Source organism: Hemitrygon akajei, chromosome 15 (assembly GCF_048418815.1).
Source record: "Hemitrygon akajei chromosome 15, sHemAka1.3, whole genome shotgun sequence".
Classification (NCBI taxonomy): domain Eukaryota; kingdom Metazoa; phylum Chordata; class Chondrichthyes; order Myliobatiformes; family Dasyatidae; genus Hemitrygon; species Hemitrygon akajei.
Window position 1 is genome coordinate 40,938,016 of NC_133138.1, and position 144,179 is coordinate 41,082,194.

General features: G+C 44.6%; 1 protein-coding gene across 1 annotated transcript; it reads right to left on the bottom strand.

Annotated features, from left to right (window-relative positions):
- Window positions 1-39,909: 39,909 nt before the first annotated feature.
- Window positions 39,910-115,211, bottom strand: LOC140739273 (UDP-glucose 6-dehydrogenase-like). The gene is made up of 12 exons (XM_073067422.1): window positions 115,046-115,211; window positions 94,070-94,240; window positions 77,077-77,178; window positions 68,412-68,612; window positions 67,589-67,786; window positions 61,879-62,026; window positions 57,850-57,944; window positions 51,840-51,970; window positions 49,979-50,118; window positions 46,386-46,477; window positions 44,368-44,478; window positions 39,910-41,371 (listed from the first exon to the last, which is right to left on the bottom strand). Exons 2-12 carry the CDS (start codon window positions 94,229-94,231, stop codon window positions 41,264-41,266), a joined length of 1,488 nt encoding a protein of 495 aa, XP_072923523.1. The 5' UTR covers window positions 94,232-94,240; window positions 115,046-115,211; the 3' UTR covers window positions 39,910-41,263.
- Between the last annotated feature and the right edge of the window lie 28,968 nt (window positions 115,212-144,179).

The window sequence follows — 144,179 nt, forward strand, 5'->3', positions numbered from 1 at the left end:
CATCACGTGGGATCGTATACCCCTTGCACCACCTCAGGCAGAATTTTTCGCTACTTCATTTATTCAAATTGACGTCCATCACCAGAGCCGTACTCCTATTGGTGCCAGCTCCACCTTCCATACGTCACGGCATAATCCACGTCTATCACCGAGCCCTTCTGTTCTCATTGGTTGAAGGGCACCTTGCTCCCACCCAGGATGGTCCCTGCCCCGGGCCTCTCGCTGATGTTAGTTTAGCCACTCTTGCATCAGCATGTAATTTCTGTCAATCACAGTGACCTGCCCATCGGTGCGGTAAACCCACCCGTGCGGACGAAAACGCTGCAGAATTTCTAAGAGGCGACACAGTTGAAAACCACATTTACTCTATTTTGAAATGTTGCTCCTCTTTTAAGGAATAAAATTTTATTTTGCACGTGTGCCTAAAACAGCAATAAAACCGTTAAGTACAATTTAGAATAAATAAAATAATTATTCTTCCCCCTTCCTTCCCGATTCTGATGAAGGGTGTCGGCTCGAAATGTCGACTGTTCATTCATTTCCGTAAATGCTACCTGACCTGCTGACTTCCTCCAGCATTTTGTGTGTGTTGCTCTGGATTTCCAGCATCTGCAGAATCTCTTGTGTTAATAAAACAGAGTGTATAGGGTGTGTGGGGGGGTTCCAGGGAGGGCTGGTAGCATTTGGATGAAGGGGATTGTGTGCCCATTCTGGGGCAGCTCGCTCACCTTTGGTCACTCAGCTCTCACCTGTGGCTCCGAGTAGCTGTTTGCGTGTGACAGCAGGCACACTGGACAGGTGGAGGCTAGCCAGCTGCCTCATTGAAATAGGGACGAGCATGCAAAATCTGCTCCAGCAGACTGAGTGGATAGTCAATTCAAGTCAAGACAAGTATATGTCATTTAATTATATACATGTTTACCAGGGTGTATTTCAACTTTGCTCTGGCAACTCCAGCGACGTCACTGGTGGCAAGCTATATCAGCCCTTGCCCTTCCCTTGGACGACATCGGTAGCGTGGAGAGGGAAGACTTGCTGCTTGGGCAACTGCCGGTCTTCCACACAACCTTGCCCAGGCCTGTGCCCTGGAGAGGACATTCCAGCATCGCCTCTGTAGCAAGACTTTCCAGGTGCAGATCCATGCTCTCGCGAGACTAATGGATGCCATCCATACCAGGGTGTAAAGCACAGTAGTACACCTATAACACACTATGTTGTGAAATGTGTGTTTTTTTCAACAGCAGTACAATTCAATACATAGAAACTATAAATTACAAAAAGAAATATACATGCGTGAGTGTGAAAAATTAAATAAGTAGTGCAAAAATGAACAAAAAAGAAAAAGTACTGAGGTGGTGTCTTGAGTTCAATTTCCATTCAGAAATATAATGGCTGAGGGGAAGAAACTACTCCTCAAATGTTAAGTGTGTGGCTTCAGGCTCCTGTACACCCTCCTTGAAAAGAGGACTTGTTGTGGGTGATGGGGGTCCTTAATGATGGCTGCTGCCATTTTGAGATATCACCTTTTGAAAGTGTCCTCATTGCAGGAGAGGCTATGGGTCCATGATAGAGCTGGCTGAGTTTGAAACTTTCTGCAGCTTTTTCTGACCCTGTGTAACGGCCCCACCATACCAGATGGTGACGCAACCAGTTAGAATGCTCTCCACGGTACATCTGTAGAAATTTGCGAGTGACTTTGGTGATTTACCAAGTTTCCTCAAACTCCTAATGAAATATGACCACTGTCATGCCTTCTTTCTAATTACATCAATATACTGGGCCCAGGATAGATCTTCAGAGATGTTCAGGAACTTGAAGCTGCTCTTCCTTTCCACTTCTGACCCTCGATGAGGACTGGAGTGTGTCCCCTCGACTTCCCCTTCCTGAAGTTCACTATCAATTCCTTGGTCTTCCGGACATTGAGTGCAAGGATGTTGTTGTGACATTACTCAACCAGCTGAAAGATCTCACACTTAAAGATCTCACACTTAAACGCCTCCTCATCACCATCTGAAATTCTGTTAACAATAGTTGTGTCATCAGCAAAGTTATAAAAGATGTTTGAGCTGTGCCGAGCTACACAGTTATGGGTGCAGAGAGAGTCGAGCGGTGGGCTAAGTGCATTTGTGTTGATTGGCAGTGACAAGGTGTTGTTTCTGATCCACACTGTCTGTGGTCTCCTGACAAGGAGGTTAGGGATCCAGTTGCAGAGGGAAGTACAGAGGCCCAGTTTTTAGAGCTTGTTGATTAAAACTGGTGTGATTTTGTAGAACGCTGTGCTGTAATCAATAAACAGCAGCCTGATGTAGGGATTGCTATTGTCCAGGTGATCCAGGGCCAAGTGGAGAGCCAGTGAGACTGCATCCACTGTAGACCAATGAAGGAAATAAGCAACTTGCAGTGGGTCCAGGTCCTTGTTTAGGCTGGAGACGAGTCTTCATGATCAACCACACAAAGCACTTCATCACAGTAGATATAAGTACAACCAGGTGATAGGTGCTGAGACAGCTCACTATCTATCTATATGCTACTAAAACTCTCATGCTCTGTTTGTCTGTTTGTGACCTCCAATTAGCCCAAACGGTGCATTACAGCGGCACTTTTTTTGACTAACTTGACTTAAAGTGTGCTAGCTTACAGAATGCATGCAAAATTCAGGGTTATATATTTGTCTAAAATTGCTCACTCGTCAATCAACAGGCCCCGCTTTCCACAACCTGAGCCAATTCCAGCTTTAATGGAAACTGCGACGCGATACCACGACGCATGTGCACGGCCAGCCTCAGCAGCGCCTCACGATGCTCACAGCAGCAACACCAACCACAGCAAAAGGGCAAGGCTATCATGTCCATTTAGGAGAGTGCCAAACACATCATCAAGAAAAATTAGCATCCTGGAGGCTTTGATGCTACTGCTTCACATCTTCCATTCAGCATTAGGGTAAAGAGATATGGACAGCCTAATTATGCTGAGTGGAAAGAGAAGGGAGACATTATGGTCAAGAGATGACACCAAATGTCGTCAGGAAGCGGCAAGGGGAGGGAGAGAACAAGAATCGGATGAGGCCAGGGTCGCACGACCCCTGGATCAAAGAGTCCGGGCAAAAATGATGAGAGAAGAGACAGAGGAGGAGAGGCATGCACGTCTCCAGGATGATAACAGGCACAGAAGGAGGAGAGAACAAGAATCGGATGAGGCCGGACCAGACGACTCCAGGATCAGAGAGAAAGAACAAATGGTAGAAGAGATGAAGAGACGGGGATGAAAGGGCTGCACGTCTCCAGAATGACAAAAACAGGCAGAGAAGGAGGAGAGAGGAAGAGACGGAGAGAAAAGGAAAGATCAACTCGAGAATATGCGGCAAAGAGTAATTATTGCGAGAGTTGCTGAAGACGAGAATGGTCGCTTTCGATGACAATACCTCGACAGCGAAAGACCAAGGCAAAATGTACGACTCGCAAGACATAACATTTCTGCTGATGTTGGAACGATGACCAGAGTATGCCCTCACTGTCGTGCCTTCCTATTCACTGGAGAAACTGCAAATTTCTGCTGTATGAAGGGAAAGGTCAGGATAGGCAACTGGCAGCCTCTATCTCGAGTGACTTCAACCACGTTACCATGGCTAGAACACTGCCCAACTTCACGCAGTATGTGAGCTGTACAACCAGAGGGGAGACTTGATGTATGCTAATGTTAAGGATGCATACAGCTCCCCTACCCTCCCCCTACTGGGAAGGCCAGATCACAACCTGGTGTATCTCAAACCCTTCTACGTGCCTCTGGTGAAGAGTAAGCCTGCAACCTCGAGGTCACTGAGGAAATGGTCGGGGGAGGCGTATGAGGCACTCCAGGGTTGTTTTGAGGTGACAGACTGGCAGGCCCTCTGTGAGACACATGGAGAGGACATTGATGGGCTCACAGAGTGCATCACTGGTTACATCAACTTCTGTGTGGACTGCAGTGTTCCAGCAAGAACTGTCCTTTGTTATTCAAATAACAAGCCATGGGTAACAAAGGACATTAAGGACATCCTGAATGCTAAAAAGAGGGCGTTTAGAGATGGAAATAGGGAGGAGCTGAGGACAATACAGAGGGACCTGAAAGCCAAGATCAGGGAGGCTAAAGACAGGTATAGGAGGAAGCTTGAGTGGAAACTCCAGCAGAACAACATGAGAGAGGTCTGGAGTGGGATGAGGACCATCACTGGGTTCCAGGAAACTAGCAACAGAGGAGCTGAAGGCAGTGTGGACAGGGCCAACGAACTTAACCTGTTCTTCAACAGATTTGACGCTGTGGCCCCTGCCCATCCACTGCATGATTCATCTGTTGTCGGCCCCCAACCAACACATACTCCACTCTCCCCTCCTACCCCTCCTCACAGCCCTCCACCCTGCTCTCATGACTACACCCCTCCCCCACCTGAAACCACCACGGTGGGCTTCACAGCTGAACAGGTGAGAAGACAGCTGAAACATCTCCACCCAAACAAGGCTGCAGGCCCGGATGGTGTCAGCCCCGGGGTGATCAAAGCCTGCGCCCCCCAGTTATGTGGAGTACTTCACCATGTCTTCAACCTGAGCCTGAGTGTCCAGAGGGTTCCTGTGCTGTGGAAGACGTCCTGCCTCGTTCCTGAACCGAAGACGCCGCGCCCCAGTGGCTCCAATGACTACAGACCGGTGGCATTGACCTCCCACATCATGAAGACCCTGGAGAGACTTGTTCTAGAGCAGCTCTGGCCTATGGTTAGACCACACTTAGACCCCCTCCAGTTCGCCTACCAGCCCCAACTAGGAGTTGAGGATGCCATCGTCTACCTGCTGAACTGTGTCTACGTCCACCTGGACAAGCCGGCGAGCACTGTGAGGGTCATGTTTTTTGACTTCTCCAGTGCGTTCAACACCATCCGCCCAGCTCTGCTGGGTGAGAAGCTGACAGTGATGCAGGTGGATGCTTCCCTGGTGTCATGGATTATTGATTACCTGACTGGCAGACCACAGTACGTGCGCCTGCAACACTGTGTGTCAGACAGAGTGGTCAGCTGCACTGGGGGTCCACAGGGGACTGTCCTGTTTCTCTTTCTCTTTACCATCTACACCTCGGACTTCATCTACTGCACGGAGTCTTGCCATCTTCAGAAGCTTTCTGATGACTCTGCCATAGTTGGATTCATCAGCAAGGGAGATGAGGCCGAGTACAGGGCTACAGTGGGAAACTTTGTCACATGATGCGAGCAGAATCATCTGCAGCTTAATGTGAAAAAGACTAAGGAGCTGGTGGTGGACCTGAGGAGGGCTAAGGCACCGGTGACCCCTGTTTCCTTCCAAGGGGTCAGTGTGGACATGGTGGAGGATTACAAATACCTGGGGATATGAATGGACAATAAACTGGACTGGTCAAAGAACACTGAGGCTGTCTATAAGAAGGGTCAGAGCCGTCTCTATTTCCTGAGGAGGCTGAGGTCCTTTAACATCTGCCAGACGATGCTGAGGATGTTCTACAAGTCTGTGGTGGCCAGTGCTATCATGCTTGCTGTTGTGTGCTGGGACAGCAGGCTGAGGGTAACAGACACCAACAGAATCAACAAACTCATTCATAAGGCCAGTGATGTTGTGGGGGGTGGAACTGGACTCTCTGACGGGGGGTGGTGTCTGAAAAGAGGATGCTGTCCAAGTTGCATGCCATCTTGGACAATGTCTCCCATCCACTTCATAATGTACTGGTTAGGCACAGGAGTACATTCAGCCAGAGACTCATTCCACCGAGATGCAACACTGAGCGTCATAGGAAATCATTCCTGCCTGTGGTCATCAAACTTTACAACTCCCCCCTCGAGTGTCAGACACCCTGAGCCAATAGGCTGGTCCTGGACTAATTTCCGCTTGGCATTATTTACTTATTATTATTTAATTATTTATGGTTTTATATTGCTATATTTCTTCACTATTCTTGGTTGGTTTCAACTGTAATGAAACCCACTTTCCCTCGGGATCAATAAAGTATGTCTGTCTGTCTGTCTGTCTGTCTCTTCCAAGTGACATCCTTTGGTGCCAAAGAAGGTCTTCCAACTACTTCACATGCATTAGACGCTTCCCTGGAATCATGAAAGAATATTGTTCCTTCAATGCCGTAAGTAAAGGAGCTAACGCCACTCATTTTCCAACAGAATTCCTTGATTTGGTTGAACTCTCTGGATTGCCGCCGCACAAACTGGAATTGAAGAGGGGATCTCCCATCAATTCAATGAGGAACTTGGATTCACCAAGGCTTTGCAATGGAACGCGAATGATGGTGGAAGAACTGCATGACAATTTCATTGTAGCAAAGATAAACATTGGTGCGTTCAATAATGACATTGTCATGATCCCAAGAATTACTCTCAATTTATCAGAAGGGGAAGATATCCCTCTTCAGTGGAGCCTGTTCCCGATACAGTCATGCTTTGCTATGACTATACATAAGGCGCAAGGCCAAACCATGGCGAATGTGTTGATTTATTTGGAGAAACCGGTATTCCAGCATGGTCAGCTGTATGTGGCTTTAAGTCAGGGAAAAAGAAATGAAAACATTAGAGTATTCTTGAAGGGTGGTAGATCAACCAGAAATGTTGTCATCAAAAGTGTCCTTCATTAAACGAGGACGAGCTATATTTGTCTGGCTGCACGTCTTTCTTCTTTAATAAACTGAGTTTTTCTTCTTTAATTTCCAAAGCACATCACATCAGACTGCACTATCTTTCTCTCAAAGGGTGCCTCAACAGGTCACCTGGTTGTTATTGGAGTATAAAAGTTGCATTGTTTGCTGTGTAACCAAAACTATGTAGTCAGCTTTGAACTTGCTATTTGCTATGCATGTATCCAATTTAGTAGGAGAATGAAATCTTAAGAATGTAGAAGACAATGGTGTGTTAATGAGAGGTAGCTAAGAGATATAGATTAGAACAAGATTAAGTCAATGGGTAGAAACAATAGTGGCGGATGTACTTGTGATACGCAACTGTAGACCGATTGGATATGCTAATACAACTAAACCAGGAGATTGCTATAAAAAATGCTATGTACAAGAATTGGCGGGCAATCAGCGACTAGCTCAATGACTGTCTCAGCTTTGATTTGCAAATTAAAGTTTAATACTTCTCGAAGAATCTTCTGCGTCTCCTGGTCGTTTGTGGGGCACAAGAAACCACGACATTGTCTAGTATTATTTAACTATAGTATAGTATTATACAGAACACTCCAGCTAGTACCCAGAAGGGGATGCCACTGACTTTTGCCCAGGTCAGAAATGGTTAATGCAAGAGCTCAAAATTTTAAAGTGAAGGAAGTATGGGGGGGTGGGGGGGATGTCAGTGGTAAGTTTTTTACACAGAGAGTGGTGGGTGCTACCAGGGGTGGTGGTGGAGGCAGATACATTGGGGACATTTAAGAGCCTCTTAAATAGGCACATGGATGATAGAAAAATGGAGGACTGCCTGATCAGTAAGGTCAAAGGTCATAGGGAGAAGGCAGGGGAATGGGTTTGAGAGGGAAAGTAAATGGGCCAAATGGTCTAAATATGGTCTTAGAGTAGATTAAAAGGTCAATATAGCATCAGCTGAAGGGCCTGTACGGTGCTGTACTGTTCTATGTTTCTAATATATTCCTGTAAACACACAAATAGAAATGGAAGAACTGCAAATGCTGGAAATCTCAAAGTTCAGTGTAAATTTATTATTAATGTACATATATGTCACCATATACGACCCTGACTTTCATTGTCTTGCAGCATAATCAGTGAATCCATAATAGGATAATAACATAATGGAATAAATGAAAGACCACACCAACTTGTGCAAAAGACAACAAACTGTGTAAATACAGGAAAGTATAGGGGGATCATCAGAGGTAATTATTTTTCACACAGAGAGTTTTGGGTGCATGGAACATGCTCTTGGGGTGATGAATAAGGCTGATACATTCAGAAAGAAGGGAAAATCTGCAGATACCATACTTCAAAGCAACCCACTCAAAACTTTGGTTGAGGCAAAATTTTGTGCTTAAAGTTCTGCTTTTGGATTGTGGCTTTTATAATTTGAAACAGATGTTCAATATAGATTCCGACTGCCTACCTTGTCTGCCTTTCATAATTTTATAAACCATTATCAGTTCTCCACAAGCCTCTACCGTTCCAGAGTGAACAGCCCAAGTTAGTCCAATTCTTGTTGTAGCCCATGCTCTCTAATCCAGGCAGCATCCTAATAAACCTCTTCTACAGCCTCTCCAGAACCTCATCAGCCGCCAGAAATGAACACGATACTCCAGATGCAGCCTAACTGAACTTTTATAAAGCTCCTGCCACAGGAAGTGGAATAATATTCCCCAGTGAAATTTGAATTCTGGATGGAATTAATCAGGCAGTTAATCTGATCAACCATTCCAATTAGCTCCTCCACCCACTTTATGACTGTCACTGCACGTCACCGCAAACATTTTAAATCACTTTTAATGGTATTTACATTGTACATACATGCTGGTATATCATGAATTTATACATATTTTATTTCTAATCTGTACTTTAACCTCCAACTTTATTTTTTATATACTCCTTTATTCTTTACAGTTGTTAAATGTTTTTGTTTCATGTCACGCACTGGCCAACACACCACAGCATATTCCTAATACATGTAAGTGTACATTCAGTGGCTACTTTATTAGATACAGAAGGAATTATGGGTGAGGCCTTCTGCTGCTGTAGCTCATCCACTTCAAGGTTCGATGTGTTGTGCATTCAGAGATGCTCTTCAGCACATCATCTTTATAAGGCATGGTTATTTGAGTTACTGTTGCCTTCCTGTCAGCTTGAATCAGTCTGACCTCTCTCTTTCACATGGCATTTTCGCCCAGAGAACTGCCACACACCGGACATTTTCATTTGTTTCTCGTACCATTCTCTGTAAACTCTAAGAGTGTTGTGCATTTTTTGATTTTTTGAATATGATGTTATCTACTTTTCCGATTTCATATCCAACCGATATCACGGAAATTTTTTTAGGCTTAAACCCTTATCAAAAGGGTTTAAGATAGATAGATACTTTATTCATCCCCATGGGGAAATTCAACTTTTTTTTTCCAATGTCCCATACACTTGTTGTAGCAAAACTAATTACATACAATACTTAACTCAGTAAAAAAATATGATATGCATCTAAATCACTATCTCAAAAAGCATTAATAATAGCTTTTAAAAAGTTCTTAGGTCCTGGCGGTAGAATTGTAAAGCCTAATGGCACTGGGGAGTATTGACCTCTTCATCCTGTCTGAGGAGCATTGCATCGATAGTAACCTGTCGCTGAAACTGCTTCTCTGTCTCTGGATGGTGCTATGTAGAGGATGTTCAGAGTTATCCATAATTGACCGTAGCCTACTCAGCGCCCTTCGCTCAGCTACCGATGTTAAACCCTCCAGTACTTTGCCCACGACAGAGCCCGCTTTCCTTACCAGCTTATTAAGACGTGAGGCGTCCCTCTTCTTAATGCTTCCTCCCCAACACGCCACCACAAAGAAGAGGGCGCTCTCCACAACTGACCTATAGAACATCTTCAGCATCTCACTACAGACATTGAATGACGCCAACCTTCTTAGGAAGTACAGTCGACTCTGTGCCTTCCTGCACAAGGCATCTGTGTTGGCAGTCCAGTCTAGCTTCTCGTCTAACTGTACTCCCAGATACTTGTAGGTCTTAACCTGCTCCACACATTCTCCATTAATGATCACTGGCTCCATATGAGGCCTAGATCTCCTAAAGCAATCATTTATGATATGATTATGAAAATAAAGTCAGATATATCCGATAAAATTAAAAATGAATGGGAGAAGGAACTTCAACTTTCTTTACCTATAGAGAAATGGGAGAAAATTTTTCAATTAGTTAACTTTTCTTCTAGTTGTGCTAAACATACGTCGATTCAATTTAAAGTGGTGCATAGGGCTCATATGTCTAAAGATAAATTAGCTCGTTTTTACTCTCATATAAATCCGATCTGTGATAGGTATCATTCTGAGGTAGCCTATTTGACTCATATGTTTTGGTCTTGCCTTCTGTTGGAAAAATATTGGAAAGGTTTTTTGATACAATCTCTACAGTTTTGCACAGGAATACGGAACTTGTTACCAACCCATCCCATGCATGTGACTAGTTACATAATAAACGCAGAATACAAAGCAGATAGAGAACAGGTACATTGCTCCTGCACCATCTATCACCTGTAAGCTTTCTACTGCTCCCAAACCTTTTCCCCCACTCCCCCCTTCCTTTCCAGTCCTTGGTCCAAAGCATTAGCAGTTTATTCCTCTCCATAGATGCTGCCTGACGTGCTGAGTTCCTCCAGCATTGTGTGTGTGCTGCTCAATCTGCACAATCTCTTGAGTTTATGGTTCTGCACCCATGCAGCAGCTGCATGTGCCCTTCCTGGTGGCTGCAGGGTTGCGAGGGAGCACCGGTGGCTGTGGTGCACGGTGTGCACTGATTCACTGTGAGGGAAATAACTAACTGAGCCACTTGTGAAGCTAAAGCAACACACACAAAATCCTGGAGGAACTCAGCAAGTCAGGCAGCATCTCTGGAATAAATAGCCAATGTTGAGGCCCTTCTTCAGAACCCACTTACAATACTCATGGCTTCCACAACTTCTCACCACTTACACTCTGGTGGCGCTGGGGATAGGAATTGAGCAATTTAATTTCCCCAGCTGAGGGAGAAGAGAGAGAGAAGGCAGAGAGAAGGGGAGTAGAGAGGGGGGAAGTGAGGGGAAAGGGGGCAGAGAGGAAGGAAGGGGAAGAAAGGGGAGAGGGGGATGGGAAAAGGGTGGAGAGGGGGTAGTTGGGGGCAGTGAGAGGGGGAGGGTAGAGGGGGAGTGAGGGGAGGGGGAAGAGCAAGTGAGGGAGGGAGTGAGGAGGACAGAGACAGAGAGAAAATATCCCCATTGACTGCTCTAGGTTATTCTTTGTGTCAGTTGAATAAATTAAGTGCATTACTGAAATGTGAATGTGGAAATTAACTAGATCTTTGTGCAGAGAGGATTTTTGAAAAGAAAGATGTCGGACAGCTGATTCGGTCATTTAATAAAACGCACATTTAATTAACGTCAAACTTAATCCAATCTGTATCTGTGGCAGAGGGGAAGAAGTTGTTGCTGAATTGTTTAGCGTGGGTCTTTAGATCTCCTGAAAGGCCCACGAACATTATCTCGCTATTCCTCTGTAACACTATCTATTTACTTATCACCTGCCCATACACCTCCTCCCGCACCTCCATTCAGGGCCTCAAACAGTTCTTCCAGGTGAGGCAACACTTCACCTCTGAATCTGCTGGGGTCATCTATTGTCTTCTGTGCTCCTGATACTGCCTCTCTGCTTTGGTGAGCCCATTGAAAATTGCCTCCCCCTTCCGCTCCATTTGCCACAAACGGACATTCTGATGACTGAACTTTTTAATCCCGATTCCCATTCCCATTCTGATGTGTGGGTCCATGGCCCCCTCTTGTGCCAATATGGAGGAAAAACACATTACCGGTATATTCCATTTGGGTAGTCTCCAACCTGATGGCCTCGTATTCACTGGCTTTCTGGATGATACCTCTTCCCATCCTGTTGCTTGTAAAAACGCCATCCCCTTCTCTCAATTCCTCCATCTCTGCCGCACCCACTCAGGATGAATGAGACTTTTTAATTCCAGAACTAAGGAGATGGCTTCCCTTTCTCCACATCAATGCTGCCCCCAACCATATCTCTTTCATTTCTGCATGTCTGCCCTCACCCCATCCTCCCATCACCCAACCTATCTAAGAGGGATAGGGTTCCTCTTGTCCTCACCTACCACCCCTCCGTTCTCTGCGTCCAGTACATAATTCTCGGTAACTTCTGCCATCTCCAATGGATTCCATCACCAAGCACATCTCCCCCCCCCCCCCCCCCCCAATTTCCACAAGGAATGCTCCCTATGCAACTCCCTTGTCCATTCATACCTCCCCACTGATCTCCCTCCGGGCACTTATCTTTGCAAGCAAAACAAGTGCTACACCTGCCCCTGCACCTTCTCCCTCAACACCATTCAGGGCCCTAAACAATCCCTTCTGGTGAGACGACTCTTCAACCGTGAGTCTGTTATACTGTATTTGGTGCTTCCAGTGAGGCCTCCCGTATATCGGTGTGACCCAACGTAGATTGGGAGATCGCTTCACCGAGCAGCTAGGCTCCGTCTGCAAGAAAAAGCGGGATCTCCCAGTGACCACCCATTTTAATTCCACTTCCCATTCCCAATCTGACATGTCAGTCCATGACCTCCTCTACTGTCGCGATAAGGCCACACTCAGGTTGGAGGAGCAACACCTTATATTCCATCTGGATAGCCTCCAACCTGATGGTATGAACATCGATTTCTTGAAATTCTAGCAATGCCCCCATCCCTCTCCTTCACCATTCCCCATCCCCATTTCCCTCTCTCACCTCATCGCCTTATCTGCCCATCATCTCCCTCTGGTGCTCCTCCCCCTTTTCTTTCTTACGTGGTCTTCTGTCCTCTCCTATTTGAATCTCTTTCACCGATCAACTTCCCAGAGCTTTACTTCACCCTTCCCCCTCCCAGTTTTACCCATCATCTTGTGTTTCTTCCTCGTCTCTCCCCACCTTCTTACTCTGACCCCTCATTTTTTCTCCCCTCCAGTCCCCGTGAATGGTCTTGGCTGAAAACGTCAACTGCACTCTTTTTCATAGTTGCTGCCTGGCCTGCTAAGTTCCTCCAGCATTTTGTGTGTGTTGCTTGGATTTCCAGCACCTGCAGATCTTCTCTTGTTTGTGAGGGCAGGAATATCAATTTCTCCTTCCAGTAAACAAATTCCTCCCCCCCCCATCTATTCTCCACTCTGACCTTTTACTTCTTCTCACCTGCTTTTTACTTCCCCCTGGTTCCCCTCCTCCTTCCCTTTCTCCTATGGTCCACCCTCCTCTCCTATCAGATTCCTTCTACACCTACCCTTGACCATTCCCACCCACCTGGCTTCATCCATCACCTTCCAGGTAGCCTCTATCCTTCCCTCCACCTTTTTATTCTGGCATCTCCCCTCTTCTTTTTCAGTCCTGATGAGGGGTTTTTGGCCCGAAACATTGAGTGTTTATTCATTTCTATAGATGCTGCCTGACCTGCTGAAATCCTCCAGCATTTTGTGTGTGTAACTTTGGATTTCCAGCATCTTCCAGGATTGCTTGTGTTTAGCTTTCTCTATCAACATTATTTATCTCTATCTATCTCTAGTTATCTATCTCTAACGATACCTATCTTCCTATCCATTTATTTTTTTAAACCTGTAGTAATTTTTGTGTCATGCACTGTACTGCTGCCACAAAATAACAAATTACATGACATAAGCAGAATGTTAGCATAGTGGTTAGCACAATCAGCTTCCAGTGTCAGCGATTGTGGTTCGATTCCCACCACTGTCTGTAAGGAGTTTGTACATTCCCTCTGTGACTGCTTGTGTTACATTTTGTAGGTCTAAAACATAAATCTAATTGCAAGTAAAAGCTGTCAATGACAATGAATTCCACAGATTCACCACCCTCTGGCTAAAATCATCCCTCCTCATCTCTGTTCTAAATGGACATCTCTCTATTCTGAGGCTGTGCCCTCTGGACCCAGACTCCCCCACTGTAGGAAACATCCTCTCCACATCCACCCCATTGAGACCTTCCAATATTCGGTAGGTTTCATTGGGATCCCCCCTCATTCTTCTGAACTCCAGTGAGTGCAGGCCCACAGTCATCAAATGCTCCTCATACGTTAACCCACACACGAAAAGGTCCTGACGAAGGGTCTCGGCCCGAAACGTCGACAGTGCTTCTCCTTATAGATGCTGCCTGGCCTGCTGTGTTCCACCAGCATTTTGTGTGTGTTGCTTGAATTTCCAGCGTCTGCAGATTTCCTCGTGTTTGCTCATACGTTAACCCTTTCATTTCCGGGATAATTCTCCAATGCCAGCACATTTTTTAGATAAGGGGCCCAAAACAGCTCACGAACTCCCAAGTGTGATCTGACCAACGCTTTGTTGCCATGTTCTTTCATCCATGTGCTTATCAAAGAGCTTCTTAAATGTCCCTAATTTATCAACATTCAGTTGAAAGTATCAAAGTAAATCTGGATAATGAGGTCTTAAAAGAGTGCAGTGGAGAAAGAGAGAAAGTAATTTAAATCAGCTGAAATGTAGAACAGCGAGAGATTATTTATACTCTATTGGGAATTCTATGAAAGGGCAGACTACATTAAGTCGAACATCAAAGTCAAAGTCAAAGTAAATTTATTATCAAAGTATGGACATTCCAGATTGTTTAATGTCATCTCCAGTACACAAGTGTAAAGGAGAAGAAAATAATTGTTATTTCGTATCCAATACAGCAAAAAAAAACAGTAAGATAAAGGACACAATAATAAAAAAACACAATAAATATAGATATATTAGATAGATTATATACGCAGATTGATTGTATGTCCATAAAGTGACGCTAGGCACAGGAGTGTCTATACATAAGGTGACTGACAGGAAATGATAAAGTAGTGGGTGTGGAGGGTTGGGTTAGTGGGTGAAGGTGTTGATCAGCCTTACTACTTAGGGAGTAGGACTAAGAAAGGTCGTAGAGTTCTGATTTCAATCTTTCAGGCCCATCTTACTGGTAATGGCCAAACTGCACCTGTCGATGGATTGCAATCGCCAAGATTTCATGAAATTCATCGTCTACCTTCTGGTGGGTTTGATGGGGAATTCAGAGGTGCTGACAGCTGGGTAAGTGAGTGATGGCTGGGAGAAAGCAATAAATTTCATGGCATAACCATATAACCAGATAACAATTACAGCACGGAAACCAGCCATCACGGCCCTTCTAGTCCGTGCCGAACACTTACTCTCACCTAGTCCCACCGACCTGCACTTAGCCCATAATCCTCCATTCCTTTCCTTTCCAAATACCTATCCAATTTTTTTTTAAATGACAATATTGAACCTGCCTCTACCACTTCTACTGGAAGCTCATTCCACACAGCTACCACTCTCTGAGAAAAGAAGCTCCCCATCGTGTTACCCCTCAACTTTTGCCCCCAACTCTCAACTCATGTCCTCTTGTTTGAATCTCCCCTCTTCTCAATGGAAAAAGTCTATCCACGTCAACTCTATCTATCCCCCTCATAATTTTAAATACCTCTATCAAGTCCCCCCTCAACCTTCTACGCTCCAAAGAATAAAGACCTAACTTGTTCAACCTTTCTCTGTAACTTAGGTGCTGAAACCCAGGTAACATTCTAGTAAATCTCCTCTGTACTCTCTATTTTGTTGACATCTTTCCTATAATTCAGTGACCAAAACTGTACACAATACTCCAAATTTGGCCTCACCAATGCCTTGTACAATTTTAACATTACATCCCAACTCCTATACTCAATGCTCTGATTTATAAAGGCCAGCATACCAAAAGCTTTCTTCACCACCCTATCCACATGAGATTCCACCTTCAGGGAACTATGCACCATTATTCCTAGATCACTCTGTTCTACTGCGTTCCTCAATGCCCTACCATTTACCATGTATGTCCTATTTTGACTAGACCTACCAAAATGTAGCACCTCACACTTATCAGCATTAAACTCCATCTTCCATTGTTCAACCCACTCTTCTAACTGGCCTAAATCTCTCTGCAAGCTTTGAAAACCTACTTCATTATCCACAATGCGACCTTAGTATCATCTGTATGCTTACTAATCCAGTTTACCACCCCATCATCCAGATCATTAATGTATATGACAAACAACATTGGACCCAGTACAGATCCCTGAGGCACACCACTAGTCACCGGCCTCCAAACTGACAAACAGTTATCCACCACTACTCTCTGGCATCTCCCATCCAGCCACTGTTGAATCCATTTTACTACTTCAATATTAATACCTAACAATTGAACCTTTCTAACTAACCTTCCGTGTGGAACCTTGTCAAAGGCCTTACTGAAGTCCATATAGACAACATCCACTACTTTACCCTCATCAACTTTCCTAATAACCTCTTCAAAAAATTCCATAAGATTTGTCAAACATGACCTTTCACGTACAAATCCATGTTGACTGTTCCTAATCAGACCCTGTCTATCCAGATAATTATATATACCATCTCTAAGAATATCTCCCATTAACTTACCCACCACTGACATCAAACTTACAGGCCGATAATTGCTAGGTTTATTCTTAGAACCCTTTTTAAATAATGGAACGATTGTTTAAATATGTGGCACGGTAGCAGAGTGGTTGTTGCAATCAGTTTACTTTATTACTTTATTGTCACCAAACAATTGATACTAGTACGTACAATCATCACAGTGATATTTGATTCTGCACTTCGTGCTCCCTGGAGTACAAATCGATAATAAATATAATAATTATAAATCATAAATTAAAAATAGAAAAGGGTAAGGTCAAGTGTAAAGTGCAAAAAAACCGAGAGACAGGTCCAGATATTTGGAAGGTACGGCCCATATCCAGGTCAGGATCCGTTCAGCAGTCTTATCACAGTTGGAAAGAAGCTGTTCCCAACTCTGGCCGTACGAGTTTTCAGGCTCCTGAACCTTCTCCCGGAGGGAAGAGGGACAAAAAGCTGGGTGGGTCATGTCCTTGATTATCCTGGCAGCACTGCTCCGACAGCGTGCAGTGTAAAGTGAGTCCAAGGATGGAAGATTGGTTTGTGTGATGTGCTACGCTGTGTTCACGATCTTCTGCAGCTTCTTCCGGTCTTGGACAGGACAACTTCCAAACCAGGTTGTGATGCACCCTAGAAGAATGCTTTCTACGGTGCACCTATAAAAATTAGTGAGGGTTTTAGGGGACAGGCCAAATTTCTTCAGCTTTCTCAGGAAGTAAAGGCGCTGGTGGGCCTTCTTGGCAGTGGACTCTGCTTGGTTAGACCAAGTCAGGTCATTTGTGATATTGACCCTGAGGAACTTAAAGCTTTTGACCTGTTCCACCTGCGCACCACCGATGTAGATGGGGGTCATGTGGTCCACTACTCCTTCTGAAGTCAACAATGTCTGTTGACATTGAGGGATAGGTTATTGTCTTCACACCATGCCGCCAGGTTCTTAATTTCCTCTCTGTACTCAAACTCATAATTACCCGAGATGTGGCCTACAATTGTGGTGTCATCAGCAAACTTATATATTGAGTTCAATGGAAACTTGGCTACACAATTATGGGTGTACAGTGAGTACAGCAGGGGGCTGCGTACACAGCCTTGTGGGGCACTGGTGCTCAGAGTGATTGTAGAGGAGAGCTTGTCCCCTATTTTTACAGCCTGGGTCCTGTCTGTGAGAAGCACCAGAGATAAGGGTTTGATTCCCTCTACAGTATGTAAAGAGTTTGTATGTTCTCCCTGTGGTCACATGGATTTCCTCTGGGAGTTACATTCCCTCCCACATTCCAAAGATGTACAGGTTAGGTTTAGTAACTGTTGTTGCCATGGACACATGGTGACACTTGCGGGCTCCCCCAGCACATCCTTGGACCCTGTTGGTCATTGATGCAAACAACGCATTTCACCGTATGTTTCAATGTTTCTACGGACATGCAACCAAATGAAAATAATCAAATCCTAATCCTAACCCAATCTCCTTCAAAAGATAATTGACAGGTCTGCGTTTTCAATTACGTTCCTAAACTGCAGAACTCAACGCCTCAAACTCAGGTGACATATAAATGCCAGCTCAAAACTTATTAATTTAAACTTGCTTTAACTATTTTGTCTTTTTAATTCATGTTTGCACTTTACCCATTGTAAAGCACTTCTAACTACAACGTCTATATGAAAAGTGAACTATAAATAAGTTATTATTATTGAAGATCATTGTCTTTAATCTCTGATGTTCACTCATTCAGTTTCTCCAAGAGTTTATACATTTTCCCTGTGGGTTTCCTCCAGATGCTCCAGTTTCCTCCCACATTCCAAAGATGTATGGGTAAAGTTTGGTAAGTTGTGGGCATGCTCTGTTGGTGCCAGAAGCATGGGGACACTTCTGCCATAGAAACTAGGAGTGACAGTCAGGCAGCATGATGATTAGATTGCTAGGGTGCAGAAAAGATCTACCAGGATGTTGCTTGATATTGGGGGCCCGAGTTACAAGGAGAGATTGTGTAGACTGGAACTTTATTTTCTAGAACATAGAATCAGAATCAGAAACAGAAATAGAACATAGAACATAGAAATCTACAGCACATTACAGGCCCTTTGGCCCAAAATGTAACCTACTCTAGAAACTGCCTTCTCATGGCCCCTTCTAGCTTTCTTAATTTAATTCTTGAGCTCCTTTCTGGCACCCTTGTAATTTTCTAGGGCTCTAACAGTACCTAGTTTCTTGAACCTTTTGTACACTTTTCTTCTTAACTAGATGTTCTACATCTTCTACATCACTGACATATGTCGTGAAATTTGTTGTTCTGCTGCAGTAGTACAGATCAATACATTAAAAATTACAATAATTACCACCCAGAACATATCCTCTTCTCATTATTACCATCAGGAAGGAAATACGGGAGTCTGAAGGCAGGAGCAGCTTCTTTCCCACTGCCATCTGATTTCTGACTGGACATTGAACCCATGAACACTACTCACTACTTATTTTTATTTCTGTTTTTGCACGTCTTATTTCTTATAACTATTTAACATACATATGTGTGTAACCCTCAGGTTTGGCCAGGACGTGTTCATCGAGGGGAAAACAACTCCTGGCCCTGCCAAACTGAGAAACCTCATTTGTGTGGATGCTGCGTGACGTGTTGCCCAGTTACAAATCCACACCGCAGAATATCAGACAGTACACCATATGTAATTAAATGATTGAACTTTACAAATCTTAATCTGAATAAAGGGTCAGTAAAGAAAATAAAATGAAAAAGGGCCCATTATAAGGAAAAAAGTCTACTGCACATCGTTGGAGCTCACTGATGCAGCTATTCATCAACCATCGACCTCCTCCAAGCGTAGCCGGTCCTCGGACCCTCACTCCTCAGTCCACTCCGTCCGGTGGTCTTCCGACTTCCTCCATTCGTGTTCTCTCTCTCCATTGCTCCCCAACGAAAGACGCAAAAAACCCGGCTTCCAGACACACAAGAAAGAACAACATTTCCTCATTGGCTAACCCCCGCATTCCAAAGCCCCATTATCTCTAGCCATAACCCAAACATTGCTGCTCCAAAGAAGCCATTTCCTTAGCAGTGGAACATTATAGAGAAGCCATTACACTAGCCTTAATAGTGAAACCTTACGGTGTGTTACATATGTATTCACTGTAATTAAGTTTTTCTTTCATTATTGATCATATATTGCATTGTACTGCTACCGCAAGTAAACAAATTTCACAACACATGCCAATGATATTAAACCTGATTCTGATTGCTAAAGAAACATTGGTGGCCACTTTATTAGGTATACCTGTGCACTTAATCGTTAATGTAAATATCTAATCAGGCAATCATGTGGCAGAAATTCAATGCATAAGAGCATTCAGACATGGTCAAGAGGTTCAGTTATTGTACAGACCAAACAAAAGAATAGGGAATAAACGTGGTCAATAGTTCAATAGTTCCATTTAATACCAGATAATGTATACAATATACAACATGAAATTCTTGTTCTTTACAAACATCCACGAAAACAAGAGTGGCTCAAAGAATGAGAGACAGTAAAAACATTAGAACCCAAAAGACCCCCTACTTGCCCCCCATGCACAAGCAGCAGTCCGCCCACTTCAGCAAAAAAAACATCAGCACCCTCCACCCACCAAGCAAGCAACAGCAAAGCCCCCAAGAAAGACCATGATCTGCAGTACAACAAAAACTAATCGTTCACTTGACAATTGTGGGGTGTGTCAGGAATGGACAGGAGGAGGAGTATAGGAAACTGATACAGGACTTTGTGATATGGTGCAACTCAAACTACCTGCGTCTCAATATCACCAAGACCAAGGAGATGGTGGTGGACTTTAGGAGATCTAGGCCTCATATGGAGCCAGTGATCATTAATGGAGAATGTGTGGAGCAGGTTAAGACCTACAAGTATCTGGGAGTACAGTTAGACGAGAAGCTAGACTGGACTGCCAACACAGATGCCTTGTGCAGGAAGGCACAGAGTCGACTGTACTTCCTTAGAAGGTTGGCGTCATTCAATGTCTGTAGTGAGATGCTGAAGATGTTCTATAGGTCAGTTGTGGAGAGCGCCCTCTTCTTTGTGGTGGCGTGTTGGGGAGGAAGCATTAAGAAGAGGGATGCCTCACGTCTTAATAAGCTGGTAAGGAAGGCGGGCTCTGTCGTGGGCAAAGTACTGGAGAGTTTAACATCGGTAGCTGAGCGAAGGGCGCTGAGTAGGCTACGGTCAGTTATGGAAAACTCTGAACATCCTCTACATAGCACCATCCAGAGACAGAGAAGCAGTTTCAGCGACAGGTTACTATCGATGCAATGCTCCTCAGACAGGATGAAGAGGTCAATACTCCCCAATGCCATTAGGCTTTACAATTCTACCGCCAGGACTTAAGAACTTTTTAAAAGCTATTATTAATGCTTTTTGAGATAGTGATTTAGATGCATATCATATTTTCTTACTGAGTTAAGTATTGTATGTAATTAGTTTTGCTACAACAAGTGTATGGGACATTGGAAAAAAGTTGAATTTCCCCATGGGGATGAATAAAGTATCTATCTATCTGTCTATCTATCTATCTATCTATCTATCTATCAATTTGACATACCTGTCTCTCTCTCTCTCTCTCTCTCTCTCTCTAATTAAAGGACAGAGAGGTGTCACCCTTTCACAGTGAGTGGAAAGACATAAACAAATAACTTGCTGATTTAAGGAGGGAGGGAGGGGGGAGGAGAGAGAGAGAGAGAGAGAGAGAGAGAGAGAGAGAGAGAGAGAGAGAGAGAGAGAGAGGAACTTGAAGTGGATGGGCTAGAGCAGTACAAGACCGTGGACATACACTCAGTGGCTGCTTCACTATGTAAAGAAGGTACCAAATAAAGTGGCCACTTTATTAAAAGTTTCCTCTCATCTTCCACTTAACTATTTCACCTTACACCTTACCAGGACCTGTAGTTGTTGCACAAAATCTGCAGATGCTGGAAATCCAAGCAGCACGCACCAGCAGTTTGAGAAATCGATGCTCATGCCATCAGGTTGGATGAATCCACCAATCCCATTCCCGTTTCCTTCTCCCGCCTCATCTCCTTAACTGCCCATCACCTCCCTCTGGTTCTCCTCCCCCTTCCCTTTCTTCCACGTCTTCTACCTTCTTCTATCAGATTCCCCCTTCTCCAGCCCTTTATCTCTTTCACTTATCAGCTTCCCAGCTCTTTACTTCAGCCTCCTCCTCTCACCTACCACCTTGTACTTCTTCCTCCCCTCCCCCACCTTCTTGTTCAAACTTCTCATCTTTTTTTCCAGTCCTGAAAAAGGGTCTTTGTTTCCATACATGCTGCTGGCTTGCTGAGTTCCTCCAGGATTTTGTGCATGTTAGCTCTAGTTGTAGTCTCACCCAAAATTAATGGAAAAAGCCTGTTTGCGTTTACCCTATCTATATCCATCGTAATAAAAATAACATTAGAAATAGGAACAGGAGTAGGCTATCCGGCCCATCGAGCCTGCCCCGCCATTCAATAAGATCATGGCTCATCTGTCCATAAACTCAGCTCCATCTACCTGTCTTTTCCCCATAACCCTTAATTCCCCTACTATGTAAAAACCTATCTAACTGTTTCTTAAGTATATTTAGTGAGGAAGCCTCAGCTGCTTTGTAACTCTATACCTCTATCAAGTCTCCCTCAATCTTCTATGTTGTAGGATATACCACCTTATACCACCTGGAGATTCAATTTCTTTCAGACATTCACAGTAGAATAAGACATAGAAACATAGAAAACCTACAGCACAATACAGGCCCTTTGGCCCACAATGCTGTGCCGAACATGTACTTACTTAGAAATTACCCAGGGTTACCCATAGCCCTCTATTTTTGTCAGCTCCACGTACCTATCCAGGAGTCTCTTAAAAGACCCTATTGTTATCGCCTCCACCACCATCGCCGGCAGCCCATTCCACGCACTCACCACTCTCTGCGTAAAAAACTTACCCCTGACATCTCCTCTGTACCTACTTCCAAGCACCTTAAAACTGTGTTAGCAATTTCAGCCCTGGAAAAAAGCCTCTGACTATCCACACGATCAATGCCTCTCATCTTTTATACACCTCTATCAGGTCACCTCTCATCCTCTGTCGCTCCAAAGAGAAAAGGCCAAGTTCACTCAGCCTATTCTCATAAGGCATGCTCCCCAATCCAGGCAACATCTTTGTAAATCTTCTCTTCACCCTTTCTATAATTTCCAAATCCTTCCTGTAGTGAGGCAACTAGAACTGAGCACAGTACTCTTAAGTGGGGCCTGACCAGGGTCCTATATAGCTGTAACATTACCTCTCAGCTTGTAAACTCAGTCCCATGGTTGATGAAGGCCAATGCACCATATGCCTTCTTAACCACAGAGCCAACCTGCGCAGCAGTTTTGAGTGTCCTATGGACTTGGACCCCTCTGATCCTCTGCACTGTCAAGAGTCTCACCAGTAATACTATATTCTGCCATCATATTTGACCTACCAAAATGAACCACCTGACACTTATCTGGGTTAAACTCCATCTGCCACTTCTCAGCCCAGTTTTGCATCCTATCGATGTCCAGCTGTAACCTCTGACAGCCCTCCATACTATCCACAACATGCCTAACCTCCGTGTCATCAGCAAATTTACTAACCCATCCCTCCACTTCCTCATCCAGGTCATTTATAAAAATCACGAAGAGCAGGGTCCCAGAACAGATCTCTGAGGCACACCATTAGTCACCAACCTCCATGCAGAACATGATCCGTCTACAGCCACTCTTTGCCTTCTGTGGGCAAGCCAGTTCTGGATCCACAAAGCAAAGTCCCCTTGGATCCCATGCCTCATTACTTTCTCAATAAACCTTGCATGGGAACCTTGTCAAATGCCTTGCTGAAATTCATATACCCCACATCTATTGCTCTACCTTCATCAATGTGTTTAGTCACATCCTCAAAAAATTCAATCAGACTTGTAAGGCATGACTTACCTTTGACAAAGTCATGCTGACTACTTCTAATCATATTATGCCTCTCCACATCCTGCTTCTCAGGATGTTCTCCATCAACTTACGAACCACTGAAGTGAGACTCACTGGTCTATAATTTCCTGGGCTATCTCTACTCCCTTTCTTGAATCAGGGAACAACATCTTCAACCCTCCAATCCTTCGGAACCTCTCCTGTCCCCGTTGATGATGCAAAGATCATTGCCAGAGGCTCAGCAACCTCCTCCCTCACCTCTCACAGTAGCCTGGGGTACATCTCATCCGGTCTCAGAGACTTATCCAACTTGATGCTTTCCAAAAGCGCCAGCACACCCTCTTTATTAGAATCAATTAGGAATCAATGAAGAGGCAAGAGATTTAAAGCATCAGGGGCAGCCTCACCACACAAAGGCTGATTTGGAATGAGCTGCCAGAGACAGTTGTTGAGGGAGGTATATTAGGAGCATTTAAAAGCCACCTAAATAAGTAGATGGATAGGAGGAGTTTAGAGAGTGATGGGACTAGCTTGCTGGACAATGCAGTCAGTATGGACAAGATGGGCAGAAGGACCTGTTTCCATGCTGAATGACTCTCTGATTACAACTAAAGTTCAATGTTCAACGTAAATTTCAGTATCAAAGTACATATTTGTAACCATATACAACACTGAGATTCATTTTCCTGTAGGTATACTCAGCAAATCGATAGAATAGTAACTATAACAGGATCAATGAAAGATCAACCAGAGTGCAGAAGACAACAATCTGTGCAAATGCAAATATGAATAAATAGCAATAAATAACAAGAACATGACATAATGAGACAAAGAGCCCTTAAAGTGAGATCATTGGTTGTGGGAAGATTTCAATCATGGGGCAAGTGAGTGTAGCTCTCCCCTTTAATTCAAGAGCCTGATGGTTGTGGGGTAATAATTGTTCTTGAACCTGGTGGATGAGTCCTGAGGCTTCTGTACCTTCTGCCTGATGGCAGCAGAGAGAAGAGAGTCTGTCCTGGGCGGTGAGGATCTCTGATGATAGGTGGGGATCTCTGGTGATGGAGGCTGCTTTCCTACGACAGTGTCTGTTTCTGAGATTATAATTCAGAGGGTTACAGTCAAATTCCATTTAAATCTGGTTAAGTAAATACATTCTTAAAGTAAGAACTATTTGGCCTTTTAATTTTTCTGTGTTTTATGGGATGCTGCCTGGATTTGAGAGCATGCCTTATGAGATTAGGTTGAGTGGGTTACGGCTTTATTCTTTGGAGAAAATGACTTTTTAGAGGTGTACAAGATGATAAATAGAGTGGACAGCTAGAGACGCTTCCTCAGGGTAGAAATTGCTAATACCTGGGGGCACAATTTTAAAGTGATTGGAGGAAAGTATAAGAGGGTGTTAGAGGTAGTTTTTTTACACAGAGTGGTGGGTGTGTGGAATGCCCTGCCTGGGGTTGTGGTAGGGGCTGATACATTGGGGGTATTTAAGAAGCTCTCAGATTGACACATGGATGAGAGAAAAATGGAGAGTCATGTAGGAGGGAACATTTAGATTGATCTTGGAGAAGGATAAAATGTCGGCACAAAATTGTGGCCCCCGAGGCGTTTACTGTGCTATAGTACAGGCCTAAATAAATGAATGTCAGTAATCATGACTCTACAGATGCCAGATTAATTATAAACGTATGAAGTTTACTAATCAAATACTGAAAGCCCTCTATAGAGTGGATGTGGAGAGGATGTTTCATATAGTGAGGGAGTCTAGGACCAAGGGTGCAGCCTCAGAAGAGAGAGGCAGCTATTTAGAACAGACGAGGAGAAATTTATTTAGCGAGAAGGTGATGAATCTGTGGAATTCATTGCCATGATCAGCTGTGGAGGCCAAGTCATTGGGTATATTTAAAATGAAGGTTGATAGATTATTGATTAGTAAGTGTTACAAAGAGAGGCTGGAGAATGGGATTAAGAGGAATAAAAAAAATCAGCCATGACAGAATGGTGGAGCAGACTCAGTGGGCTGAATGGCCTATTTCTGCTCCCACGTCTTATGGTATCTGCCAGTCTGGCCTTGTGTACACATGACTCTGGACCGAAATCCTGGAAATCCCTCACTGTCAATGCTGTGGGATAGCCACACTGTGAGGACTGTAGATACAATGAAATGTGCTGTTTACATTAACAACCAACACAACCTAAGGATGCACAGAGGTGTGAGCTGTTACACTTGGGGAAGATTTCCGCTAAGATGGCGGTGTACAGAGACACAGCAGCTTCTGCAGGGCCAACCAAAGGTGTTACTGCCTTTTTCAAATATACTGTATTTTTTACAATCGCAAGACCCTGGTGGACATTAAGAACTTCAGATCTACCCCATTAGCAAGTTATTATTGGCAGAGAAACTGAAGGAGCTGGTACTGGTATAGATTGTACTCCTGTCTGCATTAGAGTGGCATAGGATGGGTCGAGGCACAATGGCGGGTGATCATCTTGGTCGCTTTTCTTTCTCTCTTTTTTATTAATTTTTTATGCATTTCTACAAAACAACTACAAACAAAAAACCCAACAGCAAAATAAAGATTAATACAGTGCAAAATAAACATATCAAATATATAATTCATAACAATAAGGAAACAGCACCCAAAATAAAATCATATAAAGTTAGTATCATCCCAACCATCCCACTACAAAACTCCAGGCCACTTAACCATATAACCATATAACAATTACAGCACGGAAACCAGCCATCTCGGCCCTTCTAGTCCGTGCCCAACGCTTACTCTCACCTAGTCCCACCGACCTGCACTCAGCCCATAACCCTCCATTTCTTTCTTGTCCATATACCTATCCAATTTTTTTTTAATGACAATATTGAACCTGCCTCTACCACTTCTACTGGAAGCTTGTTCCACACAGCTACCACTCTCTGAGTACAGAAGTTCCCTCTTGTGTTACCCCTAAACTTTTGCCTCCTAACTCTCAACTCATGTCCTCTTGTTTGAATCTCCCCTACTCTCAATGGAAAAGGCCTATCCACGTCAACTCTATCTATCCCCTTCATAATTTTAAATACCTCTATCAAGTCCCCCCTCAACCTTCTACGCTCCAAAAAATAAAGACCTAACTTGTTCAACCTTTCTCTGTAACTTAGGTGCTGAAACCCAGGTAACATTCTAGTAAATCTCCTCTGTACTCTCTCTATTTTGTTGACATCTTTCCTATAATTCAATGACCAGAACTGTACACAATACGCCAAATTTGGCCTCACCAATGCCTTATACAATTTTAACATTACATCCCAACTCCTATACTCAATGCTCTGATTTATAAAGGCCAGCATACCAAAAGCTTTCTTCACCACCCTATCCACATGAGATTCCACCTTCAGGGAACTATGCACCATTATTCCTAGATCACTCTGTTCTACTGCATTCCTCAGGGCCCTACCATTTACCATGTATGTCCTATTTTGATTATTCCTACAAAAATGTAGCACCTCACACTTATCAGCATTAAACTCCATCTGCCATCTTTCAGCCCGCTCTTCTAACTGGCCTAAATCTCTCTGCAAGCTTTGAAAACCTACTTCATTATCCACAATGCCACCTATCTTAGTATCATCTGCATACTTACTAATCCAGTTTACCACCCCATCATCCAAATCATTAATGTATATGACAAACAACATTGGACCCAATACAGATCCCTGAGGCACACCACTAGTCACCGGCCTCCAACCTGACAAACAGTTATCCACCACTACTCTCTGGCATCTCTCATCCAGCCACTGTTGAATCCATTTTACTACTTCAATATTAATACCTAACGATTGAACCTTCCTAACTAACCTTCCGTGCGGAACCTTGTCAAAGGCCTTACTGAAGTCCATATAGACACTGCTTTACCCTCGTCAACTTTCCTCATAATCTCTTCAAAAAATTTGAGAAGGTTTGTCAAACATGACCTTCCACGCACAAATCCATGTTGACTGTTCCTAATCAGACCCTGTCTATTCAGATAATTATATATACCATCTCTAAGAATACTTTCCATTAATTTACCCACCACTGATTTCAAACTTACAGGCCGATAATTGCTAGGTTTACTCTTAGAACCCTTTTTAAACAATGGAACCACATGAGCAATACGCCAATCCTTTGGCACCATCCCCGTTTCTAATGACATTTGAAATATTTCTGTCAGAGCCCCTGCTATTTCTATACTAACTTCCCTCAAGGTCCTAGGGAATATCCTGTCAGGACCTGGAGACTTATCCACTTTCATATTCTTTAGAAGCACCAGGACTTCCTCTTCTTTAATCATCATAGTTTCCATAACTACCCTACTTGTTTCCCTTACCTCACACAATTCAATATCCTTCTCCTTAGTGAATACCAAAGACAAGAAATTGTTCAAAATCTCCCCCATCTCCCCATATCTTTTGGCTCCACACATAGCACTCTGATTCTCTAAGGGACCAATTTTGTCCCTCACTATCCTTTTGCTGTTAATATAACTGTAGAAACGCTTTGGATTTATTTTCACTTTACTTGTCAAAGCAACCTCGTATCTACTTTTAGCTTTTCTAATTTATTTCTTAAGATTCTTTTTACATTCTTTATATTCCTCGAGCACCTCATTTACTCCATGCTGTCTATGATATCTCTCTTTTTCTGAACCAAGTTTCCAATATCCCATGAAAACCATGGCGCTCTCAAACTTTTAACCTTTCCTTTCAACCTAACAGGAACATAAAGATTCTGTACCCTCAAAATTTCACCTTTAAATGGCCTCCATTTCTCTATTACATCCTTCCCATAAAACAAATTGCCCCAATCCACTCCTTCTAAATCCTTTCACATCTTCTCAAAGTTAGCCTTTTTCCAATCAAAAATCTCAACACTGGGTCCAGTCCTATCCTTCTCCATAATTATATTGAAACTAAGGGCATTGTGATCACTGGACCCGAAGTGCTCCCCAACACATACCTCCATCACCTGACCTATCTCATTCCCTAACAGAAGATCCAACACTGCCCCTTCTCTAGTGGGTACCTCTATGTATTGCTGCAAAAAACTATCCTGCACATATTTTACAAACTTCAAACCATCCAGCCCTTTTACAGAATGGGCTTCCCATTGTATGTGTGGAAAATTAAAATCTCCCACAATCACAACCTTGTGCTTACTACAAATATCTGCTATCTCCTTACCAATTTGCTCCTCCAATTCTCACTCCCCATTAGGTGGTCTATAATACACCCTCTATAAGTGTTACTACACCTTTCCCCTTCCTCAATTCCACCCAAGTAGCCTCCCTAGACAAGCCCTCTAATCTATCCTGCCAAAGCATCGCTGTAATATTTTCTCTGACAAGCAATGCAACACCTCCCCCTCTTGCCCCTCCAATTCTATCACACCTGAAGCAACGAAATCCAGGAATATTTAGTTGCCAATTACACCCCTCCTGCAACCATGTTTCACTGATAGCTACATTACAACCATTACAATATGTAAAAAAAAAAATCAACCCTACAGAGCTGTAAATATAAATATAAAAAAGTATAATGCCTACTACCAAAGCTATAGTGTAATTCCCAACAAAAAGAAACCATAAAACTTACAGACAAATAAGCTGAAAGTAAGGGATTATGGTATAGAAAAAAAGAATAAACTTAATCTAAAGAGGAATTATGAAAGTATTCGAGAAAAGGTCCCCACACCTTATGAAACTTTATGTCCAAATTGAGAAGAGAATAATGAATTTTTTCAAGGTCTAAACAGGGCATAGTATCATTAAGGCATTGAGCATGAGTGGGTGGGGCAACATCTCTCCATCTAAGGAGAATTAAACATCTAGCCAAAAGAGAGGCAAAAGATAGAGTCCGAAGTTTAGTCGGACTCAAATCCATGTCTGCCTCACCCAAGGTACCAAAAAGAGCATTTAGAGGGTTAGGTTCTAAGTGGCAATTAAGAATATGGGATAAACATAAAAAGACCTTTCCAGAATTTCTCTAGACTAGAACAAGCTCAGTACATATGAATAAGATAAGCCTTGCCCCCTTTACACTTGTCACAAACAGGACTAATGTTTGGTTGCTTTTCTTGTGATTGCAGTACTCTGCTGGACATGGTAAATGTGGAATCTGCAAGCCTGATTCACTGATTTATTGGCGGACAGTGGGGGAACTGTGTGGCCTCCGTCGTAGCGAGGACTGGGCCTCCAGCCACAGCCACCCAGGAGAGAGGCGTAAGAGTTGGTGCACAGAGGAGATGTGGCACAGCATCCGAGCTGGAGTCGGTGCTGCTCTCCAGTGTTCGCTCCGCCGAAGGCAAGCTGTATTGTGTTCAATTGCAGACTGCTGTAACATTCATGTACTTAGGGACATGGATTATATTTTTTTGTTTGATTGTATCTTATTGATGAGGTATATGAGCCTAGCGCTGTGTATGACAGTTGGTGCTATGCTTTGCACCTTGGCCCTGGAGTAACATTGTTTTGTTTGGATGCATTCGTGGGTACGGTTGAATGACAATTGAACTTGAACTTGGAGAAACGAGGGTCAGACTTACACGCTGAATATTAGGACACTGAGAAGTGCGGTAGAACAGAGGGATGTGGGAATACAGATCCATAATTCCTTGAAGGTGGCATCACGGGTTGAAAGGGTCATAAAGAAAGCTTTTGGTACATTGGCCCTCATAAATGAATGTATTAAATACTGAAGTTGGGATGTTATGTTGAAGTTGTATAAGATATCGGTGAGGCTTACTCTGGAGCAGGGGTTCCCAACCTGGGGTGCTTGCACCCCCAGGGGGTGCGAGATGGAATTTCAGGGGGTGCGACAAAGAGTGGCTTGTGTGCTTGAGTGACAAGTTACGAGTCATCACTCAGCCAGCTGCCAGTGTGCCTTGAGAAGTGGTAGTAACGTTTGTCCCAAGCACACTCCAGTCTCCCGCTGCCCAAGTCGAGTGAGACATAAACTCACTCCAGTCTCCGCTGCCCGAGTCAGTGTTGAGGATTCTCATCAGTGTTACCTGGGAAGTTACACCTCAGAGTTGAGGAGTCTCATCAATTTACTGTTTACAATTTTTTCTGAATAAATTAGAATCTAATTGCTCAATTTATATTTGCATTTTATGCACTGAGTTAAAAGCATATTTTTTTAAGTTTAATTTGTTCACCCGCAGTATTATATGTGGTTCAATTTGTGGTTCAAAAATGAGAAATTAGACTTCTTCATCTTCAAATGTGATATTACTTTTGCAGGGGGTGCGAACATTAATCAAACATTTCCTAGGGGTGTGGGGCATAGAAAAGGTTGGGAACCATTGCTCTGGAGTATTGTGTGCAGTTTTTGGGATAGTGGTCACATTGGACAACAAAGATTTTTCTCCCTGAATACTTTTGGGTGTGCCTCATGGATTTTAGGCTGCTGATCATGAACATTACCATTACATTTCCCTATCACACATTATTGTTTTTAAAATTGCCTATAATTACTATTTCAATTCATATTTCAAGTCAGAATAACTGATGCCAAGATTAAGGAAGGAATTTTTGTTGTTCCACAAGTCAAACAGGTCATCAATGCCAGGCAGTTTGAAGAACTTCTAGAGGGAACGGAGAAAATCACATGGAAGACATTCAGGGATGTTGTTGAAAATTCTTTTAGCAACTACAGAGCACTAAGCTACGTGCAGCTGGTTGACAACATGCTTCAAGCATACAAAAATATGAAGTGCAACATGTCACTAAAGATTCATTTTCTGCATTCCCATTTAGACTTCTTCCCTGCAAATCTTGTCACTGTCAGTGATGAGCACAGTGAAAGGTTTCACCAGGACATTGCGGTCATGGAGAAACAGTATCAGGGCAACTGGAATCCATCAATACTGGCTGATTATTGTTGAACACTTATGCGAAGAGCCTCAGACACTGAGCACAAATGAAGATCATCAACACAACATTTTTAGCTTATTGCAAAACATCAGCATCTTTATGCAATTAAACGCATTATATATCCAATAAAAGTTAATTTCTTGTTTCTCCAAACTCCTACATGATACAAGTAGTCTGAAATTATATTTTGAGGAAGCAACACTTTAGAAAAAAAAAATTGTCTACTGTAATTAGCCAGGGTTTTTATCCCTGATATTATCCAGCAATCCCTGTACACTTATAATAATATTATTTTCTGTCCTCCAGAGGTGGAAAAACCAGCAAATACCAATTCTCAATTGCCATTGAACTGAGGAACACAATAAACCACTAGAGGGCGGAAATGGGTCAATTATCTTGGGTCTAAATATAAGATTTTGCAGATGCTTGAAATCCAGAGTAACACACACAAAATACTGGAGGAACTCAGCAGGTCAGGCAGCATCTATGCAAATTAATACCAAGACCCTTCCTCAGGACTGGAAAGGAAGGGGGAAGACATCAGAACAAGAAAGTGGAGGGGGGTTGCGGAGGGAAGAAGGACTAGCTAGGAGGTGATAGGTGAAGCCAGATGGGTGGGAAGGGTAAAGGGCTGGAGAAGAAAGAATCTGATATGACAGGAGAGTGGACCCTGGGACAAAGGGATGAAGGAGGGGCACCAGGGCGAGGTGATAGGCAGATGAGGAGAAGAAGTAAGAGGACAGGGTGAGGAATAGAAGAAAAGGGAAGGAAAATGGGAAAATTACCAAAAGGAGACATCGATGTTAATTACTATCCCCATTGCCCTTCGTAAATTGGAGAATTTATGAAGAGGAATTTACACTTTGTCGAGCATCTCCACTTCATCCACCAAAGCAAAACTTCCTGGTGGCCAGCTTTTTTAATTCCTATCCTCATTCCTGCTCTGACAGGTCAGTCCTTGGCCCTCTCTTTTGCCACAATGTGGCCATGCTCAGGTTGGAGGAGCAACATCGCATATTCCGTATTGGCAGCCTCCAACCTGATAGCATGAACACTTATTTCTCATTCTGGTAATTTGTTTTTTCCTCCCTCTTCCAGCTTCTATTCCCCTCTCTAACCTCTTACTCTTCTCCTCACCTGCCTATCACCTCTCCCTGGTGCCCCTGTCCTCCCCTTTCTCCCATGGTCCACTTGCCTCTTCTATCAGATTCCTTTCTCTCAAGCCCTTTACCTTCCCTATCACCTATCTACCTTCACCCATCACCTGCCAGCTTATACTCTTCCCTTCCCCCCACCTCCTTACTCTGGCATCTTGCATCTTCCTTCTCAGTCCTGAAGAAGGGTCTCAGCCTGGAATGTTGCATTTCTCTTCATTTTCCATGGATGCAGTCTGTCCTGCTGAGCTCTTCCAGCATTTTGTGTGTGGGTGGAGAGTCAAAAGTCAGAATTTGAATCAGGTTTGATATCACTGACATATCTCATATCTCACTGACATATCTTGGTTGTTTTGCTGCAGCAGTACAGACAGCAAAAATATTTAGGTAGCGTACGTGGTTTCACTGTCCATTCAGAGGTCTGATGATGGAGGGGAAGAAGCTGTTCCTGAAACGTTGAGTGTGTGTCTTCAGGCTCCTCCCCGATTGTAGCAACGAGAAGAGGGCATGTCCTGGGTGATGGGGGTTCCTAACGATGGCTTTTGAAGATGTCCTTGGTTCTGGGGAGATGACTGTCCATGATGGAGCTGGCTGAGTTTACAATCTTCTGCAGCTTTTCCCAGATCTGTGCAGTGGCCCCTGCAAACCAGACAATGATGCAACCAGTTAGAACGCTCTCCACAGAACACCTGTAGAAATTTGTAAGAATCTTTGATGAAATACAAACTTTCCTCAAACTTCTAATGAAATATAGCAGCTGCCATGCCTTCTTTGTAAATGCATCAATATGCTGGGCCCAGGATAGACCTTCAGAGATGTTGTCATCTGGAACTGAAACTGCCCTTTTCACTTCAGGCCCCTCAATGAGGACTGGTGTGAGTTCCCTCAACTACCCCTTCCTTAAGTTCACCATCAATTCCTTGGTCTTACTGACGTTGAGTGCAAGATTGTTGTGGCAACCCACCTCAACCAGCTGATATATCTTACTCCTGTACTCCAAGTAAAATTTATTGCCGAAGTATGTATGTATCTGTAACAACCTTTTCCCCAGAGCAGGGGAGCCCAAACATAGGTTCAGGGTGAGAGGGACACAAGGGAAAAATTGTTCATGCAGAGGGTGGTGAGTCTATGGAACGAGTTGCCAGAGGAAGTGGTTGAGGCAGGTGCAATAATATCATTTAAGAAACACTTGGACACAAACATGGGGTTTGAAGGGACCTGGTCCAAACTGGCTCAATTTGGACTAATTGGGACTAACTAAGCGGGCACCATGGTTGGCATGGACTTGTTGGGCTGAATGGCTTGTATCTGTGTGGTATTGCTGTTTAATTCTTACTGTAAGAGAATTGTACAGGTACACAGATTGGAAAGGGGCCAAAGGCAGGAAACTGGGTCCAGCTGCTGGGCGCTGGAGCAGGGAAACAGGTTCACAAATTCTCTAAGTGGAACGGAAGATACCCACTATGGGTAAGTTTTTAACTATTTATTAACAAAATGTAGACAAGCACTGAGACAGTCAAGTTACACAGAAACTTATGTAAGTGTGCACAGTTTCAAACTTTCTGTAGCCCTCTTGTGCAATACCTAGTTTGCGGTGAGCCCAGAGAGTGAGAACTCCACATACACACTATGTTTAAATGCTAGCAGTACTTTGATGCCAGATGCCGGTACCATGGCACCAAAAGCAGCTGATGGAAGGCCTGCAATGTCCTTCAGCACAGTGGCAGAATGGACTAGTTGGGCCGAAGGGCCTGTATGTCTGCTGTATTGCTCTATGCTAAATATTTCTAGCATTCTTTCCTTATTCCCTTTCATCTGTTCTGTACTCTGCAGAATCAGAGGGCCACCTGTGTGGCTATTTCTGCATTATATTCAACATGAAATATTTCTCAATGATTAACATGGATTATCAGTTTGTTAAGAAAGTCTAGCTGCTGTCGAAATGGTATCCTTTGGCTCATCATTAACCCTCCTATGTTCTTTTGTGGATGCTGGGTCATAATTCGTGGCTCGGATGTCTGCTTTTCCCTAAACCAAGCCAGCAATTCAGGGGTTGGGCTTTGGAGGGGAGGAAGGTGGTGGGTGGAAATGGAATTCTAATACAGCAGTACACAACCTACACAAGCAGAAATGGTTTCCTGTTGTTGTTTGTCTGTCATTTCCAACGAAGGCAGGACACCATTGTGGGAGAGTTTCTAAAGTGGAAAGGCTGCTGTATTGTGTGATGTACACTGTCTGGTCCAGGTGACTTATTTACCAAACCTTTCAGTTTCCCAAGAACCTTCTCGCTAGTAATGGTAACTTCACACGTCATAACCCCTGACACCTGGAACTTCCACCATACTGCTTGTGTCTTTCACAGTGAAGACTGGTGCAAAATCTAATTCACCATTTCTTTGTCCCCCCCTTTACTAACTTTATAGCATTGTTTTCCAATGGTGTGATATCTATTCTCACATCTCTTTTACACTTGATGTAGCTGAAGAAACTTTTGGGATCCTATTTAATATTATTGGATAGCTTACGTTTGTGTTCCATCTTTACCTTCTTAATGGCATTTTAGTTGCCTTCTGTTGATTTTTAAAAGCTTCCAAACCTCCAACTTCTGATTATTTTTTACTCTATTGCATGCCCTCTTTTTGGCTTTGACTTCTCATTAGCCACAGTTGTGTCATTTTTCCTTTAGGATACTTCTTTCTCTTTGGGATGTATATATCCTGTGCCTTCTGAATTCTCCCAGAAATTCCAGCCATTGCTGCTCGGCCGTCATCCCTGCCAGTGTTCTTTTCCAATCAGCTCTAGACAACTCCTCTCTCATGCCTCTGTAATTCCCTTTACTCCACTATAATACTGATACATCTGACTTTAGCTTCTCCCTCTCAAATTTCAGGGTGAATTTGATCATATTGTGATCATTTCCCCTAAGGGTTCTTTTACCTTAAGCTCTCTAATCAATTCTGTTTCACTGCACAACACCCAATCCAGAATAGCTGATCCTTTGGTGGGCTCAACCAGGAGCTGCTTGGGAAAAAAAAACATCTCGCAGGCATTCTAGAAACTCCCCCTTTTGGGATCCAGGACCAACCTGATTTTCCCAATCTGCTTGCATATTGAAATCCCCCATGACTATTGTAACATTGCCCTTTTGCACGCATTTTCTATCGCACACCCTTACCACTGTTTGAGAATTTGTATACAACTCCCATCAGGGTCTTTTTACCCTTGCAGTTCCTTAGCTATATCAACCAATGATTCAACACCTTCTAACCCTATGCCACCTCTTTCTAATGATTTTGATTTGTTTTTTTAACCAACAGAGCAATGCAACCCCCTCTGCCTTCCTGCCTGTCCTTTCGATACAATATGTATCCGTGGACGTTAAGCTCCCAGCTATAATCTTCTTTCAGCCATGATTCAGTGATGCCTTCAACGACGTACATGCCAATCTGTAACTGTGCTGCAAGTTCATCTGCCTTATTCCATATACTGTGTGATTTCAAGTACTGTACAACATCTTCAGTCCTGCATTCACCTTTTACATTGTAACTCATCCTGTTGACAGTAATTTTGTCCCATCATCAGCATATCCTTGCCAGAAATCTCACTACATATTGCCTTTGTTCGTGAACTACCTACCTCATCTTCAGTGCTATCACTCCAGTTCCCATCCCCCTGCCAAATGAGTTTAAACCTTCTCCAACAGCTCTAGCAAACCTGCCTGCAAGGATATTGGGGCACCTCGGGTTCAGGTGAAACCCATCCGTTTTGTACAGGTTGCACCTGTTGTGACTGTGAACGAAGTCACTGGGAGACACTGAAGCTAGTGATTTAGAACTCTTTATTCAGCAAAACAAGCAGGCATCATTCTGGAGACACTGTTAAAAGAGGCTCCCTGATCCAACATTACATGACATTTTCATATGCTAAAGATCAAAGGTAATGACAGGACAATTCTATAGTTACAATGTATCCACAATGCTTCCTTTTAATTACATATTATTTTCAAACACCTAGACCTTCACACCAATGTTCCAGACACGCAGAACGAACGTTAATCACCTGTTTCTGAGCTGCGTTCATGTATATGCAGACATCTCAGGTCACAAAGTGTTTCTTGGTTTGCAATCGACTGCAGTATGGAACTCCAAGAGACCGTTGTTCTGTACTGCATTTTAAACTCAATTTACAGTCCACATTCAGATCCGAAGATGGGTTGCTGTTGAAATTAATATTTGCTATATTCCTTAACCCCAGAATACGCCCTAATCGTACCTTCCCCAGAAGAGATCGCAATGTCCCATAAATCTAAACCACTGCCCCCCTGCACCAGTTCCACAGACACACATTTGCCTGTCAAATCATCCTATTCTTACCCTCACTGGTATGTGGCACAGGCAGCAATCCAGAGATTACTATCCTGCCAGTCCTGTTTTTCAGGAGCTCCTCGCCTTTCCTACCTCTGTCATTGGTACCAAGACATCATGCTCCCCCTCCCTCTTTAGAACGCCGTAGACTCGGTCCAAGACGTCCCTGACCCTGGCTATCATTCAGGTGTCTTATCACATCCACAGAATCTTGTCTCTGTTCTTCTAACTATGGAATCTCCTATCACCACTGCAGTCCTCTTCACCTTCGAGCCACAGCACCAGAGACCCCTTCACTGTGACTCTGCCTCGCTCGGTCATCTCCCTCAACAGTATCCAAAATGCTTTACTTATTATTGAGAACAGCCACAGGGGTACTCTGCACTGCCTGCCCATTTCCCTCCGCTCTTCTGACAGTTACCTGCAACCTAGGTGTGACTTTCTCCCTGTAGCTCCTATCTATCACTTCCTTAGTCTCCCGTGTGAGCCGAAGATTATTGAGCTGCAGCTCCAGTTCCTTAACATATTATCAGAGAAACAGCAGATTTGTGCACCTGGGGCAGATGTGGTTATCTGGGAGGCTGTAGGTCTCCCTGAATTCTCACATCTTACACAAAGAACATAATCTCTGGAGTATTCTCACTGCTCTAACTATGCCTTAACAGATGAGGAACAAAGAAGAAACTTACCAGATGCTTACCTCACCTAAGCCTGACCTTGCATAAGCCCGATGAGCCAAAGTCAAAACTTCCCAACTCTACCACTGGCCCACTCCAACAATGGCCACTTCACTTGCCCCTACCTTATTTTTATTCACCCTTGCTAATAAATCCCGTTCACTGATTGGCCGTTGTTCAAACTCCAAAAACTGCTGCTTTTTTAAAATCATCAATCGCGGACCTATGTGAAGTCACCTCTTCTCCTCACCCTCCCATTCTCTGATTGGTCACTGTTCGAATTCCCTTCCTAATGAAGGGCTTTGGCCTGAAATGTTAACTCTTTATTCATTTCCATAGACACTCCCTGACCTGCTGCATTCTTCCAGCATCGAGCTGTTTACAATTTACCCGTGCTGGGCACCACATTCTGAATGTTAGGTGTTGTGGGTGATACACGTTTCGTGGCTACACCGTGGTCCAATGGAATATGGCTTCATTTGGTTGGCTATATGTACAGTCAGATGATAATAAACTTGAACTTGAATTTAATCTCTTCAAGAGTTTTTAAAAGCATTTTACAGATTTATCACATAGGTTAGATACTTGGTGACTCAGTTCTCTATCCTCAGTATAAAGTTGTGGAGGCCAGTCTCAAACACAAGAGATTCTGTAGATGCTGAAGGAACAATAGGCTGCATTGATGGAAAGGAATACAGTCGACGCTTCAAGCTGAACCCTTTCGTCAGGACTGGACGGGAAGGGGGAAGAAGCCAGAGAAAGTTAGGGGGAGGGGAGAAATATAAACTGGCAGGTGATAGGTGAGGGGAGAAGGTGGGTTGGGGGGAGAGGGGATGATGTAAAAACCTGAGAAGGGATAAGTGGAGGAGGTAAAGGGCTGAAGAAGAAGGAATCTGATAGGAGAGGACAGTGGACCAAGGGAGAAAGGGAAGGAGGAGGTTGCAAGTTGCAGCAGGAAATATTTAAAAATACTTAAAACAAAACATAAAATATAGACAGGTTACTTCTTATGAGAACACAGCTCAGTTGGTCCAAAATATCAAATCTGTAAATGCTGACCCTCATTATAGGAAAGACGTGGAAGCTTTAGAGAGTGTGCAGAAGAGATTTACCAGGATGCTGCCTGGATTAGAGAGTGTGTCTTACAAGGATAGGTTGAGTAAGCTAGGACTTTTCTATTTGGAGTGAAGGAGGATAAGAGGTGACTTGACAGAGGTGTACAAGATCATAAAAAGCACAGATTGAGTGGACAGTCAGACTTTTTACCAGGATGGAAATGGCCAATACAAGGGGGCATAATTTTGATTAGAGGAAAATATGGGGGGGGGGGGGGGGAATGGTGGTAGAGGCCGAACATTTAAGAGACTCCAGCGAAGGTGAGGCTGACTCAAGGGTCGAGGCGTGGGGGTGTGATGCAAAGACGGAGCAAGATCAAGTGGAAGTTTTGGAGCCCATCCACTTAAACTGAGAATGAGGTAGGATTGATCCAAGCACCAGGCCATTTTGGAGAGGACCAGTACAGGCCGGAATGTGGTGGCTGGGTCCTAAGCATATTGATGCAGTGGGGCCCAGGTCCTAGTGCAGGAAATGAAGCAGTGTTTGGACAATGTACACTCCGGGTCAAATGGACTGAAAAGACAGAGCGAGGGGGACCAGAGGCGAAGGTCGAAGTGGTTATGTTTGCTACTCCACGGCATTTACTCCACTCTCCTCTGTGCTGAGGCCGAGGCTGTGGGCCTTCTCCGGCAGCTCCAGGCTTCACGTCTGTGAGCTCTGCGACAATGTGCCCCACTGTGTGATGAGCTGAGGCCGAGGCTGTGGGCCTACTCTGGCAGCTCCGGGCTTCACGTCTGTGAGCTCTGCGATGATGTGCCCCACTGTGTGATGAGCTGAGGCCGAGGCTGTGGGCCTACTCTGGCAGCTCCGGGCTTCACGTCTGTGAGCTCTGCGACAATGTGCCCCACTGTGTGATGAGCTGAGGCCGAGGCTGTGGGCCTTCTCCGGCAGCTCCAGGCTTCACGTCTGTGAGCTCTGCGATGATGTGCCCCACTGTGTGATGAGCTGAGGCCGAGGCTGTGGGCCTACTCTGGCAGCTCCGGGCTTCACGTCTATGAGCTCTGCGACAATGTGCCCCACTGTGTGATGAGCTGAGGCCGAGGCTGTGGGCCTTCTCCGGCAGCTCCGGGCTTCGGGGTAATGAACTCAATTTAATTTTGAAAGCTGTTGCTTGCTTTTACTATTTGCATGATTTGTGTTTCTCTCTCTTGCTGTCTCTCCACATTGAGCGTTAGTCTTTTATAAATTTGATTATTTCGGGTTTCTTGTTTTGTGGCTGTCTATAAGCAGACGAATTTCAAGATTGTATAATTTATACACACTTTGATAATAAATGTACTTTAAATAATAGAAAAATGGAGTGCTATGTGTGAGGGAAGGGTTAGATTGATCTTAGAGAAGGTAAAATGTTGGCTCAACATCATGGGCTGAAGGGCCTGTACTGTGCTGTAACTCTCTATGTTCGGTCCAGGAACATACCAACAAACCCAGGATAGAAATCATATGCAAATTTTAAAAAGTATTGCTATTTATTAAAAATAAACTTAAATTAAACCACTCAGTCTTAGGAAGGCAATGTTGCATCAAACCGGTCACTTTTATTTGACATTCAACTAGTCTTAGTTGGAACTGTGCAGACATGGGAGTGACCAATAGTAGGAGTTAGGGGGCAGTACAAAGAGATGGTTGGATGAGAGGCCATTTGATCACAATTCCACAATCAGAGCTGAGCATAATTGTTTGACTAAAGGGACAGACCATAAGGCACAAGCCATTGAGTCTGCTCTGCCATTCCATCATGGCTGATCCATTTCACTCTCAAACCATTCTCCTTCCTTCTCCCCATAACCTTTGATGCCCTGACTAATCAAGAACTTATCAAACATTCGCTTTAAATATACCCAGTGACCCAGCCTCCACAGCTGCCCGAGGCAAAGAATTCCACATACTCACCACTCTCTGGCTAAAGAAATTCCTCCTCATCTCTGTTCTAAATGATGTCCCTCTATTGAAGCTGTGCCTTCTGGTCCTAGATTCTCTACTATAGGAAACATCTTCTCCATGTCCACTCTATCCAAGCTTCTCAGCTGCATCATGATCTCTCTTCTAAACTCCAGTGAGTACAGGCCCAGAGCCATCAGATGCTCTTCATGCATTAACCCTTTTACTCGTGAACCTCCAATGCCAGCACACAGCCAGCTAACAGATAGCTGGTAAGACATGTCACAAGAGGCACAAAAGCCTGCAGATGCTGGAATCTGGAGCTAAAAACGAGCCACTGGAGGAACTCGGGTCAGGCAGCATCCGTGAATGGAAAGGGACGATCTGACCGTTCAGGTCAAGACCCTGCCAAGGAGTTGCTCTCTACACTTTATTTATTTAGATATCCATCTATTTAGAAATACAACATGGAACACACCCTTCTGGCCCAACGAACCGCACCACCCAGCAACCCATCTTCTTAATCCTAGCTGAATCACAGGATAACTTGCAATGGTGAATTAACCCGCTAACCCATACATCTTTGGACTGTGGGAGGAAACCGGAACACCAGAGGAAATGCACACGTTCACGGGGAGGAACGTATACCTCCTCACAGAGGCGGGGAACCCTCTCTTGTTCATTGTGTTCTGATTAAAAATTCACAAGTTTCTGTAATGATGATAATGGTCTCACGGTTTAGACCAGGTGTATTTAACCAGTGCATATTCCAAAATTTCAGATACCTTGAAAATAAATAAGCCCTTTCTGAATGAAGTGGGTAACAATTCCAATTGGCAAAATCTTTAATTAATTCTTTAAAAAGAACTATCTAGAAACTGTAATGAATTTTGTTACATGTAGTGTTTTGAGTACAATGGATATAAATTTAAAATATATAAAAAAAGGACATATTGAGCGTATAAAATGCTCGTGAATGTCACAGGATACATTAAATCTTTAGCTTCTTAGCAGCAGGAGCCTGCAAATCAATCCTCGAGATGTCTTTGTTTGCAGTGAAGGGTATCCTCTCAGTCACCTTCTTTCCGATGGTTTCAACCTGTCAACAGAAATCCAGTTCAAAGTTCAATGTAAATCTGTTATCAAAGTATCAGAATCCAGTTTATCACTGGCATATGTTGTGAAATGTGTGGTTTTGCAGTAGCAGTACAGTGCAATACCTAGTGATAAAAATACTATAAATTACAATGAGGCCCTCTGTTGGTCAGGATCAGCCATGGATTTTGCATCGTAGCTGTTTACGGGATACACAAGCCAGGGCAGTACGATATGGGGAGCAAGCCGTTGCCCACACAGCAGGCTCCCCCTCTCCATGCAGTTGATGAATCCAAAAGGACGGCAGAGACCTGTAGCATTGCAGGAGTTGCCAGTCAGCATTGAACTCAACATAGAACTGCCATAGGGGCTCCAGTTCTGGATTTTTCCCTTGGGGTTTACTCCTGAAGCCTTCCCCGTGAGTGGGTATAGCCGCAAAGCAGTGGAGGTTTGAGATCAGAGCTTTCCTGCTTCCTGCACTAGCTGCCAACCATGACTGATCAGCCCATTCTGCCCGAAGCAACTACTTTTAAGGCACCAAGAACCTGCCTTTGCCCTTTCTCCTTTCAGTAGAAACCATTCTGCCAGGTTTAGCATAGACATACATACAGTGCCTATAAAAAGTATTCAACCCCCTTGCAAGTTTCCATGGTTCACTGAATCGCAGTGGATTTAAATTGGCTTTTTTAACACTGATCAACAGTAAAAGACTCTTTCGTGTCAAAGTGAAAACAGATCTCTACAAAGTAATCTAATTTAATTACAAATATAAAGCACTTAACAATGAATTGGATAAATATTCACCCTCTTTAATATGACACACCATGTCATCACTGGTGCAGCGAACTGGTTTTAGAAGTCACATGATTAGTTAAATGGAGATCATCTGTGTGCATTCAAGGTGGTTCAATTGACTGTAGTAAAAATACACCTGTATCTGGAAGGTCCAGCTGCTGGTGAGTCAGTGTCCTGGCAAAAACTACACCATGAAGACAAAAGAACACTCCAAGCAACTCCGTGAAAAAGTTATTGAAAAGGACAAGCCAGGAGATGGATACAAGAACATTTCCAAGCCACTGAATATCCCTCGGAGTACAGTGATTTCAACCATCAAGAAATGGAAAGAATATGGCACAGCTATAAATCTGCCTAAAGCAGGCCATCCTCAAAACCTGAGTGACTGTGCAAGGGAACTAGTGAAGGAGGCCGCCAAGAGACCCATGACAACTCTGGAGGAGTTACAAGCTTCAGTGGCTGAGATGGGAGAGACTGTGTGTACAACAACTGTTGCCCGGGTGCTTCACCAGTCACAGCTTTATGGAAGAGTGGCAAAGAGAAAGCCACTGTTGAAAAAACTCACATGAAATCTCAGCTAGAGTTTGTCAGAAGGCGTGTGAGAGGCTCTGAAGTCAGCTGGAAGAAGGTTCTATGGTCTGATGAAAACAAAATTGAGCTTTTTGGCCACACTTCAAAAACACACCATCCCTACCGTGAAGCACGGTGGTGGCTGCATCATGCTGTGGGGATGCTTCACTGCAGCAGGCTCTGGAAGGCTGGTAAAGGCAGAGGGTAAAATGAATGCAGCAAAATACAGGGAAATCCTGGAGGAAAACCTGATGCAGTCTGTAAGAAAACTATGACTTGGGAAAAGAATTGTTTTCCAGCAAGACAATGACTCCAATCAATAAAGCCAAGCTAAACAGGAATGGCTTAAAAACAAAGTTAATGTCGTGGAGTGGCCAAGTCAGAGTCCAGACTTCAATCCAATTGAGAATTTATGGCTGGACTTAAAGAGCTGTTCACTCACGATCCCCATGCAGTCTGTCAGAGCTTGAACAGTTTTGTAAAGAAGAATGGGGAAAAATTGCAGTGTCCAGATGTGCAAAGCTGCTAGAGACCTATCCACACAGACTCAAGGCTGTAATCGCTGCCAAAGGTACATCTACTAAATATTGACTTAAAGGGGGTGAATAATTATGCAATCAATTTTTGTGTTTTATATTTGTAATTAATTTAGATCACTTTGTAGAATCTGTTTTAACTTTGATGCAAAAGTGTCTTTTTCTGATCAGTGTCAAAAAAGCCAAATTAAATCCATTGTGATTCAATGTTGTAAAACAATAAAACACAAAAACTTCCGGGGGGGGGGGGGGAATACTGTTTATACACACTGTGTGTTTGTATGTATGTCTGTGTATGTACGTATGTATATACACACGTACACACAATACAAAGAAAATGGGAAAAAAGAAAAGCAAAATAATAATAATAAATAAGTATACAATAAACATTGAGAAAATAGGGTAAAGAGTTTTTGAAAGTGAGTCCATAGGTTGTGGGAATAGCTCAATGTTGGGACAAGTGAAGTTATCCACTCTAGTGCAAGAGTCTGATGACTGAGGGGTAATAACTGGTCCTGAACTTGGTGGTGTGGGTCCTGAAGTTCCTGTACCACCTTCCTGATGGCAGCAGCAAGAAGAGAGCGTGGCCACAATGGTGGGGGTCTCTGATGATGGATGTTGCTTTCCTGTGTCAGCGCTCTGTGTAGATGTGCTCAGTGGTGGGGACGGCTTTAACTGCGATGGACTGGCCTGAGTTTGTGGGAAAGATCCCATCACCTGATGGTGCATTTGTGGGATATGGCAGTTACTGGCAAACCCAGCATTTTCATGCTGTTAACAGCATTTGGAACCTTTCATTAGTTAAATATATTCCACCTCAAAGTACTACAGCACAAAAAGAGGCCCTTCAACACATCTAACCACAAGACCAGAATACACAGGAGCAGAATTAGACCATTCAGCCCATCGAATCTGCTCTGACAGTCCATCATAAAGGTTCAATATTAAACCTGATTCAGATGCACTGGGAACCTATACTGCATCCCTGTCCACTCCCTCCACCTTTCTCTCTCTCTCTCCTCCCCGCCCCCCACATTGCAGATGAAATTGAAGCCACTAATCCTTGTGTTGAGACCCACAGCCCCACCATTTCCCTTACCTGGAAACCAATATGCTGGAGCTTCTCATGAAGACTGTCCAATATACGCCTACCGTCAAAGATAAATGCCGGCTTAAGCATTGCTTTGTAGATCCTCTCATAGTCCAGCTCCTGAAAAGACATCAAACCCAGTCTGAAATGGCACACTCTTCTCAAGTACCACAAATCGTTCCCTTCTGGGAAGTTCTATAGGGTATTAAAACAAAAACATTCACACAATCTTAAATCACACACACAAAGCCCTGGGGGGAACAGCAGGTCAGGCAGCACCTGTGGAAAGGAATAAACAGTCGATATTTTGGGCTGAAACCCTTCATCAGTCCTGACCTGCTGAGTTCCTCCAGCATTTTGTGTGCGACTCTGGATTTCCAGCATCTGCAGAGTCTCTTGTGGATACGCCACCTTTTCTTACCCCAGTCAATTATTCTAATCAACCACTCTAGATAGCCACCCCTCCCACCCCCTCACTACGCTGTTTACAATGTTGATTACATTGTACTGGTAATTGTGTATTTATGCACATTCTATTCCATATCCATCCTTTAACCTCTAACTTTGAGGTTTTAAAAAAAATTACACTGTATATAATTACTCATAATTAAAGAGGCATCACAGTAGTGTAGCGGTTAGTGTGATGTTATTACAGCTTGGGGCATTCCAGAGTTTGGAGTTCAATTCCGGTGCCTCTCTGTAAGGAACACTAAACTGTTCCCACACCTACGCACTCACCTTCGAGGACTCTTCATCTCATGTTCTTGATATTTATTGCTTATTTATTTATTATTATCTGGGTTCAGTTTGTTTCTCTTTGTACCTGGATTCAGTTTTTTGCTTTTGCACACTGGTGTGTGACTTGTCTGCGTTGTTTCATTGGTTCTATTGTGTTTCTTTGTATTTACTGTGAACGCCCACAAAAGAATGAATCTCATGTACTTTGATAATAAATTTACTTTGAACTTTGATGTAATCTTTGTCTTCTAACAAGAGGCTGGACAGGTTGGTGGGACTGGCTTTTCTGGATTGGTGCTGACCAAGAAGTGACATTATACAGGACTGTTAAATTATCAGGGGCACAGATAGGGAAGGTTGTCACAGTATTTTCCATCAGTGTCACAGAAACTAAAGCTAGAGGGCACAGGTGAGTGGTGAAAGAGTTAAAGATCTGAGAAGAAAGATTTAAAGGGGTCCTGAATAGCAACTTTTTCCACACAGAGGGTGGTGGGGATGTGGAACAAGAGGAAGTATTTGAAGTGGACACAATTACAGACGTTTGGACAGGTTTGTGGATAGGGCAAATTTAGAGAAATATGGGCAAATGGGATTAGCATAGACAGGCATCTTGTTCGGCATTCACAAGCCTGGCCCAAAGGACTGTAATCTAATTATACATTCATTTCAAGATACAGTGATGAGTAGGTCCTTTTCTCCTTCACGCTGTGCTGCTCTGAAACCCACCTATTTTAGCCCAAGTCTAATCACGGGACAATTTGCAATGATACTGGGGTGGCTTGGTAGCGTAGTGGTTAGAACAACGCTTTACAGTAGCAGAGATCCAGAGTCAATTCCCACCGCTGCCTGTAAAGAGATGGTACATTCTCCCCGTGACCACATGGGTTTAGTCTGGGTGCTCTGGTTTCCTCCCACGGTATAAAGGCGTACAGGTGAATAGGTTAATTGGTCAGTGAAAATTGTCCTGGGGTTAAATCAACGTTGCTAGGTGGCATGGCTCAAAAGGCCAGAAGGGCCTGTTCCACACTGTATCTAAATACAAATAAATAAAATTAGCCTATTAACTAGTATGTCTTTGGACCGTGGGAGGAAACTGAAGCATTTCACAGAAAGGATGTGCAAACTCCTTACAAACGGTGCTGGGATTAAACTCCAAGCCCTGACACCCCAAGCTGTAACAGCGTCACGCTAACTGTTACGGTGCCGTGACGCACAAGGTACGTCTCAGATCAAAAACTTCTCATCTGAGTGCTACCTGGAGTGATCAATATTTCAACTGCTTTCAATACCTTGAACATGTCCCACTCTGTACAGATGACAATCGCGTGGGCATTCTTACACGCCTCATATGGATCCAACGAGACAGTGACCAACCGAGACACTACGAGAGAAGAGAGCTTGCAGTCACAATGATCATTCTGTGCTATCATGGCATTACATTTCAGCACGCGTGTTGGCAACGTTAATGGCATAACAGCCATAAAAAGCATAGCAAGATCCCAGAAACAGCTGCAGGATAAAAGGCTGGGAGAAAGATCAGCCAGAATATTGAACAAAGACCCTCCCAAGTGCTGTAAGACTACAAGACCATAAAACACAGAAGCACAATTAGGCCATTCCCTCAAAAGTTAAGCAGTAATGTTGAATTAGACTGCTTAATCATTATTTTTGGTGCAGCTTAATGATTAATTATCTGCTGGAGTTTTATACAACTACTTCTAAACATGTAACTGTTTATCATGCTTCCTAGTGGCCTCAGTATGTATATGTAAATGTCCCTTGGTGGCTACATTTGTATCATTCTGGAAAGCTCTGGAAGCTTCTCAGGTTTTACATTTTCTATGCCATCTCCCTGTTCTTTTTGTCATGTTTGTGTTACAGAAGCTGTTAGAGCCTGTGACGTACATTTTCAATCTCAATCAAAGTCAAGTCAAGTCAAGTCACTTTTATTGTCATTTCGACCATAACTGCTGGTACAGTGCATAGTAAAAATGAGACAACGTTTTTCAGGACCATGGTGTTACATGACACAGTACAAAAACTAGACTGAACTATGTAAAAAAAAACAACACAGAAAGAAAAACTACACTAGACTACAGACCTACACAGGACTGCATAAAGTGCACAAAAACAGTGCAGGCATTACAATAAATAATAAACAGGACAAACACGAGGAAATCTGCAGATGTTGGAAATTCAAACAACACACACAAAATGCTGGTGGAACACAGCAGGCCAGGCAGCATCTATAAGAAGCACTGTCGACGTTTCGGGCCGAGACCCTTCATCAGGACTGTAGGGCAAGGTGTCAGTCCAGGCTTCGGGTATTGAGGAGTCTGATAGCTTGTGGGAAGAAACTGTTACATAGTCTGGCCGTGAGAGCCCGAATGCTTCGGAGCCTTTTCCCAGACGGCAGGAGGGAGAAGAGATTGTATGAGGGGTGCATAATGCTGTTTCCTTTGCTGATCCAGCGCTGAGCTGCCTCGTGTAGATTAACAGATGGGGGGGTGGGTGCTGAAAAGGTCTGGGAACAAAAAGTGACTCATGGAAAAGACCGGGGATGAGGCACGGAGTCATGAACGACTCCACCTCGCAGCGGCGAGGAAGATTGAAGCACCGAGGTGAATGTGGAGAGGGTCAGTGATGGCTCAGCGCGAAATGGTTGGAAGCCGGGCATTTGGCCCTGGGTGAGCAGTGTTCAGCCCCGGGTCAGCAGTCACTCTTCACAGAAGAACTCAGTTCGTGCAGCTTCTCTCCTCGTATACAACTATTAGACGCTTCCCATATTCTGAGATTTAGGTGATTATTGGACTGCACTTTATGAGGGGTGATTGATATGTTCGTGGCCTAAGGTAGAAGGAGTCAATTTTAGAAAACCTGGCACATTTATTTTTCAACATAGTCCCCTCCTACATTTACACACTTAGCCCAGCGGTCGTGGAGCATACAGATCTTGGACATCCAGAAAGTGTCCACACCAGGGGTGATTGATAAGTTTGTGGCCCAAGGTAGAAGGAGATGAGTTATACAGCTCTCGTTACATGCACATGCAGTTCAGCTCTTTGAGTGATTATGCAGAAAGTTTGAAGTTAATGTGTCCTTCTACCTTAGCCCATAAACTTATCAATTAAGTTTTATCAACTTATCAATTACAAGGGGAGTGAGGGGGTCAGTGATTGTTTTGTGTAGAGGATTGTTGATTGTTTTTGTGGCTGCTCTTTTCCGGGCCAGTTGGTGGGGGGTGGGAGGGGGGTAGGGTTGGTGTCTTCTCTTTCATCAACACACCCATTGTCTTTCTGTACTTAATGGCTATCTGGAGTATACATATATCAGAGTTGTATTGTATATGCATACTTTGACAATAAAATTAACTTTTGAACCTTTGTGGTGGTGTTGCGTTATTTGAATACAGACTATCTGATTGGCTTGCTCTTATCTGCAAATTTGAACGGGACTTTTCTCACCTATGGAGTATAAACAGAGATAACCACACGGTGGCGCCATCTTTCACTTTGCCTTCCCGTACTAGATCTCTATTATTGTCCGTTTTTCAATTTTTTTTATTCAACTAACATTAAATAAAACAATTGTGAAGGAACAAGGTCTGTCTCTTTCCTGATTTCTGAAAGAACCTTGGATTGAACACATCAGAATGCAGCAGTGGGAAGATTAATTTAACCAAAAAACACAGACTTTTATACACTATTAATCCTTGATAACCAGCTACTTTGGCAATAATCCCTGTTCCTGATCAAAAGAACACCATGGACTACCTCTGTGGTTTAATTTTTGCACTAACATCGGTCATTCTTTCTCTCTTTGTTGACTTCTGCACTTACACTCGGTGGCCACTTTATTAGGTACACCTGCTCGATTATGCAGATACCTAATCAGCCAATCATTTGGCAGCAACACAATGCGTAAAAGCATTCAGACATGGTCAGAAGGTTCAGTTGTTGTTCACATCAAACACCAGAATGGGGAAGGAATGTGATCTAAGTGACCTTGACTGTGGAATGATTGTTGGTGCCAGACAGGGTGGTTTGAGTATCTCAGAAACTGCTGATCTCCCGGGATTTTCATTCACAACAGTCTCTAGAGTTTACGGAGAATGGTGCGAGAAACAAAAAACATCTAGTGAGCGGCAGGTCTGTGGGTGAAAGCAGCTTGTTAATGAGAGAGGTCGGAGGAGAATGGCCAGATTGGTTCAAGCCATCAGGAGGGCGACAATAGCTCAAGTAAGAGTGTTGCAACTGTGGTGTGCAGAAGCAGCTATGGAAGTAGAAAAAGCTAAAGTTATAAACTTGGCCAGCTCCATCATGAGTACTGGCCTCCCCAACATCGAGGACATCTTCAAAAGGTGATGCCTCAAAAAGGCAGCATCAATTATTAAGAACCCCCATCACCCATGACATGTCCCCTTCTCATCAGAGAGGAGGGACAGGAACCTGAATACACACACTCAATATCTTAGGAACAGCTTCTTCCTCTCTGCCATCAGACTTCTGAATGGACAGTGAACCCATCAACACTTGCTTCTTTTAAAAAAAATATATATCTCATTGTAATTGATAATTTTGTTCTGTATTGCATTGTACTGCTGCCACAAAACAAATATTTCACAACAACTCGTATGCCAGTGATATTAAACCTGTTTCTGAGCATCTCTGAATGCACAACACGTCAAACCTTGAAGTGGATGGGCTACAGCAGCAGAAGTTCAGACTCCTGTATCTAAGAAAGTGGGCACTGAGTGTAAATCCATGTGTTGACCGTACCCATGTGCCTGTGATGTTGCTGAACATTTTACTCTGTACCTGTACCTCTCTGTGCATGTGTACTTTACAACAAACTCCACTTCCCTGTTGCCAGGACTACATACCCCGGTCAGGATCATCGTCACAAACGCTGGGGTGACTCAGGTCTTGAACAATTTGTTCCTTCTTCACCTTCGGATCAAAGATGTGTAGCCTGGCTCCTTCATCCAGGAGGTACTTGGATATGTAGATACTGGAAGATTCCCTAAAAGACGCGAAGCAAACAGAAGGTTAGATGGTTTAGAATTCTGGATCTGTAGGAACACAACAGCCTGTAGTGGTAGCTTTTAAAACCTGGAGAAAGTTATAAACTCAGCCAGCTCCATAATGGCCACTAGATTCACCAGCATCCAGGACACCTTCTAAAGCCAATGTCTTAAAAAGGCAGCATCCATTACTAGGGACCCCCATCAGTCAGGATGCCCTCTTCTCATTGCTACCAACAAGGTGGTGGTATGGGAGCCTGAAGACACACACTTCAGGAACAGCTTCTTCCCCTCTGCCATCAGATTCCTGAATGAACAATGAACCCATGAACACTACTTTGCTCTCATTTTTGTACTACTCCTTTAATTTTTAAAAAAATATATACTCTTGTTGTTATTTGGAGGAACTCTACAGGCCAGGCAGCATCTATTGAAAAAAGTGTAGTCAATGTCTTAGGGCAAGACCCTTCGGCAGGACAGGCCCGAAACGGAAACTGTACTTTCTTCCCCATAGACGCTGCCCGACCTGCTGAATTCTTCCAGCATCTGCAGATTTTCTCTTGTTTGTTCTTGATGTAATTTAGTTTTTTTATTATTATGTACTGCAGTGTATTGCTGTCACATAATAAAGAATTTCACCATATTTTCCAGTGATATTAAACCAGATTCTGATTCTTTATTCTGCATTGTCCCTGCTCTGCCTCAGTGCCCCGTGGAATCATCTGATCTGTGAGAACGGGATGCGAGACCTATTCTCACTGTATCTCGGTCACGTGACATTAATAAACCAATTCCAATAACAACTTTGTTTTGATTTCCATGCATCACAACAGTGCATTGAGGTAGTCGAAGAGGAAAAACAGTAACAGAAGGCGCAATAAGGTGTTACAGTTTCAGAGAGAGTGCAGTGCAGGTAGACAATAGCAATAACAAAACACAAGACATTCTGCAGATGCTGGATATCCAGAGCATCACACACAAAATGCTGGAAGAATCCAGCAGATCAGGCAACATCTATGGAGATAAGTAGACAGTTGACATTTTGGGCCAAGACCCTTTTTCAGGACCAAGGAAAGGGAAAACATCAGATAAAGAGATGGGGGAAGGGGAAGGAGACTACCTAGAAAGTGATAGGTGAAGCCAGGGTGTGGGAAGGATCAAGGGAGGAATCTGATAGGAGAGGAGAGTGGAGAATAGGAGAAAGGGAAGGAGGAGGGGACACAGGGGGGAAGAAATAGGCAGGTGAGAATAAGCAAAAGGTCAGGGTGGGGATAGAGGAAAGTAGGGGGGGGGGGGTTAAATATGTTTACCAGAAAGAAAAATTGATATTCATCGGGTTTGAGGCTACCCAGACGGAAGACAAGGTGTTGCTCCTCCAACCTGAGGGTCACCTCATCGTGGCACAGGTCACAATGGGAATGGGATTTAAAATGTTTAGCCATCGGGATGGAGTGGAGATGCTCAACAAAGCTTAGAAGAGGTCTCACCATTGCAGAAGAGGCCACATTGGAAACAATGGACACGATAGACGACCACAGCAGATACATATATGTTGAAGACTTTTCTGCAGTGCTACGTTACTATAAAAATATGTAAAAGATATAAACTGCTGAAAAAGAGAGCATAAAGTGAGGGAGTGTTCATGGTCCATTCAGAAATCTGATGGCAGAGGGGAAGAAGCAGTGAGCTAGGAGCACTGCAGTGTATGATGAAGCCCTACCTTGTGTCTCCGGTGTCTTTCTTGAAGGCAAAACCCAACAACGCGATCTTCTTGTCGGTAACCGTGTTGAAGAGGCAGCCAATTACCCGAGCAGCAAACCTCCTCCGCTGATAATCATTTATCTCGATTACCTGGGAGCAGAAACAGCACAAAATCAAACAGATGCTAAGGGTTTATAAGGCATTGGTGAGACCGCACATGGACTATTGAGAGCAGTTTTGGGCCCCTTCCCCAGAAAGAAAGTACTGGCAATTGAAAGGGTTCAAAGGAGGTTCACAAGAATAAACCAGGGGATGAAAGGGTTAACATACAAGTAGCGTTTGATGGCTCTGGGCCTGTACTCAATTGGGGTGGGGGAGATCTCATTGAAACCTATCGAATATCGAAAGGCCTAGATGGAGTGGACGTGGAGAGGATGTTTCCTGTTGCAGGCGAGTCCAGGACCAGAGGGCACAAACTCAGAATGGAGGGATGTCCATTTAGAACAGCTGTGGAGGCCAGCTCATTGGGTAATCTTGAAGCGGAGGTTGGAAGGTTCCTGGAGAATGTGGTTGAGAAGGATAATAATTCAGCCATGATGGAATGGCTGAGAAGACTCAACAGGCTGGATGACCTAATGCTGTTCCTATGGCCTATGACCCCACGACAAGACCAGAGGACTCATCCTGCCTGCCTGTGTTCCACCCTGGTCTCCATCCAGATCTACTCTCAAAGCCAAAAGTCAAACTAGATCTATTATCAAAGTACATATATGTTACCATATATTGCATACAAATTAATGTTCTTGCAGACGTTCACAGTAAAAGAAATATGATAGAACTTATCAAACATTATACATAAACCAACAATGGCAACCTCTGTGCAAAAGAGCAAAATTTCTTTTACCAATATAAACTTTATTCAAGTATAAACCTTGCATTGTGCCTTTTCATTCTTTACATAAATTATCCAAGTTTTCTGTACTGGTTCATCGCATTCATAGACACCAATACCACAACTGCTACTCATGTGGTCCCCCTGGGCTGGTATATCGTCATCATCAAATGTCTGTTGCGTTTAGGGCAGCAATGAAATTCCTCTATCTTTGTCTGTCCTCTCTATTGTGCCCCAGGTGTGGTTGAAGTTAAAGTCTGTCCCGAGCCTTATATGCTCATCAGGCTGGTGCTTATGCCGGTTTCCGTGGTGTGAAGCGACTGAGAGTACGAGACTCCGCCCCCCGGGATAGGACGCCAGTCTATCGCGAGGTTAACAGCTGGGTGGACTAGAGCCATGTGTGGTTAAGTGCCTTGCTCAAGGACGCAACACACTGCCTCAGCTGGGGCTCGAACTCATGACCTTCAGATCGCGAGTCCAACGCCTTAACCACTTGGTCACATGCCATGACACCAGGTGTGGTTCAGGGGCCTAATTTCTGCCGCTGTGGTACAGTCGCAAATTGTCTTAGGTCTTCCACGTTTCCTCCACCCTTCAGGGGTACAATGAAGCACTGTCTCGATGATGGAGTTGGCCTCTCTTCTCATCACGCGCTCAATCCATCTCCAACATTTCACATGCACCACAATAATTGAGGGCCTTCCTCCCCCAACCCGCACCCTCCCTCTCCAATAGAAGAGCCCAACACCATGGTCCTTTCCCAGCAAGCCCCTGCAGTGTCTGCACCAAGCTTCAGGACATCCCTCAGCACGTACTCCTGCAGCCTGGAATGTGACAGTCGGCAGCATTCCTCTACAGGCATCTCAATGTGTTAGCAGACTGGCAACTTTTGGGCAGACCACAGGGCAACTTTTACTGAGTTAATGATCTGCCAGCATCACAAATTGGGCAAATAAAAATAAATAATTCAGAGAATCTGAGTTGTAGAGCCTTTCAAAATGAGTTCATAGGTTGTGGAAAAGGTCCAGAGCTGAGGTGAGTGGTTATCCATGCTGGTTTAGGAGCCTAACAGGAGAAAATCTGCAGATGCAGGAAATCCACGCCATTCACACAGAATGCTGGAGAAACTCAGCAGACCAGGCAGCATCTGTGGAAAAAGAATACAGTCTATGTTTCGGGCTGAGACGCTTCAGCAGAACCAGAGAAAAAATGATGAGGAGCAGATTTGAAAGGTGGGGGGAGGGGAGAGAGAAAAACAAGGTGATAGGTGAAAATGGGAGGGGAGGGATAAAGTAAAATGCTGGGAAGTTGATTGGCAAGAGAAATACAGGGACAGAGAAGGGGGAATCTGACAGGGGACAGAAGGCCAAGGCCTTCTCCACTGCTGCGATGAGGCCACACTCAGGATGGAGGAACTACACCGTATATTCCATCTGCAAAGCCTCCAACCTGTTGGCATGAAGATCGATTTCTCTAACTTCTGGTACTGGCACCCCACCATTCGCCACCCTCTTTTCCCTCTCTCACGTTACCTCCTTGCCTGCCCATCGCCTCTGCCTGCTGCTCCTTCCCCTTTTTTTTTCTTCCATGGCCTCTGTCCTCTCCCATCAGATTCCCCCTTCTCCAGCCCTGTATCTCTTTCACCAGTTAACTTCCCAGCTCTTTACTTCATCTCTCCCCCTCCCAGTTTCACCTATCACCTTGTGTTTCTCTGTTCCCCCACCAAACCTTTTAAATCTACTCATCTTTTTGTCTCTAGTCCCACTGAAGGGTTTTGGTCCAAAACGTCGACTGTACTTTTTTTCCATAGAAGCTGCCTGGCCTGCTGCGTTCTGTCAGCACTTTGTGTGCTGTTTGGTTCGGGAGCATGATGGTTGAGGGGTAATAACTGTTCCTGAACCTGATGGTGTGGGACACAAGGGTCCTGTACCTTCTTCCCAATGGTGGTGGTAAGAAGAAAGTCACAAAGAAGAACAGCAGTAAAACGGGCCCTTCGATCTATCACATCAATACTGACCTTTTTGCCCCATTAGAGCTGTATTCTTGTCTAAATGCCTCTTTAACATGGTAATTATATCAGTAGATAAAAGAAACACAATAAAATCAAAGAAAATCTGCACCCAAAGATGGGCATTTGACAAAAAAATATACAGAGGACAAACTGTGCAAATACAAAAATTAATGATAATAATAAATAAAAAATAAGCACTATTGAGAAAATGAGATGGAGGGTCCTTGGAAGTGAGTCCATTGGTTGTGGGAACATTTCAGTGATGGGGTGAGTGAAGTTATCCCTCCTGGTTCAAGAGCCTGATCGCTGAGGGGTAATAACTGTTTCTGAACCTGGTGGTGTGGGTTCTAAGGTGCCTAACTGATGGTACTAGCAATCTGCCTGGACAGAACCCAAATTTCACTTGCCCCATCACTGGAACGTGCCCACAACCAATGGACTCACTTCCAAGAACTCATCATCTCATGTTATTGATATGTATTGCTTATTTATTATTATTATTATTATTATTTTTGTACCTGCAGTTTGTTGCCTCATACACACTGGTTGAACGCCCCAGTTGGTGCAGCCTTTCATTGATTCTGTTATGATTATTATCCTATGGATTTATTGATTATGTCCACAAGAAAATTAAACTCGGGGTTGTATATGGAGGCGTAACGTTTATGTACTTTGTACTTTGAACGAAAGCTTTTCACTGACAAAAATAATAAACCAGACTGGGAGAAGAGGTGGAGAGGGAACCTGGGTGTGTAGTGAGCAGATGGAACCAGGAAGTGAGGGTGAGGGGTGAAGCTGAAGGAAAGTGACAAAAGCAGGAGGACCAGAGGAGCACTGGGGAAGTGAGACAACCCATTGAAGAGGAGGGTTATTGAAATAAAGGGGCTTGTGCCCACGAAAAAGCTGCTGAATCTACAACCGTCTGTAGCCTCATTCTATCCTGCACACTGGAGCCTCTGTACAAGGCTGTGATGCAACCAGCCATGGCTCCACTGTACAAATTGGCTAGAGTACGTGGTGATATACCAAATGTCCTAAAACTCCTAACGAATTACACCTACTGCCGTGCCTTCTTTGTAACCACATTCATGTGTTGGCTCAGGATAGATCTTCCAGATATTGACATCCACAAACTTAAAGATGCTCAACCTTTCTGCTGCTGGTCCCTCGAAGAGGACTGGTGTATTTCCACAATCAGTTCCCTGAGCTTGCTGACATTGAGCGCAAGGCCGTTGCTGTTTTTATTTTGTATTTAGAGAAACTGCTCAGAATAGGCCCTGCTGGCCCAGCAACCCACCAGTTTGACCCTAGCCTGATCATGGGACAATTTACACCTTTGGACTGTGGTAGGAGATGGGAGCAACCTCAGGAAACACATGGTGTCATGGGGAGAATGTACAAACTCATCACAAATGATGCCGGAAATGAACCCCGAATTCTGAAGCTCTGAGCTGTAATAGTGTTGCTCTAACTGCTATGCTACTGTGGGCTCCCCCTCAAACTGTTAACACTTTCCCTGGGCAGGGTTCACATCCCCTGCATGGCCAACCCAAAACCTGCCCATCATCCTACACCCTTCGACAGTGTACCAGTCACCTTGGGCTCTTGTCTCAACACACCGCTTCCCCTTCTCTGATTGGGCTATAGAACATAGAACAGTACAGCACACTGCAGGCCCTTGGGCCCACAATATTGTGCTGATCATTTAACTTACTCTAAGATCGCTCTAATCTTTTTCTCCTACATAACCCTCCATTTTTCTATCATCCGTGTGCCTCTGAGTGAAGAACTTGACCCTCATGTTCCTCTTTCATTTTACCTTTCACCCTTAACCCATGACCTCTAGTTGTAACCCCACCCACAGTGGAAGAAGCCTGCTTGCATTTACCCTCTCTATACATCTCCTAGTTTTCAATATCAAATCTCCCCTCAATGCTCTATGTTCTAGGGAATAGAGTCCTCACCAATTCAACCATTCCCAAAACGTAGGTCCTCAAGCCCTGGCAACATCACTGTAAAATTTTCTCTGCACTCTTTCAATCTTACATCTTTTCTGAAGGTAGGTGATCAAAATTACACATAATATTCCAAATTAGGCCTCAACATCTTATATAATTTCTTCATAACATCCCAATCCTGAGTTCAGTACCTTGATTTATGAAGGCCAAAGTGCCAAAAGCTTTCTTTATCAACCTGTGATGTCACCTTCAAGAATTATGGATCGGTATTCCCAGATCCCTCTGTTCACCAGCACTCCGCAGTGCCTTTCCGTTCAATGAGAAGACCCGGATGGTCCTACCAAAGTGCAACACCTCACACTTCTCCGCATTAAATTCCACCTGCCATTTGTTCAGCTGGTCTAGATCCCACTGTAAGCTTTGATAGTTTTCCTCGCAGTCCACTGCACCCTGCAATCTTGGTGTCATCCCCTTTTCCCCACCTGATGATCACCCAGTTACTTGTGTCCTGTACCTTGGGTGTAACTACCTCCCTGTTTGTCCTGTCCATCAAACCCTCAGCCTCCTGAATGATCAGGCAATCACCCAGTTCCAGCTCCAGCTCCTTGACACGATCTGCTAGAAGCTGCACATCGACGCACTTCTTTCAGGTATTGTCCTCAGAGATACTGGAGGCCTCTTTGCCTTCCCACGTTCCACTATCCTGCCTGGCATCCCCACTGCTCTAAATGTGCAGTAAGTAATAAAGAAAGAATAAATCTAACAAAGTAATCTACCCATGGCCTTTGCCTTGCTTTGGCAAACCCTTGATGAGCCAAAGCACAACGCCACTCTAACACTGGCCCACTCTGACAATGGCCACTCCATATAAACCCAACTTCTTGTTATTGCTCTATGCCAAGTTTCTAATATGCTCAATTAAATGTTTCCTCAGGAACTGTGGTGCACAAAACATTCCAATGGCCCTCACTCATTTATTTTAAACTCTCTCTCCCTCTACGCAATCCAATGTCTCCTAGAGACTGTGGCACATAAGATGTCAAAATGTTCTTATGGATTTTCATTGATTTTTAATATATCTGCTCTACTGTAAATGCTTGGAAGAAAATTCATCTCTGGCTCATATATGGTGACGTATATGTACTTTGAACTCTGAGTACCCGCTCACCTGTTGCCAGTATCTGCCCACTTCTGGCAGATTGAGCGCCTCGCAGAGGTAAACCAGGTTCAAGACATCTTTCTGAAAGCAACTGCCCCCAAAACCTGCAATCAAGAGACACAAGCGTGAGACAAGAGTGACAAAGCTCCACAAAGTACTCGTGAGAGTTCGCATCTCGCACCACCGCTCCTGATCCCAGACACATTCTACACAATCAGGAAAGTTCACCAATACCTCTACTTTGTGAGGAGGCTGAAGAAGAGATGGGCTTTGCACATCTGTGCTCACGTCAATCTACAATGTACAGTAGAGAGCATCCCAACAAGCTGCATCACTGCGTGGAACGGAAACCGCACTGCGGCGGACAGTAAGGCTCTACAATGGGTTGGCAAAACTACCCAACGCATCACCAGCACCAGCCGACCCACCATCAAGGACATGTATACAGAAAGGTATCAGGAAAGAGCCAGTAACATCATGAAGGACCTCCACACCCCCTAATCACTACTACTTTTATCATTTCTTGTCAGTCACTTTCTGTACACCTGTGCCTAGCGTCACTTTCTGGATGTACAATCAATGTATATGAGCTATCTGATGTACAGTGGTGCTAGAAAGTTTGTGAATCCTGTAGAATTTTCTCTATTTCTGTATAAATGACCTAAAATGTGATCAGATCTTCATGCAAGTTCTAAAACTAGATAACGAGAACTCAATTAAATAAATTGTACTTGTTCATTTATTTACTTATTGAGAAAAATGATCCAATATTTAATGCATTTGTTGGAAAAAGTATGCGAACCTCTGGGGCAATGCCTTCTACAAAAGCTATTTGGAGTCAGGTGTTCCAATCGATGAGATTGGAGGTGTTGGTTGTAGAGGTGCCCTGCCCTATAAAAAGACACAGAAAATAGGGTTACTGACAGAGCCTGCTCGTCTCAAGAAAGCTCTATTTATGTTACCATGCCTCAATCAAAACAACTTTCAGAGGACTTGTAGAGAATTGTAGAAGATTTGTAGAGATGCATGAAACTGGAAAAGGTTGCAAAAGCATCTCTGGGGACCTGAGTGTTTATCAGTCCACAGTAGGAGAAATTTTCTACAAATGGAAGAAACTCAGTACTGTTGATACTCTCCCTAGGAGTGGGCATCCTGCAAAGATCACACCAAGAGCACAACTTGCAATGCTGAAGGAGGTGAAAAAGAACCTAAGGGTAACAGCAAAAGACCTGCAGAAATCTCTAGAACTTGCTGAAGTCTTTGTTTGTTCATGGAAGGACACCACAGAGAAAACCACTGCTCTGCAAACAAAAACATTGCTGCATGCCTCAAGTTTTCAGAAAAAAAGCCCTGGATGTTCTACAACACTTCTGGGACAATGTTCTGTGGACAGATGAGGCAAAAGTTGAACTTTTTAGCAGAAATGCACATTGCTATATTTGGAGGAAAAAGTGCTCTGCACATCAACACCAAAACCTCATTCCAACTGTGAAGCATGGTGGAAGGAGCATCATGGTTTGGGGTTTGCAATTACTGAGGGAACATTGAATTCAAAATTGTATCAAAACATTTTAGAGAATGTTAGGGTAGCAGTCCATCAACTGAAGTGTAATAGAAGTTGGATGATGCAACAACAATAATACAAAAGACAAAAGTAAATCAACAACAGAATGGTTTGAAAAGAAGAAAATTTGTGTCTTGGAATGGCCAAGTCATCGTCCTGACCTTAATCCTATAGAAATGTTGTGGAAGGGCCTGAAGCAAGCAGTTCATGCAAGGAAGCCCACCAACATCCCAGAGTTGAAACAGTTTTGTAAGGAGGAATGGCCTAAAATTCCTCCAAGCCGATGTGCAGGACTGATCAACAGTTACTAGAAACTTTTGGTTGAAGTTATTGCTGTACAAGGGGGTCACACCAGTTACTGAAAGTAAAGGTTCACATACCTTTTCCAACAAATAAATGTGATATTGGATCATTTTTCTCAATAATTAAATGAACAAGCAGAATGTTTTTGTATTATTTATTTAATTCTGTTCTCTTTATCTAGTTTTAGGACTTGCGTGAAGATCTGATCACTTTTTAGGTCATATTTATGCATAGATAGAGAAAATTTACAGGTTCACAAACTTTCTAGCATTACTGCATTTACAGTGTATTTGTGTTTTTATCTTATTGAATTTTTTTGTGCCGCATCAGAACCGGAGTAACAATTATTTCATTCTCCTTTACACATGCATAATGGAGATTACATTTAACAATCTTGAATCTTGAACCTAAATAAACAGAATTTTTAAAAAGTTATTCAATGAGCTGCATCTCCAAACAAGTAACAAAATGGGAACACTTGATGGAGCAAATTTCTCCAACTGGAGTGTTGGGCAACATTCCCTCTCATTTTTATTACAGATATGTGGACCAACCATTGCTCTGAGAAGGAAATTTGTTTGTAATTTCATTTTTATTATTTATTTTTTCATTTATCTATTTATTTATTTTTTTCAACATGGCCTGAAAACTGCCCTGCACCTTAAATTTTTTTGGGTAATACAAATACTAAGAACGAAAATTTAAAAATCACATACTTTTGATTTTATTTATTAATTGAAAAGTATAATGAAATACAGTACAACAAAGAAAATCTTTCATGTTTCGTAAAACCTCCGGAAAGGTCAGTGGAACTTTAGCACAGTGGTTAGTGCAATCACTTTACAGTGCCTGTGATCACTGACTGGGGTTTGATTCCTGCCACGATCTGTAAGGGGTTTGTACGTTCTCCCCGGAAACCATGTGGGTTTCCTCCGGGTGCTCTGGTTCTCTCCTACATTCCAAAGACGTACATACCGATTGCAGGCATACTATCTTGGCACCAGAAGCTTGGCGGGTTCCTTCCAGCACATCAGACTGAGTGGTCATTGATGCAAACAAAGCATTTCAATGCAAGTTTCAAAGTACATGTGAAAAGTAAAGCTAATCTTCAATAGTTAATCTTTAAACAAAGGGGATCAGAGAAGATAGCATTAAAAAATTCAAGACTATCTAATGTCATTTCCAGTACACAAGTATAAAGCAGAATAAAATAATTGTTACTCCGGATTTGATGCAATGCAAAAAAAACACTATAAGATAAAAAATGTAATAATAATCATAACAAAAATATAAATACACAAAATAGCTAATACAATAGCCAGTACATGGACTGGCTGTATGTCCATAAGGTGATGCTAGGCACAGGACTATGGAGAGGAATAAGACCATAAGATATAGGAGCAGAATTTGGCCATTTGGCCCATCGAGTCTGCTCTGCTATTTCATCATGGCTGATCCAAATTTTCCTCTCAGCTCCAATCTCCTGCCTTCTCCCCATATTCCTTCATGTCCTGACCAATCAGGAATCTAAATAAGTAAAGCAACAGTCTTGACCTAAAAGGTCAATTGCTTGTTTCCCTCTATAGATGCTGCCTGACCTGCTGAATTCCTCCAGCTTTTTGTGTGTGTTGCTCTGGATTTTTGGCATTTGCAGAATCGCTTCTGCACAAGACACAAAAGCCTGAAAGCATGTACCACTAGCCTCAAGGACAGCTTTTACACCATTTGTTATAAAATTATTAAATGGTTCCCTAGTACAAAAAGATGGACCCTTGTCCTCACAAGCTACCTTGTTATAATTTTGCTCATTATTATTTAACTGCACTGCACTTTCTCTGTAGCTGTTACACTTTATTCTGCACTGGTATTTTGTGACCTTATTCCACCTCAATGCACTGTGTAAGGATCTGATCTGTATGAACAGTGTGCAAGACAAGTTTTCCACTGCATCCCGGTACAGGTGACAATAATAAACCAATTCCAAATTAACATTAACATTAGGCATCACAGTGCAAGACAGTTCCAGCGATACTACACCAGATTCTGATTTCCAGCATCTGCAGAACCTTTTATGTTTACACCGAGTTGAACCAAATTAAAAAGGAAAATTGAAATCTTCAGGATATTCAGCAGAGTAGACGGATAACTCAGCCACTGTATCAGTTTCTTACCGACGCTGGCTTTTAAGAACTTGCTTCCAATCCTTTGGTCTGTGCCGATGGCATGAGCCACTTCTTCCACATCAGCCCCCGTCGCCTCACACAAGGCACTGATGGAATTAATACTGCTGATTCGCTGGGCAAGGAAGGCATTGGCAGCCTAGGGGAAAGCAGAGCACACACACACACACACATAAACACGTGTTAGATATTTTATATAGCAATTATGTCTCACTGAATACACACAGAATCTAGTTAGTGGATGGTGCAGGCACCAAAATAAAGATAAGGATTAGCTTTATTTGTCATGGGTACATTTGAAGCATCAGATTTCTAACCATGAACATTCCTTTCAGAATCAAATTTAATATCACTGGCATAAGTTGTGAAATTTGTTTATTTGCAGCAGCAGTACATTGGCAATATATAACAATAAAATATACAAGTTACAATTACATCTATAAATTAAATTCAGTAATAAATAGTGCAAAAAGAGCAAAAAAAAAAGGGGAAACCTTTGAAGTAGTGTTCATTGTCCATTCAGAAATCTGGTGGTAGAGGGGAAGAAGCTGTTCCCGAATCACTGAGTGTGTGTCTTCAGGCTCCTGTACCTCCTTCCCTGACGGTACCAATGGGAAGGGGCATGCCCTGGGTGATCGGGGTTCTCAACAATGAATGCCACCTTTTTGAGGCACCGCTTTTGAAGATGTCCTTGATGCTGGGAGGGCTAGTGCCCGTGATGGAGCTGGCTGAGTTTTCAACTTTCTGTAGTTTCTTTTGCACTATGTATTTTTTGTAACTGCACTGCTACCACAAAACAAATTTCATGACATCTGTCAGTGATTATAAACCAGACCCTGATTCTCAGGGCATGGCCTGTGGCCTTCTGTTCCTGAGGAACTGAAATCCTGTCAATAACTCTGCTTCCATCACTCTCCCTGGCATTGCATTCTGGGTACTCATCACTCTCTGGGTGAGAAGGGCCCCCTTCAGACACCCCCTCCCCCCGAAATAACTCTTATCCCCAAGCCTAAATCTGTTTCCTCTATTTTATTCACTTCTGATGATGGGAGAATGTTTCCTACAGTCTACCCCCCATCTATATCCCTGCATCATTTTATTTTCTTCAATTATGTCCCCTATTAGCCTCCCTTGCTCCAGGGAAAACATACGTTATCTCTCCAGTCTCTCCTTGCAACTGAAAGGCTCTATCCTGTAGTCGTAGAACATGACAGCACAGAATCAGGCCCTTTGGCCCATCTGGTCCATGCCAACCTAGTTCCATCTACTGGCACCCAGGCCACAGGTTCCCAACTTGCGAAGGGTTTATGGACCCCAGGTTGGGAAGGCCTGACTGGACAACAGCCCTCCACACTTCTCTCACCCATGCACCTATCCAAACCTCTCAAACGATACACACATCACAGGAACAAGCCTCCTCATTGAGGACATCCTTAAATTGTGATGCCTCACGAAGTCGGCAACCATCATTAGGGACCCTGATCATCCAGGACATGCCCTCTTCTCTTTCCTACAATCAGGGAGGAGGTACAGGAGTTTGAAGACACACATCCAATGTTTTAGGAACAGCTTCTTCCCCTCTGGTAATGAATACATGAATACTACCTCACTATACCTCTTTTGCATAAATTATTTATTTTATTTTTTATTGTAACATTGGGTGGCGGGGTGGAGATTCATCTCTACCAAAGGAGGTGTAAGGTGCTCCTTCCCTCCGCTAGCCTGCAGGTCACCCTTGGGCAAGGTTTAGCACCCGATCAGGGTCTCGCGAAGCCATGGGAGCAGGAGGTGGATGGTCGTATGAGCAACTGGTGCACATCACAAGTCCTGGTTATGCGACCACTGATGCCAGGCAGACAATCTCTGAAGAGTGTTGATAATGGCTGGGGTCACCTATCTTGTAAAAACAATGTCTGGAAGGCAATGGAAAACTACTTCTGTAGAAAAACTTCCCAAGAACAATTTTGGTCATTGAAAAGAACACAGTCGGTCTCAAGATGGCACTTATGGAGTGAGACTGTTTTAGGCTTTGCTCCAATTTTTTTACTTTTTTCTACCTACAATCACCCCCTAATTGACCTGTTTATACCTATTCTAAAGGGATTGATATTTATGAACTTTTTTTTCAACGGTTTGAATTATTTTTCAACTCGTTACAATGTCTAAACCACGAAAACCAAAAGAATCGAAACTGGCGAAAGAACCGTTAACTTTGGAAGCAATTGCGAAACTTATGGATGAGAGACTTGAGAATAAACTAACCCCAAAGCTTTCTATGTCGATGAAACTTTAAAAACAGTCAACACAAAACTTCAATCACTCACACTGGATTCTCAACAACAAGAAGCAAGAATTTTAGCTCTCGAAGATGCCGCTCGCCAGAGAGATCGCAAAATTGAAATTCTGGAACAACAGCAATCTTCGACTTCTCAACTGCTGGATCATTATAAATCTAAACTTACTGATCTTGAAAGCCGGTCTCGAAGACAAAATCTCCGGATAATTGGGCTTCTGGAAAATTTTGAGAACTGTATTTTTGAGAACAAAATTTTGAGAATTGAAAATCTGACTGTATCTTTCTCTAAATTTTTAATGGACGTCTTTGGCTCAGGAGTTCTGGATACCCCTCCAATAATCGACCGTGCACATCACATTTCTTGTTTTCAACCAGGTACGAAACCACGGCCAGTGATTCTCCGGATTCATTATCCTCATACTAAAGAACGTTAGTTAGTATGCAAGTTAGAAATTTCTTGAATAATATGTTACAGTCTTTTCTGAAATTATGTCCAATGGACATTACAGAATTTTTTTTAGCTCCGAATCCTTGCCAGAAGGGTTTAGTAGCCATCATTTATAACATGATCATGAAAATACAGCCAGGAGTATCAGAAAAAATTAAGAAGGAATGGGAAAAAGAACTTCACTGTCTTACACCCACTGAGCAGTGGGATAAAATTTTACAATTAGTCAATTCTTCTTCTATTTGTGCTAAACATGCCCTAATACAATTTAAGGTTGTACATAGGGTTCACATGCCCAAGGATAAACTTGCTCGATTTTATTCTTCTGTTAATCCAACCTGTGACAGATGTCATTCTGAAGTTGCTTCATTGACCCACATGTTTTGGTCTTGCCCTTGTTTACAAAATTATTGGAAAGATATTTTCAGTATTATTTCAACGGTTCTGAATATCAAATTGCAACCGCATCCTATTACTGCAATTTTTGGTTTACCAATGGTGGATAATAGTTGTTTATCCCCCTCAGCCCGGCGGATGATTGCATTTGTTACATTATTGGCTAGAAGATCTATCCTATTGAACTGGAAAGAAGTTAATCCTCCAACTATAATTCAGTGGTTTTCTCAAACTATTTCTTGTTTGAGTTTATAAAAAATTAGAAGTGTTGTCTTAGACCCTTCAGTTAAATTTGAAGAAACTTGGAGACCATTTATTCAACATTTTTATATGAGCTAAACTGACTTTTCCTAAACCTTACTTTTATTATCCTTAATTATTTGGATGGAGGTGCGGAGTTATTGACGCTACTCTGTATATTCGATATAATGCAATGGCCCATGTTGGTTAGGTTTTTTTTCCTTTTTTTTGGGAGGTTTTCTTATTTACTCCATTTTTCATAATTACCTTGAGTTTGGGAGGTTATTATATATGGATTATCATCTATTTGTATTTATATCTTAACCTATTAATTATGTACTCTCAAGCTCTCTGTATTCATGTTTCATTTATGTTTGTTTAAAATTAATAAAAAGATTTAAAAAGAAAGGACACGATCGCCTACATCATATGACTCAGCACATAATGATGATGATAATAACTGTAACTTATGGTAATTTTATACGTCTTGCACTGTACTGCTGCCGCAAAACTACAAATGTCAATCCACGTCAGTGACAATCAACCCGACTGTGATTCAGACTATCGACAGTTTACGCACTCTCACCACAGAGTGAAGATCCCCCTCAGATATTGTAGCTTTCACCCTACATCTATGATCTATTGATCCAGTCTCACCCAACCGCAGTGGAAAAAGTTTGCACACATTTGACCTCTCGATACAATTGACAATTTCGTATACCACTTTTGTACGACACACCACTGATTACAGGCCTCCAGTCAGAGAGGCAACCATCTATTACCACTCTCTGGCTTCCCCCACGAGGCCACAGTGAAATCCAAGTGACTACTTCAAACTGAGTACCAAGTGGACAGCCTCGATGTGGGACTTTGTCAAAGATCCTACTAAAGTCTATATAGATAATGTCCACCAGCTCCCTCTGGTTCTGTTGTGGATTGACAGTAATCACTCTGGACCCAAGTCTAAAATCCTGGGGTTAAAATTCACCTTTTATATACAGAATTGTGCAGAAGTATTGGTCAGACATAGATATATATAACGATAAACCTGATTCTGTTATGGATCTCTATAGTGGACTGAGAGTGGGAAGGGGTGTAAGGAAATGGGAATCTTGGTTCGGAAAAGGGGAAGGAGTGGGAAGCAGAGAGACATTCTGTAATGATCAGTACACTAATTGTTTGGAATGAAATGACCTTGTCTGGTGTCTCAGGGCTGGCTATGTCAGCACACGTGCCAGCACCCCCCACTACCGTCCCTGGCACTCTACCACCAGTCCCACACCCCTCCTGCAGAGCTCTAGCTTCGCCATTCCCAGCATTCTTTACTGCTGTCAGACTTACAAACTCGCTCTGCGCTCCACATTAACAAATACAGTACTGTGCAAACATCTTAGGCACCATAGCTACAGTATATGTGTCTAAAACTTTTGCACAGTACTGTATATACAATGGATTCCAGTTAATTAGGCCATTAGTTAATCAGGGCAGCCACTTATTTGGGACAACGCTTAGAGAACGAAAACTAACTGAGAAACTATTCGGGATTCCCTTCGTCTATTTAGGGCACTATGTCCCTTAATGGGGCAGGAGACCATTGCCAAACAGTTACTAACTAGTGTCAGTCACGTGCACTTGTGTGAACATTAGACACTACATTATGCTTACAGCAGTTTTAAACAGAGTCAGCTGTGTGTGTTTGTGTTCAAAAAGCAGTGACTTTTGTCACAAATAGTTGGTGAGAAATTAATAGAGAGGTAGTTCAGAACTGTTTTGTTCTCTGTGTTTTTAAGCATTCAAGCCTGGAGATGTGAGAAACAGCCGGGAGTGAAGATTATTTCACTACTACAAGAGGTTAGAAACTACAAAGAGTTGAATGTTACAATGAAAATGAAGATTTGGAGGATGCATTCTATGAAGGGTGTCCATTAACTGCATTAGGTATCTGCACTGATTTTGTTCATTTACAATCTAAAGTACATGGAGCGTACATTGTATGAATTCCTCTGTAGATAACTATTAGGAACCAACATGCAATTATAGTACTCTAGTAGTACTGGTATTGTTCTCATTTGATATGTACTTCTGTATTTAAATATACAACTTGTTACTCAGTTAAACAGTAGTTTTTCTTTTATACCTTTTTAATTTTTCCATGAAACCAGCTAATTGGGGCAGCTGCATAATTGGGCATAATGTATGGGCCCCGATTTGTCCCAAATTACCAGAATCCACTGTATTTATTGAAATGACTCTGGAATGAAGCACAACGTCCATGGATTTTTTTACGACCAATCCCATCATGCTTTAGTCAAAGACTATACCAGCTTTGAGAGTTCCGACGACCAGGTGTTGGTTGTGATAATCTTGTTCTCCGGCACCCAGTGTTCATAGATGCTCTTGAGGGCCAGAATGGCCTTTTGCCCTTCTGGTGTCTCGTCTCCGCCAATCAGGACTCTGTCAGGATTCTTGAGGTCAGTGATTGCTGTGCCTTCAGCCAGAAATTCGGGGTTGGAGAGCACCTAGAGGACGAAATGTTCACTCATCAGTAACGTTTAACACACTCCTACAAGAAATTTGGCTAGCTGTCTAACTAGACCACAAGCCAATGGCAATCTTGAATGTAGCAGGATACAAGCTATGTTACAAGTCCCTAGTAAGAACACACTTTGATTGCATATTAAGCAGATATTAGACCATAGATGATAAAATACAAGAGCGGAATTAGGCCATTTGGCCCATTGAGTCTGCTCCACCATTCCAGCATGGCTGATTTTTTACCTCTCTCAACTCCATTCTCCTGTCTTCTCCCTGTAATCTTTAACCCCCTTACTAACCAAGAACCTATCAACCTCTGCTTTAAATATACCCAGTGACTTGGCCTCCACAGCCATCTGTGGCAATGAATTCCACAGATTCACCACTCTCTGGCTGAAGAAATTTCTCCTAATCTCTGTTGTAAAGGGATGTCCTTGTATTCTGAGGATGTGCCCTCTGGGCCTAGACTCCCCCACAATGGGAAACATCTTCTGCATGTCCACTCTATCTGGACTTGCAATATTCAATTATTCCGAACTCCAGCAAGTACAGGTTGAGAACGCATTATATGTTAACCCTTTCATTCCCAGGATAATTCTTGTCACTTACTTGGAGGTTTAAGCTGGATTTGGTGTTGGCGTTGAATATCCTGCGAATGCTCTCAGCCGCCCTCACCGGCACCGTGCTCTTCTCCACCACGATCTTGCTGCCGTTGCCCACCTCTGCTATCCTCCGGGCACAGGCCTCGATGTACTTCAGGTCCGCGGCCCGGCCCTTCCCAATTCCAAAGGTCTTTGTTGGGGTGTTTACCTGTTGGACGAGGAGAAGGGGCGAGGTGATCAGACAAGTGACAGGCCCCAGCAGACCCGATTAAAACATGTTTACTTCATGATTAACCATAGGGAACTGCAGAGTTGTGAACACAGCTCAGCACACCACGGAAAGCAGCCTCCCCTCCACGGACTCTGCCTGCACTACTCGGTGCCTCAGTAAAGCAGCCAGCATCAAAGACCACTCCACCATGGACGACCCCAGGCCCAGCTGCAGTAGGAGGAGGGTTAGACATGGGGCTAGAACCCTATTCCGTTAAAACCCAGTGCTATAGAAACACCAGCAAAAGCTCCAGAGACCTCATCTCTGGGAAAGGAAGGATCTTTGAAGATGGACTACAACTGGGGACAAGTTGACAGACAGGCCCAGGGGAGAAGACACTGGTGAGATGCTAACCAGTAGGAGTGATGGGCTTGAGAGGAAGATGTTCAAAGACCCAACCCACTCCTTGCTGATTTGATTTGACAAAACAACATATTTCACTGTATGTTTCAATGTACATGTGACAAATAAAGCTAATCTTTATTCTTTTTAACTTCACTCACCCATCACTAAACAGATCCCACAACCTACAGCCTCACTTCCAAGGACTCTTCATCTCATGTTAGTTGAGTTAAAGTCTGCCCCGAGCCTTATAGGCTCATCAGGCCAGTGCTTATGCCAGTTTCTGTGGCATGAAGCAACTCAGAGTACAAGACTACAACTCCCCCCCCCCCCCCACCCCTGATAGGATGCCAGTCCATCGCAAGGTTAACCCCCAGCATTTTGCCGGTACCCATTTTCAGCTGGGTGGACTGGAGCAATGTGTGGTTATGTACCTCGCTCAAGGATACAACACACTGCCTCTGCTGGGGCTTGAACTCACAACCTTCAGATCGCTAGTCCAACACCTTAACCACCTGGCCACGTACCATACTTCGCCTCATGTGCTCAGTATTTATTATTTATTTATTATTTCTTTTTCCCCTCTTTCTCTTTATTTTGCACATAGGTTGTTTGACACTCCTGTTGGGTGCAGCTTTTCAGTGACTCCACTGCATTTCTTTGTACTTAGTGTGTACATGGCAATCAGGAGGAGGCCACGTAGCATCCACACCAGGACTACCAGGCTCAGAAACAGTTTCTTTCCCCAAGCAGTGAGGCTGATCAACACCCCCACCCACTAACCCAACCACCACTACTTTATCATTTCCTGTCAGAGTCACCTTATGTACAGACACTCCTGTGCCTAGTGTCACTTATGGATGTACAATCAATCTGTGTATACAAGGTATCTCATGTACCACAGTATATACTGCATGTCATGGGTTTCTTTCATTATTGTGCTCTTTATCTTATTATGCTTTTTTTGTGCTACATCGGAACTAGAGGAACAACTACTTTGGTCTGTGTTACACTGTGTACCGGAAATGACATTACATGATCTTGAATTGCTTTGCTGTTGCTGTAGTGCTGCTGCAAAACAACAAATTTCATGAAGTATGATAATAAAGCTGATTCTGGCTCTTCGTTCCTCAGTAAAGCACCCAGCATTATTGACGACCCCACCCACCCCGGGCATAAATTCTTCTCCCCTCTCCCATCAGGCAGAAGACACAAAAGCCTGAAAGCACGTCCCTCCAGGCTTAAGGACAGCTTCCACTTTGATGTTATAAGACTATTTATATATATAAAAGGATACAAAATTGACTCTTGACCTCACAATCTAGACTTTATGGCCTTGCACCCTATTATCTGCCTGCACTGCACTTTCTCTGTAACTGTGACACTTTATTTTTCATTCTGTTATTGTTTTACCTTGTTCTACCTCCATTTATCCTCAATCCCATTTCCATGCCTTCTCCCCGTGACCTTCAACACTGATTAATCAAGAACCTATCACCCTCCATCCTACATACAGTTACATGTATCAATAATAAACCAATTCCAATTCCAGTATGGCCAAATCCCGTTAGAGCCCTGTCTCCCACAAGAAATATCAAGGAATAATTTCAGACATGCCTAGACGGATGAGGTACTGTTCCTTAAGCTGTTGTCAGTCCTCACTGTCACTGTGCAGAAGGCCATACACTGACAGGCCCAAGTGAGGGCAGATTGAATTGTCTGGAGGCCCTGAAGACAGCGGCCACTAGAATCTGGGGCAACAGACAACTTGCTGGAGGAGCTCAGTGGGTCGGACAGGGGCTGTGCTGAACACTGCACTGTCAAGTCTTTTAATCGAATGGCGGCTTTGGAAGTTTCCTGCTCTCTCCGGTGGAAGTTCTGCGAGACCCCCCCTCACTGCTTCCCCTCTATCAACCCACTGACATGGTTGCTTCAGTTACAGGCACCATGAGGGCTCGTGACTCTCCCACGAGCTGAATGCAGGTGCTCACTCAAACTGTAGAGGAGACCGTGGCAGTAGATTTGGGGGGGGGGAGGAAGTGCGGGTGAATCACACCTTCACCTGGAAGGACCCGGGTGGTGGGACGGGAAGTGGTGAGAGAACATGTAGGGGGTAGTGCTGTAAGAATGAGGGTAGTGGGTGAGAGCGGACCAGGGAGTCACTAAGTGAACAGTTCCCGCAAAACCTCGCCATGTCGTAATGCAGGACCGAGGGCAGAGTTTTCCAAGAACGTTGCTGCAATTCGAGGGACGAGTTATGGAGGGAGGTTGAGCAGGTTGGGTCTTTCTTTCATGGAGTGCAGGGGAAGATGGGGTGATCTTGTAGAGGTGTACAACACACTGGTACGTTGGCTTATTACTGTCACGTGCAGTGAGCCACAGTGAAAAGCTCGTCTTGTACTCCTCCCACCTTCTTACTCTGACTTCTCTTTCTTTCCAGTCCTGACGAAGGGTCTCGGCCTGAAACATCAACTGTTTACTCTTTTCCAGAGATGCTGCCTGGCCTGTTGAGTTGCTCCAGTATTGTGTGTGTGTGTTGCTTTGTCTTGCATGCTGCTCATACCAATCCAACTGCAAGACAAGCTTTTTAATCAGAGTCCTGCTCCTCCCTTTTCCTTCCTATGACATTGGTACCAAAATGTACCACGACTTCTGTCTGTTCACCCTCCCCCTTTAGAATGCCCTGGAGCTGATCCAAAACATCCCTGACCCTGGCACACGAGAGAGCAGGCTTGGACAAGCTCAGGCAGAGGTTCTAAGTAAGCAACTTTCTGCTAAGTTCCCTTTTCCTGTTAGTACGTAGCTGGTGTGCTGAGAATGGGTCCTAGTTTTGCCATATGTTCCATGTGGGAGATTTGGGAACTTTGGGAGACCTCCATTCTCCCTGATAACAACATCTGCATGAAGTTCACTGAGCTGCAGCCGCTTCGAGACGGAGATGCAGCTCGATGACCTTTGGCTCATACGGGAAACTAAAGAGATGATAGACAGGAGCTACAGGGAGGTAGTCACCCTGAAGTTGCAGGAGGCAGGTACCTGGGTGACTGTCAGGAGAGAGAAATGGAATAGGCATCCATTGCAGAGTACCCCTGTAGCCATTCACATCAATAATAAATATACCGGTTTGGATGCTGTTGCAGGGATGGTCTTCCAGGGAAAAGCAGCAGCGACCACGTCTCAGCACCAAGTCCAGCTCTCTGGCTCAGAAGGGTGCAGTGCAGTAGTGAAGAGGAGCAGACAGCAGACTCTGTGAAGGAGGCACCTGGATGGTATGTTGCAACCCAGGTGCCAGGGTCAGGGACGTCTCAGACTAGGTCCACAACATTCTAAAGGGGGAAGGTGAGCAGCCAAAAGTCGTGGTACATATCGGTACCGATGACATAGGTAGGAAAAGAGATGAGGTCCTAATGAGAGAATGTAGGGAGTCAAGTAGAAAGCCGAAAAGCTTTATTCATGGCTGAATGAGAACTAAACTTCAATTTTAACTTAAAAGCATCCTATCTGAATACACCACAGCTTGGTATGGCAACTGCTCTGCACCAGACCCCAAGGCACTACAGAGAGTCATGAAAACGACACAGTCCTTCACACAAACCAGCCTGGCTTTCACTGTCCCTTTCTACATTTCTCAAAGAAACCAGCCATCTTCATCAAGGGCCCCTCCCAGCACAATCATTCTCTCTTCTCCCCTTTCCCATCTGGGAGAAGTTTATAAAAGTTTAAGATGACATCTCACCAAACTCAAGGATTGCGTCTATTCACTGTTATCAGACTGCTGAACAGACCTCGCATAGGCTAAAAGATGAATTTTGATCTCCCAGTCTACCGTGCCATGGCCCTTGAAGTTTGTTTGACAACCTGTAGTCACTCCACTTTGAGACCATGGGTGTCACAACCACGGATTCAGCAGCGCAGTGGATTTGACAATTGCGCTCACAGATATGCACGTGTCAGTTAATTATTATTTCATTGTGATAGTATTTAACTCCATTCATTCCATCGTAGTATTTGTCGAGACCGGCATAGCTACACTTTGCTGCCTGCATTCTGCCTTGCCCGAGAAATTGGACTGTCAACTGACTCTGAAGATTAGCGGTGTTCGTTTGATTCTTAGTTGTTCTTTTCAGCCGCAGTGTAGGCTTTGTTTTCTATTTGAGGGTTTTAGTTAACGCCCCTGTTTGGCCTAGCATTTATTGTTTTCTTTTCCCTTTAACATTGTTCACAATAAAGTCTGTGAGCTATCAACCTGCTCAAGTGCCTCTCACTCCACACTTGGGCCATATCTGAACCATGGTGACAGTAAGTCTTGACCACACAAAGGAGGACCCAACAGAGATAGGACAGCTGACCTTGGCCATGAAATTCATTGGTCGGAGTGATTCATCAAGGCAACAATGTTTCATTGGAATTCCTATGTATAATCTCTTGTATCTATCTCCAGCATGACAGCAGGATCTTGCCAAGTAATGGACCCACCAAAGTTTGAACAGTGACGTTTTGACATTGCTGGGTTGAGGAGAGCTTGCCTTTATTCTTAGTGCAATTCCTGACTCTACATCCCGAGAGCCCGAGCTTGTCTAGTCTACATTGAGTTTCTCCGGTATCCATTCCAAGCTTTTCAAGTCACAAGTACTTAGGTTCCTAACTTTGTGGTCCCGCAACTTAGGTCTGCATAATAAATGAGCACTTCAAGCAAGCTTATCAATTGATTCAACAAGTCATCATTCACGTCAATAGTGTAAATTCCGGAAGAGCCCTACTCCAAAAGCTGATCCCTGGCTGGAGTGTGCAAAAACACAAGTGGAGTAACCCTATTAAGAGTATTTTTAACCTCTTGATGAAAGTCATAGTACAGACTGGGAAAATTGAACTTTCATGTAGCAAATTAAACAGATCTACAGAGAACCAGTTAGCAGCAATTAAAAAAACCTGTCTATGCTGTCTTGATCTGCAAAATTGAGAGTATATCCCAATTGCCTCAGGAAAAAAATTGAGAAAGATAAAACAACCTGAGCGATATTTGAAAAGGTTCCTTCTCTAGGTTTCAAGTTTCATGATTTCCAAGGTTTCCTAAGGACTCTTCTCTGTTCCCAAGGTTTTTATTTTTCCGATTGTTTCCAAGGTTTATTCAATGTGTTTAGGGTTTCTCAATGTCCTCCCCATCTCAAGGACTCCCAAGTTTCCCTCTCGGCCCCACCTGGGGTTTCTTGATCTCAGTCTGTTGGGGTTCCCAGATCTCTCAGGATTCCTGGTCTCTCAGTCTGTTGGGGTTCCCAGATCTCAAAGTTTCTCTGGATCCCCAAGTCTACCTACCTCTCGAGTTCCCCAGGTCTCTCGAGTCAACCCTGGAACTCGAGTTTTCAGGTCTTCCACGGCCATCAGGTGCCAGCAGTAAGGGAGTTCTGTGGTGACTTCTTTAGGCCTGTGCAGGGCATCAGAGAGCATTGGGCTCTGAGGTTTTTAAGAGCACCTGAGTTGGTTAACTGTTGCTTAACAACAGTTATTAATGCTTTAAGAGTTCTTTGTGTTCCTTTTCTCAAGTGACTCGCTCTTTGTAATGCGGTTTCCTGGTGCTTTCTGTTTAAGTTTAAGCTTACTTTCATGGATTCTGTGTTATTTTTATTGTTGAAGCAGATGCCCAGTTAGCTCCAATTCGAGGGTCCTCATTTTGAGAACAATCCATCTCAGTGTTACACGGTCAAGCTACCTCTGTCGAAGCTCTTGTTTCTGTCTCTACATGGACGTCTTTGGCTCCAATGTTGGCAGTGCACACCATGGCACGTATCTACCAGCATCACTGAAGGACATCTTGGACAAGTCCCTCATCCAGGATTTCCAGTGGACACAGGTCTGTGACGCATCAGGGGCTGCACCCAGAGAGGGGAGTCCTGTCACAACCACAAATTCAGCAACACAACAGATTCGGCAATTGCGCTTGTAAATATGCACGCATCAGCTAACTATTTTTTCATTGTGATAGTACTTAACTCCATTCATTCCGTCGTAGTATTTGAAAAGACTTAGACACAGCAAGGCTTTGCTGCCTGTTTTGTATTCCACCTTGTCTGAGAAATTGGACTGTCGAGTCAACTGACTCTGAAGACTAGCGGTATTCGTTTGATTCTTAATTGATCTTTTCAGCCACAGTGTGGGCTTCATTTTCCATTTGAGGGTTTTAGTTAATGGCCCTGTTTGGCCTAGTGTTTATTGTTTTCTTTTCCCTCTGACATTGTTCGCATTAAAGTCTGTGAAATATCAACCTGCTTCAGTGTCTCTCACTCTGCACTTGGGCCATATCCGAACCACGGTGACAACGGGACACAGGAGCAGAATTTAGCCTGTAGTGTAACGGACACAATTCACACGCACCAACATTGATTTGGGGTTCACTTTAACAGGCTGCTCTGGTGTGATGACATCATTACGTGAAATTCTTTTACTGCGCTTTTTGGTACTCAGTGCTCAGAGTACAATCAATGAATTGTTACGGTTTTTGTTAAATATAAAATACCTCACATCATTTTATTGGTGAAAACCTACAGGCCATTCAGCCCATCAAGTCTACTCCGCCATTCTATCATGGCTGATTTATGATCTCTCTCAACCCCATTCTCCTACAAGACCACAAGACACAGGAGCAGGATTAGGCCATTCAGCCCCATTGAATGCATTTTCTCTGCAACTGGTTTGCTTTTTACTGCCTCGAGGCATGGAATGATTTGTCTGGATGGCAAACAAAAGCTTTTCATTACATCTCAGTAAACATGACAGAGACAAACCAACATGAACAAACATTTATTGGTTCATCCCTTCACCAACAGCGCAATAACTTTACCCATATTTATATTAAAATTAGTAGATTGATACATTATTATTTACAACAGAATTATTTACAGGAAGGCAGCTCTACTTGCTTTGAAGAGTCAGAAAGCTTTAAGTAACACGTACAACAAGCTGGAGGAACTCAGCAGCATCCGTGGAAACGAGCCAAAGCTTGTGTTGCTTTGACCACAGCATCTGCAGTGCACTTTGTGTTTAGAAAGCTTTAGGTTCTTTTTCAGCAGTGGCTGCAGTGCATTTTGGATGCTTGCCTTCTAGGATTTAAAACACGATCAGGCACATTAAAAGAAAGCCACAATGTCCAGAGGATCCATCTTGGACGCTGCTCCCTTTCTCAGTTGATGAGAAAGCTTGATTACTGATTGCAGAGGGGGTTGGATGAGGGAGTGAATTGTAAATAGTCTCCTGATGTTCTTGGCCCACCAGGGAACGGTGGCAGAAACATTCTCAGCCTCTGCATCTGAGTGGGGCCCTAGAATTACAGGAAACCAGTGCTCCTCCACGACTGGCTCTGAATCTCCATTTGGTAATGCAGAGCCTGTAACTTGGGCAATGGTGGGCTGCCAGCCTTGGCCACCCAGTGCAATGCCAGCAACGAGACATTACTCTCCACCTGGTTGCTAAGATGCTCCATCTTCCCACAGCCTCCACTGAATCTCACGCTGGGCCAGACTTTCATGCATGTCATCCTGAGGAGATCTGGGCTCTTGTGGGTTGTAATCTGCCAGTTTAGATGGAATGTAATACAATGCTCGGATAAATTTCTCACGCTGCAGTAAATGTACAAGTGACACTGATACATTTGTCTCGACAATGAAAGGGCAAGGCGACAGATTGAGAGGTAAGCAAAATGCTCACACTGGCTGGCCTCCCAATAGACACTGATGGGGGGCCAACAGGGAAGAGAATGTGTCTGGTAGATCAGGTAACCATGGAGATACTATATACAAAGTGGCAAGAATCGATACCTTGACAACACCAAGTAATGTCACAATGGCTTCATAACTGGCGGAAGGCCCTTATCAACACCCAAAAGGGAGTGAGTGGGGCAGAGAGGGAAAATAAATCAGACGTGATGGAATATTGGAGCAGACTTGATGGACCAAATGGCTTAATTTGGCTCTTATGTCTTATGGTCTCATATGGCAGTGATTTTAAACCTGATTCTGACGTTTTGATGTACCTGTGATAAATAAATCTGAATCTGTCTTTCACTCACCGAAATAAAGATGAGGTCGGCTTCTTTAATTGCACCGTCGATGTCAGTAGAGAAGAAGAGATTTTGCCCTCGACAGCTCTCCACCACTTCCTGGAGTCCTGGCTGTGGACAACAATGAAAAGTACACACATTCATTCAAAGAATAGTAGCTCTTGCATTTTCCAAATCAGTAAAGCCGCAGAATCAAGAGCTAATAAACAATTCCATACAAGGTTGAAGCCGACTTCGGATGCACATCGATTCTGGCAGGATTTGCAGGACATTACTCCCTACAAAACAAAACCCAATAGCATGAATGGCAGCGATGCTTTACTTCCAGATGAGCTCAACGCCTTTTATGCTCGCTTTGAAAGGGAGATTAAAACTAAAGCTTTGAAGATCCCTGCTGCACCCATGACCCTGTGATCTCTGTCTCGGAGGCCAATGTCAGAGGGTGAACACTGGCAAAGAGGCAGGCCCAATGGTAAAGCTCTGAAGACTTGTGCCAACAAACTGGCGGGTGGATTCAAGGACATTTCAAACCACAACAGTTGAAAGGTTGAAAATTCCCATCTGTGTCAAAACAGCAACAATTATAACAGTGCCCAAGCAGAGTAGTGTGAGCTGCTTTAATGACTATTGTACAGTAGCACTCACATCTACAGTGATGAAATGATTTGAGAGGTTGGTCATGGCCAAAGTCAACTCCTGCCTCAGCAAAAACTTGTACCCACAACAATTTGCCTATTGCCACAATAAACCTAAGGCAGATGCAATTTCAATAGCTCTTCACATGGCCTTAAATCACCTGAACAATACACACATCTATCTCAGGATGATGTTTGTTGACGATAGCTCAGTGTTTAACACCATCATTCCTACAGTTCTGATCAATAAGCTACAGACCTGCGTCTCTGAACCTCCCTCTGCAATTGGATCCTCAACTTGCTAACCGGAAGACTAGTCTGTGTAAATTGGTATTAATAACTCTCCCTCACTGGCAATCAACACTGGCACACCTCACCGGCTCTACTCTCCATATTCATGACTGTGCGGCCAGGCATAGTTCAAATGCTATCAATAAATGTACTGATGATACAACCATTGTATATCACAGTATGCTGTATATCAGTGATTTAGAAGAAGGAATAGATGGCTTTGTTGCCAAGTTTGCAGATGATACAAAGATTGGTGGAGGGACAGGCTGTATTGAGGAAACAGGTAGGATGCAGAAGGACTTAGACAGATTAGGAGAATGGGCAAAGAAGTAGCAAATGAAATACAATGTTAAAAAATGCATGGTCATGCACTTTGGTAGAAGAAATAAATGTGCAGACTATTTTCTAATGGGGAAAAAATCCAAAAATCTGAGGTGCAAAGGAACTTGGGAGACCTTGTGCAGAACACTCTAAAAGTTAACTTGCAAGTGAGCCAGTGGAGAGGAAGGCAAATGCAATGTTAGCATTCATTTCAAGAGGCCTCGAATACAAGAGCAGGGATGCGATGCTGAGGCTTTATAGAGCACTGGTGAGGCCTCACCTTCAGTATTGTGAACAGTTTTCAGCTCCTCATCTAACAAAAGATGTGTTGGCATTGAAAAGGGTTCAGGAGGTTCACAAGGTTAATTCTGGAAATGAAAGGTTTATCAGACAAGGGAAGTTTGATGGCTCGCGATTCAATTTAGAAGATTGAGGGTGACCTCATTGAAACCTTTCAAATACTGAAAGACCTATACAGAGTAGATGTGGAAAGTATGTTTCCCATGCTGGGGGAGTCTAGGGTCTCAGGATAAAGGAACGTCCATTTAAGACAGAGATACAGAAAAGTTTCTTTAGGCAGAGGGTGGTGAATTTGTGGAATTTGTTACCACAGGCAGGTGTGGAGGCTAGATCACTGGGTGTACTTAAGACAGAGATTGATTAAGTTCTTGATTGAACATGGCATCAAAGGTTACAGGGAGAAGGCCGGGAGTGGGGCTGAAGGATAAGCCACGATTGAATGGTGGAGCAGACTCGATGGGCCAAATGGCCTAATTCTGCTGCTATATCTTATTGTCATTGTTGGCAGAATCTCAGATGGAGATGAGAAGATATACCAGCTGGTGGAATGGTGTCAAGCAACAACCTGGCACTCAATGTAAGACCAAAGAGCTGACTGTGGGTTTCAGAAAGGGTAAGATGAGGGAGCACACATCAGTCCTCATAGAGGGATCAGAAGTGGAGAGAATGAGTAATTTCAAGTCCCTGGGTGTCAGGATCTCTGAGGATTTAATTTGGTCCCAACATATCGATGCAGCTATAAAGAAAGCAAGACAGCAGCTATATTTCATTAAGAGTTTGAGGAGATTCAGTCTGTCAGCTAAGACACTCAAAGACTTCTACAGATGTAATGTGGAGAGCCCTAACAGGCTGTATTACTGTCAGGTATTGGGCAAGGTGGGGAGGGGGGGCTACTGCACAGGATCAAAAGAAGCTACAAGAAGTTGTACAATTATTTAGCCCCATCTTGTGAACTAGCCTCTACAGTATCCAAGATAGCTTCAAAGAGCAGAGTCTCAGAAAGGCAGTGTCCATCATTAAAGACCCCACCACCCAGGGCATGCCCTCTTCTCATTGTTGCCATCAGGAAGGAGGAACATACTCAACAATTCAGGAACAGCTTCTTCCCCTCTGTAATCAGATTCTTGAATGGACATTGAACCCATGGACACTACCTCATTTTTATTACTTCTGTTTTTGCACTGTTTTTAATTTAAGGTGATAAGACAGGAGCAGAATTAGGCCATTAAGAACCTATCAATCTCTGCCTTAAATACACCCAACGAAAGTCCCCTGAGGCTGAGCCCTTTTCTTCCAGACTCCCCACCATGGGAAACATCTACTCAGTCTAGACCTTTCAACATCATAATATTTCAACGAGATCCCCCTCATCCTTCTCAATTCCAGCAAGTACAGACCCAGAGCTATCAAATGTTCCTCATATAACCCTTTCATTACTGGAATCATCCTTGTGAAGTTCCTCTGAATACTCTCCACGAAGGCATAAGGTAAGTTGGTCTTCATTAGTCAGGGGATTGAGTTCAGGAGCTGGTAAGTGATGTTATAGCTCTATAAAAGCCTGGCAAGACAACACTTGGAGTATTGTGTTCAGTTCTGGTCACTTCATTATAGGAAGGATGAGGAAGCTTTAGAGAGGAGGCAGTGGAGATTTACCAGCATTAGAGAGTATGTCTTAAGAGGATAGGTTGAGTGAGCTATGGCTTTTTTCTCTGGAGTAAAGGAGGATGAGAGGTGACTTGATAGAGGTGTATAAGATGGTCAAATGTATAGATCAAGTGGATAGCCAGACTTTATCCCCAGGGCAGAAATGGCCAACACGAGAGGGAATTATTTTAAGATGATTAAAGGAAAGTATGGGGGGGGGGGTGGAATGTCAGAGGTGTTTTTTTTTAACAGAGTGGTATGAGCTTGGAACGTGCTGTCAGGGGTGCTGATGAAGGCAGATATATTAGGGACATTTAAAAGAAGTGTAGATAGGCACATGGAAGATAGAAAAATGGAAGGCTATGTTGGAGGGAAGGGTTAGATTGATCATAGAGTAGGTTAAAAGGTTGCTGCAAGATTGTGGGCCAAGGTGCTGTAGAGTGCCATGTTCCATGTTCTGACCAATCCCACAAAGAAACCACAGCAAGAGAACCCCTGGACACAGACTCCAGTCTTCCATTGTGTAACTGAAGTACGTCAGAGCTCGGAGTTCAATTCAGGTGTCCTGTGTGAGAAAGTCTGTACCCTCTTCCTGTGGGGGGGGGGGGGGGTGCCTGTCCATCCTCTGGATGCTCCAGTTTCCTCCCACAGCCCAAAGATGAAGCGGCTAATTGGTCATTGAAAATTGTTCTGTGTTTAGGCTAGGGTTAAACAACGTGGTTCAGTGGGCTGGAAGGGAGTGAATCTGCACCATATCTACAATGAAAAATAACAACCGTGTGCCACCGGAGGGTCTGAGGAGTGATCAGAGAACTCAGAGGCTCTGAACTTTATCCTGCATCAAAAGGAAGACAATGGGCATGTCAGCATTATGATCGGTTATTGTCCTGTGAAATCAGGTTCACAGGTTCAGTGAGTGGGGACAGAAGTACTCACTACTGGTAAATTAACTGTTTACTTACAGAACGTGACAGACACTAAATATTCAGCAAACCCTTCAAGTTACACTCAGTAACAAATACATATCTAAACTGAGTATCTGAAGTGGCAGGACAAAACAGACAGAGACACACACAGTGGCAAATACTTATCGAAGTGTGAGCCCGGACCCACTTTACTGCAGCACACTTACACTGTAAACCGTACTAAGCATTCAGTAAACCCTTGTAGTTACACTCAGTAACAAATACTCATCCGAAGAACGTGCCTGGACCAGTTGTACTACACACCTCCGCTACTTACTGTTTCCATGGTGCCAACTGCACATGGTGGCCCGGAGAACAAACAGAGAGACCATGTGATCTCCACTCGATAGGTTCAAACTCAACCAGAGCCATGATGTTATCAGTTAAATGCCAAATCGTGGGAAGGGTGACAATACTCCTTAAATGGTCCAATCCCTAGCTAGCACAGAGAAGCGGCTTTCGATGATCAGGCTACAGTCATACAGCACAGAATCAACCCCTTTAGCCCAACAGACTGATGCTGACCAAGATAGCAATCTACACTGACAGCATTTGTCTGTGTTAAACCTACATCTTTCTGCATCTATTCTATTCCTGTACCTGTCCAGTTGTATGAGGGGTGATTGATAAGTTCGTGGCCTAAGGTAGAAGGAGTCAATTTTAGAAAACCTAGCATATTTATTTTTCAATATAGTCCACTCCTACATTTACACACTTAGTCCAGCGGTCGTGGAGCATATGGATCTTGGACCTCCAGACAGTGTTTACAGCAGGGGTGATTGATAAGTTCAGGGCCTAAGGTAGACGGAGATGAGTTATACAGCTCTCGTTACATGCACATGCAGGTCAACTCTTTGAGTGATTATGCAGAAAGTTTGAACTTAATAACTCATCTCCTTCTACCTTGGGCCACGAACTTATCGATCACCCCTTGTATTTTAGAGGAACACACACAAAATACCTGAAGTCAGCATTCCCACCATTGCCTGTAAAGAGTTTGTTTGTTCTCCCTGTGACCGCCTGGGTTTCCTCCAGGTGCTCTGGTTTCCTCCCACATTCCAAAGATGTACTAGTTGGTAGGTTAATTGGTCATTGTAAATTTCCTGTGATTAGGCTAGGATTAAATCAAGGAATCGCTGGACAACATGGCTCGAAGGGCCTATTCCACACTGTATTTCAATAAATAAACTAGGTCAGGCAGTGTCTATGGAGAGGAGTAAACAGTCAATGTTTTGGGCTGAGACCCGTCATAAGGACTGGAAATTGGACCCACCCCTACCACAACCTCTGGCAGCTTGTTCCACATAAAACCACCTTCTGTGAGAACTTTGCCCTCAAGCCCCCTTTAAATCTTATCCTCTCAAACTGAATCTTAATCCTATAGTTTTGGACTCCCCACCCAGCGGAAAATATTGTGACCATCCACCCTTCAGGATTTTATATACCTCTGTAACAAGGATTTCCAACCTGGGCTCCATGGCATTAAGAGATTGGGAGCCACTGCTCTATAAGGTCACCCCTCAGCCTCCTACTCTCCAGGGAAAACTGCGCTAAAATATCCAGATTCCAGACCTCCAGTCCTGATAACGTGATCGCAAATCCTATCTGCATCTTTTCCAGCTTAATGACATCCTTCCCATAGCTGATTCACCAGAACCAATTCACATCAGAATGTATTTTACATTGTCACACGTAGCATCCATCATCAAGGTCCCCCATCACACAGGATATGCCCTCATCATTGCTACCATCAGGGGGGAGGTACAGGAGTCTGAAGACATACAACCAATGTTCCAGGAACAGCTTCTTTCTCCACCATCTGATTGCTGAACAGACATTGAACTCATGAACACTACCTCACTACTTATTTATTTATTTATTTATTATTGTAATTCATATTTTTATATATAGCTCTGTACTGTTGCTGCAGAACAACAAATTTCATAACAAACGTCGGTGAAATTTTCCACAACCCTCTACAGGAACTCATCGTGTCCATCTGACTGCATCATCATGTGGTACAGAGCCTGCAAGGCCCTGCACAGGATAGTAAAAACCAGCAAAAGGATTACCGGTGAGTCCCTCTCCCACCATTCATGACATTTACTGAGAACGTTGCAGACCAAGGACCTGAAATGTTGCTGAGGATCCCACAATCTCTCTGACCCACTACCGACAGGAGTATCAGGACTAGGACTGCCAGACTGAGTAACAGCTTCTTCCCCCCGGCTGTGAGACTAATGTCACCACCGAGGTCTCATCACCAGGAGAGTGAGCAGTTTACTGCTCATCATTTACCAGTGCTGTGTACCGTAAGCACTCCGAATTATATTTTATTAACCTATAATAAGTTGTTTTATGTGCTTTGTGTGATATATATATTGTGTGGGTGCACTATGGGGTCCAGAAGAGCACTGTTTCATTTGGTTGTATTTATGTACAGTCAGATGATAATAAACCAACTTGAACTTGATATTAAACCTGATTCTGATGTCTGGAGGAACGGTGAAACGCTTGTCTTACAAATTGTTCATACACAGTACATTGAGGTAGTACAGGGAACATATAAACAGGTAACTTGGAATAGAGAATGTTCCAATGTTCCAGGAATTGTGTGGGTTTCCTCCGAGTGTTCCAGTTTCCTCCCACACTCCAAAGATGTAAATTAATATCAAAATGCAAAATAAATTTTAACAGCTGCAGAAGTGCAAGATCATAATAAGATAAATTATGAGGTCAAGAGTCCATCTTATCATACAAGGGGAACCATTCAATAGTCCATTAACAACAAAGAAGAAGCTGTCCTTGAGCCTGGGAATACAAGAGGTGTGAAGCTGATCGACACAAGAGACTCTACAGATGCTGGAAATCCAGAGTAACACACACAAAATGCTGGAGGAACTCGGCAGGTCAGGCAGCATCTATGGAGAGGAATAAACAGTCACGTTTCTGGCTGGGACCCTTCCTCAGGACTGGAAAGGAAGGGGAATTCCCAAGCCTGTTGCCAGGACTGGGTGGCCTGAGTAGAGGAAAAAGAGGCAGAGACCATTTTCCCTGCAGTGTAGGAGGCTGAGGGAAGATTTTATGAAGGCTCATAAAATCACGAAGGTCAAGGCTTCCACATCCAGGACCTCCTCTTCTGCTACGATGAGGAGCAACACTGTCTGAGTAGCCTCCAACCTGATGGCATAACCATCGATTTCCACTCCTAACTTTTCCCCCTCTTCCTTCCCCCACTCTGGCCTCTTGCCTCTTCTCCTCACCTGCCTATCACCTACCCCGGTGGCTCTCCTCCTTCCCTTTCTTCCCCAGTCCACTCTCCTCTCCTATCAGATCACTTCTTCTCCAGCCCTTTACCTTTCCTACTCACCTTCTAGCTGGTTTCATTCTGGCGACTTCCCCTTCCTTTTCTGTCCTGATGAAGGGTCTCTGCCCGAAACGTCGACTGTTTATTTATTTTCATCAGCCTGCTGAGTTCCTCCAGTATTTTGTACGTGAACCAGATAGTTTTTCTACTGGGAAATTGCTTGAGAATAATTCTTCAACAGTTCATAAAACCTTGACTCAAAAGAATGTAATGCTGAGGCTTTATAAGGCCAGACCACACTTAGGAGTACCGTGAGCAGTCTTGGGTCCCTTCCTTATCTAAGAAACAAAGTGCTAGCTTTGGAGAGAGTCCAGAATGAGGAGTGTTTGATGACTCTGCGGGCCTGTACTCGCTAAAGTTTATAAGAATGAGGAGGTGATCTCAATGTTTAACCTATTAAATATTGAACAGCTTAGATTGAGTGGATGTGGAGAGGATGTTTCCTATAGTGGGGAGTCTAGGACCAGAGGGGCAACCTCAGAATAAAGGGATGTCCATTTAGAACAGAGATGTGGAGGAATTCTTTTAGACAGAGGAGGTGAATCTGTGGAGTTTGTTACTACAGAGGCCATTGTTGGGTATATTTCAGGCGGAGGTTAATAGGTTCTTGATTAGCAAGGAGGTCAAAGGATACAGAGAGAAGGCAGGAGAATGAGGTTGAGAGGAAAAATAAATCAGCCCTGACAGAATGGCAGAGCAGACTTGACTAATTCTGCTCCTCTGGCTGAAAGCTTTGTACAGTGTGGATACAAATCTTCCTTCAGCGGTTCCATCTGGGATAGCAGCCCACTGCCTACCAGTGGGAAGTTCCTTGCTCTAATGCAGAGTTTTCACAAACCAGTCACTGTGACACGGTACATCCTGATTTCCTGCATTTCCTGAGCAGTCAACAATGAAGCCTTTCATAAACTTTTCAGTTGGCTTTGCAATTTACACGATACCTGGCTGAAATAAGTAGATTTAATGACCAGTTTCATTTCAACAAAACAAGGTCGCTTTTGTCTGAAGATTCCTTGAGAAGGTACTGGAGAAACTATCCTGATTTGATTACATCATTGCCTGGTATGTGATTTCAATTCTGCAGGCAGGTAAGAAACTTCACCCGGACCATACCCTTCCACACCTCTCATCAACGCAAGAAGCTGCAGAGTAAAGGTTGAGTGAGGTAGGACTTTCCCCTTTGGACAGGAGGATGAGAAGTGACTTGATGGAGGTGCAGCAGTAGTAATGTTATCACTCAAGTCGAATATGATATTCTCCTTGGGGGTTGTAAGCGAATGACTGTGTGTGACTTTGTATAATGTAGAGGTTGATGCACCACACAGTCCTTGACTGATCAGAGTCAGGGTCCAGTGATATGGAATGCAAGACCCCTGGGGACCCTCCACTGCCATTGTGTTGTGTCACCCTTAACCCATGACCTCTACTTCTAGTTCATCCAACCTGAAAAGCCTGTTTGAATTCACCCTGTCTATACTGCTCAATCCTGTATACCTGAGTCAAATCTCCTGTCTATCTTCTGTATTCTGGGGAGTAAATTCCTAACGCATTCAACCTTTCCCTAGAATTAAGGTCCCCAAGTCCTGGCAACATACTTGTAAATTTTCTCTGAACTCTCTCAATCTTATTTACATCTTTCCTGTAGGCAGGGGACCAAAACGGCACACAATACTCCAAATCAAGCCTCACTAATGATGTCTTGTACAATTTCACCATAATATCCCAACTCCCATACTCAATACTTTGATTTATGTTCCAAAAGCTCTCTTTGTGACCTGATCCACCTGAGACACAACTTTCAAGGAATTATGGATCGATATTCCAGATTCCTCGGTTCTACCACACTCCTCAGTGCCCTACCATTCGCTGTGCAAGTTCTAATCTGCTTTGTCCTCCCAGAGTGCAATACCTCACACTTGTTTCCACAGGTGTGCTGGATACGGAGACTGTAGCCACATGCTTCCAGGCTCTCCTCATATCACAATCAATCTCTGACACTCAGCAGTCGAGAGAGATAATTATGAAAACATTTCAGTGACACAGTAAGTTACCTTCATATCCTCTGGTCATTGTTTGTAAGTAACTCCACGTAATCATTTATCATTGGAAATATTTGGTAACTCACTCTATAACTAGTTGTACCTTATTTTGTCTGGGAGGCCTAATGATTGATCTGAGAAGCCACTGTACAGAAACAGCCATTTCCACATCTTGCTTCCTCCGAAATCCAACACAGTTATTCACTTCAACCACACCTTTTAGAGAAGATTTCACATTCTCACCTGCTGACCACCTCTCTAGTTCCCCTCCTCCTCTCCTTTCTCCCATGATCGGCGGCAGCGAAGGTCACTAATTCTAAATACCTTGGCGTTAATCATTTCAGTGGATCTGCCCTGGGCCCAGTAGGCAAGTCCCATTACAAAGATGGCATGGCGGAGCCTCTACCTTTAGAAGATTCAGCATGACATCTAAAACTTTAACAAACTTCTTTAAGAGTATATTGACTGGCTGCATCATAGCCTGGTATGCAGACAACAATGCCCTTGAATGGAAAAGTCTACAAAAAGCAGTACATACAGGCAAGTCCATCAGGGGTAAAGTCCTCCCCATGATTGAACACATGGAGCATTGTCATAGGAAAGCAGCATCCATCATCAGGGACCCCCATCATCCAGACTGTGCTCTGTTCCTACTGCTGTCAGTAGGAGCAAGGTAAAGGAGCAAATGAATCTCAGGGTAGTATTTGGTAACATACATTGATAGTGCAGTGTCTTCCCTCATCAGAGTCCTTCTTCAGCTCTCTTTTCTCTCTTCCACCTATCCCCTCCCAGGTCCTTCCTTCATTCCCCCACCTTCACTAGCTCACCTTCCCCCTCACCTAGTCTCACCTATCACCTTCTAGCTTGTCCTTCCCTTTACCCACCTTATTCTGGTTGCTGTTCCCTTCCTTTCCAGTCCTGATGAAGGATCTCGGCCCAAAATGTCGACTGTTTATTCACTTTCACAGATGCTGCCCAATCTGCTGAGCTCTTCCAGCATTTTGTGTGTGATGCTCCAAATTCTCATTGCTCCCTGGATAAAAAAGGGCTTCTCCCCTCACTAGATCTAGATCAGGGGTTCCCAAACTTTTTTATGCCATGAACCAATACCATTAAGCAAGGGGTCCGTAGACCTCAGGTTGGGGACCCACCCTAGAGACTCTCTGAGAAGACTATTGTCAGATCATCTAGGTCAACAAGCAGTTGTTGAACATTACAGCACTGAACAGGCCCTTCAGCATATGATTTTCTGCCAAACTTTTAATCTGCTTGAAGATCAGTCATAAGAAATACAAGAAACGTAAGGGCCAGAAGCAGGACTCAGCCATTCGGCCCATCAAGCCTGCTCTACCATTCAATAAGAACATACGGACTAGGAGCAGGAGTCGGCCATTCGACCCGTTGAGTCTACTCTGCCATTCAATAAGATCATGGCTGATCTGGTCAAGGACTTAGCTCCACCTACCTGACTTTTCCCCATAATCCCAAATTCCCCTGCACTGCACAAATCTGTCTTATATATATATTTAATGAGTTAGGCTTTACAGACTCCTTGGGTAGAGAATTCCACAGATTAATTCCCCTCTGGGAAAAGTAATTTCCCCTCATCTCTGTCCTAAATCTACTCCCCTGAATCTGGAGGCCATGTCTCCTAGTTCTAGTCTCACTTAGCAGTGAAAACATCTTTCCTGCCAGCACATCAGTGCAATTACAAAGGAGGCATGACAGCAGCTATGTTTCATTCAGAGTTTGAGGAGATTTGACATGTCACCAAAGATGGTCTCAAATTTCTACAGATGCACCACAGATAGCACTCTAACAGGTTGCATCATAGTCTAGTGCAGGGGGCAACTGCACAGGATCAGAAAAAGCCACAGAAAGCTGTAAACTCAGCCAGTTCCATCATGGGCCTCTACAGCATCGAGGACACCTTCAAAAGGCGATTCCTCAAATGGTCGGTATTCCTCATTAAGGACCGTCATCACCCAGGACATCCTCTTCCTACTGCTGCTATCAGGAGGGAGGTACAGGAACCTCAGGACTGACGACACCCAGTCCAGGAACAGTTATTACCACTCAACCATCAGGCTCTTGAACCAAAGGGAATAAAGCATCTGGAGTATTGCATGAAGTTCTGGTCTCCTTACTTGAAGGATATAGTGGCTTTGGAGGCAGTGCAGAGGAGGTTCACCAGGTTGATTCCAGAGATGAGGGGGTTAGACTAAGAGGAGAGATTGAGTCATCTGGGACTGTATTCGCTGGAATTCAGAAGGATGAGAGGAGATCTTACAAAATTATGAAAAATTTAGAGGCAGAAAAATTGGTTCCACTGGCAGGTGAGACTAGAACTAGGGACATAGCCTCAAGATTTGGGGGGAATAGATTTTGCATGGAGACGAGGAGGAACTGCTTTTCCCAGAGAGTGGTGAATTCTCTGCCCAATGAAGCAGCGGAGGCTACCTCAGTAAATAGATTTTTGCATAGTAGGGGAATTAAGGGTTATGGGGGTAAAGGCAGGCAGGTGGAATGAGTTCATGGTTATATTAACCATTATCTTATTGAATGGCAGAGCGGACTCGATGGGCCAGATGGTCTACTCCTGCTCCTGTTTCCTATGTTCTTTTAACTACACTCAACTTCACTTGCTCCATCATTGAAATGGTCCCACAGCCTATGGACTTACTGTTAAGAGATCCTCATCTCTGGTTCTCAATATTTATTGCTTATTTATTATGTCTTTCTGTTTGTATTTGCAGTTGGCTGCCTTTTGCACACTGGTTGAACACCCAAATTGGTGTGGTCTTTCATCGATTCTGTTACAGTTATTTGTCTGTTAAAGATTTATTTTCTATTATTCCCATGAGAGAATTAATCCGAGTTGTATATGGTGATATACATGTGCTTTGATAATAAATTTACTTTAAACTTTGAGTAAAATGTTGGTGAGGTCTAATTTGGAGTACTGTGTGCAGTTCTAGTCATCTACCTACAGAAAGATAATTATAATCTACACACACACAAAATGCTGGAGGCACTCAGCAGGTCAAGCAGTATATATGGTAGTGAATAGATAGTTGGCGTTTCGGGCTGAGACCCTTCTTTGGGATTGAAAGAGTGCAGAGAAAATTTACAAGTTTGTTGCCAGGACCAGAGGACCCCAGCTGTAGGGAAAGGTTGAATAGATCAGGACTTTATTCACTGTAGTGTAGGAGAATGAGGGGAGATTTGATGGAGCTATACAAAATTATGAGGGGTATAGATAGGGTAATGCAAGCAGGCTTTTTCCACTGAGGTTGGGTGGAACTACAACTGGAGGTTATGGATTAAGGGTAAAGGGTGAAATGTTTAAGGCATGGGTTCTCAACCTGGCAGTTCATGGACCCCTCCACAAGACCATAAGACATAGGAGCTGAATTCGGCTATTCAGCCCATCAAATCTGTTCTGCCATTCCAATATGGCTGATCTCAAATCCCACTCAACCCCATACACCTGCCTTCTTGTCATATCCTTTGATGTCCTGACCGATCAGGGAAATGATCAAACTCTGCCTTAAATATACCCACGGACCTGGCCTCCACCGCAGTCTGTGGCAGAGCATTCCACAGATTTACTACTCTCAGGCTAAAAAAATTCCTCTTTACCTCTGTTCTGAAAGGTCACCCCTCAATTTTGAGGCTGTGCTCTCCAGTTCTGGATAGTCCCATGATTCAGGACATTTACAAGGACAGGTGTGTAAAAAGGGTCTGTAGGATCATTGGGAACCCAAGCCATCCCAACCACAATCTATTCCAGCTGCTACCATCCGGGAAGCGGTACCAAAGCATAAAAGCCAGGACCAACAGGTTCCTGGACAGCTTCTTTCACCAGGCCATCAGACTGATGAACTCACACTGATTTGTGTGCACTCTATATTACATTGACTGTTCCATTCATTATAAATTACAATGATTGCACATTGCACATTTAGATGGAAACATGATGTAAAGATTTTTACTCCTCATGTATGTGAAGGATGTAAGAAATAAAATCAATTCAATTCAGTTCACAGGAAACATCCTCTCCACATCCACCCTATCTGGTCCTTTCAGCATTCGGTAGGTTTCAATGAGATACCCCCCTCTGCATTTTTCTAAATTTCAATGAGTACAGGCCCAAAGCTGCCAAACGCTCCTCAAATGTTAACCCTTTTATACCTGGAATCACCCTCATGAACCTCCTCTGCACTCACTCCAACGACAACACATCCTTTCTGAGATATGGGGCCCAAAACCGTTGACAATACTCCTGACTAATGTCTTATAAAGCCTCAGCAATATCTCTTTGCTTTTATATTCTATTCCACTTGAAATGAATGCCAACATTGCATTTGCCTTCTTTACCACAGACTCATCCTGTAAATTAACCTTCTGGGAGTCTTGCACAAGGACTCCCAAGTCCCTCTGCACCTCTGTTGTATGAACCTTCTCCCCACTTAGATAATGGTCCGCACTATTGCTCCTTTTACCAAAATGCATTATCATACATTTCCCAACACTGTATTCCATTTGCCATTTTTTTGCCCATTCTTCCAATTTGTCTAAGTCCTGCTACAATCGCATTGCTTCCTCAGCATTACCTACCCCTCCACCTATTTTTGTATCATCTGCAAACATTGCCACAAAGCCACCAATTCCATTATCCAAATCATTGACAAACAATGTGAAAAGTAACGGTCCCAATACTGACCCCTACCCCTGAGGTGCAGCACTAGTCACTGGCAGCCAACCAGAAAAGGCCCAATGGTAGAGCAGAAAAAGAGTTTGGGAGCCTCAGGTTTAAGGGAAACACAAGGGGAACTTCTCCACTCAGAGGGTGGTGAGAGTGTGGAACAAGCTGCCAGATGGATGTGGGTTCAATTGTAACACTTGACAGAAATTTGGATGGGTACATGGATGAGAGAGGTATAGAGGGTTATGATCCGGGTGTGGATAAATGGGACTAGCCTGCGAAACAGGCTGGCATGGAGAGATGGGATGGGCCAAATGCCCTGTTTCAGTGCTGTCAATGAGGGTGATAAGTACATGGAATGAGCTGCCAGAGGAAGTGGATAGAGAAGGTAAATGGATAGAGAAGGTTTAGAGCAGAGGTCCCCAACCTGGGGTCCATGGACTCCTTGGTTAATGGTTGGGGTAGTAGCCTAAAAGTACTGGGAACCCCTGGTTTAGAGGAACATGGGCCCAAAGCAGCAAAATGGTACTCCACAATTACACAACTTGGTCAGTATAGTAGAGTTGGGCCAAAGGGCCTGATTCTGTGCTCTACAACTCCCTGATCTCTACTTCTCCAATGAGAATATACCATAGTCAGCATTCTATGTGGATGCATCATGGCTTAGTACGGAAACTGCTCTGCCCACGACTGCAAGAAACTGCAAGGATTTGTGACACATGACAGAAACCAGACACTGTCTACACTTCTCACTGCCTCAGTAAAGCAGGCAGCATAATCACCCCAGACATTCTCTCTTCTTCCCCCCTCAGCCATCAGGCAGAAGGTACCAAAGTCTGGAAGCCAATACAACCAGGATCAAGGACAGATTCTATCCAGCACTTACAAGAGTCTCGAACAGACCTCTTGTTCAATAAGATGGACAATTGACCTCGTAATCTACCTCGTTATGATCTTGCACCTTATTGTCTACCTGCACTGCACTTTCTCTGTAACTGTGACACTGCATTGTTCTGCATTGTTATTGTTTTCCCTTGTTCTACCTCAATGCACGGTGTAATGATCTGATCGGTATAAACAGTGTGCAAGACAAGCTATTCAGTGTATCTCAGAAATCAGATGGTGGAGAGAAAGAAGCTGTTCCTGGAACATTGGTTGTGTGTCTTCAGACTCCTGTACCTCCCCCCTGATGGTAGCAATGAAGAGGGCACATCCTGTGTGATGGGGGACTTTGATGATGGATGCTACGTGTGACAATGTAAAACACATTCTGATGTGAATTGGTTCAGTCAGCTATGGGAAGGATGTCATTAAGCTGGAAAAGATGCAAATAGGATTTGCGATCACGTTATCAGGACTGGAGGTCTGGAGTCTGGATATTTTAGCGCAGTTTTCCCTGAAGAGTAGGAGGCTGAGGGGTGACCTTATAGAGCAGTGGCTCCCAATCTCTTAATGCCATGGAGCCCAGGTTGGAAATCCTTGTTATAGAGGTATATAAAATCCTGAAGGGTGATTGTGACAATAATAGACCAATTCCAAATGGACCACAAAGTTTACTTCAGAGTAAGAACAAAAAATGCTAACAGGTCCTTCTGGCCCAACACACCCACGCCACCCAATTACACCCATGTGACCAATTAACCTACTAAGCCCTATGGCCTTGGGAGGAAACCAGAGCACCTGGAGGAAACCAATGGAGTTGCAAGGAGAACATACAAACTCCTTGCAGACAGCGGCGGGAATCGAACCCAGGTTAGTGGTGCTGTAATAGCATTATGCTAACCACTATGCTACCATGGTGCTGCAAAAGGACATTTCAATAGTTTTGCTCAGCTGATAAATCTTCTCTGTGACAGCCTCAGGGCATGGAAATATTGAATTTGATTCCAAAATTCCCATCAGATCCACCAGGGTTGTGGCTCAGGTGAATGTGTGGAATTCATTGCCACACAACAGCTCTGGAGTCCAAGTGGGTGTAATTGGGTGCAGTGGGCATGTTGGGCCTGCAAAATATCCAAATAGACAAATATGCTGTCTGTCCTGATTGAAAGCAACAATTAGAAAACAACAGCTTGACTTGGAGATCAAGTTTAAAACATTTAGCTAAAGAAATTCCTCCTCGTCTCTCACACTGGAGTTGCTTTGGGTATTAATCCAATGCTTTTTAATGAGGCATATGAGGAAAAGGTTTGAAGATTTGCAGCAATTGTCTTTATTAATTTTTGTGACACTGATGTAATCTATGAGGTCCATGAGGTGTCAAGCTGGAACTTGGGGTATTGGAATTGGTTTATTATTGTCACGTGTACCAAGAGACAGGTAAATACTTGCGTTCATACAGATCAGGTCATTACACAGTGCATTGTGGTAGAACAAAGTAAAACATTAACAGAATGCAGAATAAAATAATAAATTGGATATGTTTAAAAGTGGAGGTTACAGAACAAGCCTTTCAGCCCACAATGTTGTGCCAAACTTGAGGTTCTTGACCAGTCAGGGTGTCAAAGTAGTAAGTGGTTAGTGAGGGGAGAAGGCAGGACAATGGGTTAAAAGGGATGATCCATCAGCCATGATGGAATTGTTAGCAGACCCGATGGACTGAATGGCCTGATTATGCTCCAATGTCTTATGGACTTATCACCAGGTGTGTCAGTGGACAGTTAACCTTTCCCAGATCCAAAGGGCAGTTTCAAGCATTTGTTCGGCTAATGGAATGTAGTCAATAGACTGACCTCAAAGATGGGGAGGTGGTTGGAATTCCAGGCCTTAATCCGCTCGGCATTGATGTCCACTACGGTGACGGTGATGTCCTTGCACATCTGTGCAATGACGCTGCACGTTGGGCCCCCGACATAGCCAGCCCCAATACAGCAAATCTTGTTGACCACAACCATCTTCTTCACCTATACGGGGAGGGGGGAGAAGAGATGCTGTTAATTATCAGAGAACAAGCAAGCTGGAGTGGCTTCACTACACCCAAAGTATTGGTGGTACCTCCTCCAATCTCCCTCATTAGATCAATTACCTCCAGGTTAGCTTTAATTGTCACATGTACATCAAAACAGAGTGGCAGGGTAGAGATACGTCTCTAACAAAGGAGGTGTAAGACTCTCCTTCTCTCCACAGCTCACCCTTGGGCAAGGTGTAGCACCTGCTTAGCCCCTGATCAGAGTCACTTAAAGCCATGGGAGCAGGTGGTGGATGGTCATATGAGCAACTGATGTATATCACAAGTCCTGGTTATGCGACCACTGATGCCAGGCAGACAATCTCTGAAGAGTATTGATAATGGCTGGGATCACCCATCTTGTAAAGGGAACATCCAGAAGGCAATGGCAAACTACCTCTGTAGAAAAATTTACCAAAAACAATCATGGCCATGGAAAGATCATGATATACGACATGGCACATAATGTTGTTGATGATGATGGCATTAAACACACAAATGCTCTGGTTTCCTCCCATATTGCAAAGAGATACTGATTAGGGTTAGTAAATTGTGGGCATACCACGTTGGTGCTGGAAGCATGGTAACACTTGTGGACTCCCCCAGCACATTCTCAGACTGTGCTGGTTGTTAACACAAACAACACATTTTGATGTATGTTTTGATGTACATATGACAAAGCCCATCTTTATCTTTACTCTGAGCTTGATTTCCTTTTGTACTGCTCTAGTGTAATTATGAATGGAATGTTCTATATGGATGACACAAGCTAATCACTTCACCGTAATAATAATAAACCAACTACAAAAGAGAATTGCAACGATGTAGCCAGAAACAAGAGGTGACTAACACAACGGGAGTAAGGAAGGCAGATGTGATGCTGGCATTCATTTCAAGAGGACCAGATCATAAAAGCAAGGATGCATGACCATAAGACATAGCAGGCCAGAGGGTCCATCGAGTCTGCTCCATCATTTCATCATGGCTGATTTATTATCCCTCTCAACCCCCTTCTCCCAGAGCCTTTGACTCCCTGACTAATCACTGAAGGAAGTTCATTAGAACAGAGATGAGAAGGAATTTCTTTAGCCAGAGGGTGGTGAATCTGTGAAATTCATTTCCACAGATGGCTGTGGAGTCCAAACTTTTGGGTATAGTTAAAACGGAGGTTGATAGATTCTTGATTAGTCAGGGTATCAAAAGTTATGGGGAGAAGGCAGGAAAATGCTGTTGAGAGTGATAATAAATTAGACACAGTGGAATGACAGAATAGACTCAATGGGCTAAATGGCTCCTCATAGGTTAACACTTATTCCTAAGATTGTTTGTGTGAACCTCCTCTGGACCCGCTCCAATGCCAGCACATCCTTTCTTAGATACGGGGCCTAAAACTAATAAAAAATATTCCAAGTGCGCTCTGACCAATGCCTTGTAAAGCCTCAACTTTACATTCTTGTTTTTATATTCTGGTCCTCCTGAAATTAATGCTAACATTGCATTTGCCTTCCTCACCACATTTTGAACCTGCAAGCTAACCTTTAGGGAATCTTGTACAGGGACACCCAAGTCCTTTGCACCTCAAATTTCTGAATCTTCTCCATTTAGAGAATAGTTTACTCCTTTATTCCTTCAAGCAAGGTGTACAATCGTACTCTTTCCCACACTATATTCCATCTTCTACTCTCCCAATCTGTCAAAGTCCTTCTGCAGCCTCCCTGTTTTCTAAACACTACCACCACCAATTCCTGGGAGTGGTGGGAACATAGAAATAATTCCCACAGGAAATAGACAAGAGAAACACAATCTTGCAGAAAAAATCAGCAACGCACAGGCAAGAGAAAAACTGCTGTTAAGACAGAAATCAAATGAGGTGGACGATTGACAGGAACAAAGGCCCCGACACAAACCTGCTCAGACAAGTAGCTTCCTGTCCATATGTAACCCAATATAATTGGCTCAGATAAAAATCCGACACTCAGCAACTTTGACAACATCAGTAGAATGAGAAACAGATATTAAATTTCCAAAAGCATTCCTCATGTCTCCCATTCCCTCAATGCTGACCTACCTTTTGAGCTTCTTCACCATCTCCTGCTTTTATTTTGGATTCAAGCAACTGCAGTCTTTGATTTCTATTTGTGCGTGCATAGTGCATCGGTTCCATAAGGTTGTTATAGCTGGGGGGTAATAGTGAGGATAAGCTTCCACCAATTAAATGTTCCCAATGGTGTGAGTCTCAAATAGCCTCTGACAACCAAAGCCTTCACGTCGGGGTTAACTACTAAGCCTGGCAGAATCATTTCAACTGACAGGAGAAAGGGCAAAGATGGGTTACTGGAGCCTTAAAACCAGTCACTTTGGGCATATGGGGCTCATCAGCCGTGGTTGGCAGCTCATCTTAGAAACATAGCAAATAGATGCAGGAGTAGGCCATTCAGCCCTTCGAGCCTGCACCGCCATTCAGTATGATCATGGCTGATCCTCCAACTCAGAACCCTGTACCTGCTTTCTCTCCATACCCCCTGATCCCTTCAGCCACAAGGGCCATATCTAACTTCCTCTTAAATATAGCCAATGAACTGGCCTCAACTGTTTCCTGTGGCAGAGAATTCCACAGATTCACCACTCTCTGTGTGAAGAAGTTTTTCCTCATCTCGGTCCTAAAAGGCTTCCCCTTTATCTTTAAACTGTGACCCCTCGTTCTGGACTTCCCCAACATCGGAAACAATCTTCCTGCATCTAGCCTGTCCAATCCCTTTAGAATTTTATAAGTTTCAATAAGATCCCCCCTCAATCTTCTAAATTCTAGTGAGTATAAGCCTAGTTGATCCAATCTTTCTTCATATTAAAGTCCTGCCATCCCAGGAATCAATCTGGTGAACCTTCTCTGTACTCCCTCTATGGCAAGAATGTCTTTCCTCAGATTAGGGGACCAAAACTGCACACAATATTCTAGGTGCGGTCTCACCAAGGCCTTGTACAACTGCAGTAGAACCTCCCTGCTCCTGTACTCAAATACTTTTGCTATGAATCCCAACATACCATTTGCCTTTTTCCTTCAATGACTGGTGTACAATGACACCCAGGTCTCATTCCATCTCCCCTTTTCCTAATCGGCCACCGTTCAGATAATAATCTGTTTTCCTGTTCTTGCAACCAAAGTGGATAACCTCACATTTATCCACATTAAATTGCATCTGCCATGAATTTGCCCACTCACCTAACCTATCCAAGTCACCCTGCATCCTCTTAGCATCCTCCTCACAACTAACATCGCCGCCCAGCTTCGTGTCATCCGCAAACTTGGAGATGCTGCTTTAATTCCATCATCCAAATCATTAATATATATATCTTGTAAACAACTGGGGTCCCAGCACTGAGCCTTGCGGTACCCCACTAGTCACTGCCTGCCATTCTGAAAAGGTCCCGTTTACTCCCACTCTTTGCTTCCTGTCTGCCAACCAATTCTCCATCCACATCAATACCATACCCCCAATACCGTGTGCTTTAAGTTTGCACACTAATCTCCTGTGTGAGACCTTGTCAAAAGCCTTTTGAAAATCTAAATATACCATATCCACTGGCTCTCACCTATCCACTCTACTAGTTACATCTTCAAAAAATTCTATAAGATTCGTCAGACATGATTTTCCTTTCACAAATCCACGCTGACTTTGTCCGATGATTTCATCTCTTTCCAAATGTGCTGTTATCACATCTTTGATAACCGACTCTAGCATTTTCCCCACCACCGATGTCAGACTAACTGGTCTATAATTCCCTGGTTTCTCTCTCCCTCCTTTTTTAAAAAGTGGGGTTACATTAGCCACCCTCCAATCCTCAGGAACTAATCCAGAATCTAAGGAGTTTTGAAAAATTATCACTAATGCATCCGCTATTTCTTGGGCTACTTCCTTAAGCACGCTGGGATGCAGACCATCTGGCCCTGGGGATTTATCTGCCTTTATTCCCTTCAATTTACCTAACACCACTTCCCTACTAACATGTATTTCCCTCAGTTCCTCCATCTCACTAGACCCTCGGTCCCTTACTATTTCCGGAAGATTATTTATGTCCTCCTTCGTGAAGACAGAACCAAAGTAGTTATTCAATTGGTCTGCCATGTCTTTGTTCCCTCTGATCAATTCACCTGTTTTCGACTGTAAGGGACCTACATTTGTCTTGACCAATCTTTTTCTTTTCACATATCTATAAAAGTTTTTACAGTCAGTTTTTATGTTCCCTGCCAGCTTTCTCTCATAATCTTTTTTCCCTTTCCTAATTAAGCCCTTTGTCCTCCTCTGCTGGACTCTGAATTTCTCCCAGTCCTCAGGTGTGCCGCTTTTTTTTGCTAATTTATATGTTTCTTCTTTGGACTTGATACTATCCCTAATCTCCCTTGTCAGCCACGGGTGCGCTACCTTCCCTAGTTTATTCTTTTGCCAAACTGGGATGAACAATTCTTGTAGTTCATCCATGCGATCTTTAAATGCTTGCCATTGCATATCCACCGTCAACCCTTCAAGTATCATTTGCCAGTCTATCTAATTCACGTCTCACACCTTCAAAGTTACCCTTCTTTAAGTTCAGAACCTTTGTTTCTGAATTAACTATGTCACTCTCCATCTTAATGAAGAATTCCACCATATTATGGTCATTCTTACCCAAGGGGCCTCGCACGACAAGATTGCTAACTAACCCTTCCTCATTGCTCAAAACCCAATCTAGAATGGCCTGCTCTCTAGTTGGTTCCTCGACATGTTGGTTCAGAAAACCATCCCGCATACATTCCAAGAAATCCTCTTCCTCAGCACCCTTACCAATTTGGTTCACCCAATCTATATGTAGATTGAAGTCACTTATTATAACTACTGTTCCTTTATTGCATGCATTTCTAATTTCCTGTTTAATGCCATCCCCAACCTCACTACTACTGTTAGGTGGCCTGTACACAACTCCCACCAGCGTTTTCTACCCCCTAGTGTTATGCAGCTCTACCCATATCGATTCCACATCCTCCAGGCTAATGTCCTTCCTTTCTATTGCGTTAATCTCCTCTTTAACCAGCAATGCTACCTCACCTCCTTTTCTTTCCTGTCTATCCCTCCTGAATATTGAATATCCCTGGATGTTGAGCTCCCATCCTTGGTCACCCTGGAGCCATGTCTCTGTGATCCCAACTATATCATATTCATTAATAACTATCTGCACATTCAATTCATCCACCTTGTTACGAATGCTCCTTGCATTGACAAAGCCTTCAGGCTTGTTTTTACAACACTCTTAGCCCATATACAATTATGTTGAAAAGTGGCTCTTTTTGCTTTTTGCCCTGGATTTGCCTGCCTGCCACTTTTACTTTTCACCTTACTACTTTTTGCTTCTACCCTCATTTTACACCCCTCTGTGTCTCTGCAATTGTTCCCATCCCCCTGCCACATTAGTTTAAAGCCTCCTGAACAGCAGTAGCAAATGCTCCCCCTAGGACATTGGTTCCAGTCCAGCCCAGGTGCAGACCGCCCTGTTTATACCAGTCCCACCTCCCCCAGAACTGGTTCCAATGCCCCAGAAATTTGAATCCCTCCCCCTTGCACCATTTTTCAAGCCATGTATTCATCTGAAATATCCTCCTATTTCTACTCTGACTAGCACGTGGCACTGGTAGTAATCCAGAGATTATTACCTTTATGGTCCTACTTTTTAGTTGATCTCCTAACTCCCTAAATTCACCTTGTAGGACCTCATCCCATTTTTTACCTATATCGTTGGTACCTATGTGCACCACGACCACTGGCTGTTCACCCTCCCATTCCAGAATGTCCTGCAGCCGCTCAGAGACATCCTTGTCCCTTGCACCAGGGAGGCAACATACCATCCTGGAGTCTCGTTTGCGGCCGCAGAAACGCCTATCTATTCCCCTTACAATCGAATCCCCTATCACTATAGCTCTCCCACTCCTTTTCCTTCCCTCCTGTGCCGCAGAGCCACCCATGGTGCAATGAACTCGGCTGCTGCTGCCTTCCCCTGATGAGACATCTCCCCCAACAGTATCCAAAACAGTATATCTGTTTAGGAGGGAGATGACCCCAAGGGACTCCTGCACTACCTGCCTACTGCTACGCTGTCTAGTGGCCATTCCTTCCTTTCTGCCTGTGTAGCCTTTATCTGCGGTGTGGCCAACTCACTGAACGAGAAGGAAAACTCTGATATCAAACCTCCGGCTACACCCACTCATGGGAAGGTTTGAGAGTATACCTTGAGGAAAAATTTTGAAATCCAGTCCTACTTTGAGCTCAATGCTGACTGGCAACTCCTGTGATGATGCTGGCACAAGACTGCATCAGTCTCCACCATTCCTTTGGATTCATCAACAGTGTGGAGAGGAGAAGCCTGCTACATAGACAACAGCTTGCTCTCCATATTGTACTGCCCTGGCTTGCACATCAGCTGGGACAGAACTTCTATGGTTGACCCTTACCAATGAAGGCCCTTGCTGTATAGGAATATCAAATATTGAGTCTGCTCCACCATTCCATCATGGCTGATTTATTGTCCCTCTCAACCTCATTCTCCTGCATTCTTCTCTTAACCTTGCTAATCAAGAAGTGAGATCAATCTACCCTCCCTCCTATATAATCCTCCATTTTTTTTCATCCACGTGAAGATCTAAGAGTCACTTGATACTGAGATACATCCCAGGATGCACTGGGCTACATCATCAGTGATGTAACCACAGGTCATCGGTGATTCGGGTCATTCAAGATCAGACACCTTCGTCCAGGATTGATCAGGGTCCAGTTTGTGTTCCATCAGCATTGGTCCATGGGTCACAACCATCTGGAGGCTCACACTGCAGCCTCCGTAATGGTCCTGATGGCTCTTTTCTTTGCAACCCCCATAATGCCAAGGAGAGAGTATAAATGATCCTAATGAATCTGCCTCTACAACCACCCCGGCAATGTATTCCACACCCACCACACTCTGTAAGAAACTTAACTCTGACATCCCCCCTATACTTCCCTCAATCATCTTAAAATGATGCCCCCTCATATTATCCACTTCAACCTTGGGGAAAAGTCTTTGGCTGTCCACTCAATCTATCCCTCTCATCATCTTGCACACTGCTATGAAGCCACTTCTCATTCTCCTTATCAACACAAAGAAAAAATGACAGATGCTGGAATAAGGAGCAACACACAAAATGCTGGAGGAACTTGGCGATTCAGGCAGCATCTACGGAAAAGAGTACAGGTGATGTTTCAAGTCGAGACCCTTCACTGCAGTAGTGATAGAGGATTCCATAGTTAGAGGAGTAGACGTTTTGCTAATCAAGAAGTGAGATCAATCTACCCTCCCGCCTATATAATCCTCCATTTTTCTTTCATCCACATGATGAAAGGAGGTGGAGAGAAGCAAGGCCAAAAATGTCAACTGTCCCTCCATAGATGCCACCTGATCTCAAACAGATACTTGTGCAATGGGATTTACAGATTTAGTTACTACTCCTCAACCATCAGGATCTTGAACCAAAGGGGATAACTTCACTTGCCTCATCATTGAAATGTACCCACAACTTATGGACTTACTTTCAAAGAACTCATCATCTCATGTTCTCGATGTAAGTTGCTTATTTATTCATTTATTAATTTTTTAGTATTTGTGCTGTTTATGTCTTGTGCACACACACTGGTTGAATGCCCAAGTTGGTGTGGTCCTTCATTGATTGTATTATGGTCGTTATTCATTATTGAGTATGCTCGCAAGACAATGAATCTCAGGTTGTATATGGTGACATATGTGTACTTAGATAATGAATTTATTTTGAATCTTGATTTTATATTTATTGTGTCTTTTCCTTGTATTCTTTCTACTTATTGTGGTTTTTATGTTGCACTTAATCTGGAGTAACAATCATTTTGGTCTCCTGTACGCTGGTGTACTGAAGACCGGCAAGAGACAATCTGGAATCTCGACCTGCTGAGCTCCTCCAGCAGTTTGTATGTTAAGTAACACATTGATGGCAGGTCTGTCACCAGCAACGTTATGTTCCATAATGATCAATCTGCTGAATTTTAACTCCAGGGTCCAGGGTGGGCAGAAACTTGATTTGAATGAAAAAAGTTTGCAATTTACTTTTTTTTTAAAAAAGTACTTGTGGAACCTGTGGAATAACCCAGTGTACTGAACAAAACCCCAAGGCACAATCTGAGAAGCCAACAGGTAACAAGCGTTCTGCAGTCTCCTGCAGTAAATGACGTGTTAATAATCAGATAATCCTTCACTAGGAAAAGCCAACCAAAATGTTAAACATCAGACTCTTGAACCGGTGTGGATAATCTCACTCGACCCAACACCAAACTGATTCCACAACCTATGGAGTCACTTTCAAGGACTTGACAACAAATGTTCTCGATATTTATTACTCTAATTACTATTTTGTTTCTTTTTTGTATTTGCACAATTTGTCATCTTTTGCACGTTGGTTGTTTGTCCGCCTTTGTTGTGTGTGGTTTTTCACTGATTCTATCGTGTTTACTGTGAGTGCCTGCAAGAAAATGAATCCAGGTTTGTGTATGGTGACATTTACATACTTTAATAAATTGACCTTAAACTTTAAATAGAAAAGTTTACTGTTTGCAACACAGTGGTACAGCAGTTAGCCATTACAGCTCAGGGGGTAATTCCTCTGTAAGGAAGCCCTGTGGAATGTGTGGATTTTCTCTGGGTTCTTCCCACAGTCAAAAGATGTACAGGTAGGTTAACTGCTCATTGTAAATTGTCCCTCGATTAGGTTAGGATTAAATCAGTGTTGTCGGGCATCTTTGAGCAGCTCAGAAGGGCCTATTCTACACTGTATATCTGAATGAATAAATAAATAAATTCCCTGGAGGTGAGTCAGGAATTGGACATTTACACAGACACCCTGTGGCACACAGTCATGGTAGAACCACTCACACTAACTACCGAGGGGATTTTCTACTAAAAATCTCGTGGAAAGAAACAGTGAACTCACACACGTAAAGGATCAGTGAGAGTAAATGACCAACCAGTCAGAAAAATAAACATGAGAGATTCGGCAGACACTGGAACTCAGAGCAAATTCAAGAAGAGTTTCTTTAGCCAGAGGGTGGTAAATCTGCGGAATTCATTGCAACAGGTGGCAGCGGAGGGCAGGTCATTGGGTATATTTGAAGTGGAGGTTGATAGGTTCTTGATTAGTCAACAGTTACGGGAAGAAGGCAGGAGAATGGGGTGGAGAGGGATAAGTCGGCCATGATGGAATGGTGGAGCAGACTCAATGGGCTGAATAGCCTCATTCTGCTCCTTTGTCTTATAGCCTATAGGAATAAACAGTCTGTATCGTTGCGCTACATGCAGCGTTGCAATAACGACACGGAGTCGGTGAGCTGCAGTTACAAAAGAGATTTATTCAAACTTCGCGGCCTCGCTTTAAAGCCTTCCTGATCTCGCCCTCCCCGGGCGGGAATGCTATAGGGGGCACGTATTCACAGTCCCGTCCTGCGCGCGGGCTTTTCCCCTTGCTGGTGAAGCAGGCTTGGTGCCCTCTTTGGGACCGGCCTCAATGCCGGCGCGCGCCGCTTTGTGAGCCGGTTCGAGTGCGCTGGGAAGTGGGTCGCCACATAACCCCCCCCCCAGAACCGGCGATACACCCCCCAGTGTCCACAGTCTGGGTCGGACTCTATTTGGGAGGTCTGCCTCTGCACCGCGGTGCCGGAATCTCGACCGGCTGCGCCAAGTCCACATGGGCTGGTTTGAGTCGGTCCACCGTGAAAACCTCCTCTTTCCCCCCAATGTCCAGCACGAATGTGGACCCGTTGTTTCTCATCATCGTAAACGGCCCCTCGTAGGGCCGCTCAGTGGTGCCCGATGTCCGCCCCGTCGTACAAAAACGAACTTACAGTTTTGCAGGTCTTTGGGTGCGCAGGTCGGGTTCTGCCCATGCTGCGAATTGGGTATGGGGGCCAGGTTACCGAGCCTCTCGCGTAGTCTGTCCAGGACTGCTGTAGGTTCTTCCTCTTGCCCCCTTGGGGCTGGTATGAACTCTCCTGGGACGACCAGGGGTGCGCTGTACACCAACTCGGCCGACAAGGTGTGCAGATCCTCTTTGGGCGCCGTGCAAATTCCGAGCAGGACCCAGGAGAGCTCGACCACCCAGTTAGGCTCTTTGAGGCGGGCCATGAGAGCTGACTTCAAGTGATGGTGGAAACGCTCCACCAGTCTGTTCGACTGTGGGTGGTAGGCAGTGCTGTGGTGCAGCTGTGTCTCCAAAAGGCTGGCCATAGCTGACCACAGGCTGGAGGTGAACTGGGCGTCTCTGTCGGAGGTAATGTGGGCCGGTACACCAAAGCGGGACACCCAAGTGGCGATCAGTGCCCGGGCGCAAGATTCGGAGGTGGTGTCGGTGAGCGGGACCGCTTCTGGACATCTTGTGAACCGGTCCACGGTAGTCAGGAGGTGCCGCGCTCCTCGCGACACTGGCAGGGGGCCCACGATATCCACGAATGTGGTCGAACCTCCGGTGGGTGGAGTGGAACTGCTGTGGCAGAGCTTTGGTGTGCCGCTGCACCTTGGCCGTCTGGCAGTGCATGCACGTTCTGACCCATTCACTGACCTGCTTGCGGAGTCCGTGCCAAACGAACCTGTTGGCTACCATCTGACGATTGTCCTGATGGAGGGGTGCGCTAAGTTGTGAATGGAGTTGAAAACGCGCCGCCAGGCTGCCAGGACGACGGGGCGGGATTGGCCGGTGATGACGTCACAGAGTAGGGTCCTCTCACCTGGGCGTATGGGGAGGTCCTGGAGATGCAAACCGGAGACTGCGGTTCTGTAACTAGGGATCTCCTCGTCTGCCTGCTGTGCCTCCGCCAGTGCTTCATAGTCTACCCCCTGGGACAGGGCTTGGATGTTAGGGCAGGAGAGGGCGTCCGCCACGACATTTTCCTTTCCTGAGACATGCCAGACATCCGTCGTGAATTCAGAGATGTAGGACAGATGTCGCTGCTGGCGGGACGAGCAGGGGTCGGATGCTTTCGTGAACGCAAAGGTAAGCAGTTTGTGGTCCGTGAACGCGGTTAAGGGCCTACCTTCCAAGAAGTACCTGAAATGCCGGATTGCCAGGTATAGCACCAACAGTTCCCGGTCGAAAGCACTGTATTTGAGCTCAGGTGGTCGCAGGTGTTTGCTGAAAAACGCCAGGGGTTGCCAGCGACCCGCGATGAGTTGTTCCAGCACTCCACGGACTGCCGTGTTAGATGCATCCACTGTGAGGGCAGTAGGGACGTCCGTTCTGGGGTGCACTAGCATCGTGGCGTTTGCCAAGGCTTCTTTCGTTTTAACAAAAGCGGCGGCGGACTCCTCGTCCCAGGTAATGTCCTTGCCCTTACCCGACATCAGGGCGAACAGGGGGCGCATGATTCGGGCAGCTGAAGGGAGGAAGCGGTGGTAAAAATTCACCATACCCATGAATTCCTGAAGGCCTTTGATTGTGTTGGGTCGGGGGAAATGGCGGACCGCGTCTACCTTGGCAGACAGAGGGGTTGCCCCGTCTTTAGTAATCCTGTGGCCCAGGAAGTCGATGGTGTCGAGCCTGAACTGGCATTTGGCCGGGTTGATTGTCAGGCCGTATTCACTCAGTCGGGTGTAGAGTTGACGGAGGTGGGACAGATGCTCCTGATGCCTGCTGCTGGCTATGAGGATGTCGTCCAAATAGATGAAAGCGAAGTCCAGGTCGCGTCCCACCGTGTCCATTAACCGCTGAAACGTCTGTGCGGCATTCTTTAGGCTGAATGGCATGCGGAGGAACTCGAAAAGGCCGAAAGGGGTGATGAGTGCTATTTTGGGGACGTCGTCCAGATGCATCGGGATTTGATGGTATCCCTGGACGAGGTCTACCTTGGAGAAGATCCGTGCGCCGTGCTGCAAAGTCCTGAATGTGCGGCCCAGGGTAGCGGTCCAGTGTTGTAGCCTCGTTCTGCCTGCGGTAGTCGCCGCACGGTCTCCAGCCCTCTGTTGCTTTGGGCACCACGTGCAGGGGGGAGGCCCATGGGCTGTCGGACCGCCGTATGATCCCCAATTCCTCCATCCTCTTGAACTCCTCCTTTGACAGCCGGAGCTTGTCCGGGGGAAGCCTTCGAGCACAGGCGTGGAGGGGTGGTCCCCGTGTCGGGATGTGGTCACCAATTGTAACGTTGTGCTACACACAGCGCTGCAATAACGACATGGAGTCGGTGAGCTGCAGTTACAAAAGAGATTTATTCAAACTTCGCGGCTTTGCTTTAAAGCCTTCCTGATCCCGCCCTCCCCGGGCGGGAATGCTGTAAGGGGCGCGTATTCACAGTCCCGTCCCGCACGCGGGCTTTTCCCCTTGCTAGTGAAGCAGGCTTGGCACCCTCTTTGGGACCGGCCTCAATGCCGGCGCGCGCAGATTTGTGAGTCGGTTCAAGTGCGCTGGGAAGTGGGTCGCCACAAGTCAACATTTTGGGCTGAGACTCTTCGTCAGGATGAAGGGAGGTGGGGGAAGGGGTGCAAGCTGGCAGCTGATGGGTGAGCGGGTGAGGGGGTAGGTGGACACCAGAGGGAGGGGGGGGATGAAGTGAGAGGAGGTGATAAGTGAGACCAGCAGAGGGGGCAAGTGGATGGGTGGGAAGTGGGATAAAGGGAGAAGTTGGGTTGTTGTCGGTGATAGAAGTAAGGGCTGGAGAAGCCATCTGATAGGAGACGAGAGTGAAGAAAGGGATGCCCAGATGGAACATGTGGTTGGGGTAGCTTCCAACTGAGCTCACTAACTTACGGTAAATACCCTTCCCACCCTACTCTCCTTTCCCATTCAGATTACCCTCTCACCCTTCTCTTCCCCTCACCTGCCATCTACTTCCACCCCTTCTCCCATGGACCACTCTCCTCTCCTATCAGAATTCTGCTCCAGCCTTCACCTCTTCTACCCATCACCTCCCAGCTGCTCACTTCATCCCACCTCCCCCCCACTTTCTCATCCTGGTTTCCTCCCCCTTCCTTCCCTGTCCTGATGAAGGGTCTCAGCCCGAGATATCGACTGTTTATTAGATGCTGCCTGACCATCTGAGTTCCTCCAGAATTTTGTGTGTTGCTGCATCTATTGCTTTATCCATTTTGTCCTCTCCCTCTCTCTCTATCATTCACCTGCCTCTGTCTTCCAACTCTCCTACTGAACATCCTCTGCGTGTCATCCCACACCGTTCCCCAGTCCACCAATCACCTTTTTTACCATCACGTACAAACAAGCTGGAGGAACTCAGCAGGGTTGGGCAGCATCCGTTGAAATAAGCAGTCAACGTTTTGGGCCGAGACCCTTCGTCAGGACTCAAGTCCTGCCCTGATGAAAGGTCTCGGTCCGAAACGTTGACTGCTTATTTCAACGGATGCTGCCCGACCTGCTGAGTTCATCCAGCTTCTGTACGTGCTGATTTGACCCCAGCATCTGCAGTGTACTTTGTGTTTACCTTTCTTACCATTCCCCCTTCTTTACTCTGAACCTGCCACTGAGAATGTGAAGAGGGTAAGGGGTACGTGTAGAAGGGGTGGGCGAGGGGTAAGTGTAGCAAAATATGTAGACAGGACCAGGGAGAGGATACGTTATTGGGGAAGTAGCTAAGATAAGATTCCAGATAGCATGTGGCAACCACAAAGAAAAGGGAACCTGCGACCACAAGACAATGTGTTTGGCAAAGTATCTTGAGCTATATACTTATTCCGAGTATTACGCTTGCGTCTATGCTTATTCCGAGTATTTTGCGTGCTTAGCTATGCAATAGCCAATCAATTGATGAATTCGAATCGGTAACCATATTTGTGAATGTAGTACCCTGCTTTTGGGTATAAGTATGACCTTCATAAACCGACAAATTGGGAGTTGGCTACCTTACGCCCGAAGTGCGTGGGGCTGCGAACTCCTCTCTGAATAAAAACCGTTTCAGAGGTAATTTCGTGGTAATTTCGTGTCTCTGGTGTTTTTCCTCAACTGAGCAGGTTAATAATTTCAGGTTGACACCACCTCCGCTCTCAGTCCTGATGTAAGGTTTTGACCCGAAGCGGTGACAAATCCTCACCTTCCCCCTCCCCCATCCAACAGATACTGGTGAGCTCCTCCAGCAGATCGTATGTCAATGCAGAATCTCACATCCGCAGCTTCCTGTATCGCCATGCAAGAACATTTGTATATTTTGGAGATACAGCACGGTAACAGGCCCTTCCAGCCCAACGAACCTGTGCTGTCCAATTACACCCATGTGACCAATTAACTCTTACGTCTGGAGTGTGGGAGGAAACCAGGGCACCCTGAGGAAACCACGTGGTCACAGGGAGAACGTACAGTCAATGGTGGAAATTAAACCCGGGTTGCTGGCACTGTAAATCAAGTTCAAAGTAAATTTATTATCAAAGTACATATATATCACATTTCCAACCCCGAGATTCCTTTTCTTTTGGGCATTCACAGTAAATAGAAACAACGAAAGACCGCACCCGACAGGACAGACAAGCAACCAGTGTGCAAGAGACAATGAACTGTGCAAATACAGAAAGATAAACAAAATTATAATATTAAATAAATTAGCAGTAAGTATCGAGAACACGAGTTGTAGAGCGCTTGAAAGAGAGATTGTAGTTTCTGGAGTCCGTTCAATGTTGGGATGAATGAAGGTTATCCTCTCTGGTTCCGCAGCCTCATGGTTGTGGGGTAATCACTGCTCCTGAATAGCAGTACACTAACTACCACCTACCGTGCTGCCAAACTGCAATCTCGAGTCACCAGACAACTACACCAAGTGACTCAGAATGCAAGTAGCATGTTGGCTCCCTCGTATTTTAAGAGGAATTGAAAACCGGAGTCATCTCCATTTAAACAAACAAATGAGACTCCTTACAGAATCGCACCATGGCGGCGAAGCCGTTAGCGGGAAAACCATCACAACTCATGGCTTCAGAGTTCAGAGTTCAATTCTGATGTTACCTGTAAAGAGCCTGTACGCTCTCCGGGTGAACTGTGTGGGTTTGTCCGGGTGCTCCAGTTTCCTCCCACAGCCCAAAGACATGCCAGAATGTTCATTGTAAGTTGTCTGGTGATTAGGCTAGGGTTAGATCGGGGGTTGCTGGGCAGCACGGCTCAAAGGGCCAGAAGCACCTGTTCAGCACCGTTTCTGAAACATCATCATTATGCACCGTGTTGTATGACATCATCATTATGTGTCGTGTAGTACGACGTGGGCGATCATGGTCTTTCCATGACCATGGCTGTTCTTGGAAAATTTTTCTACAGAAGTGGTTTACCACTTCTTTCTCCTGGGCAACGTCTTTACAAGACGGGTGACCCCAGCCATTCTCAATACACTTCAGAGATTGTAGTCACATAACCAGGACTTGTGATCTGCACCGGCTGCTCATACGACCATCCACCACCTGCTCCCATGGCTTCACATGACTCTGATCAGGGGGCTAAACAGGTGCTACATCTTGCGCAGGGGTGACCTGCAGGCTAGCAAATGGAAGGAGCGCCTTATACCTCCTTTGGTAGAGATGTATCGCCACCCATATTTCAATAAATACACTGCTGTGCTGCCCATCTGCATACTCGAGTCTCCAGGCAAGCAATCAGGAATACAAATAGCATGGGGCACGGCCTGTATTATAAGAGGTAACAAATGCTAAAGTTATCTCCATTTACAAAGGATCACGGTCAGAATGTCTGGAATATGTCTGGTCTATCTCACTCGGAACAGGGTCACTAGATTACTCAGAGTACGGACGATGATTGAGAGAGTGTTCACCAGAATGCTGCGATGCAGATTGTTATGGGGCAGGCAGGCTCTGTACTCCGCAGACTGAAGAATGAGGTGAGATCGATCGAACTGTACAACATTCCTACTGACAGGACAGACCCGTATGAAGGTCAGAGTAATGCAGTTCTGAATCAGGAACTTTGGCCCAAATTACTGAAATGCAAGTTTACACAGTCGAGTGGGATGTTTATTTTTCAATGGTCGTATATTTAAGGTGAGAGTGTGCAAGATTTCCCAGAGGTCACCCACTTCATTTCGACCTCCCTTCCCCAATCTGACATGTCAGTCCATGGCCTCTTCTACTACCCTGATGAGGCCACATTCAGTTGGAATACCTCATATTCCACCCTGGTAATCTGATGGCATGAATATCAATTATCTAGCTTCCAGTAATTCCTTACCTCTCCCCCTTCTCTCTCTTTCCATTCCCAAATCCAGTTCCCCTCTCACCCCTTCTCTTCTTCCCACTTGCCAATCACCTCCTTCTGGTGACCCTCGTCCTTCCCTTTCTCCCATAGTGCACTTGCCTCTCTGATTAGATTTCTTTTTCAGTCATTTATCTCTTCCACCTATCACCTCCCAGCGTCTCACTTCATCCCACCCACCTTCCCCCTCACCTGGTCTCACCTATCACCTCCCAGTGTCTCACTTCATCCCCCTCCCCACCCACCCACCTTCCCCCTCACCTGGTCTCACCTATCACCTCCCAGTGTCTCACTTCATCCCCCCCCCCCACCTTCCCCCTCACCTGGTCTCACCTACCACCTCCCAGCTTGTCCTCCTTCCCCTCTCCCCTCCTTATTCTGGCCTGTTCCCTTCCTTTCCAGTCCTGATGAAGGGTATTGGCCTGAAACATCGTCTCTATAGATGCTGCCTGACCTGCTGAGTTCCTCCAGCATTTTGTGTGTTACTACAAGTTCAAAGGAGAAGCGCAGGCAAGTTTATTTTACACAGAGTGCTGGGTGCCTGGGATGTGCTACCTAGGGCGGTGGTAGAGAAAGATAAGATACAGGCATTCTGGAGGCTCTTCGACAGGCCCTTGAATATGCAGAGAATGGAAGGATATGGACATTGTGTGGGCAGAAGGAATTACTTCAGTTGCGCATGTGATTACCAATTTCATTAATTCAGCACAAAACTGTGGGCTGAATGGCCTGACCCAGTGCAATAATGTTCTGTGCATCTTTACTGTGTCTGTGTCCACGTGTGCATAGTGAGGGGAGATCTGATAGAACTTTGAGATTAGGAGAGGCATCGATAGAGGAGACAGACAGCATCTTTCCTCAAGGTCAAAATCTCTAATACGAAAGGGCATGTATTTAAGGTGAGAGGGGCAAGTTTTTTGTTACACACAGAGAGTGGTGGGTGCCTGGGGTGGTGGTGGAGGCCTTCAAGAGGGTTCTAGATAGGCACATGAATATGTGTGAAATGGAAGGAATGGACATTGTGCAGTCAGAGAAGTTTAGTTTAGTGAGCATTTGATTACTAATTTAATAGCTTCAGCACAATAGGAAGGGCCTGTTCCTGTCTTGTCCTGTCCCATTCTCAGTTCCTGTGCATTGTAAACAAAGGAAGTGTGTGGGACAAGTTTTATTTATAAATACACAGAGAATGGTGGGGGCTGAGTGTACTGCCCAGGATGGAAGTGGAGACAGAAGACGTCTTCAACAGGCTGCATGTGGGCTCGCAGGGAATGGAGGGATATAGACGAAGTGCAGGCAGATGGAATTCGTGAAATAGCTTAATAGTACAGTGCCATGGGCTGATGGGCCTGTTCCTGTGCTGTACTGTTCTATATCCATCCAAGCTGACCACGAAGTCCCACTTGTCTGCATTGCAAATGTATCCAACTACCAATCCAAGCATCTTTCAAATATTGTTATTGCACCTACCTCTACTACTTCCTCTGGCAGCTCATTCCATATACCTACCACTCCATATACTCAGCCAGCTCCATCATGGGCCTATCCTCCCCAACATCGAGCTCAGCTTCAAAAGGCAATGCCCCAAAAAAATGCAGCATCTGTCATTAAGGACCCCATCACCCAGGACATGCCCTCTTCTCATTGCTACCATTTGGGAGGCGGTACAGGAGCCTGAAGACACACTCCCAGGGTTTCAGCACACACAAAATGCTGGTGGAACACAGCAGGCCAGGCAGCATCTACAGGAAGAAGCACTGTCGACGTTTCGGGCCGAAACAGCGACAGTGCTTCTCCCTATAGATGCTGCCTGGCCTGCTGTGTTCCACCAGCATTTTGTGTCTGTTGTTTGAATTTCCAGCATCTGCAGATTTCCTCATGTTTGCCCAGGGTTTCAGTAACAGCTCCTTCCCCTCCACCAGATTTCTGAACGGACAAGAAACCCCATGACCACTAGCTGACTATGTTTTTTTTCTTTGTTTGCTCTTGTCTCACTAAATTTACTTTCAACTCTTAATGAGTTTTCTTTTTGCACCTTTTAAATATTTCTTACTGTAATTTGTAGTATTTTTATGTATTGCACTGTACTGCTGCCACAAAACCACAGATTACATGACATATGTCTGTAATTGCAAGACTGATTCCGATGTCTTTCCTGTAACTGTGATCAAAACTCTATGCTCCAAGGATTAGTCCATCCATGTCTTGCACAACTGCAACGTAGCCTCACAGCTGTGTGTCGATGAGGTCGGTAGTTCCCTGGGCTGGGGTATATAGACTAGAAGTCGGTTTCAAAATATGTATCTGATCATTTAGGATGAATTGGTTTATTATTGTCACATGTACTAAGGTCCAGCAAAAACTTCTCTTTCACAGGTCAGATCATTACACAGTGCACTGAGGTAGAACAAGGTAACACAATAACAGAATGCAGAATAAAGTGTCACAGTTACAGAGGAAGTGCAGTGCAGGCAGACAGGAACAAGTGGATGGATGTGGACTTTGTACAGGCAAAAGGAATCATAAAACATAGAACATCACAGTACAGGCCCTTCAGCTCAGATTGCTATGCCAACCCTTTCATCTTCTCCCAGATCAATCTAACCCTTCCCTTCCACATAACCCTCCATTTTTCTCTCATCCATGTGCCCATCCAAGTGTCTCTTAAATGTCCCTAATATATCTGCCTCTACCACCAACCCTGGCAGTGTGTTCCACACACCCACCACTCTCTGTGTAAAATACCTATTTTGACATCCCTCTATACTTTCCTCCAATCCCCTTAAAATTATGCCCCCTCATATTAGACATTTCTGCCCTGGGAAAAGTCTCTGGCCGTCCTCTCCATCTATACCTCATAACCATCTTGTACACCCCTATCAAGTGACCTCTCATCATTCTCCACCCCAGGTGGAAAAGCACGAGCTCACTCAATCTGTCCTCCTAGATATAACAATTTGAGGATCAGGTTAGTTAAGGTATTTATATTACGAGTTTAATTAGTTCAGCATGAGTCTGAGGGCCTGTTGACCTGTTTCTGTGCTGTACTGTCAGTTATGGTACACTACAGTCCAGAAACACCATCTAGTCTGTGCCAAACCATTACTCCGCCCAGCCCCAGCCATGGCACCCTGACCACAGCCGCCCCATCCATGTAGCTATCTTTCTCTTAAAAGTTGCCAGCGAAACCGCATCCACCACCTCCACTAGCAACTCACTCCACTCACCACCCTCTGAGTGAAGTCCACCCATTGGTTCCCCTTCAACATTTCACCTCTCACACTTAACCCATGACCTCAAATTGTAGTCTCACCCAACCTCCTTGGAAAAAAGCCTGCTTGCATTTACCCGATCCATACCCCTCAATTCTGTATACCTCTGTCAAATCTCCCCGTCAGTCTTCAACAGTCTAGGGAATAAAGTCCCAAACTACTCAATCCTTCCCTATAACCCAGTTCTGTGTACTCTTCTGCCATTAACCTGTGACTATTTTACACACACACACACACACACACACACACACACACACATATATATATATATACACACACACACACACTTGTTATACGTTCTGATCTAGTTACCATCATATTGTGGGATCTTGCTTTGCACACGTTCTCCCCTCAGAACTTGGGAAGTAACGGGAGAAAGAACGTCGGTTCCTCCAGACGTTTGGGATTTGCTTCGGGGGGACGGGGTGGGGACATTTCCTGAGATAAAAGAGTTGCGAAACCATTCCACACTGCAGCCTTCATACAACATGACTGTTAGCATGTCGTGACGACTTTTTAAACCTAGCCAAAGATCAATCTGACTCCGTCATGGACTGTCCCAAACCCGGCGGCTACAGAAAAGCCAGCGAGAGGAAGCTGGGCTGGACCTGGGGTCATGAATGACTGACTCAGGACAGAGGCCGCTGGTGAGCGGCTGGCGGTGGTCTGTGTCACTGGAGGAACGATGGGCTTACTGTACAAGATCAATCTAACCCTTCCCAACAATATGGTCCTCCATTTTTCTATCACCCATGTGCCTATCGCAGAGTTCCTAAATGTCCCTCACAAATCACCTCCCCTCCTTCCACACACTCATCACTCTGTGTTTAAAAAACTTACCTCTGATATTGCCCCGATACTTTCCTCTGAATACCTTATCAATCTGACCCCTTGTATTACCTCCCGTCATCTTTCAGAAACCTCCCGCGGGGGGCTGAAGATCGGGGTTGGGGGGGGTAGGGGTGATGGTGGTGGCTGTGAGGGCAACGGGCGAAGGGGCAGTGGGGAAGAGGTGGCGGAGGTTCGCCCCGCAAGGGGCGGGGGTTTAAACCGGGGCAGACAAGCGATGAATGAATGAGACGGCCCCGGAGAGAGCAGCTCGCCAGCGCTATTCTCCCGAGTGCAGGAGGTGTTTAACCCGCCTGTGAGCTTGGCAATTACTCAGGCCCCGGCACCATCACTCACACAAAAGATCGGTAACACGAGGAGCCGGGAATATACTCCCGGTTCTTACCCAGCGGCGGCGCTTGGTTCGCAGGGAGAGGGGCGGAAATTTTCCGATCCAGTTGCTCGCGAGTTTCCAATTCACAGAGGGTGGACCGGTGTCTCGGCAGTCACATCCATCCCCTAACGAGAGAGGAAAGCCACGCAGGCGTCTGCTTATAAACCGTGCAGGAGCCGGCCGCGTCAGCCCGCTGCTGATGTAGCCGAGGGAGGGTTTGCCCGGGGCGGACCACGCCTCTGGGCGTCCTTTGTACTGCCTTCGCTCTCCCCTTTCCCCTCTCCCCTACCCTCTCTCTCCGCCCTCCCTCGCCCTCTCTCCCTCTCTCTCTCTCGCCCTCTCTCCCTCACCCTCTCTCACCTCTCTCCCTTGCCCTCCCTCCTTTCTCCGCCCTCCCTCACCCTCTCTCTCCTCCCTCGCCCTCTCACCTCTCTCCCTCTCTCACCTCTCTTCCTCACCCTCCCTCCCCTTCTCTCTCCTCTCTCCCTTGCCCTCTCCTCCCTCGCCCTCTCTCACCTCTCTCCCTCGCCCTCCCTCTCCTCTCTCCCTTGCCCTGTCTCTCTCTCTCTCCTCTCTCTCTCGCCCTCTCTCACCTCTCTTCCTCACCCTCCCTCTCCTTCTCTCTCTCCTCTCTCCCTCACCCTCTCTCTCCTCTCTCCCTCACCCTCCCTCTCCTCTCTCCCTTGCCCTCCCTTTCCTCTCTCCCTCGCCCTCCCTCTCCTCTCTCCCTTGCCCTGTCTCTCTCTCTCTCCTCTCTCTCTCGCCCTCTCTCACCTCTCTTCTTCACCCTCCCTCTCCTTCTCTCTCTCCTCTCTCCCTCACCCTCTCTCTCCTCTCTCCCTCACCCTCTCTCTCCTCTCTCCCTCACCCTCCCTCTCCTCTCTCCCTTGCCCTCCCTTTCCTCTCTCCCTTGCCCTCCCTCTCCTCTCTCGCCCTGTCTCTCTCTCTGCCCTCCCTCGCCCTCTCACCTCTCTCCCTCGCCCTCCTTCTCCTCTCTCCCTTGCCCTCCCTCCTCTCTCCCTTGCCCTGTCTCTCTCTCTCCGCCCTCCCTCACCCTCTCTCTCTGCCCTCTCACACCACTCTCACCTGCTCCCTCTCTTTCCTCTCTCCCCTGTCCGCTTTCTTCACTCTCCCCTCTCCCTTGCCCTGTCTCTCTCTCTCCGCCCTCCCTCACCCTCTCTCTCTGCCCTCTCTCACCACTCTCACCTGCTCCCTCTCTCTTTCCTCTCTCCCCTGTCCGCTTTCTTCACTCTCCCCTCTCCCTTGCCCTGTCTCTCTCTCTCTGCCCTCCCTCACCCTCTCTCTCCTCCCTCGCCCTCTCACCTCTCTCCCTCTCTCACCTCTCTTCCTCGCCCTCCCTCTCCTTCTCTCTCCTCTCTCCTTCTCTCTCCTCTCTCCCTCACCCTCCCTCTCCTCTCTCCCTTGCCCTCCCTCTCCTCTCTCCCTTGCCCTGTCTCTCTCTCTCTGCCCTCCCTCGCCTTCTCTCTCCTCTCTCTCTCGCCCTCTCTCCCTCGCCTTCCCTCTCCTCTCTCCCTTGCCCTGTCTCTCTCTCTCTCCTCTCTCTCTCACCCTCTCTCTCCTCTCTCTCGCCCTCTCTCACCTCTCTCTCTCGCCCTCTCTCACCTCTCTTCCTCGCCCTCCCTCTCCTTCTCTCTTTCCTCTCTCCCCTGTCCGCTCTCTTCACTCTTCCTTCCCCTCTCTGGGCTGAGTCAGATTTATTTATTATCACAGACATCATGACGTCTAAGACTCTGACAAACTTCTTAGATGTGCAGTGGAGAGTGTATTGACTGGCTGCATCACAGCCTGGTGTGGAAACACCAATGTCCTTGAATGGAAAATCCTACAGAACGTAATGGATACGTCCCAGTCCATCACGGGTAAAGCCTTCCCAACCATTGAGCACATCTAACGGAGTGTTGTCACAGGAAAGCAGCATCCATCATCAGGGCCCCCACCAGACAGGCCACACTCTCTCCTCACTGCTGCCATCAGGAAGAAGGTACAGGAACCTCAGGATCCACACCACCAGGTTCTGGAACAGTTATCACCCCTCAGACTTCAGGCTGCTTAACAAGAGGGGCGAACTTTACTCCTCCCATCACTGAACTGCTCCCATAATATATGCACTTACTTTCAAGGTCTCTTTGTCTCAAGTTCTCTATAATTACTGCTTATTGATTTAGTATTACTACCTTTTTCTTTTTGTATTTGCACATTGTCCGTTTGTCCATCATGTCGGGTGCAGTCTTTCACTGATTCTGTTGTATTTCTTTGTATCTACTGTGAAGGCCTACGGAAAAAATCAAATCTCAGGGTCGTATATGGAGACAAATATGTACTCTGATAATAAATTTACTTTGGACTTTGAATTTGAACTCTAACACTGTTCTCCCTCCTCCTCTCTAGAACTGAATCAGGTTTGCTATCACTGACGTGCACTGAGGGATCACTTTATTAGGTACTGTACACCCATAGACTTGCTCATTCATGTAATCATGTGGTAGCAACTCGATGCATGCATGGAGACATGGTCAAGGAGTTCAGTTGCCTAAACATCAGAATGCGGAGGAAATGTGATCTAAGTGACTTTGACCATGGAATGATTATTGGTGCCAGACGGGGTGGTTTGAGTATCTCAGAAACTGCTGATCTCCTGGGATTTTCACGCGCAGCAGACTTTGAAGTTTATCGAGAATGGTGTGAAAAACAAAAGGGACATCGAGGGAGTGGCAGGTCTCTGGGTGAAAATGCCTTGTTAATGAGAGAGGTCAGAGGAGAGTGGCCAGACTGGTTCAAGCTGACAGCTCTCAAATACCCATGCAATAACAGTGGTGTGCAGAAGAGCATCCCTGAACACACAACACGGCAAAGCTTGGAGTGGATGGGCTACAGCAGTCAAAGATTATGAACGTACACTCCATGGCCACTTTATTAGATACAGGAAGAAACTAATAAAACTGGATTGAACCACACTCAGATGGTGTGGTAGTGTATCTTGCCCTGGAGCCACATGAGTAAAAAATGCTGGGTAACAAGTGAAATGAAAGAAGTGGTGAGACCAGGTCGGAGGATGTGGAATCCTTGTGGGTAGAGTTCAGAAACTATAAGGGTAAGAAGACTCTGTTGGGAGTTATTTACAGCTCTCTGAACAGTAGTCAGGATGTGGTCTACAAATTACAGCAGGAGATAGAGAAAGCATGTCAAAAGAAGGCAATGTTATGTTAGTCATGGGAGATACCAATATGTAGAGGGACAGGGAAAATGCTGGATCCCAAGAGAGAGAATTTGTGGAACGCATCTGAGATGGGTTTTTAGAGCAGCTCGTGGTTGAGCCCACTAGGGGATCAGCTACTCTGGAGTGGGTGTTGTGTAATGAACCGGATGTGATTAGGGAGCTTAAAGTAATTGTTGTGAATTTAATATTTCATCCCTAGACTCCCATGTTTTCCTTTGAATTAGATTGATGTTGTCAAGTTACAGAACTTGACAGTAATGGAACCAGTGGCCATAATATCATAGACTTCACCCTGCAACTTGAGAGGGAGAAGCTCAAGTCAGGTGTATCAGTCTTACAGTGGTGTATTACAGCAGAGGCATGAGGGAGCTGTTGGCCAAAGTTGATTGAAAGGGGTCACTGGCAGGGATGAGAGCAGAGCAGCAATGACAGGGGGCAGAACTGAGTGTCAAAACTATTAATAGAGAGATGGCGCTTGGGAAACTGAAAGGTCTGAAGGTGGATAAGTCACCTGGACCAGATGACCTACACCCCAGGGTTCTGAAAGAGGTGGCTGAAGAGATGTGGAGGCATTAGTAGTGATCTTTCAAGAATCGCTAGATTCTGGCATGGCGCTGGAGGCTTGGAAAGTTGCAAATGTCGCTCCACTCTTCAAGAAGGGAGGGAGACAGAAGAAATGAAATTACAGGCCAGTTAGCCTGACCTCAGTGGTTGGGAAGATGTTGGGGTCAATTGTTAAGGATGTGGTTTTGAGGTACTTGGAGGCACATGACAAAATAGGCCAAAGTCATCATGATACCTGAAGAGGAATTCTTTGAAGAAATAATAAGCAGGATAGACAAAGGAGAGTCAGTGGATATTGTGTACTTGGATTTTCGGAAGGCCTTTGACAAGGTGCTGCACATGAGGCTGCTAAACAAGATAAGAACCCAGGATTTTTCAGGAAAGATACTAGGATGGATAGAGGATTACACACAAAATGCTGGAGGAACTGAGCAGGCCAGGCAGCATGCACGGAAAAGAGCAAACAGTTGATATTTCAGGCCAAGACCCTTCATCAGGACAGGTTTTTTTTTCCAGTTCCTCCAGTTCTTTGTGTGTTTTGCTTGGATTAACAGCATCTGCAGATTTTTTCTTGTTTGTGAATGGAGAGTGCATTGGCTGTTTGACAGGAGATAAAGAGTGGAATAAAAGGATCCTTTTCGGGCTGGCTGTGGGTGACTAGTGATGTTCCGCAGGGACTGGTGTTTGGACTGATTCTTTTTATGTTATGTATCAGTGATTTCAATGATGAAATTGATGGCTTGATGCCAAGTTTGCAGACAATACGAAGATAGGTGGAGCAGCAGGAGGTGTTGAGGAAGTAGAGAGGCTACAGAAGGTCTTAGACAGATTAGGAGAATGAGCAAAGAGGTGGCAGATGGAGTACGGTGCCGGGAAGTGTCTGGTCATGCACTTTGGTAGAAGGAATCAAAGCATAGACTATTTTCTAAATGGGGAGAAAATTCAAAAATTCAAGATGCAAAGGGACTTGTGTGTCCGTGTGCAGGATTATCTAAAGGTTAATTTCTAGTTTGAGTCTGTGGTAAGGAAATCAAATGAGATGTTAGCATTAATTTCAAGAGGACGAGAATATAAAAGCAAGGATGTAATGTTGAGACTTTATAAAGCACTGGCGAGTCCTCACTTGGAGTATTGTGAGCAGTTTTGGGCCCCTTATTTAAGAACAGAAGTGCTGACATTTGAGAGGATTCAGAGGAGTTTCATGAGAATGATCCCAGGAATGAAAGGCTTATCGTACGAGCAGTGATTGATGGCTCTGGGCCTATACTCAGAAATTTAGAAGAATGGGAGTGGGGGAGAATCTCATTGAAACATGTTGACAGTTGAAAGGTCTAGATATAGTGGATGTAGTGTTACAAAGGATGAACAACTCTGATGGGCAGAAGGGTGCAGAGTTGCCCATGTCCCCTCCCCTGGGAGAATCACAAACTGTTACTGTTGCCAGGCTGTTAATGAGAGAGAAAGAGATGGAACGAAAACTTTTTATTGTTTTATTGGTTTTAAGGAATATAATAGAACCAAGCATTAACCATGGATGTAAGAATAATATAATTTCTAAATTATGGATATATTTTATTTTGATAGAAATATGAAATTTGTTTTGCAGCAGAAATGCAGTGCAATACATTAAAAATTACTATAAGTTACAATGGGAAATATAAAAATTAAAGAAGTAGTTCAAAAAGAGAGCAAAAAAGTGAGGTAGTGTTGATGGGTTTATGGGCCATTCAGAAATCTGATGGCAGAAGGGAAGAAGCTATTCCTAAAACATAGAGTGCGTGTCTTCAGGCTCCTGTACCTCCACCCTGATGTTCGTAATGAGAAGGGGACATGTTCAGGGTGATGGGGGTCCTTAATGATGGATGACGCCTTCTTGAGGTATCATCTTTTGAAAGTATCCTCAATGCTGGTGCCCATGATGGAGTTGGCTGAGCTTACAACCCTCTGCAGCTTTTCCCAATCCTGTGCATTGCCACCTCCACACCAGACTGAGAACTCGTTGGCCATTTTGCCTCTTCACCCCTAGTACTGGTGGCGGGTTCTGATTTGAAACATCGGCAGTGGATTCGTAGAGGTTGCAGAGGATGAGGCAAGGTTGGACCAGAAACGCAGTGGTCAGCTACAGAAACTGAGTGCAACAGACCAAAAATACTGATGTCCCTTCTCAGTGGGAAGATATCCAGTACTGATATCAGCTCTGAGCTCACAGCAACCACTGGAATCCAAATACTCTCCCCTACAGTCTGGAGAAGTTTTGTCAGAAGTGGTCTTCATTGGAAGAGTTGCTGCCAAAAAGTCACTCCTCTGAAGTGAAAAGCAAGCCAAGTGGCTCCCCTACGCACAAAAACACAAGGCCTGGAGTGCTGAACGATGGCAGCAAGTGGCTCCCCTACGCACAAAAACACAAGGCCTGGAGTGCTGAACGACGGCAGCAAGTGGCTCCCCTACGCACAAAAACACAAGGCCTGGAGTGCTGAACGATGGCAGCAAGTGGCTCCCCTACGCACAAAAACACAAGGCCTGGAGTGCTGAACGACGGCAGCAAGTGGCTCTCCTCTGCACAAAAACACAAGGCCTGGAGTGCTGAACGACGGCAGCAAGTGGCTCCCCTGTGCACAAAAACACAAGGCCTGGAGTGCTGAACGACGGCAGCAAGTGGCTCCCCTACGCACAAAAACACAAGGCCTGGAGTGCTGAACGACGGCAGCAAGTGACTCCCCTACGCACAAAAACACACAGCCAAAGTCATAAAGAACCACCTTCTGGTATGGCCTCCACAGAGCCCTGATCAACGTCATTAAGGCTGCCTGGGATTACCTGGAGAGGCTGACACTGACAAGGCAGCCGAAGTCTGCAAAAGAACCGTGGCAAGTTCTCCACGATGTTTGGAACAAGCTGCCATCTGATTTTCTTATAAAACTGCACGACAGTGTACCTAAGGGAATTGCATTTTTAAAGGCAAAGGGGGGGTCACACCAAATATTGACTTGATTTAATATTTTTACTGTTTACTGCTCTTTATAGTAAGTTTTTTGATGTTTAGAAACTCTTCATTTCATTATTTTTGAAAGCATCTTCGCTTTACAGAATATTTTACATGTGCCTCAGACTTCTGCACAGTATTGTACATCGGAACCCAGTGAAATACGTCATTTTCGTTAATGACCAACACAGTCCGAGGAGGTGTGGGAGCAGCCTGCAAGTTCGCATGCTTCCAACTCAGTGAAGTAGTACCAGGCAAAACAATGTGGAATATAGCTACAGTTACAGAGAAAGTGTAAAAATATATCAAATAGAGTGAGCAAAAATAGTGAGGTAGTGTTCTTGGATTCATGGACTGTTCAGAAATCTGATCAAGGAGCTGTGAAGTTAGACCCAGCCCCCAGAGGGAGGCTGGTTTCTGTACAAGCACAACTACTCTAATCTCCAACAAAGCGAGATGTTTCCTGGTTGATAGACACAATGCATCATGGAATCAAGAGAGAGAGAAAGATCAAAGGTTAGCTTTATTTGTCACATGTACGTCAAAGCATACAGTGAAATGCGATGTTCGCATCAAATTCTATCAGTGAGGATTGTGTCACCAAGCTTCTGGCGCCAACATAGCACGCCCACAACTTACAAACCCTAACCCCTATGTCTTTGGACTGTGGGAGGAAACCAGATCACCCAGAGGAAACCCACACGGCCATAGGGAGAGTGTACAAGCTCCTTAGAGACAGGTGGGAATCGAACCCCACTCTTACAATCGGCCCTGTAAATCATTACAAGAAGATACAGACCCTTTGGCCCACTGACTCATGCTGACCCCTTTTGATGGTGCATTCCCATCAGCTTACCCCAGATTCTAGCCCTCACCCATTCAGTAGGGGCAATTCACAGTGACCAAAGAGCCCATGAACTGGCATGTTATTGGGATGTGGGAGGAAACCAGAGCACCAGAGGAACCCATGTGGTCACAGGGAGAACATTCAAATTCCTCTCACAGAGGACAGAAAACAGAACAGGTCAGCCCTTCAGCCCACAATGTTGTGCCAACATTCTAACCTGCTCTAAGATCAACCTAAACCTTCCCTCCATTTTTCTCCCCAGTGTTCCTCCTCCATCCCTTTCTCCCATGGCCCACTCTCCTCGCCTATCAGATCCTCTTCCTCCTCTCACCTCCCAGCCTATCAGCAACCCTCTCCCCCCCACACACACACTTTACCCTAGTCTCACTTATCATCTGCTAGCCTGTACTCCCTCCACTTCCCTTCAGAGACAGTATACAAAGTGTGAGAGTGGACATTGGACTGCTGACAAACAAGCTGGAGAGGTAGCAATGAGGGACAAAGAAATGGCAGACAGACCGACTAAGTATTTTGCATCAGTCTTCACTGTGGAATTATGCCAGAAGTGCGAGAGTGTCAGGCGCAGATATGAGTGAAGTTGTCATTACTAGGGAGAAGGTGCTTGGGAATCTGAAAGGTCTGAAGGTAGAGAAGTCAACTGGACCAGTTGGTGTGCATCCCAGGGTTCTGAAAGAGGTGGCTGAAGAGACTGTAGAAGCATTAGTCATGATCTTTCAAGAATCACTAAATTCTGTAATGGTTCTAGAAGACTGGAAAATTGCAAATATCCACTCTTCAGCAAGGGAGAGAGGCAGGAGAAAGGAAATTACTGGCCATTGGTGGCTGGGAAGATGTTGGAGTCGATTGATAAGGATGCGGTTTCAGGGTACTTGGAGGCACATGGTAAAATAGGCCGTAGTCAGCATGGTTTCCACAAGGGAAAAACCTTGCTGGACAAATCTGTTGGAATCCATTGAAGAATAACAAGCAAGATGGACAATTGAGAATTGGCGGAAGGTGTGTACCTGGATTTTCAGAAGGGTTTTGACAACGTGCCACACCTGAGGCTGCTAAACAACCGACTAGCCCATGGTATTACAGGAAAGATTCTAACATGGATAAAGCAGTGGCTGATTAGCAGGAGGCAAAGAATGGAAATAAAGGGAGCCTTTTCTGGTTGTCTGCCGGTGACTAGTGGTGTTCCACAGGGGACTGTTCTGGCACCGATTCTTTTTACATTAAATGTCAATGATATGGATAATGGAATTGATGCTTTTCTAGCCAAGTTTGCAGAAGATACAAAGATAAGTGGAGGGGCAGGTAGTTATGAGAAAGCAGAGAGGCTACAGTAGGACTTAGACAAATTAGGAGAATGGGCAAAACTGGAATACAGTACCAGGAAGTGTATGGTCATGCACTTTGGTAGAAGTAATAAATGTGCAGACTGTTTTCTAAATGGAGAGTAATTCAAACATCTGAGATGCAAAGGGACTTGGGAGTCCTTGTGCAGAACACCCTACAGGTTAACTTGCAGGTAGATTTCGGTGGTGGGGAAGGCAAATTCAATGTTTGCATTAATTTGAAGAGGTCTAGAATACAAGAGCAGGGATGCGATGCTGAGGCTTTATAAGGCACTGGTGAGGCCTCACCTTGAGTATTGTGAGGTGAACTATTGTGAACAAGTTTGGACTGCTCATCTAAGAAAAGACTTGCTGACATTGGAGAGGGTTCAGAGGAGGATAACAAGAATGATTCCAGGAATGAAAGGGTTATCATGTGAGGAACGTTTGATAGCTCTGGGTCTGTACTCACTGGAATTTAGAAGGATGAGGGGGGGATCTCATTGAAATCTTTTTGAATGTTGAAAGGCCTAGACAGAGTAGGTGTGTTAAGGATGTTTCACATAGTGGGAAAGCCTAGGACAAGACGGCACAGCCTCAGGTTAGAAGGGCGCTCATTTAAAACAGAGATACAGAGAAATTTCTTTAGCCAGAGGGTGGTGAATTTGTGGAACTTGTTACCACAGGGCAGTTGTGGAGACCAGCTCGTTGGGTGTTTTTAAGGCAAAGGTTCTTGATTGGACACAGCATCAAAGGTTAATGAGGAGAAGGCTGGGGAGTGGGGCTGAGGAGGGGATAAAAGGATCAGCCATGATTTGATGGTGGAGAAGACACAATGGGCCAAAGGGCCTAATTCTGCTCCTATGTCTCATGGTCTCATGGTCTTATGGACTAGAATAAAAGCAAGAATGTAATGTTCAAAATTTATAAAGTACCAGTCACAGAGTACTGTGAGCAGTTTTAGGCCTCTTATCTAAGAAAAGATGTGCTGACATTGGAGAGGGTTTAAAGGAGGTTCATAAAAATGATTCTGGGATTGAAAAGCTTATCATATGAGGAGCATTTGATGGCTCCGGACTTGTACTCGCTGGAATTCAGAAGAATGAGGGGGGATTTCATTGAAACTGAGTGAATGATGTGTGAAAAATGAAATGAAATGAAAAAAAAATGAAAAATGCCTAAATGGAGTGGATGTGAAGAGGATCTTTCCTATAGTGGGGGAGTCTAGGTAAAGGGGGGCATCTATTTAGAATGGAGATGAGGAGGAATTTCTTTAGCCAGAGGTTGGTGAATCTGTGGAATTTGTTGCCACAGGCAGCTGTGGTGACAAAGTCACTGGGTATATTTAGGCAGAGGTTGACAGATTCTTGATTAGTCAGGGCATGAAGGTATACAGGGAGAAGACAGGAGATTGGGGCCGAGAGAGAAAATGGATCAGCCATGATGAAATGGCAGAGCACACTCGATGGGCCAAATGACCTAATTCTGCTCCTAAATCTTATAGTTATGGCCTTATGGTCCTACTAGCTTATCCTGTATTTTTAAGTAAGTAAGATTAATCTAACTCTTCCCTCCATTTTTTTAAATCATCCATGTGCCTATTTAAGTCTCTTAAATGTCTATAATATATCTGCCTCAATCACCAACCCTGGCAGCGCGTTCCACACACCCACCACTCTATTAAAAAATGTACCTTCAACAGACCCCTATACATTCCTCCAATGACAATAAAATTATCCCCTTCATATTAGCCACTGAAACCATGGGGAAAAATTTCTGATTATCCAACCAATCTGTCAGGTCTCAAGGGAATTCTTAAAGCTTCTTTGATAAACACTGTGACTTTCTGCCTTTATAACAGAGGTTTCCATATCTCTGGAAAAGCAGCAAATGGAGAAGGTGGCAGGGCCAGACATCATCCCAGGCGAGCACTGGGACAGTGTGCACACTGGCGCACTGACGCTACCACAGACATCCATACAGAAACAGACTGGAAAGGAGCTAGCAACATCCTGAAGGATCTCACCCACCCTGCTCATGGACTGTTGTCCCACTCCCATCGGGGAGGAGGCTACGTAGCATCCACACCAGAACCACCAGTCTCAAAAACAGTTACTTTCCCCAAGCAGTGAGGCTGATCAACACCTCCACCCACTAACCCATCCCACCACACCCCAACCACCACTACTTTATCATTTCCTGTCAGAGTCACCTTATGTACAGACACTCCTGTGCCTAGTGTCACTTTATGGACATACAATCAATCTGCATATACAGTATAAGCCATCTTGGGTATTTATATTTATTGTGTGTTTCATTATTATTGTGTTCTTTATCTTATTGTGTTTTTTGTGCTGCATTAGATCCAGAGTAACAATTATTCCCCTTTATACTCGTGTACTGGAAATGACATTAAACAATGTGCTATGCAATATGTGAATGATCTGGGCTCACTCCTCTCAGGACCAGAGAACTCCAGGCTTCACTGGGCTCTGTGAGAAGAAATGATACACCTCGGCTGTAAATGACCAGCTCTTTATCTTGTAGCCAGGTCCCCGTGCTTGTCACGGGTGAGCGCGGCCAAAACAAACAGGCAACAGCATGCAGTGAAATCCCAGAATGGGGGCTACAGTCAGGACCTCAGCCACCGGGCTGAACACACGAGGCTGCCGAAGATGTCAATGTACAGAGGACACAGGACATTACAACACAGTACAGGCCCTTCGGCCCACGATGCTGTGATGACTTTTCAACCTACTCCATGGTTAAGGGTGAAAGGTGAATTGTTTAAGGGAACATGAGGGCATTTACATGCACAACAGTCTCTAGGTCAGGGGCTCCCAACCTTCTTAATGCCATGGACCCCGGGTTGGGAGCCCTTGGTGCAGAGTTTACAGAGAATGGTATGAAAAACATCTGGTGAGCAGCAGTTCTGTGGTGGAGAATTCATTGTTAATGAGCGATTGTCAGAGGACTATGGCCAGACAAGCTGACAGTAGGGGACAGTAACTCAAATATCCATGGATTACAATGGCGGTGTGCAGGAGCATCTCTGAACACACAACACATCAAACCGTAAAGTGGCTGAGCTACAGCAGCAGAAGACCACAAACATACACTCAATAGCCACTTTATTGGGTACAGGAGGTATCTAATAACGTGGTTATCGAGTGTACAGTTCTGTCCAAATGTCTTACGCATATGTGAAAAAAATTCCGTAAAGTGAAGATGCTTTCAAAAAATGAAACAAGTTTCTAAATATTTAAAAAAATTACTGTAAAGACCAGTAAACAGTAAACTAAATCAAATCGATATTTGCTGTGACCTCCCTTTGCCTTTAAAACTGCATTTTAGGTGCACTGTCATGAGTTTTATAAGAAAATGGGCTGGTAGGTTGATCCAAGCATCTTGGAGAACTTGCTGCGGTTTCTCTGCAGATTTTGTGTGTCTCGCTTGCTTCTGTCTGTCCAGGTGATCCCAGACAGCCTCAGTGATGTTGAGATCAGTGCTCTGTGGAGACCATAGCATTTGAAACCATGTCAAAAATCTAGGGTGCTTAAGACTTTTGCCCAGTACTGTACATAGTGTTATTTCCTAGTAACTAACCTGCGTTGCCCCAAAAAAGTGTGTTTGAATTTGTAACACCGTGATATTATCTAATTTTTGAAATCACCGGCTGTCCAGAGAAGTATCAGAGGGTGAAGAGCAAGAGGACCTAGAACAGGTGTCAACATCCCTGAAGAGCTAACTTAGACCCAACATATTGATGCAGTTAAGAAGAGTGCAGATGATCAGCTATATTTCACTGAGACCAGGAAGGTATGGACAAGGGAAACAAAGGAGCACTTACAGGACTGCTTTGAATTGGTGGTCTGAACCGTACTCAGGGATTCAACTTTGAATCTGGATGTATATGCTGCAGTTACCAACTTCACTAAAACCTATATGGATGAGTGTGTGCCTACAGAGACTTACTGTTTGTTCCCAAACCAAAAGCCGTGGATGAACCAGGAGGTACGTCGTCTGCTGAAGGCTAGATCTGTGGCATTCAAGTCTGGCGGCCCAGGTCTGTACCAGAAAACCAGGTATGACTTGCGGAGCGGAGGGCTATTTCAAAGGCGAAGAGACAATTTCGAACAAGGTTGGAGGTGACATCGGATGCACGGCAACTCTGGCAGGGTCTGCAAGCCATTACTTCTCACAAAGTGAAACCCAATAGCATGAATGGCAGCGATGCTTCACTACCAGATGAACTCAACATCTTCTATGCATGCTTTGAAAAGGAGGATATAACTGCAGCTGTGAAGATCCCTGCTGTACCTGATGACCCTGTGATCTCCGTCTCAAAGGCTGATATTAGGCTGTCTTTAAAGAGGTGAAACCTCACAAGGCGGAAGGTCCGATGGAGTACCTGGGAAGGCTCTGAATGACGGGAGCATTCAAGGACATTTTCAACCTCTCACTGCTACGGGTGGAAGTTCCCATTTGCTTCAAACCAGTGCCTAAGAATAATGTGAGTTGCCTTAATGACAATCGCCTGGTAGCATCTATAGTGATGAAATGCTTTGAGAGTTTGGTTATGACTAGACTGAACTCCTGTCTAGGCAAGGACCTGGACCCATTGCAATTTGCCTCTTGCTATAATAGGTCAATGGCAGATGCAACCTCAATGGCTCTTCACCAACCTTAGACCATCTGGACAATGCAAACCCCTCTGTCAGGATGCTGTTCATCAACTATAGCTCAGCACTTAACACCATCATTCCCACAATCCTGATTGAGAAGTTACAGAACCTGGGCCTCTGTATCTCCCACTGCAATTAGATCCTCGACTTCCTAATTGGAAGACCACAATCTGTGCGGATTGGTGATAACATATCCTCCTCGCTGATCATCAACACTGGCGCACCTCAGGGGTGTGTGCTTAGCCCACTGCTCTACTCTCTATGTACACATGACTGTGTGGCTAGGCATAGCTCAAATAGCATCTATACATTTGTTGACAATACAAATCTCAGATGGAGACGAGAGGGCATACAGGAGTGAGATATACCATTCTCGCGCAACAACCTTGCACTCAACATCAGTAAGATGAAAGAGCTGATTGTGGACTTCAGGAAGGGTAAGATGAAGGAACACATACCAATCCTCATAGAGGGATCAGAAGTGGAGAGAGTGAGCGGTTTCAAATTCCTGGGTGTCAAGATCTCTGAGGATCTAACCTCATCCCAACATATCGATGTAGTTATAAAGAAGGCAAGACAGTGGCTATACTTCATTAGGAGTTTTGAAGAGATTTGGTATATCAACAAATACACTCAAAAACTTCTATAGATGTACCGCAGAGAGCATTCTGACTGACTGCATCACTGTCTGGTATGGAGGGGCTACTGCACAGGACCAAAAGAAGCTGCAAATGGTTGTAAATCTAGTCAGCTTCATCTTGGGCACTAGCCTACAAAGTACCCAAGACATCTTCAAGGAGCGGTGTCTCAGAAAGGCAGCGTCCATTATTAAGGACCTCCAGCACCCAGGGCATGCCCTTTTCTCACTGTTACCATCAGGTAGGAAGTACAGAAGCCTGAAGGCACACACTCAGCGATTCAGGAACAGCTTCTTCCCCTCTGCCATCCGATTCCTAAATGGACATTGAACCCATGAACACCACCTCACTCCTTTAATATATACTATTTCTGTTTTTTCACGATTCTAATCTATTGAATATACGTATACTGTAATTTATTTATTTTTCCTTCTAGATTATGTATTGCATTGAACAGCTGCTGCTAAGTTAACAAATTTCATGACACATGCTGCTGATGAGAAGCCTGATTCTGAGTTTGAGTTTGAGGAGATTTGGCGTGTCACCAAAAGTTCTAGCAAATTCCTACAAATGTAGCAGGGAGAATATTCTGAGAGGTTGCATCATTGTCTGGTATGGAGGCCAAGGTACAGAATGGGGAAACGATTGCCAGGGTGGTAAACTCAGTCAGTTCCTTTATGGGAACTAGCCTCCCCTGCATGACGGCAGTGGGAATTGAACCCAGGTTGCCTGTACTGTGGCGTGTTGTGCTAACCACTACACTACTGTGCCACCTTCTAAAGGCGATGCCTCAATTAGATGGTATTCATCATCAAGGACCCCCACCACCCAAGATGTGCCCTCTTCTCATTGCTACCATTGAGGAGGAGGTACAGGAGCCTGAGGACACACACTCAACATTTAGGAACAGCTTCTTGCCCTCTGCCATCAGCTTTCTGAAACCACAATGATCCATGAACATGACCTCACTAGTTTTCATCCTCTTATTGTACTAATTAATCTTTATATTTCTCATTATAATCTGTAATGGTTCCTTAAGGTTCACATAGCCAGGGGAGGTGGGGTATTGAGGATGAGCTCCCACTGCCTGTTAAATGCCCATAATGGCATGTGTCTCAAACAGCCTCTCACAACCACGTCCAGCTCCTGGCATTCCCGTGTGTCTTAGCTACTAAGCCTAGTGGAGCTGATTCTACTGACAGGAGACGGGGCAAAGGCAGGTTACTGGTGCCTTAAAACCTGTTGCTTCAGGTAGATGGGGCTCATCAGCTGTGGTTGGCAGCTCATCTAGAAGAAGGAAAACTCTGATCTCAAAGCTGTGCTGCCTTGTGGGGAAGACACTGGTAGTAAATCCCAAGGGAAAATCGGGAGCCGGAGTCCCTGTTGAGCTCGATGCTGACTGGCAACTCCTTCGACACTGCTGGTGTGCAACTGTATCAGTCTCTGCTGTTCCTTTGTGTTCATCGATGCGTGGAGTGGGGGAACCTACTGCATGGGCAACAGCTTGCTCTCCATGTCTTACTCCCCTGGCTTGCGTATCTAGGCAACTAGGACGCAACATCCGTTGTTGACTCTGACCAACAGAGGCTTCATAATTGATGGTATATTTTACATATAGCACTGTACTGCTGCTACAAACCAACATGGGTTCATGATAATAAACTTGATTCAGATTCACTAGCCAAGCAGATATAAGAATTTTTTTTGATAAACAGCTATTAGAATCTGAGCTCCAAAGTCAGGGATAGAAGTCAAGACAGATCCCATTTAAGAACTTCGTCTATTAATTCATCATTAAAATGATTTAGTCAAACATGATCTGCCTTTTATAAAGTGATAAATCCCTCTTTTTCTCTGTGGCCTTGTTGTGGTGTGACAAGGTCCAAACTTATTCCAATATCAATGGAAACTTGAGAAACAACATCTCATCTTTCACTCCAAGAATACATGTAATGTCTCGAATGGCAGCACTTAGCTACCCCACCATAATCTAAAAAACGACAAGCTCTCTCCTTTCTTCCACAACCTCACTGGTCTCTGCTTTACACTGTCAGTTTTATTTACTGCATCTGGGTGTCAGCTCTCCTCAGGATACAGCCAGACCCATAGAATACCGAAACACAGAACTCACTGCAGGGAAGTTATAAAACCAACAGGGAAGTAAGGGAAGTTATACATAAATGAGGTCATATAGCATAGAATATAGAACAGCCCAATCTTATAACCTATCTCACCCTTCCCTCCCATATAGCCTCCATTTTCCTATCATCCATGTATCTGTCTAGGAATTTCTTAAATGTCTCTTTATCACCACCCCTGGCAGTGCCTTTCCCACACTTACCACTCTCTGTATGAAATAAAACCTACTTCTGACATTGCCCCCCTATACTTGCCTCCAATCACTGTAAAATTTGTTCATGGAAGAAGAATGAATAAAACAACTATCCTGACCTCAGGACATGCCAATCACAGCCAACGGAAAACTTTTGAAGTACAGTCCTTTTTATAATTGATTGATTGATCAATCAATTATCAACATTATCGGTTGAGCAATTTGGTATTTTGCTGTTTCTGAAGGAGCTCGGTGAGGTTTGGTGTGGAAAGTGTGGCCTAGAGGCCTGGAAGCCTGGAGATAGGGCATGAGCCCACGATCGACTGCATTGCTTCTCTCCGATTGAGACAAGGAGCAGGGTTGAAGTCAACAAGGATGACAGCAGTGCGTGTTTGGTGTCGTCTGCCTGTGTTTGACTGGTCTTCCTCTCCTTCTCGTGAGCTGCTGTTGGAGGAAAATCACAGGAGTCTTAGGATCCATGTCGCAAGGATTGATCGGTGAGGGTGTGGACTCATTGAGGTTCATGTTGCATGTGTTTCTGGATTCCGGTTACTTTTTCTTTCAAACATGAGAAAATCTGCAGATGCAGGCAATCCAAGCAACACACACAAAGTGCTGGAGGGCCTCAGCAGGCCAGGCAGCATCTATGGAAAAGAGGATAGTTGACGTTTCAGGCCTAGACCCTTCATCAGGACTGGAGAAAAAGGACGAGGAGTCAGAGTAAGAAGGTGGTGTAAGAGGAGGAAGAAACACAAGGTAAAATGGTCTCGCAGTCTACGTCAGGTCTCTCTGATATACAGGAGACCAACTTTTAACATTTCCCTCTGTAGTTTATGTCATCTCTAATGGGATCCCACACCAGGCACATCTTACCCTCCCCGACATCTCACTTTCTGCAGGAATCGCTCCCTACACAACTCCCTCGTCCACTCATCCCTCCCCACCGATCTCCCTCCTGGCACTGGTTCTTGCAAGCAGAACAAGTGCTACACCTGCCCCTACACCTCCTCCCTCACTACCATTCGGGGCCCCAAACAGTCCTTCCAGATGAGGCAACACTTCACCTGTGAGTCAGTTGGGGTTATCTACTGTATCCAGTGTGTCCTCCTGTATATCAGAGAGACCCGACATAAATTGGGAGTCTGCCTTGCTGAGCACCTACACTCTGTCCACCAGAAAAAGCCGGATCTCCTAGCGGTCACCCATTTTAATTCCACTTCCCATTCCCATTCCGACATGTCAGTCCATGGCCTCCCTTTACTGCCGCAATGAGGCCACACTCAGTTTGGAGAAGCAACACTAGTCTGGGTGGCTGCCAACCTGATGGTGTGAACATCAATTACTCCAACTTCCAGTAATTGATTCCCCCCCCCACTCCCCGCTGCACCATTCCCCCATTCCTATTTCCTTCTCTCACCTTACCATCCCATCACCTCCCTCTGGTGCTCCTCCCCTTTTCTTTCTTCCATGGTCTTCTACACGGTCCTATCAAATTCCCCCTTCTCCAACCCTTTATCTCTTCCACCAACTAACTTCCCAGCTCTTTACTTCATCCTTCCCCCCTCCCGGTTTCACCTATTCCTATCACCTACCACCTTGTATTTCTTCCTCCCCTCCCTCTACCCTCTTGTTCTGACTTCTCATCTTTTTTCCAGTCCTGATGAAGGGTCTCAGCCCAAAACGTCGACTGTTTATTCCTTTCCGTAGATGCTGCCTGGCCTGCTGAGCTCCCCCAGTATTTTGTCTTGTGTTGCTACTCTTTTTTTTGCTATTTTTGAGTGGTTTGATTGGGGCAATCAGTGCGGACTGGGGCACTTCAGCGAGGAATGGCGAAGAATTGACGGAGTTAAGATGGTGCCAAGTGGCTGCCTTTTCAAGCTCATCTGTGAAAAACAGTTTAAATTCCTCTCCTTAATGTCTCTTTTTTCCTTTTCTAGGTGGTTTTGGTTCTATCAAGGCCCTGATCTGCAAGTGGCACTCAAACTACTGTTTTCTACAGTGATGAGTTCCCGTTCTTGGAGCTCGTTGGCCAACCATTTTCCGAGATTCTCTGGGCATGGCTTGAAAGATGGCGCCTCCAGGATGCGGCCCTGTGGACAATGCTTTCCGGACCGGTGCTGCAAACTGAGGGAACGAATATCAGGATTTCACTGCAGAGGTCTCGGTGGTCGAGCAGTCGCATTCTCTCTCGATGGGGGGCAGGGCTTGCTGCTGATTCTCAGATCAGGAGTTTCTCAGTAAAAAGCGACACAGCGGGCTGTAACACCAAACCAGCGACTGTCAGTCTCCCCTTTCACCGTGAAGATGGGTGATACCTCTCCGTCCCTTGTTAGTGAGGGAGGGAGCCTGTGGCTTGTCGAACTGTCAGGTAAACAATCGTTTTTGTTGAGTGCCGATCATGGAGTCTCTTTGGGTGCTTTGCTGTATCTTTGAGGGGCGGTGGGTGCTGACACTTTCGTGCTGAAACGGGCGAGGGTGATGCTTGCGTGGGGGAGGGTGGGAGAGGAGCTTTGGGGTTCTAATGTTTTTCTGTTATTCATGCCTCTGTTTCCATGGTTGCCTGCAAAGACAAGTATTTCCGGTTATATCTGGGGTATGTCCTCTGATAATTAACAGAACCATCTGAGCCATTGGCCTGTATTTGCTCGTGGAGGGGGAGGGGCGCTGAGCTGAACGAAACTGAACAACTGGACTCCTGGTTTGATGTGTGATATTCTATGTGTTGTTCACTCGCTTTTTGCCATTTGTGCAATTTGGCTTTTTTTGCACGTTGGGTTATTGATGTTTTCCTGACCGGGTTCCATGGTGTTTCTCTGTTTCAGGAGGACAAATCTCACCGTTATACTCTGTATGCACACTTTGATAACAAATGTACTTTGATTGGTCGCCATTATTCACCATATACTCTACATTTGCATGTATTAGAAATTTGCTGTGGTTTGTTGCCATGACATAAGACCATCAGATATAGAGCAGAATTAGGCTATTTGACCCATCGAGTCTGTTCCACCATTTCATCATGGCTGATCCAATTTTCCTCTCAGTCCCAATCTCCTGCCTTCGCCCCTCCCCCATATCCCTTCATGCCCTGACTAATCAAGAATCTATCAACCTCTGCCTTAAATATACATACAGGCGTGGCCTCCACAGCAAAGAATTCCACAGATTCACCACCCTCTGGCTAAAGAAATTCCTCCTCATCTCCGTTCTAAAAGGTTGTCCCTCTATTCTGAGGCTGTGTCCTCTGGTCTTAGACTCTCCCACCATAGGAAACATCCTCTCCACATCCGCTCTATCAAGGCCTTTCACCATTCGATAGGTTTCAATGAGGTCATCCCTCACTCTTCTGAATTCCAGTGAATACTGGCCCAGAGCCATCAAACGCTCGTTCATATGACAAGCCATTCAATCCTGGAATCATTTTTGTGAATCTCCTTTGAACCCTCTCCAGTTTCAGCACATCCTTTCTAAGATAAGGGCCCAAAACTGCTCACAATACCCCAAGTGAGGCCTCACCAATGCCTTAACTAGACTCAACATTACATCCTTGCTTTTATATTCTAGTTGTTATATTTTATTGTAGTCTTTGCTTTTATATTCTAGATATGCAACAAAAACAACATACAACAACAATAAGTGTAAATTACATGAAATGAAGTTAGGAGTACAGATATAGAATAAAATGTGTGTAACATACGCACAGTACAAACATCACTTACAGAGTCATATAAAAAGCGTTTACAGGTGGGGGGGTGGGGGGGGGGGGCTAACTAGAATAGTTAGTCAGTTTAACAGCCTAATGGCTATTTTTGTTTTAATAGCCGGATAGAGCTTTCCAGAAGGGAGCTTTTGGAAAAGACAGTTTGCTGTCTTCCTGTCACACCTCCCACAAGTACTACATGTGAAGCAATCAGATAATTCCTTTCTGTAATATAAATTATAGGAATGACTAGGGGATAGAATGACTGTCTTGTTCTGACTTGAACTAATGACACAACAAAGTTTGCATCCAACATGAAGTGCAGATGGGGTGTTAGATTAATGTTATATCCAAGGATGATTGGTTGGGGTTGTCTGACGTATCCAGTGATGATAACAGACCTGTGCGGGAGATTTTTTCAAGTGGAAAAGCCGTTGAACTGGGGCGGTTCTCCTCTCTTGACCTCAGGTGCTCAAGCGTCACAAACTGGGCTCTTCCTTGGTTGCAGTGGACGAACATGACATCTTCTGAACCTTTGCTCACCACAGAGCATTGCAGTACCACCTTCCTGGCCACTGGGTCTCACTGTAGATGTACTGAGCCCAGTGTGCCGGAGCTGACTTGGCACGCTAGGACAGGCGTGTCCCTACCTCGCTGGGGTATGAGGCCCTGCAGCTACACGCCTGGTTTAGCCGCCTGTTGAGGTGGTGTACCAGGGTGTGGCCGCTGTCACATGCAAACAGCTACTCGGAGCCACAGTGAGAACTGAGAGTCCGGTGGGGACTAAAGGTGAGTGAGCTGCCCCAGAATGGACATGATGAGCCCTTTCTCTTGAGGTGTTAGCCCTCCCTGGCCATCCCATATACCCCAAGGATAACTATAGCACACTAAGATCCCTGTCCAGATCTTTGGGTTTGAGTTTTGGAACAGACTTGGACCTATAACCTTGTGATTGAGATGCACGAATGCTATTGGCTCAGACAAGGCAAATTCTTCAATGATCCTTCAGAATGTGGGTGAAAACAAAAGAGAAATCCAACTTAAATCTGTTCAGTATGGAAGTGAGATTAACAACTACTGGTTGAGGAATATACAGTATAACACTGTGCAGAAGTGTTAGGCACACATATATAGCTAGAGTTTCCAAAACCTTTGCACAACACTGTTGTAATTTTATGTATCGTACTGTACTGCTGCTGGAAAAACACGAATTTCATGACATATGTGAGCGATGATAAACCTGATTCTGATATGGTCTCTGTTGTGGACTGAGAGTGGGAAGGGGGCAGGGAGAGGGGAATCATGGTTGGGAAAAGGGGAAGGGAGAGGGGAGGGAGCAGGAAGCACCAGAAAGACTTTTGTAATGATCAATAAACCAACTGTTTGGAATCAAATGGTCTTGCTTGACATCTCAGGGCTGGGCATGTCTGTACCCATGCCACCCCTCTGCCCCTGGCACTCCTCTGCCACCTCTCCCACACCCCTCCCGAGGTGCTACACCCTCACCATTCCCAACATCCTTTGCTCCTGCCAGATTTACAAACTTGCTCTCCGGTCCATGTTGAAAAATACAGTACAGTGCAAAAGTCTTAGGCACCCTGGCTATATATATGTGCCTAAGACTTTTGCACAGAAGGGGACATGTGTTTTGGTAATAAATTTACTTTGAACTTTGAAAAATTACAGGGGGATGTTGATCAGCCTCATTTGGGCTGTGGGTTGGCAAATGGCTGTCTAACCATATAAATATACGATATTGCATTTTGGGAGATCAAACCAGGGGAGGATTTAGACATAGTAGGGCCCTAGGAATGCAATGGAACAGAGAGAGCTAGGAGAAAGTATCTGGTTCATGAAAAATGGTGTCGCAGGTAGACAGGGTGGTGAAGAAGGCATTTGGCACTCTGGCCTTCATTAGTTGGGGCACTGTGTGTGGGTGTGTGCAGTTATGCAGGTGGGTGAGGCCTCAGTTGGAGTATTATGCACAGTTTTGGTCACCTTGTTACAGGAAAGATGTTCTTCAACTGGAACAGTGCAGAGGAAATTTACTCAAAAGTTCCCTGGAATTGGGGGTCTGGGTTAGAAAGAGAAGATAAACTTGGACTTTATTCCCTGGAACATTGGAGACTGACAGGTGACCTGACAGAGTTAGACAAGATTACAAGCAACATCGACTGGGTGAAAGCACATAGAGTATTTACCAGCAAGGGAGTACTAAAAATAAGATGGCATAGATCAGAGGCAAGAGATTTCAAGTTCAAGATCATGTCAAGTTTAATTATTATTCAGCCCTTCATGAATACTTATGAATACAGCCAAAAGAAATAAACTGTTCTTCCTGGGCCAAAGTGCAAAACACAGTACCAAAAGTCATACACGGCACAAGGCAGATATATGAAAGATAACAGTAAAAATACAGTCACACAAAAAAAAGAATAATATAGCACGTCTCTGAGTCCATGAATGTTCCGCCACCCAGCTTGTCTTCCACAGCGTGAACACTAGGGGGCAGCACTGATGCCAGTATGGACACTGAACCTGGCCACTGACACAATGCTGATGCCTCTGGGTGGCTTTAAACAGGTGATGGAGGGTAATGTAATTGGTGGAAATGTACAAAATTCAACTCCACAGACATTGAGTTGGGCTTTCTCTTTAAGGGACTGGTCTGACGTGATGACATAATACAGCAATGGGTTTTTAGTACATTTTGTGTTCAGGTTTTGGAATTCAATAAAACGTGTTACAGATTTCCTTAAACATAAAATGCCTCACTACACTTTATTTACATCTTATCTATAGTGACAATGTGGCATGAGGCCTTGTCCTTTCAGCTCTCCCGCCATCGGTCCCACCAATAAACCGGTGAACTGGACTTGCAGAATGAACAGTGAGCCCATGGATATTACCTCAGTATTGTGTTTTTCCCACTTTTTTTGGCTCACTTTTTGCATTATTTATTTATTTTTTTTAAACATACTTTTCATTGTATTTTATAGTTTTTATTAGTATGGCAAAGTACTGCTGCCTCAAAACAACAAATTTCATTACATATGCCAGTGATATTGGACCTGATTCTGAATCTGGGTTGGAATCCTGTATCAGGGATGAAAATTTAAATTAGAGCATGAGGAATCTTGATGGTTGGCACAGATTCAGTGGGCTGAAGAGCTCTTTTCGTTGCTGTATGACATCACAGCCACTTTTGTGTCAGCACAACTCCCTTCTGTTGGTAGGGGCCCAGTATATTGACACCATTTCTCTAGTTAAAGTTGATCTTAATTTGCAAATTGTGAAATTTTCTCTCCAAGGGCGTCCTGGTGAGTGACTAATCAATGGCAGATGTTACTCCATACCGCCGAATCACAGATGCACAAGTTGACTTGTTTCCCAGACAACCAGAACATTTGCATAGCTCAAGGGTCTCTTGGGCCTGAGTCTGAAGTTTCTCTCCAAGCAGGGAAGGGGAGAGGAACATCTGGAACAAAGATTTTATTCAAGATGCTTTGAGCACAGCATCGACAGTGAATTCATTATTCCACACAACCTGCCACAAGGCCAGACCCAGCTTCAATGGCCAACCCCAAGCCAGCTGGAGTAAAAGAACCAGACAGGGTTTCTGTTATGGAAGTTCAAAGTTCATAGTAATGTTTTAAAAATCAAGAACATATATGTCACCATATTAAACCCTGAAATTCATTTTCTTGTGGGCATACTCAATAAATCTGTAGAATAAAAACCAAAACAGAATCAGTGAAAGATCACACCAACTTGGGTGTTCAACCAGTGTGCAAAAGACAACAAAATGTGCAAATACGAGAAGAAGCAAATAATAAATAAATATGCAATAAATATTAAGAACGCAAAATGAAGAGTTCTTGAAAGTGAGTTCATTGTTTGTGGGAACAGCTCGGTGCTGGGACAAGTGAGGTTGAGTGAAGTTATCCCTTTTGATTCGAGAGCCTAATGGTTGAGGGATAATAACTGCTCCTAAACCTGGTGGTGTGGGTCTCGAGGACCCTGCACCTTCTTTCTAATGGCAGCAGCGAGAAGAGAGCGTGACCTGGGTGGTGGGTGTCCCTGATGATGGACGCTGCTTTTTTGTGACAGCGCTCTGTGTAGGTGAGCCCAGTGGTGGGGAGGGCTTTACCCGTGAGGGACCTAGGTGTATCCACTACTTTCTGTAGGATTTCCCATTCAAGGACATTGGTGTTTTCACACCAGGCTGTGATGCAGCCAGTCAAAATACTCTCCACCACACATCTGTATAAGTTTGTTAGAGTTCTAACTGTCATGCCAAAACTTTGCAAACTCCTGAGGAAGCAGAGGCACTGCCGTGCTTTCTTTGTACCTGTACTTGCCCAGGACAGACCCTCTGAACCGATAACACTGAGACATTAAAAGTTGCCTGACCCTCTCCACCTGTGATCCTCCGATGAGGACTGGCTCATGGACGTCTGGTTTTCTCCTCCTGACGTCAATAATCAGCTCCCTGGTCTTGCTGACATTGAGTGAGAGGTTGTTGTGTCTCCACTCGGTCAGATTTTCAGTCTCCACTGAAAAATATGTCGATTCATCACCACTTTTGATTCAGCCAACGATGGTGATGCAATCAGCAAACTTGAATGTGGCATTGGAGCTGCACTTAGCCACACAGTCACAAGTGTAAAGCAAGTAGAGCAGGGGTTAAGCACACAGATTGTGTACCTGTGCTGATGGAGATTGTGCAGGAGATGTTGCTGCCAGTGAGGAAATCGAGGATCCAATTGCACAAGGAGGTATTGAGGCCAAGGTCTGGAGTTTACTGATTGGTTTTGAGGGGATGATGGTATTGAATGCCGAGCTATATTTGAAAGAGAACATTCTGATGTATGCATTTTGCTGTCCCAGTGTTCGAGAGTATAGATGCTTTAATCCATAGACAACACCCTATCTGCATACATCACAGCTTGGTGCAGTAACTGCTCTGTCCAAGTCACCAAGTAATTGCAGAGAGTTGTGGACACATCACAGGAACCAGCCTCCCCTCCATGGACTCTGTCTACACTTCTCACTGTCTCAGTAAAGCAGCCGGCAGAATTAAAGACCCCACCCACCCCAGACATTCTCTCTCCACCCCCCTCCCATCGGGCAGAAGATACAAAAGCCTGAAAGCACGTCCCACCAGGCTCAAGGACACTGTGCTAAAGATTAAATCATAGGTTTTTTCTGTAAAGATGAACTGTTGATCTCCTAATTTGTATTATTTATGTATTGAGATAGAGCATGTAACAGGCTCTTCTGAACCATGCCACCCAGCAAACCTTTATTTAACCCCAGCTTAACCGTGGGACAATTTAAAATGGCCAATTAACCTTCTAGAGCAAACATGAGGAAATCTGCAGATGCTGGAAATTCAAACAACAACACACACAAAATGCTGGTGGAACACAGCAGGCCAGGCAGCATCTATAGGAGAAGCACTGTCGACGTTTCGGGCCGAGACCCTTCATCAGGAAACATTGACAGTGTTTCTTCAATTAACCTTCTAGCTGGTGCATCTTTGGACTGTGGAAGCAGCCAGAGGAAACCCACACGGTCACAGGGGGAACAAGTCACAAGTCACAAGTATCTGGGAGTACAGTTGGACGAGAAGCTAGACTGGACTGCCAACACAGATGCCTTGTGCAGGAAGGCACAGAGTCGACTGTACTTCCTTAGAAGGTTGGCGTCATTCAATGTCTGCAGTGAGATGCTGAAGATGTTCTATAGGTCAGTTGTTGAGAGCGCCCTCTTCTTTGTGGTGGCGTGTTGGGGAGGAAGCATTAAGAAGAAGGACGCCTCACGTCTTAATAAGCTGATAAGGAAGGCGGGCTCTGTCGTGGGCAAAGTACTGGAGAGTTTAACATCGGTAGCTGAGCGAAGGGCGCTGAGTAGGCTACGGTCAATTCTGGAAAACCCTGAACATCCTCTACATAGCACCATCCAGAGACAGAGAAGCAGTTTCAGCGACAGGTTACTGTCGATGCAATGCTCCTCAGACAGGATGAAGAGGTCAATACTCCCCAATGCCATTAGGCTTTACAATTCAACTGCCAGGACTTAAGAACTTTTTTTTTAAAGCTATTATTAATGCTTTTTGAGTTAGTGATTTAGATGCATATCATATTATTACTGAGTTAAGTATTGTATGTAATGAGTTTTTGCTACAACAAGTGTATGGGACATTGGAAAAAATGTTGAATTTCCCCATGGGGATGAATAAAGTATCTATCTATCTACAAACTCCTTATGGACAGCAGCGGGAATTGCATCTACTTAAGGGAGTTCAAACCGGAAAAGTATGAAGTGATTCATTGTGGAAGGTCAAACCCTGAAGGCAGAGTACAGGGTTAATGACAGCATTACAGGCGGTGTGCAGGAATAGAGGGATCTTGTAGTCCATCTGCACAGATCCTCATAGGACCTGCTCTCTAACCCAAGCAGCATCTCTTCTGCACTCTCTCTAAAGCTTCCACATTCTTTCTATAATGAGATGGCTGGAACTCAGAATTAGGTTTGTTTATCAATGACATATGTCATCAAATTTGTTGTTTTGTGGCAGCAGCACAGTATAATACATAAAATTTACTATAAGTTACGACAAGAAATACAAATGAATAAATAAATTTTATATATACACACATACACATTATATAAATACATTACTGTACAAAAGACACACATATAAAGTGACGGTTTGTAAATCTGGCAGGAGCAAAGCAAAGGATGTTGGGAATGGTGAGGGTGGAGCATCGTGGGAGGGGTGTGAGACAGGTGGCAGAGAAGTGCCGAGCTGGGGAGTGGCACGGGTACAGACACACCCAGCCCAGACTCACCAGGCAAGGTCATTTGATTTCAAAAAATTGGTTTATTGATCATCACAGAATGTCTCTCTGGTGTTTCCCATTCCCTCCCCTCTCCCTTCCCCTTTCCCCAACCATGATTCCCCTCTCCCTGCTCCCTTCCCATTCTCAGTCCACAACAGAGACCCATATCAGAATCAGAATCATTACTGACGTTATGAAATTTTTTGTTTTTTGCGGCAGCAGTACAGTGCAATACATAAAATTACTACAGTTTTGTGCAAAAGGTATGTGCCTAAGACTTTTGCACAGTACTGTATGTATTCCTTTCCAGATCTGATGCAGGGTCTCAGCCTAAAATGTTGACTGTTTATTCCTCTCCGTAGACGCTGCCTGACCAGCTAGGTTCCTCCTGCAGTTTGTGTCTGTTACTATAAATATATACAGTGTTATTTATATATAAGGGGTCCTTAATGATGAAAGCTGCCTTTTTGAGGCATCGCCTTTTGAAGATATCCTCATTGGTGGGGAGCGTAACGCCTGTGTATTTACAACCCTCTGCATCTTTTTCCAATCCTGTCCATTGACCCCTCTACACTAGATGGTTGGAATACTTCATAGGTTAAAATTAATAATTTTGAATGTTTTTTTAAATACTTGATTTACTTCTGTCTCTGTTATACTTTCATTGTCTGTTCGTTTGTTCGTTCGTTATGTGTGAAGATGGTCTTCCCATGACCATGATTGTTCTGGGCAAATTTTTCTGCAGAAGTGGTTTCTTCTGGACAGTGTCTTTACAAGACAGGTGACCCCAGCCATTATCAATACTCTTCAGAGATTGTCTGCTTGGCGTTAGTGGAGACATAACCAGGACTTGTGATCTGCACCGGCTGCTCATACGACCATCCATCACCCACTCCCATGGCTTCACGTGACCCTGATCGGGGGCTAAGCGGGTGCTGCACCTTGCCCAAGGGCGACCTGCAGGCTAGCAAAGGGAAGGAGTGCCTTACACCTCCTTTGATAGAGATATATCTCCACGCTGCATGCTAACATTGACAGTAAACAGCAAATAAGCAACCGGACTCACACTTTTTCTATAAAAAAGATAACTTTTTTACTAATTAATCAATCATTGATCATCTCTGCTCAATATTACATGGCACATGAGAGAAACTTTTTGAAGATTATCACCACTTTGGGCAACAGGTTTGCCATACCTGCCTTTGTGTCCTATGGAGTCATAAAGAAAGGATTCAGTGATTCAAATTTACCAGAATTCTTTGGATTCAGGGGAGATTTCACAAGATTGGAAAACAGCAAATTGGCAGTGACATCATTGTTTTTTTGGCAGAATCTCAGATGGTGGCACCTCCATAAAGCAGTGTGTTAGATTAGCTGGTTGAGTTGTGTTTACATGCACGTGCAGTTCAACTCTTTGAGTGATTATGCAGAAAGTTTGAAGTTAATAACATCAGGGGTGATTGATAAGTTCATGGCCTAAGGTAGAAGGAGATGAGTTATTAAGTTCAAACTTTCTGCATAATCACTCAAAGAGTTGACCTGCATGTGCATGTAATGAGAGCTGTATAACTCATCTCCTTCTACCTTGGGCCACAAACTTATCAATCACCCCTGCTGTGGACACTTTCTGGAGGTCCAAGATCCGTATGCTCCATGACTGCTGGACTAAGTATGTAAATGTAGGAGGGGACTATGTTGAAAAATAAATGTGCTAGGTTTTCTAAAATTGACTCCTTCTACCTTAGGCCACAAACTTATCAATCACCTCTCGTATATAGAACCTTGAGATTTGTCGCCTAACAGGCAGTCAGAAAACCCAAAACCCAAAAAAACTCATTAAAAGAGACACCCAGAGGGTTGAAAAAAATTGTGCAAACAGTTAAAGTAAGCAAGTAACATTCAGAAGTGAAGTTCACGAAAGTGAGTCCACAGCCACAAAGCCAGTCGTCATTACAGTCGATCCAGGCGCCC

Coding starts and splice junctions, on each gene's coding strand:
- LOC140739273 (XM_073067422.1), bottom strand. CDS start 94,231: ATGGTTGTGGTCAACAAGATTTGCTGTATTGGGGCTGGCTATGTCGGG. Junction 57,945..61,878: donor GTTCTTAAAAGCCAGCGTCG/GTAAGAAACTGA, acceptor TCTTGATTGCAG/GTTTTGGGGGCAGTTGCTTT. Junction 51,971..57,849: donor TGGGCAGATACTGGCAACAG/GTGAGCGGGTAC, acceptor TTCTGCTCCCAG/GTAATCGAGATAAATGATTA.